Here is a 131,846-nt window from a genome sequence, read left to right as displayed (position 1 = left end):
TTTCTTTTAAAGGCCTCAGCAGGAGCAGAGGCACGGGGTGGTTGTGGCATGAAGGAGAGGGTGAGGTGCCCATGAGAGGAAGATTAAGGCAAGGAGAGCGAAGTGGCCCGGTGGATGATGGCATGTAGTGGTGCGAGGTGGGCGCCGATGTGTGTGAAGAGGAAGGGGAATGGATGGGCTGGCAGCGGGCGGTTGAGCGGGTTTCACCGTGCCAGCGCTTAATTACTTTAATTGGAGTCATTAGCTAAGTGAGCATGAGAGACATCACCTGCATGGCACGCAGGACCGCACCTGCCACAGCGACATTGCTATCATCATCACACTCCTGCAGAGGGTTTGCTGACAGCTCAACACTCAAACACACTAAAGCCGCCGCCACGCTAAGGTGGCTATCAGCAGAGGTACAGTCAGACCCACAATGCACACAAACACAAATGCACAAATATCATCATATATGCATTTGTTTCCTGCGGGCAAGCGGTTGATGGGTCAAATATGTGTCTTCCTCAACTACCAGACAACATCAGAAAATATGAATATAAAACGCAAAATGAAAGAACAACTATATACAGTTACATCGTGGTTGCAGTATTTGCATTTAGCAGATTTTTGGTTTAGTTTACTTACATTTGAATACATTTATAAAAGGGCAGCATATCAGACTTTGTCAGGGATAGAACAATAAAAGCTTGGACTTATTCCATTGTTGTCTCTGTTTTTTACACTGTCCACCAACCTTCATCAAGAGACAAACATTCATTTTCTGACATCAATATGTATTAGATAATAACCGAATCAAACAACTGATGATGTATATAGAAAAAGATAGAACCATATATTATATTTTACAAGATGCGTGATATATATTTTTCAAGTCTGCCTTAAAACAACACTTACATATGTCCATTCCTCCTGTTCATACTGGCCACTAAAGGACTTGATGTGAGACAAAATCCACGGTCATCTACAGCACAGAGCACAAAGCCCCGACAGTCTGAGTTAATCAAATCAAGAAAGAATCTTACAAAGTTACAGCGTTTTTAGTACAACATTCCCTCTGAAAAACACTGTAAAACTGAACCGGAAAAATAGTCCCAAGTCGGATTCGGTTTTACCTCCGTACACACACACAAGGACTTTGACTCTGGTTTTCGCTGCTCTCAGTGAACCTACACACACTGAGAACAAGGACAACAAAATGCTGAACAGCTACAGTTAGGGAATAAAGAATGGTCAGGACTGTCACGTATGTGTGCAACAGAAATGTGGGTGTCAAGTGGATGTGTGCATACACTTGATCAGACTGCTGAAGACTTGTATTCACTTCAGATAAACTCTAAAATGTATTTTTGCACAAAACAAAGTGGACTTTGTCTCTCATCACACTGAAAGTGCATGAAGAAGGTATCTTATAATGGCCAGTATGAAGAGGAGGAATGATAACAGTGAGCAAAACCTGAAGTCTAGTTCTACATTTAAGGACCTATTTTAACATAACAACCTGTTTCCTCTAGCATGTTATCAAAGTTTACTTCAATTTTTTTTTCAGTAAGAAAAAGATCCCTCTTCACTTGATGTACGGCACCTTCACAAGCGTGTCCTGTAGGTGGTGGGTAGCCTAGTGGATGATCACTGTACACACATGGATCTACAGGATTTACATCTGTTGTCTTCATTATAGCTGTGGTGTGACTGCCTGTGTCCAGACACACACACACACACACACACACACACACACACACACACACACACACACACACACATTTACTTATTTAATTCTTAACATCAGTACTTTTAGCAGTAGTAGTGGTGGTAGTAATAAACCACTGTGGGATTTTATCCAATGACAAACTTTGATGTTCGGATCTGCAGGCTACACCTTTCTCTGTCCTCCTCAGCACCCAACAGACAGCCTGGCAGGCGAGCTGGCAGCCAGGCAGAATGGCAGTAGGCTGGCAGGCTTAGCCCGGGGCACCATCTCCTGCAGAGCCAACTCTGACCAGCTGGTCTAGACTAACACCACAGAGTGAGCATGTACCACCGTATCAGTGGGGAGGTGGATGTTAGCTCTGGTCCAGACACCCTCACACCTAGAGCCTGACACCTACAGCAGTAAACCTGCACCAGTGGGACTTAGGTGAGAAGACTCTGTCTGGTCTATGACTTAACAGGTCGTCACATTTCTTGTGGCGTTCCCTGTGTTGCACCATCCCGATTTCTTTCCAGAGAGTGCATGATGGACTCCTGTTCGCTCTCACTTGCTGATGCCAGATCGAGGAGCCTGATCTGCAGTCCAGTCTGGTGCAATCTACCATGACGGTTTAGCTCCAGCAGAGCCCCAAGTGGCTGAGGAAAATCTGGCGGACCTTCCTCTTCCAGCACTAGTCAGCTAGTTAGCTAGCTTAGCAGTTCTTCGTCTACTTAGGAAAAGCTATACGTAGATACAGAAGGACACACAGGAAGTCATCAAAATGATCTAACCTGGGAATATTTGTTTTCAAGCCAATTACAGTGAGACACAAAGAACCACAATAAGGATCTCACACAGTTAATTAACAGTATTTACTGGTCTCGAAAAACATTTTTCAAAGAAAAACTTCTAAGTTAATGTTCAAGAATAGGCCCCAAATCCTCCATCCATAAGTTTCCCCTTGATACACCTTGATTGACCTGATATCATTTGAGTCCAGGCTCCACCTTCGTCACGCACACCTCCCAACCATTTCCATGTCTGACAGTTAAAAGGCCTACACACAACAGAGAAAGAGCAGGCAGCTCATTGTGCGTTTTAAAGCGCTAACTAGGCCACTTAGCACCCCGTGACGCTGATCTGATCCCTGAGGCGCTGAACTTGGCAGCGGGCCCTCCTCCTTTCGCTCCTTCCTTTCCCCTCGCCATGGGAACCAGGCCATCCTTAATGACGCAGGAGTGCTCCGCCGGATCCCACAATGCAAAGGGGGCTGACATCTGTCTTGCTAAGTGGTGCACTCTCTTGTGCACCTTGTTTGTTCAATCAACAACCCCCAGCCCCCCCCCAACCTCTTCCTCCTCCTCTCCCTCCCCTCTCTCCACTTTGCCCATTTTCTTTTTTTATCTCCCTTTTTATTCCAGATAAAAAGACAAAAGATTGGAAGAAGAGAGGTACAGAGTTTGGAAGGAATATAGACAGCGAGATAGTGAGATCATGACTCGTCCTTCGCCACCATCATCACACACACAACAGCACAGTGGGCAGATTATCATACATACCAAGTGCACCATTGTATGAAGACAAAGATGGAGGATGAAGCACGGTGTAGATTTAGTTATGAATCACTCAGATTCGGGTAATTCACAAACAACCTTCTTCACTCTGAAGAATGAGTTTGAAAGCAGAATTTGATCGCTGTCAGTGCGGATGTATGAGCCTCCCAACCTCTTCACCTTCGGCATATTAAGAAAAAGCAAGGGCCTGATTAAAAGTGGCCCCTAATTCCTTATAGTGAAGACCAGGGCAAATATTTGTCCCATCAATCTTGGAAAATATAGCCATCAACCCAAGATGTTAATCGCATGCTAATGGAATCCAAGGGACTCAATGCACCCCCGTAGCGCAATGAACGCATTCACTTTTTCAGAAAGCCCACGTGAATGCAAATGGCCATCTAAACAGTCATTTTGACAGCATGCCAAGGCAACGTAAAGAGCCCCCTTCTTTATGCTCCTCTGGGAATGTATGTAGGGATGTGTGGGATGAGTTCACTTTACCAGGCCCAGGTGCCAGGATATAAATGAATAATAGGTTTTATGGGCCCTAACTGAAAAAAAAGCACATACACACATAATCACACATGCCTACTCGCTCAAGTGGATCAGTGGTGAAGGATGTTCAAATTCCCACAACTACGCTGAAAAGAGATTGGGCATGAGAATAGGTGGTGCCTATACATAATTCAGGGGTCCATGCTGAAACAATTATGTTTGCTTACTGCTAAGTACCCGTGCTCAATAGCTCGTTTGCTCTCTAGTTTGGTGCTTTCAGATGTAAGTGCTATGTGCTAAAAGTCGGCGGAACATGGCTTTTTAATAAAATATAGGAGCCGACACTTGAACGCCTGAATACAAGAGTGGGTGGGAAAAAAAACAACAAATGCTCTTCATGTTTTTACTTGAGCTTTGCATGCAAACTAAATTGCACTTGTAAATCTAACAGTGTTGGCAGAAAACTACTTAGCAACTCCAGGCAAAAGGAATGTGGACAAATAGGACATTTAAATGACAATATTACAGATCACAATATTTCAGTTTAGAGTCATCTAAACACATTTTTCTTTTTAAGTCCAGTATGGACATTTCCATCTGTTGCAACAGAGAATCGCATGACCAAAATACAGGCCATTTTGTCATCAGTCAGCGGTGGAAGAAACCACCAGAATAGTTTTTAGTCTGAATAACAAATTCAGACTCGTATACATACACATACAACGGCATATGTAAATACTGATTACAAGTGTCTGAATCACACAGTTCATGAACAATGGTCCATATGTAGGCAGTGATTTGACAGAGAATAAAAGTGTCAATCCAAATGACAAACCTAACCTCCATTCCCTCATTCAAACTGTAGCAAATGAATGTACGAAACTAAAATGTCATGTATTTTAACAGAGTTACAGATGTGCAGCCTCAGCGCTCTTTTCCTCACGGCTCGTCTCACACTTGCACTCCTCCACCACCATCACTCTCTTCTCCCGGACCTTGGCCCCGCAGCGCAGGGACACGGCCACAGTGCGAGCTTTGGACGGGGCGCAGCGGGAGCAGGGGGCCCGGTGGTGCAGGGCCCCCGTCCCAGCACCCGGCCCTGCAAACTCCCCTTCAGACGGGACGAACAGGGAGCTGCATTGGCCGAAACACAGCTTGTTGTGCACCGTTACTGTGTCGCATCCGTCGGCCGTCACACGCTGTTGGGAAGACAGCGGGGGGCAAGATTATGTTAAACATCACAGCAATATTGTCAGTCGTAATTTGCCTCTGAGGGTGTAAAAATCAACACTTTGTGTTTATGTAATTCCACACCGTCGCAGCTAATCTTCCACCAGAGCCATAATGAGCTTTATGAGTGAACAGACGTCTCTCTTATTGCCACTGTTCCTAACATTGCTATATTAACATTGCTATATTTTATTTGACTGTGCAAAGAATCACTCTTTTTAATGCTCTTGTTCATGTGTGACACAGACATTTATTTGGCAGACAAAGGACATAAAATCCTGCCCTAACACATGATTTGAAAATCTTTTCCTCTTACCTGAGTGAAAGGGACCGCAGCGCACGTCTGTTTAGTGTCCTTCAGGTGGACTGGCAGGGACATGGTCATCTTCTCCCCTTTATTTATGGCTCTCTGCCACATCTGCAGGCTTTGCCTCTTCTTGAGCTCCATCTCAGTGGGGATTTTCGGGTGCAGGTGGTGCAGTGGACTCACTGGGGTCTTGAGGGCCGGGGCTGGACCTGCTCGCCCGTGAGACAGGAAAGCAGGGAAGGAAAATCTGGAGCTCAGGGAGGAGGCTCTTCTGGGGTTCAGTCCCTTTCTCAGGAACCCTGACTGGGCCAGGACACGAGGGTCCAGCTGGACAACCTTAACTATTCCCCGGACGTGGTCGTCTGGTCCGCTGCCGGAGGATTCAAATTCGACTCTTGACCTTTGCACAATGTTGTCAAAGGTATTGTGAGGAAATGTAAAAGCTACAGCTGTCCAGCTTGACAAAAGGACGAGGCTGACAGGGAAAGCCATTCTTTGATTCAAAAGGTAACTAAAAACTTACAACAAAAATTACAAAAAAAAAAAAAAATTGTCTGGTGGTTTGGTCCAAGGTTCCAAATGGCAACCTTGCTGTCAGCGCTTTGTCAGTGTGATGGAGGGAGTCTTTTATATAGGTTGCTGCCAGTTCTCACCTGTGTTATAATGCAAAGGAGGTGTCGCAGTTCCCACACCAGACCAGACATCACACCAAGCTTAAAACTCCAGGTCGTGGATAGTTGCCAGACTGACAGGATTTCAGCTTCAAGGTGAGCGTTAAAAAAAAGCGACCATAAAAAATCGGAGCCTGATTGCACTGATACAGATTTGTATAGCTACGGATTTTACTTATTTAGGCCACTTTTAATTGTTTTTTAAATCGGGAGCTGGAGGAAAAATTAAAGGCAAAAACAACCGCAAGCTGCCTTTGCATAGATTCTTCTACAGGGAGTATGAACACCATTTCCCAAAGACATTTCCTCATTTCATGTTTTGATGGTGGTGCAGATCGCTGCATCACATGTCAAAGACTTGCCTGAAGTGTTCAGGTTGAGATCGTGTGACTGTGAAAGATTTACATGCTTTTCATTTACACCATATATATTCCAGGCAACAGGCAACTGTTGATTCCTTTTGCGTTCTGCAAAGGTCTAATTACAGATGATCTTAACTCAACATAAATTTTAAAAGATGCAAAGAGGAAATTCTATGTAGACCCAACTTGCAGATGAGTTACTCTTTCAACCACTGGCCAAGAAACATTAAACTTGATGTAGGGAATAATTATCATGCTCAACAAAAAACTGTTCTGCATCCCAATCCATAGCTTCAGGAAGACGGACGCTATCCAGTCAACAATCAAACCCTTCTTATTCAGCAGGTGTTCTTATTACCTTTGGCTGTAAAGCAATAATGACTTTATGCTCTCTCTGTAAATAAGCCGTCTCCTGTCCATTTATTCCCACAAGCATGTTCTCAGCCTCTCCCTTGACGTCCCATCATTACACCATTAGACTTCAGTGTGCTCTGTCGCCCGTGACCTGATCACACACTGGCTGCTGAAGGCCAACTGACTGACAATGATATAATAGAAAGGGTGTTTGACTTTCTCATAGAGACCTTGTTAAGAGGCACTTTTCCTCATTGCCTCTTCTTCTCGTCTGTTTCCCACCCACCACTTCACATTATGGCCCAGATAGATGCAAGAATGGGAAAAGTAAATGAGTCTCCGTCGGTTATCTGAAGACCTTCTCATCTACACTGACCTTGAACATTCACACACAATATAGCTGTAGCTCTATTGAGCGACTGCAATATAAGTCATAATGTACAATGTGTGAGGATGTGCTCAGTATTAATATGGCAATGTTGCCTCCTCCAGCTGCAGAATAAATGTCTTCCACAAGAGGGCAGAGTTTGCAAAGTATTACCTCCCCTGCTTGTCCCCACTGCCCTCTCACTATTTCAGATGGCTCCTTCTTAGTGAACTATGGATGACATTTAAAATGTTTTTTTTTTTTTTTTAATTGTTGGTGTGGCACTTTGTTTCAGTTTCTCACTAGGGTTTAACACAGTTTCATATGGCACTTTAAATGTGGCCCTCAAAATTATGATGATTCCTATTTTCAGAACATGGAAACTCAATTTAAAAACAGTTTATTCAATCATGTCTTTTGGGAAAAACTGAAAATTTTTCAAAAACTTTCTTCCTCTCCAGATTGACTTTATTTTGCACAGCTATCTGCCCTATGCTGCTGTGTAGTGCAGAGAAAAAAAGTAAACAAAACCAGATAAATAGTGCGCATGGTGTAAAGTATGCAGTATGAGTACAAAACTGCTCAGGTAACTGAGGATCTTGTGAGCTGTGTCCTGGTTCTTAAGTTTGGACCATCTGACTGTCAAAAGACCTGAAGGCCAGGCTAAACATTTGCCACGCGTCCATCCTTATTACAACCACACTCCTGGTTATCCTCATAGATTATGTCAGCAGGAATCTCTTTGCTCATGATGTTTCTAAATATTGTATCTCTGCCTGGCTGGACAGTCTGCACTGATTCATCTTCATCTTGACTTCACCTAATGTACTCTACGCTTTTAGCTCACTTTTACAAGACTGCCTGCAAACAATTAACACATTAACGCTGCCAGAGAAAAACAATATGAAGCATAGTCATGTGTTGCAGTTCACTGCAGTTCCAACCCTTTCATGGTGACGGTGAGAGAGACGATGATGTCACTGAGGAGGATGATCGGCAGTTATCTATTGCACAGCGTGTGAAGGGACAACCTGCTGCTTCAGCAGCCGGCAGTAAGCACACATTAAACTTCACTAACTACGCCCCACTAAACACACACATGCCGACACATAGACTGTAATCTGACGTAAACTGTGTTGTAATGTATCAGCAGCAATTAACATGTCATTTACTTATACTGCATGAAGCAAATTAAAGCAGTTTTGACCATAAGGCCATATGGGATTCACTCGCCTTTCCATTCCCCAGTTCAATCTAATAGCTGTCCATTCATATGAATTATGTTTATAACTCTATAAACTTTGCTAACTGTACTCATGACTTGCCAAACCTTTGGCAAACAACTAAAGATGTATCCCACAACACACAGGCTACTGATGAGTTGACGGAAATAAAAAAAAGAGCAAAAAAAGGTGTCTGTTTGTGATTGGACGGGTTTATGTGAAAAACGGATGGACGCTGTGAGACATTTAAAATCACACAAATGTTTCTATCAGGGCCGTAAAATCACTCGCTCCTTTTCTTACTCAACATGTGCTGACAAAAAGGAAAAGAAAAGCAATTGTTAGGCTAGAGCCATGAAGGGTTGGCCTGTAAACAAATATTTGAACTACAGCTCTTGTATAAGCTCATGCAGGCCCAGCTCCAGACCACAGGGGACCATAGCAAGCTTTTCTTTGGGGGCCAAGCTGAGAGGCTGACTAGGGGCGTTTCTTTATGGAATACAGGTGGGCAAAAAATAACAGATCGGGGTCCGTATGGGGATTGGATCGTCAAACTAGTAAACAAATGCACTAGACTGATGAAGTTAGCTATCCTGACCTATTCATTGGCTGATGCCGTGCTGGTGATTGTGGAAATCTGCAAAACAGACCATTATTCAGTTTCAGAGTCACAGTTTCATTGAAATTCCCAGTTTTCCAGTTTTAAACCTACATTAACAGATTTTTTGGCCACAGTGGCAGAAGAATATCTTAAGAAGCCTCTGCCTCCTTCTTCCTTTCCTTGAGTTTTATTTAGATTTCCCCCTGTGCCTTTGTCTCACATTAGTTTGTCCTACATGTATGTGGGTGTATGTATGTGTCTGAACTGCGTGGTTCCTCTTCAATCACGGCTCACCTACACCTGCTCCCTGCACCAATCAGCCACCACAGCTGCAGCCAATCCACAATCACCAGCCGCAGGAAAAGAAAACCCACATCTCCTCACCAGTCTTTGCCAGGTTGTTGTTGTGCTCACTAGCCCGTTTTAGCCCGATTAAGTCTGTTTTCTTTGTGTCTCAGGATCATCTCCTCGTGTATCTACCTGCCAAGTCTGCCCAGCTCCAGTCCACTAGCTGTAATTCTGCTGAGTCACCTCACCTGCCTGCCCGCTCCTCTCTGGATCTGCATGGATCGCCTCCCTGTGATCAATCTCTCTTTCTGTGACAATCAATCCTTTTTATAATTCCAACCACCGGAATCTGAGTCCTGCTGCTTTGGAGTCCAGCCGTTCACTCACGCCCTCAACACAAACAAGCTGTTAACAAAACACTGATCTATTACCACCTTATAAAAGTTGATGTGACAAATGTGGCAGCAAACAGTTGCTTATTTACCCATGCAACGCTCCACTTTGTTCACCAGCTGGCCGCTAACCTTGTCTCTGTGTCGCGTTGCTGGACAGGTAGTGTGCAGTGGGTTTCCAGAGCCTTTTATTGGAAATAGCTGCCTCCTGTGGCTGAAACTACCAGAGAGACGCAACACAGAGAAGCTGCAGGCCTGAAAAACAATGAGCTGAAACATAGTAAAGCTCCACAGAGCTGAGGGGAACTGCAGATCATTATCTGACTCATTTCACATAAAAGTGTGCATGTAATTTGTAATATAAAAACTGATTATTTAAGGAATAGTTTATCGGTTTCCTAAAGGGTGACATGTCCATAACATCTGGAATACTTGCAAAAGTTCTCTCTACTAAGGATGTATCAGATTTATGTGATGTTTAACAAAGAAAAATCCATTTGTACACATATGCACCAGTTCTGGATTTTTACATTCTGTGTAGGAAGCCACTGAGGAAAGCAGGTATAGTCTACTGAAAATTAATTTGGATTTTCTTAAATGTGGGCATTTTCCAAAGCATGTGGTCGACTGTAGAAGTTAGAACTCAATCATCTCAAACTACTTGTGCTATGGAGTTAATATTGGTTAATACTCATATGATTGAAGCTCCATGGAGTGAGAGTACTTTTTTTCTTGATCTGAAATACATTTTCCAGTAGTGTGATGTGTAGTATAGGATCAGATAAACCCAGCAACACTGGTGGAAACTTCCCTACTTAATTGAAATCAACTTTTTCTGCACACAGTTTGAATTCTCACTTGTGGTGCTTTACTTATTTTTCATGCTTTGTTCAGTCTAGAATCCATTATTATCTGACATAATGTAATTTTTTTATCTGTACAGACCTAAACAAACATGCATGTACACATTGCAGGTTTGCCAGATGAACATATGAAAATATGCCTATGGAAATATGAAAAAGGAGACCAGAATCAATCTATGAACAAAAACAAAAAGTCACAATTTTGATATTTATTGTTTCAATATGATCAAAGATACAAAAATAATAACTGTATCATATTACTACAGTGGATGTGAGAGACATAAACAGCTACTACGACTTATGCAGATTCTCCCTGCCCTGTGCATCATTACACATCACTCACTATATGTATCAGCACATACAAAGTCACCTGAGTCACCAGCCCTTCTTAAAACATAAATAAATCATGGTATAAATGTGTACAGACACAGTCGTGAAGCTAAGAACACATCAGCTCTCTTGGCTTCCTCTCCAGCTTTGATTACATGCCAACAATGCATGTAGAGCACTCAGAAACTCCATACATCAAAAACTGCACTCGAGTACAATTTCTACACCATTTACAATGTCATTATTTCATCCCAAACAGGAAACGTTACGCCTTGTTGCCAATCCGGCAGTAGAGAACCATCGAAACCACCATGGCAGCAATCTGTAAAGACAACAGTTCATCAGCAGATCATCTAAACACAGTGGAAATGAAGTTATGAGGACATAAGACATTGTAACTGCCCAAATTCAGGCTTCATGGGATGATAAAAGCCTACTGGACCATCCTTTCTTAAATTCTGCTGTGTGTTGTGGGAACACGACAAATTATAGGTTCAGCAGGCAATGAAACTCAAAATCCAAATCTGAATTTGTCACATTTTACATTTTGCCATTCACAGTTGTTGTTAAACCAAGAAATTCATTTGTTTTCCAAAAACAAAACCACATATTTTATGACCTCGTGCAAACACTGAGTTTTTTTGGCCGCTTGGGGGCCGTGGAAACAAACGTCACATCTTAAGTCGCAAACAGCCGCTTATTCACTCGTCCAGCAGTGACGGAGCATCATTATCATTCATGTGGAGTCTTGTTTGTGTCCACCTGATAAATTCTGTCTGCTGTTTAGTGCTGAGCAAGTGGTATACCGTGGGTTTTTAGGGCTTTTTGACTAAAGAACAACTGCCTGCTGTGACCAAAAACAATGCTATGAGGGTGGTGAGTGAACCAGCGGCGGCTAAACAATCAGCTGAAACTTGCTACAAAGCTCTGTCAATCTGTCATCACTACCAGTGACATTTATACATTGTTATTTTAATATATTTCTACAGACAAGTATTGTAGCATATTATTAGTATTATAAGACAGATTTATCAAGACAATATTAGAGATAAAGAAAAAAGAGAATTTGTGAGATTTTTCCCTCAAAGTTGCTCTATAAAAGCAACTACTGTATGTGGGCAAAGTAAGCAGCACTCTTCTAGACTGGTGGCCGATAACATGTAAAGACCCCGGGCTGTTTGACACGGCTTTCTGTACCTCAAGAGCAGCGACTCCCACAGCCACAGCTGCAATAATCACAGCATTGTCCTTGATCAGCTGCAGCAGCTTGTCAAAGCATCCACCAACCGCCTGCAAGAGAAACAACCGGTTTTGGCAAAGATAAGGAACGGCTTCATCACCGGTAATGGTTGTGTTGCTAACATGCATGAAGTTAAACCAAAAGAAACTGGATCACGTACCGACATCTGTGCCGCGGCTTCAGTGCACTGATCCTCGGCGATGGTTGAATTGCAACATTGTTTTGGATAATTGTTTTCAACGGTAAAATTGGAGCCATCAAAATCTGTGAAGTTGTTGAATCCGCAGCACTGAAACTAGAATCAAACCACAACGCAAATCTTAACTAAAACAGTTCTTATTGGCACTGCTGTGGTGCTGAAGTGCGGACAGAAGGGCTGGACTGCTCAACTATGAAAATGTTTACAAAAGAGAGTTAGATTTTGCATGGGGTTGTCACGTTTTTCATTTAACAATGCAAACAAGAGAATGCCAATCAAGAGATGAAATAACTGTGACTGCCAGCTGAGGTTAGGATCAAATGATTACCTGTGACTGAGACACGTGTTTATTTCAGGACTGAAATATGTTCTTAAAAAAAAAAAGTTAAAAATACAATACCTCCTCCATGGTGGAGTTCCACAGAGAAGTCAGAGCATCACTCTTTCCATATTCATTTTTAATTTTTTGGCTAATTTCATCCTGCACATCCCGAAGGAGTTCACCAGCCTGAGAAGGACAAGTTGACAGTCATTGTACTTAGCAGCGTTCTGCAGGCTTTCTCAAGCTGCTCAATCTGACCACTTCCAACTATGTTTTGGTGTTGAGAGCCACTTACTACATCTTTGAAGACGAAGAGCACCACAGCTCCTGCAACCTCGATGAGGAAGATAATCAGCACGATACTGAAGAACTGAATGGGGAGAAAATGATGAACGGCACTGTAAAATTCTCACTGTCCATGAAATCAGCAGAGAGACAAACAGGCCATTTGTTGAGTCAAATCTGAAAGCTGCATGCTAAAACAGTTTACTGCCACCAGAATTCAAATTTCACATCCAAAAAATGTTAAATGGGCAATTTGTTTCTCTCTCTTTGTTTCTCTCCGATTAGAATTTAAAAATCATTCTAATTCAAAAGACGGAGGTTAATGTTGCTTTGCGCAGACCCCATACTACCACAAGACTTTAATTCAGTCCTAAATCTGATTATTTATTTCCATTTTCATTTCAGTAATCAGTATAATCGGAGTCTGTAGACACAAAGGTGTGCCTTCTTTACTGAAATCCTCTGGTCTGTTGTTCACCTATCAAACGTGGCTCACCGTCAGCAGCATACACTTGCTCTCCCTCACGGCTCCGCAGCAGCCCAGGAAGCCAACGATCAGCAGCAGGGCGCCCACGGCGATGAGCACGTAGCAGACGTAGGCCAGCTGCAGCACCCCGGCTGAATCCTCACCTTCGTGATCCAGTAAATCCAGCAAAGAACTACTGTCCACCTTCACCCACACTCCCACGCCCAGGATGGCTGCACCTGCCAACTGCATTAAAGGCATTAAAGAAACAATCGTTAATTACTGACAAGACACACTGCAGACCGGTGACATGATGAAAGCAGTTACTTTTTTTTTAGAATCGAGCAGTAGCAAAGAGAAATTGCTGTCAGGCTGAACTGTACCATAAAAGACGGAAATATTTGCCCGAACATACTTCCTCTGTGGTGAGAGCTTGATCTATAGATATGAGAAGTCACTCACAGCAGCCTGATGATTATTTCTTTGAATAGGTTTTGTTTTCTTACAAGAACAGTTCACCATTTTTAGAAATATGCTCATTTTCTTTCTTGTCAAGTCTTGACTGCAGGTTAGCTTAGCTTAGCATAAGGAATAGAAGCAGGGTGAAACAGCTGGCTTGGCTAAGTTCAACAGTAGAAAAATCCATCCTATCAGCACCTCTGAAGTTCGCGAATCAATACATAATTTCTTGTTTGTTAAATCCATACAGAAACTGTGTGGAGAAACAACAGGTTGTGGTTTTGCGGTGGGTTAGGTGTCGGCCTGGATTTTGTCTCCCTGGGACAGGCCAGCTCTTTCCCCCTGTTTCCAGTCTTTATGCTAAGCTAAGCTAACCCTCTCCTGGCCATATTATTCCTATATTTCCAAAATTATTCCTTTGAGCTGTCGCTGAATACAGGAAGTAGGCTCCACAGTACTTTCACCTGTAAATCAAAGGGAATAACTTGCACTCACTGACACATTATTGCCTATAATGAGTGCTGCCCAGTCTGTTTCCTCGTGGGACCAGGCCAACACGAAATAGAGCTGGACAGCAGAAATAGAAAAATTAGCTGTTTTCTTTATTCCAACGTACAAAAATGGCGCCGTTGAAGACAAACATCATCATTTTGAGAAAGCTGGAGCAACACATCTTGGCAGATTTTTTTCCCCACACTGTTAAAAAAAAGAACAGAAAAGTGTGTTAGTTCAGCTGCTCACCAAATGACAGGATGAACAGTTTAATCTTATTTGTTGCTTAGGAGATTTTGAATAAATGGACAACTTTGCATTTTAGCCCTCATAGGAAAATCAATGCTATAGGGATGGTTTACAACACAAGCAGGAAGCAGCACGGGTCAAATTTGCTTTGGTTATACATTAACCAGAGTAACTGGCAGGGAGGGAAGGGGTCTTAATCTCCTCTGAATAAATAAAAAGGTTTTCATGCTGATGTAACTCATGGTTTCGGTTGATGCGTGAGGAGGTGTTCCACACTTTATTTTTTATTTTTTTATTTTGCCTGCCTTCACGTTATCAAGCACACATTTTAGTCACTTGACACGTTTTCAGGTTTCCTCTTAACACACTTCCTCCAGCACACATTGTAAAACTGTATTAGCAGTTTGATAGCAATGTGCCACTCAGAGAGAGCAGAGACTTTTGTTCACGTTGAAAGGGTTCAAATATAGGTTTCAAAGGTGTCATGTGAATAAACCAAATCAGTTTTATTGCCGTGCACATGCTATCATAATCTGGCTGCCGGTAATCAGATGTCGAATTATCAGTTCATGATTCGTCGTAAAGCTGAGGTATCTCACAAGCTTACTGGCAGCCATGCTGCAAGTATCCCAGAAGAACCATAAAACCCACACCTTGTCCCCAAGGTTGTTTCCCTCTGTTGTCCGTGTCAGACTCACGAGCTCACTTTTATAATTAATGATCCTTTGTTTTTCTTCCTTATTGCAGCTATAACTGGAACAGTCAGTAAGCAACCTGGTTTGGTTACCTTGTTTTCAAGAGGCAATAAAATGTTTCCACGACGCCAGCACAATACGTGCTGTTTATTGGAATATGTGTAATGGAAGCCAGCAAAATGGGACAATACAGTAGCAGTTTTTATGGGACTCAGAGAAAAACAGTTTAAGGTTCCCACATCAGCTCTGCTACTAGAAACTGAACCGCTAAAGGGGGTCGTTTGCTCTGCTGGGTACAGTCTATGTTATTTCTTTTTTTACATGAACTGTTAAGGAGGACTGAGTTGGATGATATTTGGCATATTTAGTCTAATCGTAGTTATAATGTCTTATTATTACAACTTAACCCATTTAAATCTGACAGCTACTCAGACAGTACTGAGCAAAGTAAGGAACTACCTGGCTTTGGATAGTAAAACTCTGATTATGAGGAAAATATGAATCAATCATCAAATTCAAACTGTGCGTCATTGGCAAAAATGTCCCAGATCATGTCATATGCTGATTCGCTGTAATGTGTTTTTAGGTGCTCGTTAAAAGGTTTTTAGCTGTTGTCATATAGCTGATTAAAAGTAGGAAAAAGCATGAAGCTCCTACCTGTATCGCAGTGAAGTCTGTCTGTCCGCTGAGGTCTGATCAATCAGGAGTGTCTGCTCATGGGGCTTTCACATGCCCCTTTATCTTCTCACAGGTTTCACACACCCACCCACGCAGCCACACACACACACACACACACACACACACAAACACACACAGATAGGGGAAAAGGGGAGTTCATGGCCTGCGCGTCACTGACTTTGTGCTTTGGGTGAGGAATATTTCCTGGTGTCCAAAGTCCTTCTAAATATAGAACAGACACTTTATGATGAGGAACTTAAACAAGTCATTGTCACAACTGTTATCAATGTTCACTAATGATTTTTTTTACAGTTAAAGCAAAGTTCAAAGTATAAAACCATTTCAAAAAGAGGGGCAGGTTCAAGGAACAAAATAACTGAATGCTGGGAATAATCATAAACGTTAATGTTTCATTATTTTAATGAATAGAAAAACACTTTGGGGATAAGATGCAGTGACTAATTACTAGTGCCACTTCCTTATTATTTAGAAGAGCTGCTTCATATAGAAAAATAATTTGAACAAATGAAAACCAACAGACATTATGTATTGATCCACATGTTTTAATCTCAACTTTTAGAGGGACACAACAAACCTGGAAAAGGAAATACTGAACCAGCATTAACCATTAAAAGTACAAAAAGAAAAAAAAAGAAAAAAATAAATTAAAAGCAAATGAGAATATTCCCCCCAAACAGTAATAACAAGTCTGGACTACGCACAGAAGCCTGGGATGATGCGGCACCTTTCAGATGTGTTTGACCTCAGCTATGTTTGACTTTGCACTGTGCTGTTAGCACTTCTCCCTCAGCAGGGTCACATGGAACAAGTTCACAGGATTCACAGTGTGCGGCAACGAGTCACAGTGATGCATTTCCATGCAACGCCCACTAGGGGGTAGCACGACTCAAGTAAATCACAGAGATCCCCGTGCCATGCTGATTCAGTTCATTGCCTTTCATTCAACTGCTACAGGTTCTGTTCAGCCACCAGACAAGAAGGAATAAAGCAGGAAGGCACAGCTGCTCAGCGCAGCTCTTTGGCATCTCGGTGTAACAGTCACATTCAAATTATGATGAAGAGTCGCCACCAAGTTGGGAAAAGATCAAACGGCTAGAAGAAAGGAGCCAAGCGTCCATGATAGTGACATAAAGTAAAGTACATTCACAATGATAGATCAGTTAATCTGTGTGTGTGACTATGATTTCCACTGCGAGCCATCAGCAGGCGCAGCCACCCTGGCTGCTGCGGGGCGTCTCCTTCAGGTCGGCTCCCTGGTTATTGGCTGACGGACTGGCGTCTCCGTTGGGGCTCTCGTTCATCTTTTCGCAGATGGAGTCCACCAGCTTGTCAAAAACCTGCTTCACGTTGATGTTGTCTTTGGCACTGGCCTCGAAGAACTGGAAGCCTGGAGAGGGCAGAGACACAAAGACGAGTTATAAGTGATTAGTGATTAAGTGACGCTTGGTTTGCGTGTCCTTGCTGAGCTTGTGATGAAGGTTTGTTTGTGTATGTCTGACTGTGTGTGTGTGTGTGTGTGTGTGTGTGTGTGTGTGTATGTGTGTGTGTGTGTGTGTGTGTGTGTGTGCACTGACCAAGCTCTGTAGCCAGTCTCTGGGCGTCTTCAGTGGGGACCTGCCTGTCTTCTTCCAAGTCCAGCTTATTGCCGACCAGCGCTACTTGAGCGTTGCCCCATGAGTACGTCTTGATCTGGGTCGCCCTGGGAAACACCAACAAAACATTTTACTGTACTGTACTTTTTACTCCACCACAATAACCTGAAAGATAAATCACTTTGCAGATTATATTTGTTTGTACAACACATATGATCAACTGACAAGTGTACATCGTTAAGGGTTAAACTACCCCAGAGTGTAAGAAGTAGTTAAGATTAACGCCTCCTCGTGCAGCGGTGACATTAAAATGTGTATTACATGTTAATGCATCAGACAACAGATAACAGATATCCGGGTAAAGACCTCTTTGTACGTCTTTCGTGCTGCAGTCATTGCTTATGGTCCAATTAGCAACATTTCAGCTAATCTCTAGAAACAAATACGTGCACAATCTGTTTCAAGAGATTGTCTATTTGTCAATAAATGCAGATAAATAAAAAACACAACACGTTTAAAAAGAAAAAGGGTCATTCAACAATAGCTGAAAAGCTCTGAATTGCTCTCCACTCCAACTGTATGGAACGAAAAGCCTGCTCAGACGTGATTTGGATCAATACTCTTTGGGCTGTGGATCCAGAATGCTTCCAACACCAAAATCTAGTCTCCAACTACAGATTCTGCGTTTACATGCAGATATTTTGAAGGTATTTCATGCACAGCTCTTCATGCTTTAACTACTTTAAATATTTTTACACTGTCAGAGAGTATGTGCCATTATTTGAGCCACTTTTTACCGCGGCGATGCTTATTTTCAGTTTTTCTTTGCTGTATATTGCATAGATAGCAGGGTGTGTCCAGGTCATAGACAGCAACAAACATGCATGACATTGCACCTGGAGGTCTACCCACCAGTCCTGCACGGCGCAGAACGACTCCTGGCTTGTGATGTCGTACATCAGCAGGAATCCCATGGCTCCTCTGTAGTAAGCTGTGGTGATGGTCCGGTAGCGCTCCTGCCCTGCTGTGTCCTGTGAAGACACGACACACCTGACAAACTCTGGGATTTTTGGGGGGATTTTAAGACCAAATCTCAACCTCATGGAAACAGCATGATCACAGTTACAACGGGGGCTGTTATTGAAGGCTGGGTGATGAGATGACAGAAGAAAACAAACGGTTAACCTGGCTGTCCTGAGAGGAAACCGTGAATCATTAACTCTCGCAGCAGAAGTTAATCCCTCTCGTCATGTGTTGATTGCTGGCACACCCTGTAAATACACCAGGATGTGCTCTCTGCTTTGTGGCTACACCTTAAGGGATGAAAAGAGTTCGGGAAGTTTGGAAGATTTTATTTTCCTTGTCTGATCGTGGGAAAATTGTACAAGCATTTAAAGACCCGTCCGATGTGGACACATTCAAACTGCATCAAGAAAGAAGACTTTAATTGATTCATCTGATAGGTCTCCCCTGATGAAACGAAAGGCCGGCAGCTGTCAGGTGCAATATTAACACCATGCACTCTGAAGGTGGAGATTTAGTGACCTGCAGTACATGTCAAAGGGGTCGTGCTGTGCGAGTCACAGCATGAGATGTTACCACCCTCTCAAACTTTGGTGCAGGGTTTCACAAAACGAGTTGAGCATGTTTTAATGGCCCCATGAAACCCATTCAAGTTGCTCAGAAGCCATTTTCCCTTCCTGGCGTAAAAGTAAGCAGCTGTATCATTGTTAAGCAGAGCAGAGAAGGCGTGCTATGCTAAATATATATTAAGCTAAAAAGAAAGAAAAAAGAAAAGAAAGATGCATTGCTTTCATCTAACAGCCGTGCTGCGGGTGAGTCCTCGCCTTCCACTAACATTCAGTAACAGATCTGTCCTGCGTGTCAGTCTGCGCAGTAAGCACATTCGGCTCCGGCAGCTCACAGCCATGCATCTTTCATGAACCCCGCCGTCTGGGGACGATGTTAAACATCAACTGTCATTAACTCCGCAGTGTGAGAAATTAGTTTACGCCACATCCGTGACAGGCAGCAGCGTGTGAGAGGGCAAACGAGGGAATGTAGTGAGGATAAACAGTCTGTGTTGTGCAACAACGCCTTCAGAAGCACTGTTCCCTCTGCCTTTTGGCTGAAGCCGTGTTTCAGAGGCAAACGCTGTTAATTTTCTGCAGTAAATTACGCTGCAGCGTTTCAAGCACAGTTTTGCTGATATACTGTCTGTCAAACCTGTTTGTTCTGCACAGTATATTTTTTTATCTGGCGTGGGGAGTGATGAAAAAGCTTCCTGAGCTTTCTACTGGAAGTGATGAGGAGGCTCTTTAGACCTCAGTGATGTAAGTGTCACAGCTCTATCCAAGCTGACGCCTCTGCTGTAGGCCAACTACACTCTTAATCCTATAAAACAAACTCAACTAGGCAAACTTTTGTTCCTCTCAGCCTTGTTTTTCTCAAGGGGTGGCCAACACAAAGATTTGCGGTTCTTTTGTTTATCCTGATTGAACTGAATGTTAATATAAACCTCTGTGAGTTGGGTTTTTCGGAGGTTTGATACCCAATTGTCTCTTGTGGGACAATTTTGGCTACTTGATGAATAAAAAAGTTTGTGAAATCTGCAGTGAAATTAATTCATTTGCACATTTTCATTACATTGTATATATATATTGTATATTTACTATATTATATGTATTATATATAATAAATTTATATAAATAAGATTTGGTTGTAGGCCATTACACATCACAACAAATCCCTTGTAATGATGACGCTGGGTTTAAATGGAGGGTTTGGTCCACTTTTCAGGGGCACGAATACAATCAAATATGCAGTTAAGATGTGCAAATGCTAACACCTCCCTCAGGCAAAAATATTAATGTTGCAATCCACTTTCAGTGACCCCCCTATCACTCCTTCAAGTTTCTGCGTGCAGATATATGGCCTTGTTTCAATAGAACTCGCCCCGGGCTAACTGCTGAAGGTGCAGAGAGATAAATTAGTCTGCACAGTATACAAACTGAGGGCTAAACAAGGTGGCTAACTCTAATTTTTCCAGGCTGTCTGCCATTTGTGAGGTCAGTTAAAAGTCAAAGCAACCGCTACTGGTTGCTTTCTATAAAAAATATCTCAGTGGTGGTAAACCAAAATGACAGAAATTAGGCTTTTATACTCCAGATTAATCAGAGTTAAACCTGGTCAAACTGGAACGGTTTGTACTGGTCTTATCTGCTGCACTTCCACTCTTTCCTCCTGCTGCAGAGGACAAACCGGACTACGTGCATGTAAACAGTCTGAGAGCAGGAAGGTGAAGGATTTTTTTATTAGCTTTGCTCTGAGGTTCTTTCTCATGCCAGAACAATTTGCCAAGCTACACAGTACAAAGACATGTGACCTGTTCTATTGGGCCATATACCTGCAGCCAGGTAAAATGACAAAAAGAAAGCAAAAACCTCCATCAAACGGCTTTTAAAATGCTGCTTTAAGCTACAGTAAATTAAAAGAACCACATATCTTTGTCTGTAAAGTATCGCTGTTGATATTTTGATGAACATGCAAAGTTTTGGGGGGTTGCTGTTATAATACCTTCTTCACAACCGTTACATCTCAGGCTATTCTAACTTTTGGCTCGTGGGAGCGAGTTACAAACTACTCTTCTTTCTAGGTATTTTTCTCTCTTAGTTGGTGCATGGAAAGAAAAATATCTGATGCACCTGAGGAGCTTTACACCCAGTGTTTCAATGCACCCCTCCATCTCACCCAGATCTGAAGTTTGACCCTCTTGTCGCTCCTGTAGATGGTCTTGACTTTGAAGTCGATGCCCACCGTGCTGACGAAGGCTGAAGTGAAGGAGTCGTCCGCGTAGCGGAACAAGAAGGAGGTCTTTCCCACGCTGCTGTTGCCGATGATCAGCAGCTTGAACATGTAGTCAAAGTTTTGGTCGGCCGCATCTCTCTGCTCCTGGCCAGCCCCTGAATCCCTGGCTAGTGCCATCTGTCAAATGAAGTAGGACAAGAGGAGGAAGACGGTCTCGCACACTCCCAGCTTCATGAGCACACAGTGAACCTCATTCATAAGCAAGTTAGAAAGAAACATTTCCTGTGACCATTAAAGGACAATGCAATCAACTAGTGCGGAGAGAATTTAAAAAAAAATAATGGTCAGTTACAATGATCAGTTACAGCCCGACAAACAGCAAAACACCAGAAAACATACAGGCTTTACTCATGACAGCAGCAGACCATAGACGTGTGACGCCCAGTAAGAGTACAAACTAATTGAGCCACTGGACAAGTATTCATTCAGGATTCATGACTATTGTGTCTGCTTCTTTCTATTTTGCTATATTCTAAATTGTACGCGGCACACTGTATGCCAACAAAAACCATGAAGTGGAAAAATTAGCTGATTGGTTGAGAACAGAAAAATTGTTTTGATAATCGTTCCTCCAGATAATCTTTTTTTGTGTGCATTATAATACTGTTTTTCAGTCATTTTTCAAGCAAAAATGCTTTTCCTTCGTCTTATTTGCTTATTAACTGAGTATCTTATCTTACTATACTGTACACTCACATTTCAAGGCAAAGAGGACAAGATCTGATTCTGTTGGGGGAACTCAGACATAAGATCTGCACGCTGGAATGACGTTTCCACTAAATGTAATTCATGAAAGCAGTGTTTTGATGCACCAGAGGTCATTGTCAAGGGAAAGTGAATGCAATGAGTCCTGTTTGCTAAAATTAAGTGATTATTATAACAATTAAATGCACTGAAATTGACTACCAATAGGCTTCCATGTCGAACAATTAGAAAATGTCAAGATTTTTACTTCATTTGAATTATGTAAGTGATGACAACTAATTCCACCATTGTTATTGTTATTTATTAAATTACTTTATTACATATATTTTTTCTATTAGTAGTAGCAGTACTATTATTATATTGTATTGCATTGCTGTATTACATTGTACAACTATATTACATTACTTATTATCCATTGCAATTGCATGTTAAATGCATGTTACATATTGTACTGTACATATTTTACTATTATTGTTGTTATTATGTTATATATAATTACATGATAATATCATTGGACTGCACTATGCTAGATTACATTATTTCTTTATCCACTGCAACTCCACTGACACAGACTGATACACCGACTTCTGCTGCACTGCACTCTGTCACCTCGGGTTTACTGCAACTGACTGGCTCCCATCTGGTATTTAGTACTGAAAGCTGCATCATACATACTACCTCATTATACAATACAATTCTACAATTGTTTATTGTTGCCCCGCACTGATATGTTGCACTATCGTGTGTATTGTATGTCCTACCGTGACTGAGAGACCAGAGTATAAGCGTCTCATTGTATTCTATACCTGAGCATTAGTATAATGGCAATAAAGTCGAACTGAATTGAACTATTTGCAACATGCAACAAGTATGTCAGGTATCTGCTCAGCTGATGAAGCGCCTGCTGGTGAGAACATGCAGCTAAAGAAGTGATAGCAGAAAAAATCTTGGAGTTAGCATTTGATGTAATTCATGAGCATGATGCGGCTCCATCAGCAGCCTCCCTGGCTGATACTGAAAGATTGTGGGGTCGGATGCGATGTGGGTGAGGCAGTGCTTGTGTGTTTGAATGTCAGAGTGAGGAATCTCAGATATTTGAGGATTCAGGTTAGCACTCACATGCCTGCAATCCGTCCACGCTAAGAGCTGAGCAGATGTTGATGTTGGTAAATGGAGGTGTTGTTTTAAAAATGGTCTTCCGCCCTCATTCCTCTCAGCTCTCCTTGCCGTGCTATGACTCAAGGCCAGGGCGTGCTCCTCCCACTGCCCCCACCCCCACCCCCACCTCAGCATATCAGTCACCTACTGCTCTCTTTGGCCATTTGTCACATGGACTCACATTACAAAACTTATGGGATCAGAGGATGCTGAGCGGTGGGCGAGGGGCAATAGATTCTCCACCCCTCCCTGTATGTTTCATCCATCACCCATCTGACCATTCATCGACCCGCTGACACACCCATTTAAACACACACACACACACACACACACACACATTTATCTTCCTTTACTCTCTCTCATATTCATCCATCTATGCATCTCTCCTGTCATCATCCATCCATATCTCACCCTCTCCTCCCTCCATCTCTCTGCACCATAAGGAGGCTGGACAAGCCATTCATCCACACACACACACCCTCCACCCACGGCCTCCACCCTCCTCTGTCAAAGAGTCCTATACTCCTCCCTGATTGCTGAGAATCTCTCAGGAGACCAACTCAGCATAACCGCTTCCAAGACCATAAAGAGGAACTGGCCGGCGTGCTGCTGCACAGCAAAAAAACACCACCATCCACGCATGCGCCTACGCATCAGTGTGGTAATACGTGCGAACTGTTTTTGAGGGCTGGATGCGTTTATTTTCGCAGGAGAAAACGGGTGACCTCGCTTGAAAGCAACAGCGTCACAACACCTGATATGAGTTAACAGCAGATGTTGACATCTGCTGCACAGTAGCTGAAGTCGAGGGAAATGGTTCGTGGATATGAGGTGAACACAGTTTGCATGAGGACGCACGAGATCATGACACTTGTTGACACTTAGAATTTATCAAAGTATTTGACACAAACCAGCCTGATATACTACAAATATAAAAGTTCGTATTCTGAGAGGCCCATACTGTACACAGCCTCATTAGCCTACACTGCCCTTCCATACGGTAGCTCCACCACAACCTGGTGACATTAAAGCAAACCCTCCGCCGTGGCTGGAAACACTGTGGATGTCACCTACCGTGGGTGTTGTTTATGAGTCCGTCTCCTCCGGCCTCCCCGCGCACCTCCACCTCTGCTTGAAAGCCGATGGGTGTGCGCTGCTGTCGGCCGCTCCTCCTCAGCCGCTCCGCTCCCGGATCTCCAGACTGTGCATGTGCCTGTCACCGGGACACCCACCGTGCAACTACCGTCAAGCTATCCAGAATATGTGCCCGGAACTTCCTGTGAAGACTTTCAAAATAAAACCACTAGGTTTCTCTCAAACGTGTGAGGAAAAAAAGACATTTAACACGTATCTAAATGTAGATATTTGACATTTGGAGAATTTGCTTGCGCAAAGTTAAGTTGTCATTGTTCTGATTTGCATTGTGCATGATTACTGTTCAGAGCTACAGTGGCTGTTTTTCATTCTCCTCTGTGATACTGTGTTCATACAAGCACCATGCTATTGTAGGCCTGTACTATAGTATCTACACTTATTCATGTTAATATGTGGAGGTGGAACTAATGAAGTTTTTTTTTTCCAATACTCATTCATCTTTCGTTATTTTAGGCAGTTGATGGGAAATAGTGAAAAATACCCATTACATGTTCTTAGAGTCCAAGGTAACATCTTTGAATTGCTTGATCTAAATGTCTGTCCAAAAAACTAGAGAGGTTCAAAATAGAGTGAGATAAAACAAAGACAGGCAGCAACGCTTTACATTTAAGTTGCTGGAAACAGCCAATGTTGACCATTTTTGCTTCATTAATTACCTGACTAATTCATCAACTATTATAAAACTGTTAATACACCAATGATTAAATGACTAATTATTTCAGCAAAACCAATTTGGTACCACTCAAACATACGTTGCATGGGCCTTTGTCCTGCCGAACTTTTAATTTGAAGGTTTAACAGCTCATTTCCGGCTACATTTCGCCGCTCACTGGCGACTTGACGCACTCAGTAGTAAACTTGAGGCGGTCCGGCTGTAGTGAGAGTTGAATGGCGCAGGCGTTACGCACATCCAAACACATGACCTCTCAGATAAACTGGTCATCTATACACCGTGGATGAAACACAGCAGCTGATTCGTAAAGTCTAACATTCCCATTTAGTACGCTGAACTTAAGTCGGTCAAACCAGTTCTGGCCTTGATCAGCACGCATCGGCCTGACTGATGAGCAACACAGAAGAATCACACATGCAGGCACAATTCATCATGTCCAGACCAGATCAAGTGTGTGTTAGCAAACCTAAAAGAATGTATTGTCAAGCTTTGAGAATACTGGCGCTGTAAGGCCTCTCTGTGAATTGGAGACAGAGTAAATCATGTTGGAGCAAGAGGAAAAACTACAGCTGTGGGGCAATGATGCAACAGACCTGCCAAAACTGCAGTGTGAAAGAGGGCTTTTATTAGCGGCTGGCACAAGAGTCTCTGATACTGCAGTAGCACACCCAAAGCAACACACTGGGCTTTTACTGAGAGTGTAATACACGATATGAACAGTGGTATTAACTTTTAAATAAAACTACTAACTAGCCTCAATAATTCCTTTACTTCTGACAGGGAAAATATACCATGTAATAAGATTACTGCTAAAATAATGACCATGATCACCTTAGTGGAGATCCTTTAATACAGCAAATTAATGTTACATAATGTCAACCTGTGACACAATATAAGAAACTGTGAACTTGAATTAAAAACATGAAGAAAATTCTCACCGAACACAAACAGAAATTGACTTCAGAACAAATCTACAGTATGTTGTGGATATCATCCTCAGCTTGGGCCTGTGCCATGCAGCACTGCCACAGGCCATTGCTTTTGCAAAATATAAGACAACAATGAATCAAAGAAGTACTCTCAGCTTCAGGCTGAGCCTCGTAAATCACGTAACACAGCATCTTTCACAGCTTCACACTTTTTCTGATACATATTTAAAATAAAGTGGCATCACCTTGAACTGTAACATTGTCACTTGGTTGGAAAAAAGTCTTCCAAAGTCAAAACACTAACAAAACAAGAAAAAGATAAAATTCAGTAGACATTTTTGTGGCCAAGCTGACTGAACACATTTTGCATGCATAACTTCTAGCTCAAAGTTTCAAGAGCTCTGACTCCATATTCATCATAGCTAATCTGTCTCAAGTCTGGTGGTACCACGAGCAGGTCTTTGGTCACTTGAGCGGCGGTGCTGAGTCGGATCATTGTGCTCCCATATCCTGTGGAACTCCTTGATGAAGGGTCGCACCAGGTCTGGCTCCTCGGTGACGAGGACGTTCTCCATGTTGCTCTGCACTGCTGTCAGCGTCCAGTTGAGGGAGCCGGTGATGAGCAGCCGGCCGTCCACCACTGCAAACTTGTGATGCATGTACACGGAGGCCACGTTGCACCGCACACAGATACCTGCGGAGCAGAGGGGAGGACAGGGAGGAGGGTGGAGGATAATTCTGCAGTGCCTTAGAGATGTGTTGCTTTTCTCCAGTATTAAATTCTGGGTTGTGCACAAATAATATCAATGAGAATGTGGAGTAAACACAACATATGGCGCTTTGTGTGAACGTTGCTGTTGAAATAATGTCAAGATCATGAATGAACGTTCCTGCACCTGGAGCTCCTCTGAGACTGGAGCACCAGTGTAAGAGTTTCTTAATGGACAGTGCTGACCTGACCTGAGGAGCTGTATTACAGAGGGAAAAACAAATCTAAATGCGTTTTAACTTCTGCACTTTCACTATAATAAGGCTACTCAACCCCGCTGCAACACAATTTCATTATAAGCTTACAACACTCAGCACTTATCACTGAAGGTCACATGAATGTTTTCATCATCTCCATAAAATCATGAGACACTTCTTTTTTTTCTTTTATCCAGTGTGAGCACAAGGAACGCTTTGGATTGAAAAACTGCCAAGGCTGTGAAACACAAAACCTGAGAGGGAGCTATCAAACCTGACAAACAGTTTTAAAATGTATTTGCTTTACTTGTCTGATTTTCCACATATGTATGTTTATTATGATCACTTTTTTCTGTGCAGCAAAATAACATGCCAGCCCATAAATGATGTAATTTTATACAGAAACTATGAGCTTCTGAAGCCCAAAAAGATGTGCATTTAGTCTTATGGTTGAATGCTGCAACTTAAACAATTAAATTAGTTTATTAAATAATTGTAGCAGCTATTTTACATTAACCAAGTGCATAAGTTATCTAAGCATCGTAGACAGTCCTTAGTTTGGTAGGAGATTTGGTATGTGGGCTGCAAATTTTTAGATTGGACTGCAGCCCAAACTCAGAGAGAGATTAGATGCTGATATGCAAGTTCTCTCTTGAAAGGTTAAGTGCATTTCTCTTTAAAAACAAGTGGAAAACAATTACCAGAAATCTGAGCCAATTTTCACTTCTCATCCAAGGAACATGTCCCTTTGACCTCCCATCGCTGTGTGCAAATGCATTTTTTAAAAAATTTCATTAAAATATTCTCAGCCCGACGTGAAGGGGCCAGAAGCAAGAGGAAAGACGACATGCAACTGGCAATTAAAGGTCAACGTCTTTTCAATTTTGGACCCCACGACACAGACAGTCCAGAGGATGTGCCTTTAAGATCATTTTCCCTGCCATTTCAGAGCCTGTGCACATCAGTGAATATTTCCCTCATGAGGGAAATGCTTTTGAATGTAACTCCCCCAACCAATGAGAGCAAACAAAGCCAGAGCACTGTGCTCCGGTGCCAGTCACATCCAGCTCTTCGGGGATAAAAGGTTTCTGCAGACGATGACAAAATGTAACAGATACGGTATGAAAAGAGGAGCTGATAGTCTCCTGCGCCAAAGTCGTTCTCATGAGGTTTGCAGTCAACATACACGCACACACACACACACACACACACACACGCACACACACACTTAGAAACACTTTGCTTAATGAAATTTGCTGTCTTGTTGCCAACTTCTTACGTAATTCTGACTTAACCATATGCAGCGGCAGTAATTTATTGAATGCGGAGGGCTGAGAGAGAAAAGTGAGACCGTGAGTCTGACACGTGACACAAAATCTCTCCGAGCTGTGAGAGCATGATTACTGTGACTCATAGGAGGGCTTGTAGTGGCAACCTCCATTCACCCAGACAATTCCCATCACCTCTCTATTCACCACTAAGGGACCCTGTGAGACTTAATGACAATGACACCGATAGTCCGAGAACAGAGTGAGCACTCTTAGTGCTGCAGAGTCATCTTTCCAGTATTTCAAGAGAAATTTGTCAGTAATAATACCACTACAGAAGTTGGTGTGACTTTGTTTGACAAATAATACCTCTGTAAGTGCTGAACATGCCACCATGGGCCTGTATTTGTGATTTTTCTTTAGGCATAATGATTTGAAAGTGATTTAAAAAATAAACAGATCTGTTTCCCTTACCGGCCTTGCGGAGGACCCCAATCTGGGAGCCTGTGATGGCTGCGTAGTCCTTGTCAGAGATGACTCGGATGGTGACGCCCCTGCTATGCAGTGCTACTATGGCCCTGCTCATGTCCATGTTGGAAAAGGCAAAGACACACAAGTCCAGAGAGGAGGAAGCAGACAGGATTCGTCGGAGAAGACGGGAGAAAGAGGTCTCCACATCATGAGGCAACAAGCAGAAACAGGAACTTGAAGAGAAGAAGGACAAGAGAAAATGTCCACTTGTAGCATCATCAGCTGGTCTTCCAAGATGGCAAAATGCAAATAACCAACGTGGACATGTTCATGCTTACGTTTAAATTTGGTTTTCAAGGGTGTAATTTTATTTGGAAAACATATTCAGCAGATAAAGTAATGGCCGTTAAGTAAAAACCGATTGAGATGAGGAATGGTAATTGCACGGACTAAATCCACTTACTGAAAGCACCTAGAGGCTGTGAATATTTGCATCAGAGGCGTTTATAACAACAGAAAATCACCACACAGAAAATCATATGAAACTTCCTTTTACTCAACAGTGATTATCTTTGACTTACTGAGGTGAAGAGGGAGTGAAGATGTGCTCCACGCAGGCTATCTCTGAGGGAAAGAAGAGGACCTCATTGAGGGTTCTTTCAGGCCTGAGGCGACGGAGGAGGCGGCCAATCAGCTCCAGACTGAGAGAGAGGGCCACCACACCCAGGCCGAGCACCTTCACTGTCCACATTATTGACATTTACTGCATAAAAAAAGCAGCATAAACTTTTGTGAGTTTTGTCTTAAATTATTATAAACATTTTCATACAGGTCTCATGAACAGTAAATGATTATACGATCTGTTTTGCATATGTTGTGCATTTTTCGATATAAACTTAACAGTTGTGGTCTGGTTGAAGTCGTCACTTTGGGAAAGCATTAATGGATATTTGTTACCATTTTCTGACATTTAATAAGCAGAAAACAAAAACTCAAATTGAAAATATAATTACCAGATCAGTTGATGATGAAGATAATCTTTATTTGGAGCTCTAATGTCATGTATATCAAATACAGAACATTTATAACTCTGCATGAAACCTCTATGAATGTCATGTGTTTTAATCATGCGAAACATTACACATTGTTTGCAAGCATGAAGTTTAGAAATTGAGTATTTACCCACTTAGCGATATATGATCCATTTTCTTTTCCAGTGGTGGAATGTAACTAAATCCATCTACTTAGCAACTGTGCTTAAGTATAACTTTGAGGTACTTACGTGCTTTATATGAGTATTTTCATTGTATGTTCTATATTTTGGAGGCAAATATTGTGCTTCTCACTACCTTTAGTTTGACAGCCTCAGCTACCAGCTACTTTGCAGAACACAAAATATAATGAACTAAGTAATTTTGATGTATTTTTATGGATTCAGCCAGCCACCAGTATATAAAACAGTTAAAATTAGCTCCACCTTTACCAGCTGCAACATGAATGATGTTTAAACATTAATGTCATGCATATTATTCTGAGTTGAGCCATTCTGCATTACGAGTACTTTTTACTCATGGTACTATGTTTATTTTGATGCTAATACTTCTTAAGATCCTGATTGCAGGACGTTTGCAGCCCTTGTTTTTTCCCTTTTGTCTAGCTATGTTTATTTTTATGCACCAATATATGAGGGCAACTTGCCTATATGTAAAGACCTAATTCTGATTCACTTTCTGCAGTGGAATTCAATGTATTGGTTTAACAAGCGCCGAGCAGAGCATCATTACCTTACTTAAAATGCTAACGAAGCATGACATAAACTCGTGAAGCTGACAGTGTTTTGTCCATCTACAAGGACATGGATTACAAAATGTAGATTTGCAACGTCATCATACCAAACGCTGAGTAAATAAAACGACAAAAGCCATTTAAACCAAGCTAACTGTCGACGACAGATAAAGAGTTAACATTAAAGAATACTGGCGGACATGTGAACTCATAACAAGGGCAGTACTTTGAGCAAACACACCTGTGCCAGCTTCCGTCGCGCCACCACGCGGGAATTGGCTGTTCAGACGCTGTTTCGTCACCGCCAATCAACTTAACTGACAAGTTAGTGAGCCAATGACTGTCCGTGAAGCGCACACTCTCTCCTCCAATCATTTAACTCGAACAGATGCACGTGCCGGGTCTTCTGAAAGCCTTTTCCTTAGCAGTCGCAACGTGTACTTTCTACACCCAAAGGTAAACAAGATTAAACTTTTAATAGAAAACATGAAACAGTCACGACACGATTAACAGCTGCGGCACCATCAAAAAGTATTTTCTTACCAGAGACCATTTTACTCCCTTTTTTTTATCGCGAGGCGATCTATGTTGTACTGGAGATCAACAACAAACATGCTAACGTTAGCCTGCTAACTTTGGTAGCCAATAGTGTTGTACAGCAGCTTCTGAATGGAGTCATGTTCTAGTCTAGTGTTCTCACATATTGTCTCTGTGGTGGAATTCACCGTTCAAGTTGTTCTCCTTGTTGAAGCTGCCATGTTTTTGTTTTACGCACAGACTTGGTTCAGTTTGTGTGCAATGGGTCGCCGCAAGTCCAAGAGAAAGCCCCCTCCTAAGAAGAAGATGACGGGAGATCTGGACTCTCAGTTCACCTGTCCCTTCTGCAACCACGAGAAGTCATGTGATGTCAAAATGTATGTATAATTTCACCAAATACTTATCCCTTTACAACTTCAAGTTTGATTCGTTGATATTTGAGGTGATTGTTGCTGACATTTGCTTTTTCTGTCAACAGGGAGCGGAGCAGAAATACTGGGATTATATCATGCACAGTCTGCTTGGAGGAGTTCCAGACGCCCATTACCTGTATCCTTATTCATTCATGAATTTAAGATCACCTCTTTCTCATGCACAAACCAAATAAGGCAGAGATTGAACCGTGCAACGCTGCGAACACCTTACCGTTTTAACAAATAACAACAGTACAAAGATTTAAATGATTAATTTTAGTATTTTTCGGCATGAACGTTTTTTTTTCTGGGTCTTATAGTAGTTGAAAAAATAAATCTATAACACCCACTTCTGAGATCTTTCAGGTGCTTTCACCTGGATCTCATGAGGGGCCAATATACTTGATCAGAATCATATGTCAGATGGGTGAATATCTGAAGAATCGCCACAGCTTTCTGATGTCAGATTCGGGGAAGGGGGGCAGGGTCTGACTATGCTGACTGTATTAGTTGTCATGGAGGTAGCTCGGACTACACTACACTAAGCTGGCTAATTTATAAAATGCTGTTAACCTTATTGCAAGGCTACTAAAATGTCCAGTCAGCCCGTTACACCTCCATTCGGTGTCCTCCTGCTGTCTGTGACCACCTGTACTGTGTTTCAATACAGGCAAATTCACCATTGAGTTGTTCTCATTTACATATTTTTCTGTTTCTCTTGTCTGACACCTAAACAAGTATAAAATAGTGATTCAGTCGCAGCTCATAAATGCTGCCTGTCAACCAGCAGTGATTCACAAGCTGCTGCACTACGGTGGTGACGGGATAATTATTTTATGGTCACGAAGTCGTCTAGCAGTCACCTTAAGTACAGGTTATTCACAGCAGCGAGGGAGGGGTGTGTTTGGCTATGTTTGCATTTAGAATGAGAGATCTCAGAAGGTAAGAGGCGACAAGCTCTTAACTTTACAGCCGTGCGGCCCCCGACCCTCTCAGGTCAGCATTTTGCAAAGGTTTTCCCTGTACATACCGACACACAGAGTCTGTGTTTCTAATATGGTACTCCGGAAACTGAAAGCTTTTTTTTTTTTTGGTTGAAAAAGAGAAAAATATGCATATTCAGATGTTACTGGCTTAATGTGGAAACACTATCAGTTAATATGGGGTCATAAATAGTCTTTGGCGAGGGATGAAAATGGCCTTCTTGATCTTCCTCCAGTCATCCACAGACTGCTGGTCGATGCTGTGACTGGTTTTCACAGACAATTGATGATGTCTGTTTCTGGAGTTCATTTAGTCTTTTGCCAAGGTGTTTCACTGATGCAGTGTTCAGCTGTGGGGAACCCCACTGCACAGCGGCTGAAGAAAGATGAAGGAGGCCTTTTACTCCTCACTTCAAAGACCATCTTTAAACAGAGACAGAGGCTATGGCAAGGCTTCTCCAAGTTTTGATGACTGAGTGCCAATTTAAGGAGCCAGCAAATGATAGAGGGCCGCACAGGAAAACTCGTGAACGTGTCGTAGGATTTGCGATCGGTCTCATAATGGCGTTTAACATTAAATTCCTGGAGCACTGAATTCACGTCTTTGCAGATAAAGTAGATCACTTTTATCTGTCCCCTGAGGTTCAGCGAAGTAAGAATCGATCCAATTTTCCTGAAGCCTCCTTTTCTCCTCAGCCATACAGTGTTTTTGTGTTTTTTCCGTCTCACTTCCACGTTAAACTGCTGAGCTGTCCACTGAAATGGCTAACTTTAGCCAAAAGCACTAGTGGGGCTGGATGATAAAATGATCTCCACTGGGGGGTTGAGATTAAAATTTATGTCAATAACGATGATAAACTGTAGACATTTTTAACTCGATATGGAAAGATCTAACAGCATCACACGGCAGAAATAAACAGGACAACAGCCAGCCAGTCAGTCTGCTGCCTCTCTGCTGTCTGTGCTGGTGCCTGTTTTCATGAGGCGAGGCTGAGCTCACAGCAGCGTAACCTCAGCAGAGCCACAGCGGACGGAATGAAGCAGACTTCAGGATGTACTTAACTGGAGTCAGTGACTACAATGCTCATTATCTGTAAGCGCAACAAACAGAAGACATAATGATCAATTTATCCAACACCTGTTGAACGAGCAGAACACAAACCTGCAGAAAGGTGACGTCCTCAGTGACTCTTCCTGCAGTAACTTGTTTTGCCCTCTTAATCCACACCCAGTTGCCTTTGGAAGCACTTCGAAACACACCTAGTTTGTTTTACACAGCCATACTTCACCCTGAAGTGCTAAAAGTGAACTCGCATTATCCTCCAAAGCTGTGGGAATTGTTGACAAAAACAGGGAACAGATGTTTGGAAGTGGTTGAGATATCTCAAAAGTGACCATTATGCGCATTTCTGTAAAATATATATGTATACCTCCTGAAAAGTCACCATCACAGCAAGGCAAGCTCACTTGCATTGTTCTGTTAAGGCAAATGGAGCATGTCTGCAAAGTTTAATGGTGACATTTAGATGTTATTGAATGTATTCTTTTATTACAAAGTATATTCTAAACCCAGCCAAGTTTGCACAGCTAAATTATTTATTCTTTGTTCATAAACTATCTTCTAAATTTTGATGAACCCTCTAATTTCTCCTTATCAGGCCAGCATTATAAAATTATGTAGCATTATTGAAAAAAAATGATCGTGAGCATTTTTTTTTTTTTTTTTTTGCCATATTGCCCAGCCCTAAGGTCCAGCATTCATGACAGAACATCATTCCCCTGACATTCAGGAGGTGCTCCTAGTTGCCATGCAACCAGCAGATTTCTGCAAATTACCATCAATAACCTGACAAACTCTTGTTAGGGAGGCGTATCTGACACGGTGCTGTATTAAATGTGGACTATTGAAGTGGACTGCGGATGATTAAAATATAATGCATGCATTTCATGTCGCAGTCTCAGGGCTGCCTTTGGCCCACGCGCCTCACTTTGAGAAACTGAAGGTGATGGTTTCCAACCACCTGTTATTGTATTATTGCAGTTCTACACTTCGGTCAATTTACAATGACTCATTCAACTCCATGACAGCTCCCTTCTGCTGAGGACGGCTGGAAGTGAACCTTGAGTTAAGATTACTTGATTGATTGATTGATGATTTCAATCATTTTACTGAATGGAAGAATGCATTGTTTTATTCAGGATAGTGGGAAGGAAGGTAGCTTGGAAAGGGAGCATGACTGTCTGGAAATAACAGTAATTTTGTGATAAATGACGTAAAGGTAGATTCAGAATGTGATTAATACTAGAGGATTACTGCTCACCCTCAGCATAATTAACAGATACTTCTCCTGCACATTTTCTTTTACCTTCTGTCTTGATTTCCATAGTTCATATCATCCCGCCCTAATGTATAAAATCTCATGAAACAAAAGCCCTTTTGTCCTTAATCCCCTGCGCTTCAGATCTGTCAGAGCCAGTTGATGTGTACAGTGATTGGATAGATGCCTGTGAAGCAGCCAATCAGTAGCCCTCTTGGAGCTGGATGTCTTTCAGGAACGGGATGAGGATGTGGCCGGTGGTCCTGGGCCGATTCCAGTCAAGCTGCTCAGAAGACATTGATGAAACTTTTGTTATTCGCAGGTTTCCACATGGTCACTTGAGCTTTACAGCTGTGTGAACAGGAGTTTCATGTATGAGGTCTTCAGCACAAACCTTCTGACTGCTCCACTTTCTGTCAGCCACAACTCTCATTCTGACTGCTGAGATTTATTTCATCATGTGTTTTAGTCACCGTACCCTTTCTGTTTTCATTACTTGTTTTGGATGACTCCCAAAGATCCTCAAGATGCAGCCGTCAAATAGTAGATGTTGAAGATTCTGAAAAAAAGTGTCCTGCTTTGTATTTTGTTTTTGACTATCCTTAGCTGCACAAATACAGTTTTAGATAAGAGGCCTGTAGCGCAAGAGAATGGACTCCCGTCTTGGCACTTCTTACATGAAAACGATAGAAAATAAAATCTTTTTGGATAGCGTGATGAGAACGAGCCGTGTGAATATGTGGATCTTGACAGAAACGTTTGATAAAAAGAATACAGTGACTTTTCCACACATTCATTCTCTATAATAAACTTTGACACTAGCAGCAGGGCCTAAATTTCCAGGTAGGCTGCAGAGTTCAAGTACGATGTTACGGCTTGTGCCCACAGTACTGATTACCCACAGCTCTCCTCGCCCTCATAAAGACAGTCGTGTCACAACATTGGGTCATTCCACTGGAGGGAGGAATTATGATGTTAAAGGTTTAATCGTAGCTGCTACAATTGTTCTTAAATCATTCAGTTTTTTCAGGTGATTGTATGTTTTTAGCTTAAATGTTTTCAAGGATGACAAGTGTTTGCTATTAAGTGCTTATGTACAGAATGGTATAAAATCCTGAAGTCAAGCAATGATATTGAGAGTTATTTTCCTATGCCAGAGCCATCAGTGTTAAATAGCATGACAGCAATCTGTTTTTTTTAACAGCGTGAATTTGGTAGCCATGATCTTGGAAATAAAGGAGTAATAAGACTTGATACCTGTAAGTGTTGCTTGTTTTTCATCTTATCGTTTAATTAATTTAATTAATAGGGTGATGAAGCTGATGTCTAATTTGTAGCGTAAAGAATTCCTGTTGAGCCAGTAAGCAGTGAACAAAAGATTTAAACTTTTTTCATGATCATGTGGTTGTTAGGCCTTGATTTGGTTTAGTTTGGTGTAATAGTCTTATATTTTTTGATCTTCGAGGAGAAAAAGAAACCAAAGGCAGTGATTAGATCTGACATGATAAACATCCTGCACAGCACTGAGCACCACCCGCTGGTGACAAATGGAGGGACAACCTCAGAATTACAGATGGGATTTAGATTGTCAAAGAAAATTAGATTTAATGAAGAAAATGGTTTAAAAAAACATATCTACAAATGCTGTCACAGGTGCTAGTACTGGCATAATCCTAAATTGCTATGCTTTTGCTATGCTATGCTTATCGAGTATAATGTAGATCTAATAGTAAAAGTTAAATGAGGTGAAAGAACAGACTCAACTTCCAAATGTGCGTTTGTACTGTTCCACTCTCCCAGTTTTTATTCATCATTATACACAGGTATATTCAGCTCTGAAAACCAGCTTTTGATTGAAAGAAAACAATGGGACACCCTCAGCTAGTGACTGGATGGAGAACCACCAGAAACACATTTTAATAATAATTACAGCACTTAAATTCATAGGTGTGAAAGACTCGGGCAGTTTCAAAGTGAAATGTCGACGCAGAGTAAAAGCTTCTGATCTACTCTCCTGCAGCATCTCTGACCGCGACACATTTTTAAGAGTCCAGGATCCATTCATCCCCACAGAGCACAGGATGTAGCAGATCACAAATGAAAGAAGACGCAGTGTTGCAAGGCTGTGCACCAGGCAGGGCTGAGTGATAATAGATGAGATGTGGAGTGTCTGCCTGGGCTCTCCACCCAGGAAGAGTGTGTCCGTGCATGCGCGCGCTGCACTGTGTATTGTGTTTGATGATGGACCCCAGCTGGAGAGGCATTGCCGACGCCTTATGAAACATGCTGGAGGATGATTACAATGGAGAATGATTATCACTTAGTCTCTCATCTGTCTCTGCACGCCCCCTCCCACTCCCTCCCCCTCTCCTCTGTTTCTCGCTCCTTCTTTCTCCTCTCCCATTCAGCACGCGAGGTCAAGTGTCACTCCGTCTCCGTTGTCAAGGCTGCCAATCACCCACACAGTGAGTGCAAGGCAACTGTTGCCAAGGAAACAGAGCGATTCGGTTGCTAGGCACCTGGAGCTGTGCTCACAATAGTCATTTTGTTGCTTAGAAGCACACATACACACACACACACACATGCATACTCAAATACACACAAAACCACAGAAATGGCTTTGCCCAATCAACAAGTTTACACACTGTCAGTGTGAAAATTCTTATAGATTATGATTACATTCTGTGCTAATAAATAAGAGATTTGCTTACGCAGTAGTAAGAAATCACGCAACAGTAAATAATAAGAGTGCAATTTATCATAAGCACATTTGCGAACAGATGCTAATACATATTGCTGAATTTGCAATGCAGTGTTGATTTTCTAATTTATAATACTTAGCAATAATGCTAATGTGCCAAAAATGTAATTCAGGACGTTTTATTCCAACACCTTTGCTACCTGATTAATCAGCATGCCCTGACGTCCAAGAATTCTTCAGACCCACACCTCAACTTGATCAATAAAAGACATAAACATCCATCATTCTGACTAAAAATAGTTACCCATAAAATCAATCAATCCCTTATTTCCCCACTGGCACATGGACCCAGTGAACCTAGCTGCAGCGTGTGTGCTTTCACATATATACATGGGGGTCTATCTGTACGCTTGTTTTCATTAGATGCATCAATCCCCTATTTCCCTACTGGCATGTCGTCCATGTGAACCCTCATGCAGTCTGTGTGTGACAGCCAGTCAGCTGAGCCGAACGCTGAAATGTCAGCAGCGGGTGCGAGCCTTGATTTGTCCTCATGTGCTACTGTCTCCTGTGGCTGCTACAGGCATCAAACTCTCACACATTTTTAGCATGCGCCGAGGAGTCAAAAATAGGAGTGCCGGGGTAGTTTGTCGTGCAGCGGCGTGGCGGCCCTGCACGGTTACAACGGGTTAGTCGTTAACATGCGAGGGCCGACGAAAAGACGCTTCTCGGCGCCTCCGTTTTTACAAACTTCAAATTTCTGTTCCCCGCACGGAAAACGTTCGGTGCAGAGTGTGAAGGGCTGTGAAAGACACTCATCAACTGATAAGATTATAGGCTCACTTGTGTGCACGACTGACTGACAAGGGTATGTAATCAAGAAGGTTTGGAATTAACGTCTGAGTCTGAAGACTTTTGTGTTAAGCTCCCTGAACTAATGCCTGGGGGGTTTAGCTTAGTGGCATGCTGCAAGTCTTCCCCACCAGCGCCTCTGCAGGAGAGGCTGAATCTGGCCAGCGAAACAAACTCATTTCCTCCACAGGTGTAAAGAGTGACATGGTTGATAAACCTACGATGATAAAACCTTTTCAGTGGCTGGATTTGATCTGGCTAGCCCTGATTGCGTTCTATTTAAAAACCTTTCTGACTGAACAAAATAAGCCCTTTTCCCCGTAAAAAAGTCACCTCTGGGTGCTTAATTAAAAACCAGCCCATGTCTATGTTACCTACTCAGCTTGTTTGTACCTTTATATGTGTCTGCCTGGTCTCTGCCATTGTACTCTACTGAATAGAGTTCTGCTTTTGGTCCCATGTAGATGATAAAGCTTCCACTCGACTACGCGTATTCTCAAGCAATAACATCCACATCTGTATTATCAACCCAAGAATACCCGTGGTCGAGACCGGAGCAAAGAGGCCCACCTCCTCCCCTCCATTCCTTTCCCTCTCCTCTCAGCTCTGGAGCTCAGCCTCCTTGTCTGCGTGCGTCCCTTCAGCTCCGGCACTCCTGAACGAGATTGCAGCGTGGAGGGAGGAGAGGTCTGTGCGGAGGCAAATTCTTTAAGGACGGCACCTACGACGAGAGAGACAAAAGAGATCAGATTCATCCCCGAATAACGACGCAGCAGCATCACTCTGAGGTTATAATGCACATTTCACGCACGCTTCAAGTCACACCTTGAGCTCATTGTTAGACTAATAAGCCGATTGTAAGCTTTACGCACTCGCCACATACACAAACACACACACAGAGTATACACACAGGCAGCCTGCTATGCATCTTTACCTGAGCTGCACCAAGTAAACAGATTGCACTGCCAACAGCTAGTCCCTTTGCTCTCCCTGGTATCAAGCAACCATTTAGCCAAGCGCTGTGGGAGAGGGGCCGGCTCACCAATTATCAAATAGGTGTCAGTGTGTGTTACACTGCACTGAGGGGAGAGACTGATTACCAAACAGATGTTCAGCGCTCACCTTCATCCCCTCCTCCTCACCTCATGCCTTCCTTCATCCCCCCCCCCAATTTATCTCTATCTTTGTCTCCTCTCCACTCTCACTCAGACTCTCCCTGGTATGTCCCCCATCTCCTCCCACACCCACTCTTTCTCTCCTCCTCGGCCTGTCCCATGGAGAATAAGCCTGAGTCTCCCCTATCCACACTTGCCAATTAGAGAGTCAGTAGTTGTCAATCAACAGCTGAAGAAGAGAGAACAAGAGAGAAGGAGAGACAGCTCCCCCTGGAAAACCCGGGCTAGTTCACAATCATAACTTCACTGTCTGTCTCTTTTCTCACTTCTTCTCCCTCCCCCGTTAACCTCTCCTCTTTAATCACTTCGATCCCTCCGTCATCTTTCACGTGCTTGCCCTGCGTTTACCCTTTGACCCCTCTCTTTCCCCATCCTCAGATCATCTTGTTTACCCCTTCACACACATGCATAACCCGCTGCACCCACCAACCAACGCCACCGGCAAGTTCCTATTTGCTGCTGACAGTCCTCTCACCTCACTCACACCTGTGACAGCCTACAACCTACCCTGCTGCCATTGCAACAGAAGTGGCAGAAACTAGCCGGAGACATCACGCCGAGAAGATCTTGACACACGTCTCCCTCATTACCTATACTCCTCTAGTCCTCTCTCCTCATCTCTCTCTCTCTATCCTCGCCTCTTGCCTCTTCCTCCATCCCAACTGTCCATGTCTGGGCTGCTGCTGATGACAACTCAAGTGGACGCATCTTCTGTTCTCACCAAGAGCTGTGAAGAGATGTATGTAGGTGTCAGAGATCTGGTGTAAAAATACACCCTGCTGCTGCCCTCTTCACTACACAGGACCGGTCTGTGTCTGCTCGGTGTCACTGGAATGTCTCTGTCTAATTTGAAGACATGCTTCAGTGTAGTTTTAGCTCTGTGTGTGTGTGTGTGTGTGTGTGTGTGTGTGTGCAGGGTTCAGCTATGACAGAATGACTCTCACACAGAATGGGTGTGCCTGCAGAAGCAGTTTTGAATGTAAGCACCAGGCCTGTTTTTGTCACCTCAGTTTTACCTTTCCGCCTGCACATTTACAAATACCCCTTTGGTCCCAATAATAGCTGCGCGGACGCGGATGAGAACTTTGTGTCATGGCCGAAAGACATCTGGTTTGCGTTTATAAGAAAATCCATTTCCTGAATTGACTTGATTGGAAGTGGACTGGCTCCAGCTGGAGGGCCTAATGAAAGGCAATCGGCCTGTGTTTCATATTTGTGTCTGACGCAACAGACTTATCAATCCTTTAATGTACCTGGCGTGTCAGATAGGATGCAGAATCACAAGTGGCCGTGCCAGAGGCAAAGACAAGACAGGCTCGAGATGGAGACATAGACCGGGCGGATGCCGGGCTGCTGCTTGCACATTACTGCTTAATTGCTTGGAACTAAAGGCGCTGTTATGAGGATGTTTATGCTTATGCCTGCAACAGCAAATCTTTCCAGTCATTTTGGCTACACTGTGGAGCCTAATAGTCACTGCCCAGACAAAATGAATAAATAAATAAATGACCCAATGATGGCTGTTGCAACAAATTCAGCCTAGAGTGCAGAATAAGAAACTACCCTCTGCGCCTATGGCCAAACTTTCAGTGAGAAACTCAACAGAGACACTTTGGGTTTCCTAATCTTGCTGGGCCTGAATGCACACAGGCTCCAGTTGGCCTACTAGCCCAGATCACCAGATGAGCAGCACACCACTGTAAAATTGCAGATAGCCAGCACCTGTCTTGTACGTGACAGGCTTGGATATTAAGCGTCCTTTGTTTGTAAATACATCCGCTTCCACTCACAAGGAGAACCCAGTTCGGAGTGGCAAGCGTGGATTGAATCTTTAACCCTTTGCGGGGAGTGTCAGAGAGATTTTTTTGAACCATCTTTGTCTTCTATCTGGCGGTCTGCAAAAGGAGGGAGGCACGGTGGCGCGCCGCCGCGGAGCCACCAGGCTGCGTGCGGACGCAGCTCTCATCAAAAGTCGTTTGATGGGAACTTGGGAGCGGTGCTGCTGGGACCAACCTGTTCGGTTCTCAGATCGTGAAGCGTGCCAGCGACACGTTGATCGTGCGTTCATCTCGCGCCTCGCGGTGCCTCCAACCGGCCGCCGAAACTGAAATCTACAAGTCTTGTTTTTTTTTTTTTTTTTTTTTTTTTGCCGACTTCGGCGCTCGTCAAGCGCATATCTGGAAATGTCACGACAGGCTAAAGTGATGGGACCCCGAGCACCGCCGCGCTGTGAACTGTGGCAGGGAAGACAACAAATACAACAACAACAAAAACGCTGAAATAAAAGCTGGAAATATTCAACTTACCACTGTGTCCGCCCTCACGCCAGCTCCCCCTGAACAAGCCGCTCCATATGCCATACATTGCATCCATGCTGAAGTGTGAGAATAGGCGATACTGTGCAGGGAAACGCCCCCCACCCCTCCATCCTCCTCCTCCTCCCCTCCCCGCTATCCCTTTCTCTCCTGTGCGCTTCTCCTCCTGCTTGTGGGGGAATCACATAACCACTCCTTGTTTTTTCCATTCTCTCCGAGGGAGGGATGGAGCGGCGGTGCCTATGCAGCAGCATCAGCATCCCATGCAACTCAGCTGCAACCTCTCACCCTCTCCTCCTCCTCCTCCTCTTCTCCTCCTGCTCACGCTTTCTCACTTGTCCATGCCTCCGTCCAGCCCTGACGCCGAAGAACATGCCCTGTAGTGCAGCGGTTCCCAAGCTGCGGTCCGGGGACCTCAACGGGTCCGCCGTGGAGCTCTGGTAGGCCCCAGTAAAATGAGGGGAAACATGGAGTGGGGTTGGTTTTGTGAAAGCACGTGTAGATGAGAGTAGCTGTTAATTTGTTGATATCACAGTGAACACGGGTACAAGTACTCTTGAGGGGCCCGGAAACAAAATCTTGAGGATCTGTGGTTTCTTTGTTCTGTTTTCGGTGTTTTGTGACTCGCAGTTTCTGTTTCAGGAGAGTTTACTGGACCTGCTCTGGGCTGGTTTTTGTGTGCCTGGGGTGACATCATAAAATAAAATGTTAAAATATGCTGGTTTATGTTGCAATTATGGTACCTCCATGGCGTTTTGTGACTCCTGCTGTCTCTCAATAATATTCTTAATGTTGGGGGTGGAGAGACTTGTAAAACACAGTGCAATCCTGTGCAATAGCCATGCAATAAATAACCCACGCCTGCTACCCTTTTCATGCTTCTAATGTTATAAAATATTGCTTCGACTCCATTATTTTTGAATTGTGTTGCATGCACCGTATGTTAGATGCTTTTGGACAAAATAGCATAAATATGCACAGCGATACAACACTATTGCATACAGTGGCAACATTTTTTATTAGCCTATTTTGTTCATGAGGCGGACGCAATAATAAAGAATACACAAATGGGGCTGTAATATAATGCTGCACAAAACAACAACACACAAACAGCTGTCAGACACAGCTGCCTGATTTATTGCATTACATTTAATTACTCTTAATTTTATTTGTTTTAAATCTCTCTTCCATTTCTAATTTTATGAATATGAATCGTTTCTGCTTTGTTTTTTTATGCTTCTATTTTGAATCTGTCCTTCATGTGGGTTGTTTTTCAGCTTTTGTGACACTTTGTATTGCATCTTATGAAATGTGCCATACAAGGTTTATTATTATTATGAAAGTTATTATTAGTAGCAGTAATTTGCAGTTGATCATGTTTTTGCGTTCACTCCTTTTGCTGTGTAATATGTGCATCTGAATACACATATGAAATAAACACTGAGGTGTCTCAGATGCAGAAATAGAGGAGCATCATGTTAGACAAAGCTTCCACTCTGTCAGTCATTAGTGCTGAAATCATAATAGACTAAAATGGGACTGAGTTTTCATGTTGCCTGCTGGGTCTTAACAGAGGTTTCTACATGGCCTGTGGTGTGTGTGTGTGTGTGTGTGTGTGTGTGTGTGTGTGTGTGTTCCTACTCCTAATCCAGCCTCCTGGGACCTTTGTATCCGGTTGATGGTCTTCCTTAGCAGACATGCTGGATGGGATTGATGGTAAGGCCCTTTATAATCCTCTCCTCATCTGGTGGCCTGTAAAGGAGCTGCCCGTTGAAACCCAAAACGTGTGTGTGCGCGTTCGTGTGAGTGCTAAATGCTCAGTAATGATCCACACAAGCTCCACACAAGAGCCAAATTGGCTTTTGTCTTTGCTATAACTTATCTTTAACTCTCCTCCATTTCTACTCTTCTCCCTCTCTCCACTCTCTTTATTTTGGTCTGAGACATCAGAGACAGAACCGCAGACAGACAGCAAACATGTAAATTTGATGTTTGAGAGCCCACAAGGCTGATGCTGTAAGGCACTGGAGCCTTCAAGGCCATAAAAAACCGATAGCATATTTCCTCAAATAAGCACCCATAGAGTCTTTCTCTCTCTCTCTCTCTCTCTCTCTCACACACATACATGCACATAGACACACTCACACACAGTGTTAATGGCTTCATAATTGTCAGAGGCAGACCATTGAGCATAATCAGGAGACTGCAGCAAGGCGAAGACCAATATTTGTAATTTACTATGACAGATAGTACATTTTTATTACCCAGGGGCTGCTGGTTTGTTTTGGGATGCGATAAACCACACTCATCCACACACTTTTTATCTGTCTCAGTTCACATACTCACTTACACTCACTATTTTCTCTGCATTTCTTTTATTCCTCTCTTTTTTCCTCTCGATCGCTCTCTTTCACACACCTAAACAAACGCAGAGTGGTTCAGCCCCAGACTGTGTGCGACCTCAGGGGTCAGGAGCATTACGTCAAACAGACGGACACTGAGTCAGGCAGCAAAGTTCAGCTTGTCACATGAAATCACAGGTACACACAGTCAAGGAAACCTATGCATACACACAGTCGCTCAATCACAATAGCACTGTAGGACTCACAGTAGATTTCAATAAAAGGATCAAAGTCAATGCAGAGGAAGCAGAGACATCGTCTTCATCTTTCTTGCATTTATCTTCCTTGTCAAAACCCATTTGCCTACATTACCCATAAGCAACCCGACCACCAACAATTGGATTTGAGTTTCAAGGTGCGCTATGCTAATAGCAGCTAACGCAGCCTTTAGCTACTAGCTTCAAGCAGAGATGAGGAGCGGGCTGCAGAGGTCTTTCTAAAACCACTCCTCCAGATTTTTTTCATTTTCAAACTTGTAGTCTTCAGCACCAGCTGAAGCTGACCCAAGTGACATCACTTGAGGCAATGCATCAGACTTCCTCTGGAGCCGCAAAAGGCTTTTTTACTACGTTTTCACATACGCAGTAGCATTTCCCAACACCTGCAAATAGAGCTCCATTTTTTTTTATTTATACTGTATGTTCTTCTACACAACATAAGTATGCACCATATGCTGGCATCCGTGTTTATACCATGCACATCATGTCATGCCACTCCCCATTCATTTAGGTTTGGCAACATTTAAAGTGAGTGCTGTTGACACGGAGGCGACCAAAGCAAACACAAATCACTTCTGACTCAGAGTAGCGGCTTTGAATGTTTAAGATATCAAATAACTACGACAAAAACATGAAATCACTGTGAGTGGGAGCAGAATTAAAAGCTCATTTGTACAGTGTGCCCAGATTTAGTCAAACATTGAATGAACCATCAAAATGAGTTTCGCATTCCTGTCTGATGGCGTAAACCCGGCCTGTTCACTTTAGTGACATGACATTTCTGAAATATCTTGTTTTCCCAGTGTGTAGCTTTGAGAGAGAATTGCTCATGTCCCAAACACTGATTTAACAGTCACAAGCCATTAGAATAACACACGTAAATTATTAAATTGAGTGGTTTTGCACTCTGATGCAGAACTTTAAAATGTCAGTGATTCATACTCTAATTGGAGTGGAAGGATGCTTGTGCTGCTCAGTCGTCAGTTTGCAGGATTGGGAATGGGGAAGCTGGCAATCGGGATGGAGAAACTGTGCATGTGTGTGTGTGTGTGTGTCAGTGTTAACAAGAGAGACAAATAGGACACACAAATAGGAACAGAGAGAGAGAGAGAGAGGGAGGGAGAGAAGCAGGTGCATCACTAATGGCTTTTTAAAAAGGTTACAGCGTAGAGCTCTTCTTTTCTAATGGGGCTCCGGCTGTGCTTGAGAAGCAATTTCCGGAAAGATAATGTTGTCGAGAGAGTGCAGAGAGTTCTCTCTCTCTCTCTTTCTCTGTGTGTGTGTGTGCGCCTTGTCGTTAACAAGACTGACAAACGCAAACTCAAAGGAACACATAGAGGGGGGCGGGGAGAGATTGGGGCAATTGAAAGAGAAAGAAAAAGGGAGACAGAAGGAGAAACTGTCTGTGTGTACATTTTACATTTACATTTCATTTATTATCTTGATAATGCCTAATGTGGGCCTTTACTTTTTAAAACGCTCTTTTCTGCTTTAGCAAATTGTTGCATTCCTAATGTGCTGTTTCATTTCATAAATATTAAAAGTGGTGGATTTTGAAAGCTTCTCCCTCCGTTTTGCCCTGTCTTCAGGTTAGCATGGTAAACACTGCCACCCCGTGGCCACAGCACACAACTGCAGCTATTCGAACTTGGCTGGTCTCACGTCTGACCCTGCTGATTTTCATGAAAGTAATCCAAATTGTCCTGTCCTCCGTTGGCTATCATCTGAGTCAAAACAAATTATATGCTATACATATGCTGATTTTAGATACTATGTGTATAGTCAAACGCCATCTCTAAGGAGAAGCTTTATAATGGCCACTGAGGGGCAGTACTTTCCCATTAGTGTGCCCCAATGATATTCTAGAACAGGCATGTCCAAACTATTCCATAAAGGGCCATGTAGCTGGATTCATTTAATCAGCTGATCTCAGTCTTCAGCTGATAATCAGGTGACCCCTTGACTGGCTGCAACAAAAACCTGCAGCCACATGGCCCTTTATAGAATAGTTTGGACATGCCTGTTCTAGAGTGTTTATGTTAGGAAAGTTAGCATGTACTGTGCAGGACTGTGAAATTGGTGCACAGCTCCAGTGTTTTAGTTCTTCAGAGCCCCAACACAGATCTTCAGCCCACATTTTTGGGTCTTCCAGCACAAGTAGGTCTTTTTCATGGGGTGCATTTTGAGATATCAGAGATGGAAAAACACAAGTGTTAATACTGAAATTAACGACGGCTAAATTCCATTCAGCTGCTTCAGTTTGAGGCTCCTGCTGCTGTGCTTGCAGGCTCACTGTCACACTGTCGTCATGCTTTCTGGGAAACACACCTGTGATCTTCCTACTCTGACAAGTCAAAATGACTGCTCTGAAAAAGACCAAATACTCTAGACTGACTAATTATTTTACAGCAGGTAGGTGCCTCTTTATACTTAAACACACTGTTTAATGGCTAGTGTATGTCAACAATTTGAAGTAACATCAGGTATAAGACTAAAGATACATCCTTACTGTGAGTGTGTGAGGAAAATCAACAAAGTGAAAAATGTAAATCAGGCAGCAATGTGTGGTAATTGCAATTTATTTTGATAAATAAATACAAAACAGAGACATTTTAACATGAAAATAACATTATTTGGACAGTTACGGTGTTCTCTACCTCTTCAGTTGTTTACAAAAAATTCAGACTGAAAAGTTTTACTGTAAGTAATCTCAGAGCTATAATGAGCATCTTCTGCTATAACAGGCATTGTTAAGACGCCTTGGCAGGGGTCCTCTGAAGGCCCGCAGTTACACACAAGCACAAGTGTGCAATTATAGCAGCTACTTTTGACAGTTTAACTTAAGAAAACAGACTGCCAAATTAACAGTTACGCTGCCATACAGTGTGCTCATTATAAACATACACACCAATCTCAATAAGTACACACACACACGCATACACACACGCGTAATAAAACCATAGCAATGTCTTCTTTATATAACCCACTGTGAACACTCTGACTAGTATGACCTGCCTGCAGTGTCCTTTTGAACTGAGCAGAACCAAAGCAAGTAGTGAGCCAAACACACCGGCTGTATGCTGTTAGATTTCACACATTTCTCCACTGCGCTACATTCCTGCTTTAGACCAGGCAACTACTCAGGTTCCCACAAGACAGCTTCAGGTAGCTTCACATTGTTCACGCAATTTAAACATAATGATAATGTAGTATATACTCTTTATATACTATAAAGAAACCTACATACTGTACAAAACTATACAAAACTCAGAGGTCTCACCTCTGTGTTACACACTGGTCTGTGCCATTGGTTTTCTAAAGTCAGTGTGAGGAAAGGATGGAGGACTGAAGCAGGACAATCTGGAAACAACTGAACAGGACAGATGGATAAACACTGATGCTGATCACTGATTCTAAAACATTTTGGAAGCAAAATACATTAACATTTAGATACAGGTAATTTAAAGAAACGCAGCATGGATGTGTTGAAGGGGGTAAAGGTGAGAGGAAGTGAGGCTTCTCGTGGGAATAGGCAGGAAGTCAAATGATAAAACTTTCCAAATATTTCACAGAATGGACGTAAAAAACCTACAGACACGTACAAACACACAGCTGAATAGTAAGAAGATAAAATATATTTGGAAAGTTGATGAAAATCTAGTTCAGTTCACGTCAGGGATGGATTAACTGATGCCCCAAAAACAAAGGTGGTATCACAAGCACAGCTCTAGTGTGTATAAATCTCTCCTCTGCCACGTCACACGATATACAGCAACAGATCAGACCCACACCTCCCAAAACAAACACAGTTTACTGAACGCTAAATTGGTTCATCTGTGCCATAATTTACAAAAGTGCTTTCTTCTGACAGCGTTTCTTTAGTTGGATTGGAGGACAGAAAAAAAAGTGTGTACCATAATACTTGATGGTACCTGCATTTTGATTACATAAAGGTCTTTTTAAAGGTGTTGTTAATCTTGTCCTTTTTTCCCTTTGTATTGTCCTGAGTGTTACAAAATGGTCTTTTGAGGACGAGCCACCCGCGATTGAGATTTTCTTCCGTCGTTAAAAAACCCTCGGCTCTGTCGAGTGTTTTGTTTTGAACAAGTGTTTTATCAAGTCATCACCAGCCAACAGTCTTGAGAGTCACTGTTGGGTCTTTGTGGAAAACTGGACAGGCGAAGAGGACACAGTATTGCTTCAACAGCTCTGGCTTTGGCGAGTCTTTCATTGGTTCTTTTACACCTGAAAGAAAAAGGAGGCCTTCTTGGAGGACAAACAGGACAGAACAGGACAGGAGGACACGTATCCATCTCCTATTGGTCCTTAGCAGATGACGGGTTTCAGCCGTGCTCGCCGTGTGCACATGTCGCTGCTCAGCCTCCTCTGATTGGTGGACCTTCATACCTGGGTGGACTTGACTCGTCGGAGAGGATGTCGTCCTTCGGGGTGGGCGGGGCAGGGCGGGGGGCATTCAGAGGGCAGGTCTAGACTGCGCTGGTGAGGCAACGCCGCGAGGGGAGGAGCACATCGGGTGGGGCGGGGGACGGGATTGGCTGATGGTCATGTGATCTCAGAATACGGTAGCCCTGAAGCCTAACAGGCGGGAAAAGTACAGAGGAGAAGATTAGGAGAGGTAAAGGAGGATATGGAAATATGATATGGAAAGTGAAAACTTGAAGGAAATGGAGCAGATAAACTTCACTGGACGGAGACAGCGAGAGACAAGAATGCAAAATGATGATGTCTAGACAAGAGAGAGAGTACACAACAGAGGTATCATCTAGGAAACATCCAGAGACAATGAGACAACCAAGGTTATCGGTGAGGACAAAAAGGAGTAAAAGACAGCCTGATGAACATTTAGCATAACACCGAGAGCCTACGGCCATGCTAGCAGCTCTATGAAGCTATGCTTAGGCACAGAGATGCTTCGAGCTTAACGCTAACATCAACATGCTACCACACTTACAATGACAATGCTAACATGCTGATGTTTAGCAGGTATAATAGCAAATCCTAGCATGCAAACAGACTAGGCACAGCAATGGCTGATGGGAATGCCATAATTGAAATTCTGACCGAATGATGTCTGTACCCAATCGTATGACAATCCACTCACTAGTTGTTGACATATTTCTCTCATAACCACAAATGTCAACCACGTGGTGGTGCTAGAGGAGAAGGTAGGGGATCACCAAAGTGATTAAGCTTCATCCATGAATGGCCAATAGTTGGTCAGATATTTAATTCTGGACCAAGTAGTGTGCCGATCAATGGACACTGCCTTGCCTAGAGCCATGATGCTAGCAAGGCCAATAAGCTTCAGCAAAAGACACCTTTCAGTCAAATCAAATACACCATGGACACTTTGTGCAGCATGTCGACGTCAACTATTCTAATTATGTTCTTACAGAATGATTTCCCCCATCCCTTACCTGGAGGCCACTTAACTTTTCGAGTGGACTCTCCACACGGGGCAGGCTGAGAAGAGGCAGGCCCATCGGGGGCTCTGGACGCTGTGGAGGCGGAGGAGTCGGCATTGCAATCTGGGTCGGCTGGAAATTGTTGATCACACACGACACCTGATGGAGAGCAGAGCAAAGAGGTAAAAGAAAAAAGGAGGGGAGAGATTTGTTCCACTGCGGCATGGAGACGGATGATTTTCTGGCTCGCCAAGTGCTCGGAGTGCCGTGGGAAGAGATACTGAAGAGGACACTTATAGTCCGAGAGGCAGAAAGACAGAGAAATTAAAGAGGGAGAGAGAAAGGAATGAAATATGGGAGGAGGTGAGGAAAGAAAGCAACAGTCTCAGGGATGTACCACAGGGAGCACTTTGATCTTAAAAGTTAACGCTGACCCTGGAAGTTTTCCCACAAAACTGATTAGGGCCAAGAGGTCCAAGACCAACTACATTATTTGAATGTGCCACGGTAAAGATTCAGATCAGCCCATTCACATTCACAGGTGTAAAAGTGCGTGTGTGTCCTCGATCACACAGGCTGTTTTGCCTCGAGCTCGCCTTAATCATCAGTCCGTCCTCCCACCATCTCTCCTGCACCCACATCACGCCAACACTGCTCTCTCTTTGAATTCCTCGCTGATTCAATCTTTCCCTTCTTCCTTTATCGCACCATCCTGTCCTACAAAGGCAAAACACAGTAACTACCTACATACCTGGTCAAAGTTAAGACCTGAACTTGACTTCTTGGTGTCTGTTTTATCATACAAAAAAACCTCTGAGCTCTGGAAGCCACTCCAGGTGGTAAAGCTAGTAAAGTAAAGCTAGGCTATATCAAGTTAACGTTAGCTAGTGAGATAGCCACGAATAAACTTTTTCCTTATTGGCTTCTCCCCAGCTGTTATCTGTAATTGAAAAAAATAATAATGAGGAACATTATCATTTAGTAATTCCACATAATTAACTGAGGCAGTACTGCAGCTAAATTCAATCATGATGGAGAGAAAAACGAAGCTAAACTCCTGCTAAAGCTAACTAGGCTAGCTTACAGGGAAGCTGTAGCCTAGCTAATATCTCAGCTTTGACTCTACTCTCTACTGCAATTCATGGGATTTGGGTTAAATTATATATTTAAATGTGTTACATTGTAAGTTAATGTATTATAGTCACTTTAATATGAATATCAACAGCAGGCGAGACAGACAGACAGATACCTGGCAAAGAGGATGGCCTACTTCATCCCTAAGATGGACAAGAAAAGTGGAAGAACACATTTTGTTTGTAGATACTGTGTATTCACCGCACTTTGCCTGAAGATGACAGGCAGAGTTCAGTATTTTAGGTATTATGTAGCTTGTTGTATGGCTTTGGTTGGGGGTAAAACAATCAACCTAAAATGGTGTACAATGAGGACATGACCACCTTCCTGTTACACACAGCTTTATCAGCGTCACTGGCTCTGTAGTTCCTGCTCTCTGCCTTTGTAAGGCGCTATCCTTTCCTCTCGTCTCCTCCTCTTGTCTTTTTGTACACCTCTTCTTCTACCCTCCCTTTCCTCTCCATGTCTCTCCCCCTCGCTCGCCTCCTTCTCACCAGGAAGGCAGCGATGGCTCCTCCGGTGACGAACCCAGCCAGAACGTCGTTCCAGTGGTTTCTGTGTTCGGTCACCCTCATCACGCCCACCAGCACAGCCAGAGACAGCAGCACAAGGCACAGGGTGGGCTTGGTCAGACGGGTCCCTTTAGTCCGGAACACAAGGGTCACATACATCTGGAAGACAGAAATATATTTGAAATTAAAAAAAAGGCATGTTATTTGTTCGTGTTGAGCTGAACTGGGTGTTGAATCCACAGATCTTCAGTCAGCCAGCTGAGATCATTCAAATGGTGTTACAGCTTAAACAGCTTAATCGGTTGAACAGCTTGAATAAGCCACAAGAGGCCGCACTCTGCAGTGATTTTAGAGCATCTGAAGGGTTTGATGGGGGGGGGGGTACAAAAAGAGAGCACCATGAAAACACTGCCATGATTGGTTTAATGCTTCTAAAAACATGACAGGAACATAGCACTGTAATCAAAAAGAGAGCAAAGAGAGATTTTTTTTCAGGAGTACTCAAATCATAACTAAGTGGTTGCACTAATCTAACACTTCAGAGGCCCATACTGTACAGACACACATTGTGTTAAGCTATGCTGACAATCTCTGAGGGAAATTTAATTTCAAAAGTACGACTAAAGTGGATGTTTATTTCAGTATGTGAAGTCAAAATGTGGGTTATTCTTTGCAATGACTTAGAATGTTCAACTATTATTATATTTACGAAAATCTAATAATTATGACGATATGAACTGATCACTGACTTAATGAGTAATGTTTATGTTTAGCCTTCTGTCATTGCTGGTATTATAATGTGTGACCATGCCTTGAAAGGTCATTGAAAGTATTGAAAGACCATTTATGTTATCTATGTAACATGAGAAGGCGGTAGGTGCTGTAATATGCATTTTTTTCTACACCTTTGTGGTCATGGAATGAGAATTACTTTATACATAACATCTTTACTTTTTTTTTTTTTTTTTACAAATTTTATGGTGGAGGTATATTTAAAAAAATAGTCCCTTACATTCATAATTTACCTTTACAATTGCTTGAATTCAGCATTGGATTGTTTTTCTCTATATTTAACTGCAATTGCAGGTTATAGATTGGCAAGCTTTCAATCAGTGTTACAGGAACCGACCAATCAGAAATAAGCCAGCTGTGGCATGAGTAGTGGTCAGTTGGGAGAAATCACTGAGGAGGTTTCTTCCTTTCGGAGGAACCTAGTTTCGTTTCTGTCCTCTCTTCATTTTAGGATCCAATAAAAGATCCTAAAATGAAGAGTGAAAGATTGTCTCTTGTTCTCTTGTCAGATACTTTAGTACCACTTGCTAATAAGACAGCGTTTATTGATGCTTCATATATCAATTATATTTTTTACAATCCGGTAACCCAAAAGTAATTGGTCATAACTTATCTATAATATAATGAATGATTTATTAACCATTTATCATTTTAATTAACTTATATATAAGTCTTTAATATGAGTTCCTTCAGTATTGCCACAACTAGTATGTGTAGTGGTACACTTTCCAGGTTTTGCTTGACCAACACAACATAATAATATCCCACAATTATTCTTGTGTGTCTCCCTTCACCCATTGCCCTCAGAAAGTTCCCCACCACTGTGTAGATGGCTGAATAAAAGCTGAGCGCCGCATCTTTGGAGGGGAAGGATTTGCGGGCGGACACCACCAGGTACGGGTTTCCTGTGCAGGCGCGGCGCTCTGTGATGTACTGCAGCGGAGACGTGCAGCCCAGAGCTGTGTAGTTTGGCTTGCAGGCGGACAGGAAATGAGGCGTCTGGTTTCCTGTCACCACTTGACCCGCATTGGCAAAGATGGTGGTGGTGAAGAGGCCGAAGGAGTAGACACCTGCGGAAAAAAAAAGAAAGATAAAGTGAGGGAAGGGGGGGCGTGTGTGTAGGTAAACTCAAAGTAGGTGAATCAACGAGCTTGTTTCTGAGAGGTCAGAAACAGCCACTTAAATGAGATTTAAATGGTTCCGCTGCCTGTGTGACTTATCTATGTAGGAGTGAAAGGCCACAGAGACATAGCCTTTGCTGTTATGCTACAGTCCATCACTTTAAAAGACTCATAACTTAACATAAACACAGAGATGACGAAACAGATCACAGAGCATCAACAGAGCAGGACGTGAAACGAAGGGCAAGCGAAATGAGTCCACAGGAGACCTCAACAGCAGACGGGGGATCTTAGAGGAGTTCTGCTGTAGTCTTAATGAGCCCTTGTCCCCGAGGCTCTATTTAGTCAATGCCAAAGAACCTCTGATCTTTAGGACTAAAACTGACCCAGAAAGCGTACGATCCTACGGAGGAGGGGGTTGAAATAACAACAGTCAGCGGTCACTATGGTCTTCTCCTGAGCTCCCTCGGTCTTTGCAAAGAAACTGGTCACTTCCCCGATCAGAATCTGGGACAGAAAGGAGACACAGAGAGAAACCATAAACATTTTAGTCAAACTATGCGGCGAAGGATTGATCATTGTCACTGAATACTGAATCACATAAATGTGGTGCGCAGCAAAATTATTCATGAGTGTTCCTTGTAGTGAGCCTGCTTTATATCTCCATCACCATTTGGCTGATTTTATGCTGCTTTACTAAATCCCAGCATTAACACCTCCCATTCACTCGCTCTCATCAGTGGGAGTTTGCAACCTCGGTGTCTCATATATCTCCTCTCTCCTTTTTTCTGCAGCTCCATAAAACCATGACTTTACTTTGATTAATGATGTCATGCGGGTTCATAACCTCAAAAATGATTGGGTTTGCCAGACGACATGAAATATTTGAAATGTATGAGCTAATGTTTTACCCCACCCTGATCACACCTCAATAAAACCCTCATTATATTTGTGGTATTATAGCTTTAACACAGCTTGAACACGCGTCTGAAGGGCACACACCCCAAGCCTCTGGCAGCCATTGTAGTTTTAATAGTTTAAAGCCAAGCCAAATCTGCAGGTCAGTGATCTCTTTTGACAGGGGAATAAATTGACTAAACACCATGTAACACATTCCTGGGCGCCATTACACCCAGCATAGTGAACCTGTCTGATCAGGGGACCCCCACTGACAGCAGCACAGACAGATGTAGGTTCCACGCTCATACAGTATGCATGGCCCGCAGGCAGGAGCGTGGGACGGCGCTAATGCATCAAAGCTCGCCGCGCTCAGTGTGACAGACGAAAGGCTGAGGTTTACAGCAGCTCTGATGTTATGGACCAAGAACCACCCATGAAAGGTTCGGTGAGAGGTGTGGGGCTTGTGTGTCATGACCTGAGTGCTGCAAAGCTATGCAGTCCTAAAGTCATGTGGGTTTTTATGGTCCTTAAGTCGTCATTTCAAGATGTGAGGTTGTTTATGTAGTCCCATTTTCTCCTTCAAGCTGTTGCATAAATTCACAGTAATGCTGACTACAAAGTTGTTGCGCTCCAGACGGCCATAAAGACAGGTTCGTTGCATCATTAACCCTGACTGTGAAAGAATCAAAAGATCAGTGATTTTCATATGATTCCTTCATATGAGTCGAGCTTTATAACTAAAGACAGACAATGAGTAACATATGATCATATGTTTGCCTTGAGTTAAAAAAAACAAAACATGCAGGATAAGAACCAGCTTCTCTGCGTGAATATTCTCCTCACCAAGCACACACAGGATAGACTATGCTTCATTTATTTCTGCGGGCATGTCTGTGTGAAGGGTCAGCCATAAATCATCTTCCCTTGAGCTGGTGGAGGTTCAGTACCTTGCTGCAGGCACTTTGGCAGAACTGGTGGGCGTCGAAGATTAGACAGCTGGATTATATGTGTCTTATTTTTACCTGCAGGCTGCTCCAAAAATCACATCAGCTACTGCCCATGATGAAAATCACTCCATATCCCCCTAACGGTACGGCTGAGAGCCTTAAAAATAACAACATGCATATGTATTGGGTCTGGATGAATGCGTTAGATTGGATTTTTCGGGTCTGGATTGTATGTTAAATCCTCAACCTCTTACACCTTTCATGCAATAATGTACTCACAAAACTCACAACAGTCCAATAACACATAAATGAGACCCAACTTATTGTTTGGAGCAGTCCTGTATATTCAGGCTCAGTCAGCATCACATTCTTCAGCCTTTTCTTGGGCCAGTCTTTTCTTATCCAGCTTCTATCACACAGGGACTGGTGGAACCGTATGCCGAGTAACCGTAGATGTAAATTTCTCAAACCTACCGAGCTGTTTGACGGCTCTGTCTGTGCTAATGGAATTATGGTCACAATCTGTTCCATTGCGAAAGCACTACAAAGGCAGGCTTTGAAACACAAGGTTTTCCACAACCCTCACAGAGGACTCGGAGAGGCTGTTTCAGAGCTTTGGGCTGCTGCTCGAAACGAAAAGCAGCCTTCCCTCAAGCCTTTGAACTTGATTGAGGTGTGGTGTAAAATGGAATCAGAGCATCTGTGGATTGTGCTAGAACATACGCGGTGATTATGTACTCAACAAGACAAGACCATGAAAACTTTCAAACATCATAACGAGAGTGTTTCTATGTAAACTAACTTTAACGTAAGATTGACGGGCTCTCTCATCCCGGCTCATGTTAAACCTCTGGCAACGGTGCTCTGAATTAAACTGTTACTGTCCTAATGTATTTCTGGGAGATGCTCTTATGATGTGAGCGTGGGGGAGAAGAGGAGGAAGAAGAGGAGTGGAGGAGACAGCAGCCACTGATGATAGTCAGCTAGCAGCCAAAGGGGCAGAAGGCATAAGAGACTTGTAAATGGTGTTGTTGGCAATTAATCACCGTGAAACTGAGATTGCAGATTAAAGAAAAAGAGGTTGATTGCAACATAATTAAAACTATCAAAGGCTCATTCTAAACATGCCAAACTGGCTTCAGCAGCTGTCTGTGCAGTGTGCCCAATATTTTTACAGCAACCAAAGAGAGTTTGCCGCTTTAAGTGGTCTGTATTACAACAGAAAGATACATTAAAGTCATAATCTTGAAACAAGTTGACACAACGGTGACTGAGTGTGTGGCCCACTGCTGAATGAACTGCAATACATATTTACAGTATTATGAAGCGGGTGTCTGTGGTGACACTCCTGGGGAATAAAAATGCTATATTAAAGTACTGTTGATGCAAACTGAACATTTCCTACTACTGCAGCTTCACATTAAAAGCATTTAACTGGTGAAACATGCAGACTTTCATTATGAAAGACATCTCTGCAGAACATCAGGATGTGTAGCCAACACAGCGACTGCAGCCACAAAACTAATAAAACCAACACATGAGGTGAGCGGCTGCATATATACACACAATGAACAAAACATAAATGCAGTGCTGTTGAAAACTGGAAAAAAAGTGATTATTATTTTAGATTTTGCTGACAATTGTGATATCTTTAGTGTCTATGTATTAACTAAACATGCTGTTTTCTTAAAGGGACATGCAGAGGTACAAACAATAATACAATAGTTCTACTCAGCTACTCTTTTAAAGGTGTGGGACGAGGAACCAATTGCCCCACTCTATATTTTCCTTTTGAAAAGCACTTTTTAGTTTTCTCAAGAATGAGCCGACTTTCATGCTGTTCACACCATGTTTTCAACAGCATGGAGCCCGACTTCCTTCATGATTCCTAAAAAGGCAACATCAGACCATAGGAATGAAATTCAGAGAGACTGAAGGGCAAGTAGACGGCCTGTGATGCGCACATCTGCACACGTTTGTTGAGAATATAGAAGCTCCTGGTGTTGGAGCATTACATTACATTTCAATGTATTATTCATTTTTTTGGGTGGCAGTCGTGGTGCTCATTGCTTTAGAGCATGTGTTGTATCGTATAAAGAACAGTGATAATAACACTGGCCAATGAAAGGTCTTATTAGTTCCTCCCTCCCTGCCTCTCACTGCGATGGAGAATTAAGTGTACATCCCTATTAGGGAGGCTGTTGCCATGTCCACTCCTTTAACATTGGCTCAGTGAACTACTACTACCATGGTAATGTGTTCACATCGACATTCGATGCTGATGGGCTCCCACTGAGTTCTTACATTTCTCCCACAGCTATGTATTCAAAAGTGCCTAATGTCAATACTAATCCCTTTTCATACTGCTCTCACTGAAAGGTTGCTTCCTGCTGCTTCCCTGAATATCCTCTTTAATCTCAATAAAAGGTCTTTAACAGAGAGATATAAAATGTATTGACAGCACAAGGATTTTAAGTAACCTTGGTTCTATCCAGCAGCTTCTCATATAGAATTCTCTGTAATGTAATCAATATTCTTACAAAAACTACACCCTGATTATAAAAGAGTTGGGATTTTGTGTAAAACGTGAATCAAACCAGAATGCAATCATTTGTAAATGAACTGTGTTCACTGACAGCAGTTTTACAAAGTGTTCCTCAGTCCATGTATTAATCTCTTTTATACAATCATGTGTTCACAAAGTGGTGAAACTCACTCCATCCCTGCTTGTGAGTGACTGAGCCATTCCACGATGCTCCCTTCATATCCAATCATGATATTATCACCAGGCAATGTTACGTCAATGTTGTGTCCAGCTTGTTGTTGCGCTGCCTCCAAGTGGCCAAAACTGGTACAAAATTCCCTCTACAGAGGTATACATTAAGCCAATTTTGATTATGCCTATTTCAAGTCAACAAATGCAACACTACCTCCACTGATGTCAGCTGATATTGTAGCCTGTGTGTTTACATGCTAACATAGATACAAATCTATAAAGGAAAGTATTGTGATAAAAAATAGTCATGAAATGGAGCTGATTTGTTGCTGCCTTCTTCCGCTCAGACCACAGCTTCATTTCAGATACATTCTGTAAAACCGCAGGAACGTGTCAAAGCACCTATACAGTAAATCCCCTTTGACATTTACAATACAGAAACTGCAATCCATAGACGTCATTGTCTTTTTCTTGTCATTATTCTACAGCAATAACAAATACACGAGCACAAGGACACACCTACGGACAGATAAAATAAAAATAAGGGAAATTACGCAAATTGAATGTCACCTAACAGACAAACAAAAAACAAATGAAGGTCATTTGCCTGTAATAGAAACAGAAGACAATAAATCAATGATATTTGTGTGCATGAGTTTTTGTGTAGGTGTGGAGGGGATACTCTTGAAGGGAGACAGACTGGGAGCCACAACAGCAAGGAAGAAGGGAGGATGGTGGGGAGTGTTTTTGAGGTTCGGTCGATTTTTTGAGGTTCAGCGTCATGACGATGGGGACTGTCAGTGTGTCAGCAAGTAGCCCACAGCAAAACACATCCTCCTGTCCATGCTGAGGTGTCTGCTGCTGTCCCTCTGTATGTCATCAAACCACATCATCCAGGACTGCCCATCCTCACAGGGTCAATCTAAAAAGGGCAGTTTTGAGGCGATGGAGGTCACACATCCATTTTCCCAACACACTCCTTTGATATCAGCGTGAAGGTGGAAGCAGCATGGTTGGTAATGTAGCTGATGGTTTTCATCCCTCTGATATTTCACTCCCCTCATCTAAACTCATTTCATTTTGTGTCACTTATTTTGCAGGAAACTGGAATTGAATCAGCAAATACTGCAACAGCAGTGCCCTGAAGTCGCCCATTACAAACACTTCTTCTGCTTCTTTCGGCTGCTCCCCTTTGAGTGTTGCCACAGCGGATCATCTGCTCTCTGGCAGACCGGGCGCCGCCGAACGCAGCATGGAAATCCGTATAAGCTTTTTCTGCCGGATGACCTTCCTGACGCACCCCTCCCCATTCATCCGAGCTTGGTACTGGAAATTAGGAATGCATTGGCTTGTGCATCCCCAGCGGCTGGGGAGCAACACATTGTTCAGGGTGTTCAGGGGATTGAACCGGCAGCCCTCTGATCAGTAGATGACCCGCTCTACCCCTTGAGACACAACAAACTCCTTTTTTTAGCAGATAGTTACAAACTCAAAATGGGTCATGAGCTCAGCTCTGTTTGAATATCCTGCTAAAAAAAACACTAAATTTCCATATGAGATTGTGAACTTATACACTGAAAAGTCAGCACTGACAGATCACGGTTGACATGAGGACACTGCACTCTGAGTAAGACTTTACAGTTCATTTCAAGCAGATGTTGCTTTCTTGTTAGGGAAATAAAAATGCATTCAATTTCAAGACATTCAGTTTTGAAAATAGGATGAGAATATCCAAGACAAGGTGCTGTCATGGCATGGAAATAACCAGACAAATGTGTTTTTTAGTGCTCAAGGCGGGTATGTGAGACCTGACAATGGGTTTAATGTTAACTTTCAAGGTGTAAAGTCTTAGCGTAAGGTAAAGTTTCATACTCTTCTGGAATTCAACTGGAACAAGATGAAAATCACCTGGCAGCCAATTACTTTTGAGCAGATGTTGACTGTTTTCTGGAGGCAATCGCTATGTTTTTTCATGCCATATTTATTTCATGCCATATTTATTTCATCCTGGGATAGTCAAAGAGATAGAGAGAGATCTCAGCTAGTCAGAGGAGGTGGTGTGATACAGCCAGACGTTTGTGCGTAAAGACTTGCGGAGAAGACGGAGAGATGATGGAGAACAGAAAATAGGGTGGGAGAAAAGGGAAAAGTGAGAGAAAAAGAAAGAAGAGGGAGATTTAGAGGGAGCGACACAGACTGTCTCACATGGCCTCCTTTGTCGAGTCTGTCTACGTGTGTCTGTACTGTAGAAGCTGTTAATAATAAGACTTTTCGTCAAGGGGGAAGCGACTTGGGAGTGTTTCAACTCTGACATCTGTGTAGATAAGTTAGAAAAGATGCCTGTGGGAACAGAGGTGGCGCAGAGAGGAGCGCATGAACGTGTCTGCGGGTGAGTGATGGGAGAAGCTCCTGACTTTCTACTATTGTGACACTCTGACAGTCGTTTGTAGGATGTTCTTTAGCTTTTGTCAGCGTGACTGCAAACCAGGGTTAATGTAAACCAGGGGTGGGGAACCTTTTTCAAGCAATATTCAGACATGACTCTGTGTGTGTGTGTGTGTGTGTGTGTGTGTGTGTGTGTGTGTGTGTGTGTGTGCTTGACGAAAGCTGACAATGTGGGTCAAAAGGAGAAAAAAAGTGAAGAACGAAAAGGTTGAAAAGTTGAGAAAAACACGGTCAGTTGACAACCTCATTTTCCAAGACTGTGTACAGTGAAATTACAGAGCAGTCGACAGACACCTAATGATGAGCTCTGACTGCACAGACAGACGGCAACAAGACATATCCTGGATGCTCGTTCAACCATCGCTTTCAATTTACAGGTCCTCCACAGAGTAATACACCAGTGTCTTGAAAAAAAACCCAGGTCAAGTCACATACAGGCATGTTCACATCCACCACACATAGAGTCACATATACGTGGAAAACAACGCTCTACACTCTCACTTTGTCTTAGAACAGGATAATATGCACACCGTGTACTATGAGTAATGCTAACAGCAATAAGAACTGGAGCAAGTGATGCAGCATTAAATGCCGGTTTGACGTCACAACATAAAAAAAGCAATTTAAGCTTAAGGGGGAGTGTGGAAATGTGCGCCAGTGTATCCGTGCGCTTATTACAGATGTGTTTGGGATTTTTCGTTCATCATTAACAGCTCGGGGAGATTGTGAGAAAACACTAAATTTAGTTATGCCTTTACACCGTGAACGGTTTCTTAGTGAATCATATCTGTCGCAGTGTTATATCCTAATACGCTTGTTCATGGATATACAATGTGTGTTTTTCGTGGAAGTCCTTTACACTCAGCCGTCTACTGAAAACGCTGTAGCGCTGGCTGAAAGCAGCTCCTCGGTAGCTATTGTGGAAACACAAACCTTCATGAGGATTACACCAAGTCTGCATAAGGCTTCTGCAAATATCACATGACATTTGTTGACATTGCAAGCCCAGTGCTCTACTTTAAAAACACACACACATACGCAGGCAGCCTTCTCACACACCAGCGATGGTAACCATGACAATTTAGCTGCTTCAGCTTCATCATCACCCACACTCTCTCCATCCATCTCCTTCTCTCTGTCTCACCCTGCTTTTATTCTGCGTTTCGCTCATGGCCGGGCAGCTTTCCCAAGTCTTTGTGGAGGAGAAACTAGGCTAACAGAAACATCTCCCTTTTCTCTCTCGCTTTATTTCTCTTTTTTTTTTTACTTTCTGGATTCAAGTATAAGTTGTCCTTTCTCTCTCTCTCTCTCTCTCTCCGTTTCTCACAATTCAAATCCTGTTCGTACTGTGTGCAGTTTGAGGTATGACCCTGTTTGTCTTCTCCCCACTTCCCCACTTTCTCCTCTTGTCTCCTTGCATTTTCCTCTCATTCCTCCAGCCTGCGTGCTTTTCTCCTGTTCGTCCCTCTCTCTCCACCCCCTCATCGTCTCCTCTTCTTCCTATAACTTGCGTGTCTTTTGACCTGCCTCTCTCGCCGTTAAGAAGAAACAGAGGGATTCCGGATCAGTGTGGGAAGAGGTCTTGCAGCTAGTGTACTGCTGGATTAGGGATCTCATCTCTGGGTTAGAGCATGTCTTACAGGCTGTCACAGTGGGAGCCGATAGCTGGTCAGGCGTATCGACACGGGGCTACACGGCCTGCTGTCTTCATCTCTCAATCCTCCACCCAGTGTGATTGGCAGAGACAGGATAAAGCCATGATTATCCCTTATTATCCCTGCCCTTTTGTCACCGCTCCGTCTCATAGGCACGACTGCTGAAGCCCTGATCTGTCTGTCCGCCTTTCTTTCGGTCTCTGACTTTCTCCCTGTCGCTCTTTTGCACAGACACAGAGGAGGACACATGGTTGGACTGACAATCAGTGTAGAGTCACATTTCCAAAGTTCTTATTTGAGAGTTCTCTCACAGTGACCTAAGAACAAGAGGAAGCGAAAACCTGATATAGTTAGTTTGCTTCATTATTTTGCTTTCCTGCTGCTCCGCTGTTCCCCGGTCACCTGATCTCCACCTGGCTGCAGTGCTCACCTGCCCCTCATTCCCGTAATCAGCACCCAAACCAGCTCCTCTAACCAGCCTCCTCCCCTTTGCTCCCTGCAAGATTGTGCACTGCAGCCATCCTCTTATACCTGCCCAGCCTCTTTTCTCTGTTCCTGTTGGACACAGTACATTTTGTTTCATTTCCACCAAGCCTTTACATGTGGTTTTCAACCCAATAACTCCCTGTTTTCATGAGCAAACACTGTTACATGTGCTCGCTATGACAGACAAATACAAATCTGTTCTTACAGATCTTTAGTGACAGGAGAGTTCTAGCTAATTAAAAAAGGTTCTTTATTGAAATATTTGTGCTGCACTTTGCCGAGCCATGTCAAGTACACGGCTCCCACCAAAATACTTCCTTATTTTACTCATAATACACACACATATAAACACTGCCACAGACTATAAGTAATGGGCTGAACTGCAGTGTGTGTTTCTGTACTGATTTCACTTTTCACAGCAAAAAAAAAAAATTTCACATCAGCACCAAAACCACTTTGCCAAGTTTGTGGCTTCTTCTCTCTCCTACATCCTTCCTGACGAGGAAATCATCAAGGGAGCCGATGTCCCCACAACCCATCGTTTGGGACAGAGAACGACAGAAGAGTTATTCCGCTCGATGTTTCTCCGCAATCCTCTTCTGTGATATTCATGAAGGATTGTCCCGAGGCTTAACAGTATGCAAACTTCTGCCCAATTTGCATATGGGCATTGGACTGATGTCTGTGTAAGGAGTCTGCGCCTCTGTGTGGGTACTCTCTCGGCATGTGTGATAAAATACAAGGCCGGTGACAATTATAATCAACTCGAAAGTGTCAGAAGCAAAGGATGATTGCACGAATGAACTGCATGCGTTCTCCTATTTCAAGACCTGTGAAGATGCTCACTTCAGCTTCACAGAGCATTTATGTGTGAGATTGTTGTGTGTGTGCATTGGTTGGTGCATTTGTGTGCGTGAGCACATTTCTTTTGGGTTGCTTGTCAAAGATGACAACTCTGATTACAATAACAATAGAAGTAAATATAGAACAGAGAAAGGCGAAAAACGAGAACAGGAAAAGCCCGGATTTTCTGAACAACATAATTTGCTAAACATTTGCATAACAATGCAGCACTCAGAGATGATGGGAGCCATCTTAATACAGCAGAGCTGTGCTGTGGCAGGGCTCACCTACAGCCTGCTGCCAGCTGAATCACATGTGTACCTCAAACACGTAAGCAAGGAGTCGAAAAGGAAACAAATTTCCACATCCAAGTGTTTATGACAGAGAGAGAGAAAAAGTTTTGCTGGCAACAGTTAGATTTGACATTTCCATCTTCCTCATGAGGTCTAATCAAGAAGATTGGGTTTTGTGATTATGCCGTAGGTTCCCACAGCTGGAAGGGTGCCTTTAGAGCAAAATGCACCTTTGGTTACTCTTAGGGCTCAGTGGCACACATTTATAACAGCTATATCTGGATGAAAATAAATTCATTTCAATGAAAATGCCATAATCCACAGAGGGGAGGAAGGAGGAGGAGCTTTACACGTTTGATCCATAGCAACAGTGTTGACCTTTGAGGGAACAGAGAGAACAAGAGGGTCCACAGTGGAGGTAGCTATCAAATCAAGTGAGTCAGTTTTGTATAACCATGCTCTGCAGAATGAGAAGCAAGAGGGTTTTCTTCTTTGCGTTCATTTTGCAACAAATGAAACTAACCACACCCACGGCAGCCATCCGCAAGTGGTCACTACGTCACTGATCTTCCAGCACGAGCTAATTCATTGGGATGCACAAATGCATTTAGCTGAATACATTTGATGTGATCCGGTAAATAGACCTAATTACTTTCTGGTGAATTTTTTTTTCCCCAACATGCCTTTCAGCAACCCACAGAAGGCGTTGTATTAAAGGTCAGTTGTACAGATAAGTACAAAGAGCAAAAGCAGCCGAGATGGTGCTGAAAGAGCAACACGTTGAGACCTAGTCCCTCAAAACACTACACCTGGTTGGTATGTTTTGCCTTCTTGTATGTTTGTACTTTTTTGTTGTGGCACGAACTGCAGAAGGAAGGCAGGAAGTGATTTTCTGCTTAGGAAGCACTATAGCACACTCGCCATGCCTATGATTTGCGTCGTTTACAGTTGCTCAAATCGATGAAACTGAAAAGGCACAAGGAGCTTTTATCGAGTACCAGAAGTTGTTGCCCCAAATGATGAAAAATGAAGGAAACTGACTGAAAAACAGCGGAAAAAATGGCCTGTTGACGATCTGAGGTTAGGTGGAGCTGAGCCGGATAATGGTGGAAATGGTGTAATATTAATTATTGTTAGCTAATTAGCTCCAAGCAACACGACTAACACTTGTTAAATCAACATTAACAGTTTCACATAAGAGAGGTGAACGTAAATAACGTACCCTGTCTTGTTTCGTCGTGACGATCCATGACTTTAGTGGCGTTTGCGAGTGGTTAAACGAGCTACCAACCGCAACGTCCACTTCAAAATTCAGTCACCGCGGCGCTGAATGTTTGCTGCTCGGTTAATCAAAAGAACAATTAAAGCTACTCACCCTAGCAAAACCGAAAGGTCGTGGACCAACCGCTGACAAAAAAGCTGTATGTCTCTTTACTTTTGTGTGCTTTCATTTGGTTTCTGCAGTAGAGATACCTTTGAATGAGCAGGTAGTTGCTTATGTCTGCTGCCTCAAAAGAGGGCAAATCTTTCAGTTCAGCTGAAAAGTCTCTCCTCTTTATAACGTAAGGGTCACGTCCAACACATGTTCTGATAACTAGCACAGTCACAACTTTCCTCCATCTTGTCAATTGCGGTTTTCACTTCCTGCCCTCCATCTGAATTTAACGTCAGGTGACTGCAAACAACCTACTGAAGTTGCTGTTTGTGGAGAAGCTGGTATCTCTGCTTCTTCTTCACTGGATTTCCTCCAGAAAGAAATCTGTTAGAATTTGGCCCAAAGCAGTGCTACTTTTCACACCCAAAACCTGAGGTTTGCTGTTGATGTCATCGATATCAAAACTCTTTTCTGCAGGTTTACACCATTGTAGCATTCTAGCGACCTCGGGGCATCTACCACTCATCTGTGGAAAAAAAAAACACCACCAAAACCAAAACAACAAATCAGCATTTCTAGAAACAGAGGCCTGTTTGGTTTCCTTGCAGCCTGAGGTCTGTCTCTCTCTCTCTGACCTCTGGAAGGCAAAGAGAATCGCTCTCTTTACCATCCTTCAGTTATTCAAATCTGCATCTGCCTTACTTCAGCCAGTTGTCCTCCTCAACCCTGACTAATATGCCTCTTCATCTCTTCACACTGAGGTTGGAGCACATACGGAATATTAAAATGCCCAAACACAATGTGGCTTTGACCACATCCAGCATCTGTTTTTGAAGATATGACGCCATCAACAGCACAATGCAGTTTTTTTTTTCGCACATCAACAGCTCTCACTTAATAAACTCTGGCATGACTGGATGATATGGTCTGCCTCCATGGTTTGCCCCAATCCCCATCTTTCTGTCACATGGAGCTGCATTATGCATGACGGCTCTTCACAAGGTTTAACAGACAGCAGCGAGCAAACTTGGCATCAGACGGACTCTCTTGTTCCCTCTTTCCTCTCCTTCACTCTTCATCCTTTAGCTGCTCTGTGCCTTCATTTTTTTTTTTTTGCTTTCGTTTCCTCTTTGGTACCTCTGTTTCGCACAACCTGTGTTCCTCCTTCTGCCTCCTCCTCCACCCATTGTGTGGTGTTTGCTGCATTTTGAACTCCCTCTGTCTCTTCTCTCAAAGAGCGCCCTCGCTTTGCCTTCCCCATTCTGTTTGAGAAGCTTATATTTAGCAGCATTAGAATGGAGCTCTCTGGGGCGAAAGTGTTTAGCATTACATTTCAGATCCACATAAAAAAAGGTGGAAGAATAAACCCCTGCAATCAAAACTTCACTCATTCACGGGCTCATATCCCCTTGTATGAGCTTACAAGTGTGTTTGTGCGGTGTCTCCGCGCGCTGCCTACAATCACTATACAAACCTGTGATTGGCCTCAGTTTGACTGTATCGACTAAAGGATTGCAGGGTGCAATCAGCACACACGTACGGTCTCCATTACATAATACACACTCTCGCATATGCACACAAAATAGTTAGCTAATGGTTCAAATGGCACCTCACCCCGCTCTTTCAGTTAGCTTGGCACCATAATTGGCATGAGTGCTGAAATGTCACCTGCGTCTGGTGAGTGTGTTGTGTATGGGCTATGCATGGTATGTGTGTGTGATGTGTGTGTGTGTGCTGCAGTTGTGGAGAGTCATAGGGATCTATCCACTAGTCAGACACACACACACACACATCAACTCCCACCTGCACACGCAGGATCCGTATTCAGCGGCAGTGGAGGAGAAGATGTGCGCCGTCATCCACCCACACACTTACCTTCACTGATGCACTGTAACTTGCAGCATATTTGCCGAGTACCACACAAGTGCCTCTATTTCACTCACCCTCTCACTTCCTCTCTCGTTTTGTCTGCCTCACAGCGTTCCACTCTCATTCTAATCGAGGAACCGCATCAGTATTCAAACGTGGTCAACGCTGGTGCGTGTCTCGTTCAAATCTTTCAGGTTCAGTTTGACATGAAAGCCCTAAGAGGTCTGTTTCGAGACAGGCTTTGATCAGACCCAAAAGATGTGGTGGATTCTGTTTTAACCTGCAGTGCGGCATTTAAAAGAGTCCAAACATGATTAGAAGAAAACCCAATGTCACACAACATTATGGACGTGATGTGCCAAAACAAGAAATCATGAAAAATATTTGCAGTAAATAAATGCAAGCTCCACTTACTTTGCTATTCCCTGTAGCCTTTTTCAGGGAATGGAACTTCCTTGGGTGTCCTCAAATTACCTACTACCGAACTTTGATCATGTGTTAACAGGTGGTCTTAAAATCCTACTATATCATTTAATTAATCTACCATAGATATGTGTTCCCACACACTCTACACAAGCATAAAAGAGAAACAGTGTAATCAACTAAGTAGAAAACATTAATTGATACAGAGATGAAGAAACAAATTAACAAAATTTGAACCATTTAGAAATTATTCTTAAAGCTGCCCTGCGGAGCTGCCTTGTAAGCAAACAAAAGTTGAAAGCACGTTGTGTATCTTTGAGCTCGAACAGCATGAACTAAATGCAGTTCCTTCCTCATTTTTTAAAAGTATTTCAAATCCTGCATTGTTTATGTCCATGGTTTCTAGCCCGCTGTCTTCTTCTTCACTGCCTTTTGCTGGTGCAGTGTTGTGTATCTTGCTCTCATTACTGCCTCTGTTAGATCAGTGGACATATTGTGAAACCATGAGCAGGACTGTGTATTGCGTCACATTAAGTGGCACCTGCCACAGCCTCTTAAGCTGTAATCGCACATGAACTGCAAGCCTGTACTTTTCCGGACATTATCGAACGGGCTGTGCATGTGAACACAAATGTCCGAATCAGCTGAAGCAGATAGTAACCAGACTTTAACCTGCCAACTCCCAGGTACAAAGTCTGAGTAACATTCGACTGACCCCTTGCATTAATAGAGCAGATCTGGAGAGCAGACAGCGAGCGAGTGGCCCTGTTGATGACATCCAACGGACTGTAGCTGCTTCGTACTCTTTTCTGCTTGCCTGCATGTTTCTTTCCACTCTTTTGTTGATGTTGCGGATACGTCCAAACACATTTCTGTGTACTGTACAGTACTGATATCAATGCAAAAACAGCCATCATTACAGATGAGACATGCTCCACCCAGCCACCAACCCTCACCTAAACCGAACGTATTTGCAGTAGTGAGATCTCCTGTTGTGTACTACATGTGTGAAAGGGCAACTCGCTGCAAGCGCTCTTTACAAAGAGTTAACCGATTCTGGGCCACACAACCGATGTTACTGGTTATGGTAAGAACTACTCAACCGGCTGTATAACATCTTCTCTTGCTCTGAAGGGAGTTTTGTAACGTCTGACAAAATAACCCGGAGTGTGCACTGAGAGCATTTTGATCAGGAAAAGAGGGTCTAATGAAAGCTTTTGAGTTGCATCATGGAAAGTGTAGGATCCAGTCTGTTTTGAACTTCATCTGCACTGAGGAATAAAGGGGCAGGATTTCTCAGCCTCTGCTGCAATGATTTGACTATTGTTGTTATGATCTGTCCCCCACTGTATGGAAATCTGTGCAGTTCTGTTTTGGATATTTTATCTCCAGCAAAAGGATAAGCAGAAAACTTGTGGAGTTTCTGGTAAATCTAAAAATCAGTTGGAGCTGTCACACAGACACAATACACACATGCACACACAAAATCAGTAGATGTTGTTACAGGAAACGGCTGTGCTGTGGCTAAGAGTGAATATGAGAGAAAAGTGAGGTGAATATCTGCTTTCTTTCATTGTATCTGAACAGAGGCTCGTGGGATGGAGCGGTATCTTGGAGCGAGAGAGAACACAGATGCTCTGACTTTTAAAAAAGCCGCTTCACACTCCAGGCAAAATCATGCCACTCCGCTCCCACTCTGCACAGCTCGCGTACCCTGGTGCCTGCAGCCCCCATCCATTCCGGTGCATGTTAGACTCTCAACAACACACATAAACGCACATGCACAAAGAAAGACGTACAAAGTGCACCTGTGCATCTGTCATACATGTGAATATGCGCCTGTGTGTGCAATGGCGCTGGATAAAATCACAATAAATGTAGACAAATGAACGCTTGAAAAGATGGGATTGAACCTCATGTCACTCCCAAATTGACTTAAGTCTCAGAATAATACCCTAAAAAACATGCTGCCATGAAAAGTCAAAACACTTTTGTTATTATCAATAATGCTTGTCAATACAGTCGAACAGGCCTATATTTTACACAGGATAACTGAGGAAAGATGAAAATGGGGTGACAAAGTAGGGGACTGGGGCAGTGTCATCTATATAGAAAGAAATGTTTCAGTGCTGTATGTTACTAAGTCTATGATTATGTCCGTCTGCTCGTGTTCATGCTTGTACTTGCACTTGTGTGTGTGTGTGTGTGCATGTGTGTGTGTGTGTTTGCGCTGCCCTAATATGTGGCTCAGAGGCAGCCATGTCGTAATGCCACTTAACTGTAGGACATCAAAGAGACGAGCCCTGAGGGACAAGACAGACAGCCATGGAGACGGAGCTTTGATGAGGATGTGAAGCTATGTTTCATTATTAATAATGTCCCACTGTACTGAGAGGAAAGTACAGCTGCTGTAGTGGAATTTAATATCCTCCAGACCAATAACAATAATTACTGTGCCTTACTATTTAAACTTGTGTAGTGTCAAATTGAGATGTCTGAGTTACTATGACGAATGGGAAAAATAAAGCTGTTGGACATTTGTTTTGGATTTGCTGCATAAATGTGCATGCTGCCAAAACTCATGACCTACAAATTGCAATTCCGTATAGATGTTAAATTATTAAACGTGCTTCAATATGCATTTTTAAATCCCGGATGAAGATCTGGTGAAAATAACCAAACCGTGCCTCCTCTTGTGCCTGGATAAGGGAAGCCATTTAGAGCTGATGTTTTATTCTGTTTTAGTAGCGTGCAGTCTTGAAATAAGGACCGACTCTCTGTACACTGTAGCTATCTCTGACTGCTCTATGGAGGACAAATATAGTGCCCGTTGCCATGGTTATGACAGAGAACGCATCCACACAAACAGAGCAGTGAGACCACGAGGATACACACCCACACACTGCTCTCCTCTTTCCACAAACACCACGTGTAGATGAGGGGGAACTGCTTGTGTGCGTGTGTGTGTGTGTGTGTGTGCGTGTGTGTCTCACATGCGGTGTCGGTCATGTCTGTGTGTGTGCGTGATGACCACCTGTGGCAGCACATTTCTTTTCCTTTTTTTCACAGCCGACTACAGACTCACCGTCACAGTGGGGATGGCGGTGACGAGGGAGTAGACGAGGACGGGCGGCGCCTTGCTGTCGTCCTCTGGTCCTGGGTACGGCTTGGAGTAGGCTTTGTCGAAGCAGAAGAAGCCCTGGATGTGCACGGGGAACGTGTCCGTGTACTCAAAGTAGTACGCCAACAGAACGGTCCCTGCCATGATGACCAGCTGGAAATAAAACATATTGGTTCCAGCTTTAGGATTGAGTCCACAGGAGAGTGTAGGAGTTAGGAAAGAAAAGACAGCCCAAAGAGGAGAGTGGAAAATACTGTCACGGATAAAAAATGAAAAAAGGAGAGATTTTTCCTTCTCAGAGCAAAATGATGGATGCTTCCGTAATGTGTAAAATGAATCAAGTGTGCGTGGAGAGATAGTGAGGGATGAGGATGAGAGGGAGGGAGGGAGGAAGAGATAGAGACAGAGGGAGACAAATAAGGAGAAAGATAGAGAGGGGGAAAGAGAGCAATGAGAGAGAGATACAGAGTGAGAGAGAGAGAGAGAGAGATCCCTTCAGCGGTGTCAGTATGCAGAGTGGGAGGGTAAAGAAACAAATGGAGACCGATCAAAGAAAATAACGCTGTGTGGAGGAAAAGGATGGGGGATGGAGGGGGGTGAGAACACAGATGGGGTGAAAAAGAGCAGAGCTTTAGAGAAGACAAGAGGAGGCAAGAAGAAAGAGAGAGAGAGAGAAAACAACCCTGGGAAGAGCAGAGGGTTGGACGAGAAGATGTGTGTGTGACGCTCTGCATAACTTATGCTGTTATCGTACCACACTACTGTTCTGCCATATAAAATACCAGCTGTATGCAAAGCACACGCCACGAAGCATAAAATATGACCTTCATAACTGTTTAAAGAGGAATCTGATAATAAAAACATATTAGCAATTCAAAACAGATTGCATGTGTGAGAGAGCGCTGGAGAGTAAGAGAGGCAGAGGGGATGATAAACATAGAAAACATCTAAAAGAAAAAAAAATCTGCACAGATGAGACAGATGCACAAGTACTAATTATTCATTTATACTTCAGTAAACAGCATGCCAACTCCTATCCCCAGCTCTCGACACTTCCAACTGCATCGTCTAAATCTGTAGCTGAAAACTGGAGGTGTGTGCTGTGTTTGTCTGCCGCGGCTGGAAAAGGCCGGATACAAAAACGACAAGTTCAAAACAGGGAACACGGGTTTGAATATAGCGCGCAGCTGATTAGCCTCGTTGTAATCGGCAGCCTAAACGTTTGCTCGATTGACTTCTATTGTATGTGAAGGACGCGTTTATCAGCAGCAAAACACGAGGAGCCTCTGCTGGCAGCCCAAGCTGATTTCTGGCTTCGGGGACGTCGAGGCGGGAAAGAAACAGCAGTTTGGTGGGTGATGGTAACAATTTGTTCTTTTACCTCAGAGGGCTTGCAATATGTGTAGTGTTTAAATGTTTATAAAACAGAACCACTGTAAATTACCATATTAATAATAGCCATTATTAAGTAAACAAAAAAGCAGCTCGGTGAGAGACTTGTTTCTCAGCCACAAAAGGATTGAGCGATAACTAATGTGTCAAAGTCAGACCTCAGACAGGAAGGCGGGCTGAACAGCAGTCATGGTGACCTGTCTAAAAGAGGCGCATAAAAGAACAAGAGGGTGCAGGAGGCGTCCTTCCTCCTCCCTTTCCCTGTGTTCCCCTGTGTTCCCCCCATCCCTCTGTGTCATGTCAGTCCCTCCTTGTGTTCGCCCTTGTGTGTGTGTGTGTGTGTGTGTGTGTGTGTGTGTGTGTGCGTCTGGACTGGGTGTTCCCTCCACCTGCTCTCAACGCCAATCAGCCACCTCAGCTGCAGCCAATTCACACTCATCAGCCACAGGATAAAAACCTGGATCTCCTCACCAGTCTTCAGCAGAGTGTTGAGCTCACTCGCCGGGTAATAAGGCTCGGCCTCGTACTTTGCTACAGCTTCAGAGTTTTTTCCTTGCCTGATTGTGCCTCTAACCTGCAACGCCTGCTCAGCTCCAGTCCACTAACTGAGGAACCTGCCTGCTCTCTTTCTGGATCTACCAGGAACATCTCCCTGTGAACATTATCCACTTTTGTGACAATAAAGCCCTCTGTCTGTTGTGTGTACATATGAGTAATTTAGGCAAAGTTTGAAAAATGTTTCCATTTGCACAAAAGAAACTAATGAGACTGTTACTGAAATCCACGAACTGAACAAATCTCATTGCTAATGAACAATCATCAACAAAACAGATGTTTCAGGAGGTCTGACATAAAGATATTACACAACAGCAACAATGAAATAGGAATTAAAACGTGTATGTTTGGGATGGGGGCCTTTTGTCTTAAAAGGCTGTCGATCCCCAAATTACACCAAGTAATATTTTATTGTGATTAACGGGATAGTGGGACATTTTGGGAAATACACTTTACACAATTTGCTTTCTTGCCAAAAGGTAGATGAGAAGATGAATTCCACTCTCATGCATTAAATACAGAGCTCAAGCCGGGAGTTCATTAGCTTAGCTTAGCACACAGGCACAGGAAGCAGGGGGAAACTGAGAATCAAATCCACCTATGAGCACCTCTTAAACTCACTAAAAAACGCATATCATGTTTGTTTAATCTGTACACAGACTGAACGGTAGAAATGGCAAGTTGATGTTTTATGGTGGGTTACGGCGGTTGCCTGGCAACCAGAGTGATGACAACCCTCCAGGGCGTCCCTGCGCTGGGCGATCTTCTCATCTAATGCGTCAGACTATTCTTATTCATTTTTTGTGGCATGTAATATGAGTACAGCAACATCTAAAACCAAAGTTGTTTCAGTAGCCTAAACATGTTCACACAACATGAGAAAAATTGTAAAAATAGGTACAGTGTGTGCTGTCATAGTGGAGAAACGTAGTGTTCAGCACTTAAGGTAACAACATGTTATCTGTGTGTGGTGCTGATTTTGTTTTTACTTGTTTAAAATTAGATTTTGAAGGATTTGATGGAGAATCCTTTCTGTGCTTCACAGCACTGAACAGGAAATGGTGGCAGATGGCTGAACGAGTGACAAACACCGAGAGAGAACCACCTCCAACATGTTTATCCTCTTACCCACTTGGACTAATGCTACAGGGGTGGGGAGGGGACACTTGTTACACGTAACACATTTTAGCTTTATTACACAGCAAAGAGTGACAATGAACATGGGGAGAGAGTGGGTGACCTAATTCAAACTCCTTACATCATACGCTCAGCTCCACTGTCAGACCTGCTGCTCTACAAGTTTCCTTTTCCTGTTTCCTTTACAGTCGCTGAAAATCTGTACATTTCCTCCATGACTTGCAAAATCAAATAGCTGATTTGTAATTTGTCTGTGGCAAACTTCATCTACCTCAATCTGTTTGCAGGAGACCTCGTAATCTTTGCACTGAGGGTGCCAAGTAAGGAGAGCGTGGCACTGGAGGGACGACAACACACATGCCCAGAGGCCTTTTAAAGCAAAGTCATGAGGGACACAGAAACACACACATACCCACACATGCTGGCAAACTACTCAAACACCTCCAGCCTGAAGTTTATATATAGCATATCAAGCAGCTCCATGTTTTTTCCATGTTTGTTTCCATCAGCATGAGCTTTGTGTGTTAGAGCGTGTGGGCGTGTGAGCGTGTGTTTCCATGTGCAGAGTGTGTTTGATTGTGTCTGCAGGCATGTGGGTGCATTCCCATGTCTGAGGAGGAACTCTGACACAGGCGCGCAGTGTTGAACATTTTCTTTCCATCATCCCTTCCTCTCCTCTCGCCCAGCTACAGAAGGCTTGAGGGAGGGAGCGAGGTGTAGAGAGGTGGGAGGAAGCGAGCGAGGGAGGGCTACGAGCACCCATCAAAGTTTAAACAAACATGTGAAGACAACTGCAGAGAACCTCTCTGGGAAATTATGCATGTCATTTTGCATCTGCTTTTGCACTACATGAGCGTTAAAACTAGCTGTGTGCTTATTGACTATACTGTCAGTCTGAGAGATCAAACAAGCATGTGAGCAGAATAATGCATGAGAGGAGGCAAGTTAAAGTTGAAAATGCTTTATGTTCGTGTTGGGACAAGATTACCGCAGTGAAAATTTTCAGAATGACTAAAATGTGAAAGTTCCAGTAAATGTAGTCATCAAACATCTTATTAACACAAACGGGAAATACAGGCTCCCCACTGAATACAACCTTACAGTTCATCTCCCTTCACTCCCACACGAACAAATAACCAACTTCCTGTACACTCTGCAGCCACAGCGAGTTTGTCTGAATATTAATAAAGGTCAAAGCAACTTCAAGTTGATGGTTTCTAATGAGCACGGGGACACATCCTGCACAAGTCACCTTGGAAAATTAATTTGCATAAAACATTTTTTTCTAAACCATCCGGAGCATGTACAGCGTGAAACTATTGACAAACTTGAGCTGCAGGAGGGTCAAGACAGGCCGACATCTCTCTCAGGAGTTGTGTACACGCAGCCTGTTTACCCATGGTCGTCGCATGGTGGCGATCTTTGTGCGTTTGTAAGTCATAAAACCGCAGACTTTTTGAATTTCACACAGGAACTGTTCCTCCCAGTCGGTGCACATTAATTTCTGCTTGACTGTCCCCAAAAGCCCCTGATCTTGCACCTTTTATTTCAATTAAATTGCACAGCAAGTCCAGCCAAAGGTGGTAATACAGAAATGGATTTCCAGGTTCTTGTCTGACAAGCTATCATCCTGAGTCTGTCACCTGTTTCCTCCACTTACAGGTCTGTTCACCTTTCACAAGCCGCTTTTATTCTATTTCCTTGTTCTCATTCAGAGTTCAAACCTCATTTCAACTACCGCCCCTTTGTGAGCAAAGCAGATGATCTCATAGCTTTTAAAAGCATATCAGAGCAGTGTGTTCCTGTTCTAATAGCAAAGTTTTCATTAAGCTTAAATTGCACTGGCCTTCTGGTACTTGTCTGGTACTTCCAGATTTACTGTCAGTGATCTCTCTGCTCAATCCAAATCTTTAGTGATCATCTGGGAAATCTGGTCTGCAGACAGGGTTTAAGATGAAGCACCTGTGGTAACAAATTACCACGTCTGATAGAATTGGCAATTAATAAAGCCAGGAGAGTCCTCCAAATTAAAAAAAACAAATTAAGTCATTTGTCCATGTCCTCTAGAATGACAGTGACTACGTTTACGTGCACAAAATATTCTGGTTTTTGTCCGTATTCCAAAGAATACAATGGTTTTACGAAGTGTTCCTGAGCCCATGTAGTAACATCCTGGATGCATTCATGTGTTTCATTCATTCAAACCCAATCATGACACCATGACCTGTTTTGGAGCGTTCCACAACTTTCCCAGTCTTTAGCTGCTCCTGTCCCAACATGTTTCTGGCATCAAATTGAGAATAAGCAGATAATTCCAAAAACTGAATCTGAATCTGAATCAAAATCATCTTTATTGCCAAGTATGTGTGCACATCGAAGGAATGTGACCCCAGTTTAAACATTGCACTCAAGCAAGCAAAAAGACTGAACAATAAGTTAGTGCAAAAATCTAAAATAAACAATAAGAAATGTATACAAAGAATGATAAATCACTAAACCATATACACAATGAAATGTACAATGTGCAGGTATTTATGTTGATCGGACAGTGAGTGATGAATGTAGATGTTAAAAACTGTGCATTATTAAATCATATATTGAACTTCCTGAGCTGATGCATGAAGAACATTCTCTGTTGCGCCTTCTTGATGGTTGAGGCTATGTTTGAAGTCCACCTCAGGTCCTGGGAGATAGCGGCTCCCCGAAACCTGAACGTTTCCACAGTGGAAACAATGTTGTTGAGGATGGTGACAGGGCGCCATGTTGAGGGTCTTCTCCTGAAATCCACTATCATCTCAGCGGTTTTGAGCATGTTCAGCTCCAGGTTGTTCTGACTGCACCAGAGGACCAGCTGTATGGCTTCACTTCCTGGGGGGCTCCAGTGGTGATGGTCTGGGTACTGGACCTCCAGGCTGGCACAGTGAGCTGGGCGAGTTTTGCTTGGAGGATGTCTCAGACAACAGTGTTGAACGCCAGGATGAAGTCCATAAACAGGATCCTTGCATATGTTCCTGAATGTTGCAGGATGTAGATCAGGGCCTGTGATGTCTTTCAGCTTCCAGCTTTTGGGTGTAGCGCCTCTTTGCTACTTTAATCTACTTCGTCAGTTTGTTTCTTACTGTGCTATACAGCTCTCTGTCCCCGGTTCTGTAGGCCTCCTCCTTAGCCTGCTGAAGCTGCCTGAGTTCAGCTGAGAACTATGGTTTATTGTTGTTGTATGTGCACAAGGTTTAAGTTGGCACACACAAGTCATCACGAAAACTAGTGTAAGATGTCATCAGATCTGGTGCAGCAGCCTCGAAAACACTGCAATCAGCGCAGTCAGAGCAGGCCTGTAGTTCCAGCTTTGCATCAGTTGGACCTTTGCACCAGGTTTCAGTAAAGCATAGGGTGGCAGACCTGCAAAAGTCCCGGTTTGTTGTTTCGGAGCAGCACTTCGTCCATCTAACTTGTTAGAGAGGGGACATTGGCCAGACACAAGGTTTGTTGTCATATCTTACTCTGAATGTGAAAATTAGGAACTGGAATAGTTCAGTGGTGTAAAGAATAATTCCAGTTCATCGATTCTTGTGAAATCACAGAAAAGGTCATCATTTTTTAATGTCATGAAGACTTTGGCCTTCAGCTTTCTCTCACTCTGTTTCCTTTCCACAGATTTGGCATTTTGAGATGAAGACCTCACAGAGAGCATCACACACTAACCCTGTCTGTCTCCTCTTCTACTAGCTCTCATCTTTTCTTTTAAGATATAAATATAGACAATGGCCTCTGTCCACACATATGTTTGAGAAAAAGCCAATCTTAAGAGGTATAAGAAAATACGTAGAGAAAATAAGAAAATAAAGCAGCCATGTATTTCTGACAGCGCAACACACAATGAGGGTTCAAAGGCTCATAGACCACAAACTCCTACACAAATACAAACAGCCTTGTGAACCTTCGACTGAAATGAAAAATGAGACATCAGTTTTACTGTTTCATGTTTTCTTTGACGGTACTGCACGTTTGTCTTTCAAAGCAGATCCTGCTTATATCAGAGCAAACAAAGGAGCGGGTACATATTTAAGATTCACACATATCTGGTTTTTCTCACTCATAAATTAAAAATCTGTTCTGGTTTCTCCGACAGGAATGATAAATGTGGGATTACACTGTTATGCAATGAAACTCAATTTGATTTAGCTACTTAAATCTGTCAGCAGAAATTCAGCCACGGGATGAAACCAGAGTTTATGAACTAAGGCAGATTTAAGATGATGACCCCTTTCTGGCTGACCCAGTAAACTAAAGAGACTTATCAGGCTGTGTAATTAAGGCTTAATGTTCATACCTCTGCACTTCAAAGGGAGTAAAAGCAAGAAAATCAAAGAGACTAATATGGCACTGATGTGACAGAAACAGAGGAAAATCTCCTGCCCATAAAAGCCCTTTAACCAGAAAGGGAGAAAATAGAATGTGACAATAATACTGTGCTATAGGGAGTGAAAAGGGTGGTGAAAATAGATGTGGGCATCACCAAAGTCTCCTGGGGCCAAACTGCGAGCTCGAACATGAGTGGTGCATATCTGCCCTCGCCTGTGTGGAGCGGCCAGATGGCGGAGAAGTCAACTGATAAAGTCAAACATGTTTACAGAAGGTGAGATGTGTGGATGGAGGCTGGTGTTTGAGATGACAGCACCCCGCTGCGAGAAAACGAATGTCACACCGCTCAGGATGACAAGGAGACGTGCTGCTTCGTTACGCTCTCAAAATGTCTGGTATGTGCCTGAGCGAGTGCAGACTATAGCATGAATGAGTGCTGCATGAGAGGATGTGTTACGCACGGCAGCAGAGACACATTAGGAAACGCGAAACCTACATTTGGACTTCTTAGTTACAGTTTATATTTCCGTGTCACGCCAAACATTTGGCCAGTCCCAAATGGGATTACAAGACCATGTGAAAAAAACATCAGTCACAACATTGTACGTTCTTTTCAAAAAACACATTGGTGTGAAACTTCTCAAACAAATTGTGCACCGAATAGCAGATGAAAGAAAAGAAGGCTGAAAATGCATCCCGATTAAGGGCTTTTTTCTCATTTCCTAGGCTTCCTCTGAGTATCTGGCGAATTTAAACCTTTTCACAGCCTTTGTGCATCATCCATATGTACTAAATCAATTTCTTTTTTTTTTATCTAGCTGAAAAAAGTATTGTGTAGCTCCCAGTGAAAAGGACAAAAGGAAAGAAAATGGAACCAATTTTTGATACTGTTGAGACGGCACGTCGAACAAATCCACTTTTTTTTCCAGACTGACAAACTGTCCAGTTTCAACATTAGGTAACACTTTACTTTAAAGCTACTTTAAATCCAAACATTTAATGAATGGTTTATAACACCCTATAATATAGTTTGGGGGTTTATTAATGTACAGCAACTTTTGATATAGATAGAAAATATATCTTTATATTATTGCACCTGTTTATACACCACTTATAGTTGCTACACACTAATAGGTGCATATATCTGCTTATAATCCATAGTGTGTTATAAACCATTTATTTAATTTGTTATATACTGCTTATGAAAGTGCCACACATTAAGTGATTAGACACCAGACTTTACAGAAACTGTAAATTCTCCCTACCATATTTTAAATGGCACATCTGTTTTGAAAGTGTGCTCATTAATCAGCCTCAAATTAATGGACAAATTGAAAACATATCCTCACAACAGCCCGGTGAAATATCACCATCAAGGGCAAGACTTTTTCCATAAGTGTCAGGTTGGTGTCAGAAGGCTTCACAGAGTTACTGTCCTCACAGCATTGGCACACAAAAAGCTGCCTAAATTAGCACGAGACAAGGCTGCGATACCTCTCCTCCCTTTCCCTCTGATTTCGTTTCCTGATGAGCTCGCATAATCACTCGGTCACGTCATTAGAGCCGGTGAATATTCCACAGCAGCTGAGAGCAGAGCAGATGAATTAAAAAAGCCAAGGTCTGATTTTAGACCACAGACACACACACACACACACACACACACACAGAGTCAGTGTGACACAAAGCACTGCACATAAAGATCAAACACACACCATCCTCCTCTCACACATTCTCATCTGCATAAATCACATGTACATGAATGAGCAATAAGACAAAAAAAACCCTACAAGGGCAGATGATAGAATCAGCATGATAATGAGCCAATGAATGGGCTTGACTGCCGCCTGGTGCCGCCGGATAGTATTACAACAGGCTGAACAAGACAAGTGCAAGACAGATGAGCCGACTGATAGAAAGCAGTGGACAAGCCAGCGGGGTAGAGCCTTAAAGAGGGGACTGGGAGAAGCAGCAGAGGGAAAGTGAGTGGAAGAAGATAAACAGACGGATAAAACAGTTAATGAGACATTAGTATATCACGGAAGGGCAAAGCCGAGCGTACCGCTGGGAAATAAAACTGAAGAAGGCAGCAGAAAGAAGAGAAAACAACTGGGGGAGAGGAGGTGAAAGAGAGTAAATGAGGATATATGAGGGAGTGGAAGAGGGTGAAGTTGAGAGAAAGGTAAAATACAAAGAGGGAACAAGGGAAAGGAAGAGGATCAAAGCAGGCATTCATCTTGCAGGCAGCCAGCCCCCTTCCCTCCCTTCCCCCGCCTCTTTTGTGTGTCTGATTACTGGTTGCATTTAACACCATACCTTGTTTATCTTTAACTCATCACTTCTCCTTTTTTTTCTTCTGCTAAAAAGCATTTTTCTTCAGTAATCTTCAAACCCACGCTCTCTCTGCTTCCCCCCTCTCTCGCTGCATATCCTTCCATGTCACTCAATCATCTTCAAAACTCTCTGTATCTGCTGTCTGTCACACACACACACACACACACACACACACACACACACACACACACTGCTGTCTCTCTGCATCTACAGTATGTGCTCCACTCCCTGACTCCCTTCACCCATTCTTCCTCCCTTTCACTTCCCTCCCTCTCTTTATAGCAACAATCACATAATTCTACAAAATCCCCATTCCTCAAGCAAACATGCCCCCGCAGCTTACAAACAGAGAAGAATAAAAGCAGATGCAGGCTCATACATACAAGCGTGCTTCCTGAACAAAGCCCTACAGTGCAATTAAAGGTTTCATTCCAAAGCGCTCTACTTATGTACATAAACAAGAATTAACACATATTAATTTTTAAAATAATCTATTGTCTGATATGCGTTGCTATTTTTCCATAAATAAAGAGGGCTGCATCGTTTTAATGTCTTTTTAATGGGTTTCTCTTGCAGCACAGGCACGGAAATTATTTCAGTAACAAGTTTGATGTTGATGTAATGTGTCCTTGAGCCAGAGAGGATGCCAGATTCATAAATTGTGAATATCTTGATTTTGAAATTAGACTTCATTCAGAGCAACATTTTCTGAATTCTATTTGCATGTAGCTCAGAAAGAATCAAGAGCGAGGGACAAGATTATATCTTACATACGCAATTTTATTTAGGAGACTCCAGCTAGGATCTTATATATCATTTTCTAAGATCACTCAGCATCGGTGCTGTAGCCTAGATAGTCGGCTACTCTATTCAATATGCACAGATGATGTGAGCCTATATGGTGGCACACAGGGTCTCTCATCCCTGCCTTCCTCCCTAAAGTGATAACAGGTGGGAAGCTGCCAGCTAACAAGTGTCTCAAACATGCACTCAGAGTGCTGAGAAATCCCAGCGCAGCAGACAGGCGGGCAGGTGCTATTCATGGAGTCTGGGAGATAATGAGGGGGAAACTAGGGAAGGAATAATGTGAGAATGAGTCTTTGTGTGTGTGTGTGTGTGTGTGTGTGTGTGTGTGTGTGTGTGTGTGTGTGCGTGTGTGTGTGCGTGTGTGTTTGTGCGTGTGCATGTATGCATATCTGCGAGAGGGGGGACATAATTTGTGTGAGCATTTTAAAAAAATAAGCATGAAAACTTGCACCAGGGTATTAATCAGTAAAATATTCTAGTATGAAATCAGATGTCCATGTCTCTCTCGTGCTAATAAGAGATGTTGAAAATGGCCATAAGGAGGCGAAAGAGAAGTAAAGATAATCATCAGTTGTATAGATTAGGAGATATCTCAAAGGGCTGAGCGGGCTAAAGAAGTCAAGATTTCAACTGCAAAATAAATCTGGAGTTAGCGTGATGGATTGTTTAGATATGGAGAAATTGTGAGCACAGTCAAGAAAAGCTGTGTGGAACAAAACATCTTTACAAAAGAGTAAACACATACAACAAATGTGTTGCTTGGAGGGAGAAGATGTACTGAGGCAGTGTCAAACCCAGCAGGGAATGTGGATGAAGTAAGCACACGCAGAGAGGAAGAAGCTTTCTTGAAGCGAACCGCAGGCCTGATGCATTTAGGATGTTGATCATTATTGGAGCGGCCTACGCCGAGCTGCCTTCACACCTGAACCAAAGAGGATGCCAGAGGCTGACAGTGCTCGAACACACGTGCTGTCAATAAGCAAGGTAACTGTTGATGCACTTCAAAGTCAAGCACTGAAAAGCCTATGATCAGCAACAACTGGAACCACTGTGAGCAACCCAAGGACAAGCTATGTTTGTGCACCACACACAAGTTGCAGGGAGTTGGCCAGAGTCACATTCAACCTTTAGGGATGTGCCAAATACGTAGACGTAGCTGTGCAAACGAAGCACGGGGGGGATCAGGATTCACATCCTGACTCCCAGGCACCAAAAGCACTTTGGTTAAAATCAGGGAAAATCATTCTGTTACTTGTGAATAAAGTACAACATATGTCTTTTGTTTCAGGTTAGGTGAGATATTTCCAGTATTTACCAAGAGCAAGCCCTCCACCAGCATTTAAAGAGCACACCATTTTAACATTGCACTTTTCTAACATGGAAACCTTTTCATAAAAAGGGATCAAAATTGATGCAGCTGAACCAGAGATATCGTCTTTCGTATTCCTCACATTCATCTTCCTCATCAAAACCAGGTGCCTACAGCAAATCAAACTGCAGCCCGACCGCAGACAGTTCAGTCAGAGCTGAGGTCTGGTAAACTCACTACTTTTTAACCCCACACTCGCTGATTTTTTTTTTTAATTTTTTTTTTACATTTTTAAACATTGTCTCCAGACCAAACATCACTTGAGGCAGTTTATTAGATTTTTTTACCACTCCATCTGGAGCCATAAAGGCTTTTAACAACTTCGTTCACGTACATTATTCACTAGAGACTCCCCAAGACCTATAGATAAACTGAGAGCTGTAGAATTGATGAAGTTCCCCTTTAACCAAGTCCCTAAACATCTCCATGAAAACGTGTAATGTTGCCTTTGTGGCTAAAAGCGGATATTGTGTTAGAAGAATGGATATTGCAGCGAAAGCAAATGCATCCATGAATGTTTTGCAGACACAAACCTAAAAACCTATGCATCACATTTGTACACAAAGCCAAAAAAAGATAAAAATCATAAAATAAATTTTGCTGACTAGGCAGCAGTTACTGAGCGAGCACAAATTAGGGCATCTATGGGGAAGCTAGGAAATGAGGGATGCAAGCAGACATGAACCAACATCTTATGGTATCATCAGAGACAGCACAGGCCATAGACCTGGAGCATTATGTGGTCCGATGCTCAGCAGCCTGTTTGCTTTACAGAACTCGCCGTGCCACAGGAGGATGCAGCCAACGAGGCATGAGGAAGGAGCGGAGAGGAGGAGCTCCGCTACACCGAGCTGGCAGTCGAGGCTGAACAGCAAAGCTGGGGAGCCAGGATACACGCTGCAAAGGCTGGGTGCCATGGATTAGTAGCTACAGTACATCCGCTAACAACAAACATTAATGATAATCACATCTTCCGGTTGTTACAGCTGATACCACACAGCTATGGCTGCAAGTTGTGCGCTCAGCGAGATCCACTCAAAGAGTCCACTTGTAGCCACTCTGAGTACTTTCTAACTCAGCTTCAGTGCAGACTTTCACAGTACGTCTGCCTGGGCTAGATCACACCAGCTCACAGCCCTCCTCCCACCCACCAGTCTCTAAAGCAAGTCAGGAATCAGCTGTATCAAAATGACTTTTTAAAGAGATCCTTTGAAGCAGTGCCTCTGTTCGGCCCCTGACCAGTCTCTGTGTGGCTGCACAGCATGACGGCAGTGACAGCATGGATCAACAACAGGCGAGAGGAGTGAAAGACATACAGAGAAAGAAAGAGAGGACGACTTATGTGCTTTACATTACGCTGTTTGTATCCAACACAGCTAAAAGTGAAATTGTGCTGAATCTCCCTCGTTTGTATAGGAAACTGACGAGGCCAGTCCTCACATTTTAATTCAGTAGAAGAAGAAAACGATGACGATGAGAGACAGAGGGAACACGGCAGGAGGAGGAAATGTGGAAAGTGGGAGCAGAGGGAAAAGAGAGATGCGGCAATCAACATTAGAGATTGCAGACAAGCCCTGAGATGGAAGGAGCGATGAACTGACGGTGGGATTGGCCCAGAAAGAAGACAAGGGCCAGCGTCACCGAGATGAAGTGATAAAGCAAGAGGAGGCAGAGGGAGAGAACCAGACAGCGACAGACAGAGAGTCGGATTGTGAGAAAAAGAGGAAAGAGAGATCGGATGAGCTACAAGATCACAGGAGAGGAAGAGGAATAAGACTGGGCGTTTGAATTGAAAAGAAATGGATAATGAGATGCTAATGTAACAACAAAGGAGCGAGTGCCCTCCGGGGGGAGCTATGCTACAGCGAGCTGCTTCAGTACGAAAACGGCAGAGGGGGGAATTGAATTTAAAAATGCCTTTTATTAAACTACTGCAATGTACACAGATTCATTCAGGTGCATAGACACTCATTAAAGTCAAACTAGATTTCCACTGGCCCACCTCTGGCCGTGTTTGAACAAAATAAAAACAATAGATGCTATTATCCAGCATCACCTGCACATAACACCTCCTCCCGACGATAGCAGGTGTTCATGCCACCTTCCAGTCTGTGATATGAGGTGAGCATGAGGACAAGGCTTGCTTGCCCTGAGAAGGAGGATGGGATGAGCAGAAATGAAAAGAGCAAAGAAGAAATGATGGAGACCCCAGAGGAAACATGAAGCTGGAGAGAAGCGTTGAGAAGAAATGAGGAGAATGGAGGTCTTTGCAATACAGCAGACAGGGTTTTGAGTGGGAGGAGGAGATGGAGCTTTACAAGTAAAGGGGAATAATGGAGAGATCCATGGTGCAAAAGACGTAATTACTCTAGGGAATAAGTGCTGGAGAGGAGTGATGTGGAGGATCTGTATTAAAAGAGTGACTGGGCAGTACTCAAGAGACCGTCAAAGAGAATGCTGGAGGAGGGGAGGAGCACCGCTGACAGATATAAGCCTAGAGATATTATAGACGCACTATGAAAAAATTAGAAAGCTGGAAAATCATTATAACAAGTCCTCGAGAGGATGCCGAGAGTGAGCCAATACCAAAGCGCAATGAAAGAAAATAAAAGCAAGATTAAGCCCGCGCATGAACCTGTGGGGATTGTCGGGTATTTGTGCTACAAAGAGATGCAGCAGCAACAGAGGTGTGCCGGAGAGTATTGTTATGTGGCGAGAGTGCAGGGTGGATTCGTGTGCTGGGTGAGGCACAAAGAGCCAATGAGAACGGCTACGGTGTGATCTCGAGAGGGCGTCGTGAATGAGTGAATGAGCACAAAGAAAGGAGAAGAAGAGCGAGGTTGAAGAAAATCCTGCAGGAGAGAAGAGGTGCTGCTGGAGGTGCGCTACAGAAAGATGGAGCTTACTAAAGACAGTTTACACTAGAAACTTTTTTTAAAAAATGCAACAAGACCAACTTTTTACAAGATCCGTGCTTACAAAAAAAAGAAAACGTCCATACCTTCCTCTTGTTTGCCCAGATGCTGTCTAATATTGCAAAACTGAATGTCTGACTTATCTAATCAACTCTCCATGGTCCCATTTGACTCAACAAATTTCACCAAACTCAAACTTTAATATTTGACCCGTATAAGAGTGCGACATCACATTTTTAGGGTGAATTCAGAAGCAATTAGCTGTTTTTTTGAAATGCTGGAAAAAAAAACAGCTCATTCAGCTATCGCTGCTGTAGCTCGGAGGACTTGCAACGTGTTAGCGGTGGCGCGGGCTAATTGGGTTTCCGCTCTTAATTAGGCCAATTAATTAGGAAATGTAGCTGAGGCCATGAGCATCTCCACCAGCAGGTCATTTAGGGATTACAGGGAGAGAGGAAGAGTCGTGGGAAGAGCAGAGGAGCGGAGGAAAGGAATCGAGGAGCTTGTGAGCGAAAAGGTCACTCGAGAGGGCCTTTGTTGTGAGAATACCTCCCGCTGAATGTAATCACTAAATGATTCATGGAATCAGGTTAATTACCCATTTGTGACAGTTTAGTCAAATCAATCACTTCTTTGGGGAGTCAGTGAGTTGAAAACAGAGCCTGCTAATTCACACAATTTCCCAACTGATGCTCATTGTTGCTAATCTGCCGTGAGAAACATGTGAAACGATGGAAGAAAACGATGGGAGAGAAGAGGAAGAGACTATTCGCAGGCAGAGGACTCTGACATGTGCTTTCATGCGTCCATCAGTTTGCTCTGTGTGAGTCCACGTTCCTCCAACACTACCAGAGTACACAGCTCCTTCAACTTGTACAACATCAGCACACAAAAGCTTGAGATTTTAGAGTCTAGATTTGGGTTAAGTTAGCCCAAATATGACAAATTTTGCCTTCAGCTGTACATTCATAACAACCAAAAGCAAGGAACAAACTGCTCTCAGTATGACTTTGAATGTTCGGGTTAGATCAGGCTCAAATTTTCAGATGTGAGTCATGTCTGATGAGCACAACAAGCCACCACGGTGCTGTGTATTGTTCCCTTGTTTGAACAAAATACATCCCAACACTCACCTCCACAAAGAGGAAGCATGGCACGATGTAGGTGCTGGTCTTCTGCAGGCCTTTGTCATCAGGAAGGTTCCTCATCACCCTCCTCTGTGCTGACAGCTGACCGCCAATCATCTGCAGGGTCAAAGGTCGTTGCAAAGCTTTAGTTTTCATTGTTCTGTTCGTGACAAAGGAATATGCTGGCTGCAGAGCTGCTGCGCAGTAGGAGGACAAACCCCCTCATGTACTGCAAATGTTGAACGTGACACCATATAAATGTATCTCACAAGCACGGACAAACGTTGATGAACACATGGATCAAAGTTCATGGCGTTGCAGAGCATTTCTAATATGCTGTGAATGTTCAGAACACTAAAAAACAGATGCAGTTTTTGCTGACACTGAGAGCAGCCTGAGTGAATTTTGTAGTCGTGATAATTCGAGAGACAATAAAATTTCAGGCACACAAAACTTGCTTTGAGACAACTTCAAACTCAGCCCTGTGAATCATAATTGGCTTGACTTCTCGGTGAGGAAAGGGACCTGACTGGCACCTTGTTAGTGTTCAACTTTGTGAGTCACTAAACAGTCGTCTGAGTTCCAGGCTACACAAGAGTGTAAATAGTAGTCTATTTATATTCAGTGCCTGGCTTAGAGTAAATCTCAGTGTGAGAGTTTTGTAGTCTGTTGAGTCACAGTAAAGAGGCAAGCAGCAATTTGTTGACCAATTTCTTTTTCGGCTGAAAGTTGAGTGCTCTGATCATTTTGAGCCACGAGCCAAACACCTCAACCTAACCTCTGTAAGATGTTTAAAACTCCATGTGTATTACACCGCTGCCGCTCCCATCTCGAAGGCGGTGCCGGGCAACACAGCTGTCTGTAGGAAGCGCATTCATATTGGATGAGTCGAATGCATGTGATTACTTTCAATGCCAACGATCAAGGTGAAAAGCGCACTCAGTGAACGCAAGACTAGAAATCTCGTCTCGGATAATTAGCTTTACAAGCAAGTAGTGGCGAGACGTAACATTTACTTTACTCAAGTACTGTACTTAAGAAGAGTTTAGAGGTACTTCACTTGAGTACTTCCATGTTATGCTAATTTGTACTTTTACTCCACGATATTTCACAGGGACATGTTGTACTATTTACTGTTCAACATTTATTTGACAGCTGTGGTTGATACTTACTGCAGATTGAGATTATTAATACTGCATAGAATCAACTATTATACTATAATGTAAAGTATTATCATAAATTAAGATACCCAGCAGTACATTACACAGTTAAATTTAGCCCCACCTTAACCACCTACAACAGTAAAGTGTTCTTTATACTCACAGATGCATCAGCAATTGTAATCCAATAATACATATTATTCTGAAATTGGACATTCTGTATAATAAGTACTTTTACTTCTGGCACTTTAAGTATATGTTGATCTACATACTTTCTTCACTTCGAATGCAGGAGTTTTACTTGTAAAACAGTATTTCTGCGCTGTGGTGTTGCACATACTACTTTTTCCATGCAAATACAAAGAGATTTTTCCTAGCCTTAACCTTAATCAATAGAAGTACCATAATTACACCTGGAGCTCATAATGTGCCATCCATCCATGAATAAACCAGGGACCTTCAACACTGCTGACAGCCCATGAGCTTCATGTCGTCAGTTTTATCCATAATCATCTCTGAGCACAAAAAGGGAATCCTTTTATCCCCTGTCATCAGAGTAAAAACATCTATTTTTACATGCACACTTACACTCACACGCATACACGACGCTCACAAACCCACTCAACCATATGCAGAGGTGCCCGCAAAGATGTATTTTGCATGATGCATCAAAAATGCACACATGCAGGTACACACACATACCCACAAACTAGCACTGGTAGACAATCAAAAGTGTGGGCGGGTGGGGGGGAATGAGGTTGAAAGGAGGAGAAGTAGACTGGAAACAGAGGAGCGATGATCAAAAACAAAAGCCTGACAGAAAGAGATAAGAGAGAGACAAAGTCATGATGCAGACGTTCGGAGACTCTTCAGAAGTAAAGAGGGTGGGGTGGAAGGCAGCAGACTCAGCAAGGGGAAATAATATCGATTGGGGGGATAACAGGTAGAAGTTGAACAAAAACAGCTTCAGTCCCCAAAGTGAGAATATGAGGAAGCAGGGGAGGAGATGATGGGGAAAGTTAGAGCAGGAAGGCCAGCTTATGAGACGCTGAGGGCTTTCTGACATGGAAATGACTGCACTCACGCTAAATGATGTCAGCTTCTGCTCTTTTATATTTATGGGCGCCTCCAAAGGCATTCAAAGGCATTTGAATCAAACAGCAAATGCAATTTCTCTAAGAACTGCGAACTTTGAAATCATGATTTTATCAATCATAAAGCAAATGCCCTCAGCAGTCTTCAGCATAATTTTATTGAGTCAAACGCCAATTGGTTCCCCTCTCAGATATTGAGCCTGTGCCGCTCATCTCCTTGACAACAATTATCTCGCTGACTTTATGGCTGAGGGCAAATCTCTGCTGCCGTGTCAGCCCTTTCTTCAATCAATGGTTGTTTTTGGTGAGAGGGGAGGGAGCCACTTCACATGGTTGGAATGCGTCCATGTCCTCATAGTTCTCCTGAACTCCTATCAGCGATGTAGAAAGATGTTCCATTTAAAACAAAAAGCAAAGACACAAACACAAAAAAGCACACCATCTTGTCATTCGTGCTGGTAATACAAAGTGTATATTTGCATGTGTTGAGGACAGAAGTGGATTCCCATTAAATATTGCTGCAGCATGTTTTAAAGAGCACTAAAGTATATGTATTAATAACTAAAGCATTAAAGATGTAATACTCCCAGAAACCTGAATTCACTTAGAGCTTCTCTCATCTGGAACAGTTTAATCGAACAGAAAATTGTTTTCCTTTTTTATCTTTTTTTTTTTTTGAAGATTACCAGACTTCTGAATCAACAACAAGCTGAGATTCAAAGAATTACATATCCTTTCAAAGCCTGTGTGCAACACATAAAGCAACCTACAAGCCACGAAAGCACCACAGAGACTGAATAATGCTCCCTTTAATTTAAACATGCAGGATTTGGGGGATTAAGAAATCACAATCTCTGCAAAATCGCCTCAGGTGCTGTGACAGTGTCCACAGACTTGAACTTCAATTATCTGGCAATGAGGGCCCTCTTAGCAGTTTCTGCTCCACGTCATAGATTCATCGTGACGGATCTATTTATAGTTTCACATGAGGCTTGTTTATGGTTGAAATGTCCCAAAATTTCCCTCAAACATCTTGCTGCAAAGTGTTTCTGTCTATGCATCATGCAATGTTGAGCTGAGTGACACACTCACACACACACACACACACACACAGAGCAGCGGGGAATACACTCCCTGTGTTTAAGTGTGTTAATTATTCATGCTGTGGTTCATATACTCGTTTTCACTCCTCTTTCTCCACTATCGCCTGTCTGCCTCATGGGAAACAATATCAATCCTGCTATTCTCCCATTATTCCAATATGGGTACAAGCTTCTACTGTAGCCGAACATCGGCTACACGAAGCGCTTTGATTGGTGGAACAGCATTCATTGATGCTCAGTAAAGAGAGGACAGGTTGTACAAGTTGTGGCAGAAGATAAAGGGATTGTAAATATCTGTCTCTCTCTCTTTCTCACACACGTACAGACACACACGCAGAGAGACACACACACACAGTCAGGTTGTCTGATGTAAATACAGTATTTAGTCTTCCTTTATGCTCACATCTTCCAAAGCAGTGAGAAGCAAGCAGGCATAAGGTTGGCATGACTGATTGTGTCTTGTGTTGCTGTCTAATGTTGTTCACTATGATGTGCATCCATAAGCTTCGCACTGGCACCACGGCAACAAAAGACCCACTCACTATCTCACACGCACACACACACACAAGCACGCATACAAGTGACCATCATCCCAGTATTCATTACATGTCAAGTTGGATGTCAGTCCAACAAGTGGTGCTACGCAACTGATGGCTGTGTGTGTGTGTGTGTGTGATATGTAGGTGTATGTTTAAGTGTGTGTATGTGTGTGTGACAGAGAGAGAGAGGGAGAGAGAGTGAGAGAGAGAGAGAGCTTCCTGCACAGAATACCTCCTGCGCTGCACCTCAGGTTCAACAATGTGGGTCACAGAGATGCACAATCACACTCACGCACACTCTCTGTTACACACACTCACACACACACACACACACTCACATTCAGAAACAACCCTTGTCCAAAAAGAAGCAGAAGAAAAAGCAGGGCAGTAACTGGTTTTAAAAACTCTCACCTTAAATCTCTGTATGATGAAAGCAGTGCTGCTGCACAGTGACCGCTGCCTCCTCCGACTCTCTGTCTCTAGGAGGATTTGCTCCTGCAGCGGACTCCCATTCTGTGGTTGCGTTGTGGTCTCAGCTTCGCTTCTGTCTCTTTTCCCCCTCGTTTTCTCGTCTCTTTCAAAGCAAAACCGCCCCTCACTTCCGTCGCTCCGCCACTGAGAAGCCCTCAGCACTGAGTGTGAATAGAGGGAGATAGAGAGCTTGCCACAGTGCCAGGCACCCAGCCTCCAGCCAGCCTAGTCTATATCTGTCTGCACTCTGCCGCTAGGTCGCTAAGCTAAATATGATGATCTTCAACAGCACTCCAAGGCTAATTAGTCAAGTGAAGGGATCCACAGGCTGGTGAGGGAGGCTCCTCGGCACAGCTGCTGGTGGATACAAGGAGAGAGGGGGGAGAGAGAGAGATGGAGAGAGAGAGAGTGTGTGTGTGTGTGCATTTGTGTGCTTGTGTGCGAGAAAAGGGGAAGGCAGAGAGGAGGAGGAAAAAACAGAGAGTGGGAAGAGGGAATAAGAGAATGACACAGCTGGAGTGGAGAGTGAGAGCAGAAATGAGAGAGAGAGAGAGAGAGAGAGAGATGCTGAGGGAGAGAGGGAGGGAGGGAGAGGGTGAGGGGGAGAGAGAGAGAGAGAGAAGGAGGGACTCTGTGTGTCAGAGGCTGAGGCAACACAGTGGCTGAAATGGTAGATACAGTGCACTTTAGTACCCCAGGAAACCACTTTGGTACTGGCGGACACCACAGGCTCAGCGAGAGTGTAAGTGCACAGGTGTGTGTTTCTGTGGTACTGTGTGTGTGTGTGTGTGCGTGTGTGTGTGTGTGTGTGTGCAATTAGGAGAACACGGAGAGCCAAAGCAGGAGAGAAAAAAGACGTGAGTAATCTGAAGGTATGGTGTCGGCGCTGTGAGCTTCTTGAGCAGCGTGTCTCTACATTCAGCATGAATGACAGTGATGACAAAGTGAGTTCACGTACGCCGGGACCACAATCCAGCTCAGCCCTTTAAACAGCAGACCGGTAGCGGGTCAATGACGCATCGTCAAGTGGTTAAGTGGGACGCTTCCTGCACATGGTCCTATGTGGGTCAGAGGCCCCCAGGTGCAAGCTCACGAGCAGCCTTGTGCTGTTTGTGTGTAGATTGGTGTATTCTTGCATAATGGCACGGGCTTCCCTTTAACACATTCTCTGCCTCCCTCAGGTCTAAAACAAAGACATTGTGTGTTTCTGTACATGTGTATACATGTATGCAGTGATGCATGTTTGGACATGTTCTGATGGCACCAGGTGATTGCTGGACACTGGTACATTTCCCTCAGGTAAAGGTGGACTTGGTGTGGAGCCCTGTTAAAAGTGAACAACACAGAATGATAACATACCATACAGTAACAGTTTTTTGCCCTGAAAATTGCACTACAGTGTGAAATGTATCCAAATTTTAAGAAATAGTTTGACATTTTCGGAAAGACGCTTATTCACTTTCTTGGTCATGCCAATAAATATTAAGCTAATGTGAGCAGCCAGTTAGCTTGTCTTAAAACAAAGACTGGATAAAGCATAAACAGCTAGCCTGCACTGTCTAAAGTTAAAGAAGCACCTCCAACCAACACATCTAAAGCTCACTCATTAATGTGTGTTCTTGTTGTTTCATGCGTTTTGACCAGACCTCACTTACGCCGGGATCAGACTACACGATTTTTTTGTCTTTGACAATGGTCGCCATGTCTTGGTCGGGTGACTGGCAAGACTACACGTATGACCAAGACCAATCAAAGCACGTCTTATTTTACGATCACAAACTCAGATGTCATTGGGGAGTGGGTGAAGCAACTGTCAATCCAACTGACAGAAGCGTTGTGTGTGATGCTGGCGGTCTTGTGACTGAAAGAAAAAAAAGACAGAGCGGCTGTGGATGCACTATAAGCATTAAAAGCAAATGCAAGAGGTGGTGTAAACTTCGGCCCATTCGGTCATTATTTATACATCTGGGTAGCATGCGGATACTTTACTCAGCTCCTGCTAAATGAAACCTCATGCCATTTTTTACTGTTTACATTTTTCTGTGGATTAAACAAGTTACATGTTAGTCAATTAGCTCTGGAACTTCTGGTTTTTGGATTTACCTTTGGACAGCTCCAAGCTAGCTGTTTCCCCGTTTCCAGTCTCTATGCTAAGCTAAGCTAACCAGTTGAAGATGTACGACCCCAAAAAAAAGCTGGAAGCACTTCGTAAAACAGTTGTCGATTAATACAGTTCATTTGAGTATGATTGCATTTTGTTTTTATTCACTTCTTACACAGCGTCCCAACTTTTAGCGGACTCAAGGTTACAGCTTCACATTTGCCTTTTTTTTATCAAACTATTTCTTTATCATTTTAATAAAGCAGATATTCTATTTTCTCATATTTTACCCACAATGTAATATAACAAGTTAACCAGGCCCATCCATTTAAAATCTGGAGTGGGGCAATTATGGCAAAGTGTGTAGTCAGAGTATGCCAATAGCACAAATTAAATCTCAGGAGAATAGATGGACTGCCAATACAACTTTCTAAACACATTTCTTTTCTTGACTTTTACGTCAAATGTGTAAGGAAACAGCATTATAAAAGCGGCCCATCCTCTTGCTGCACTCAAACAAATCACAGTTGGAGAGGGACTATGGGCCACTCACAGTAAAGTGTCTTTTTTTCTGAGAATGAAAGAAAAAAATCACGCCACGTCACAGATGTCATAATTCCCATGGCAACACCCCGCATTCATTGAGTGGGACGACAAGCGAGCCAATGTGCATAGGCAGAAATACACACACACTTAAACGTTCAATAGTGCACATACAAGGTAGATGAAACAAGTGGCACTTAAAAATGGCCTTGCTAGCAAACCACTGATTTCCTTTACCACAACCACAGCCATCTCACAAGCTCTAACAACACACCTAATGTAGCTAGACCAACTCAATGCTGTCTGGGGCAACACAAGTGCACACAAGTTGACGTCAAAAACGATAAAAATGAAAATGAGCTCAAACAGCAAAACTCTAAAGCTAAATGAGTCGGTTAATGATTTTTAAATGCTGACACTGTGATCAGAAGCTCAAAACTTACATAGGAAGGCATCATATCAAGTAGTCAATGCGCTGTTAATTTCTTCCTCTTCTTCTTCTTCTCCTTATTGTCAGCCTTCTTCCTGCCACTTGAATGAACAAGTCCACTAAGGCCATCTCCCATTGTACGGGTTCAATAATGTGAAGGCATAAGGTGCAAAAGCGTTGCTTTTAAAAGGTTTAGATGTAGCAGCAGCACCTGGTTGCTGCAAGGACGTAGAAACAACTGCAGTGTATTTCACTGACTATATTAATATCTGTCTTTTACAGCCTCCCTAAGGACATCTATATTATCTGCCCCATCACTTTAACTCACACTCTGCAGGTGTGCAGGTTTCAGTCGCATCTCTTCCATGACGGTTGGTGCCTTCAGATATGCCTGTCTGGTCTTACAGACTGATGTATGTGATGAAATAACTCGGGGAGCATAAGAATGTAAAGAGTGAGAGGAGTTGTCAAAGTCAAGGGCGAAACAGGGAAGGGAAGACGCCGTAGGACTCTGTAAATAGAGCAAGTTCACAGAGGTGGGTATGTGTAGCCTACAAACAGACACACACACACACGCAGCCATGCACACACACACAAAGACTCAAGTTTACATAACTTCTGGGGACATTGTATAGACTTATGTTCATCTCCTGGAGACTTACTCTTAACCACTACTTGCCTGACCCCTGACTAACATAAGCCCAAGTCTTCACACTAAAATTTAATGATTTAAGTTAAGGGGACTTGTGTTTCGTCCCCATAACATGAGTAATAGACACACACACACACATGCACTACACCTGTCCTCCCTTGACCTCCCTTTTTAAAAACTCCTTTCAGGCCAGTATCCCTGAGAAGAGCAACTATATTGGGAAATTCTTCATCTCATGATCTGCATCCAATGCTGAGGCTTGTGGACTGACATATGGTGTATCCAACTTTAATTCGGAAAGACTTCAGAGTTCATCCTCTGTCACGGAACAGCAATTAAAGTCTTGTAGCCTTTTATGAGTCATCAAAACCAACCTAATCAACGTTCCCTAAGGTTAGCAACCTCACCGTAACGTGGCAATAACTGTTATTTCTGTATCCAAAAAAGGATTGCGTGACTGCTTGTATGTGAAACAGCAATAAACCCACAGAGAATGATGAGCGTGTTTAAGGAGTGTTCAGCATCTTTCAGCTTTGTTTTGGTTTTCCAACAAACAGCTTTACTTTACTGTTTTGGTTCGCTCTCACCACTCTCTTCGTTGCAGGCAGCTGTTAGTGGTGTCCATGACGTTTTTGCACACAATATGTTGTTGAAAAATGTATGCAATGTGTATCGTATGCACACAAACGCACAGATGCAAATGGCGCTCTTTGTACAGCACGCAACACAAGCACATACAAGCACAAAAGAGCCGTGTTTAGAAGGTGCTGGTGCTCGTATGCATGAACGCACAGATACAAAGGCACATGCAAGCTGTATTGTTAAGGAAAGGTTGCTATTCTAACACATACACCCCCTACAAACACACACACACAAAAGACAGTGAGACAGTTTTGCCATTTTGTTAAGGGAAAGCCGTGTGATATGAGCCTGTGTGCTCCCACTATCTGGCTGCTCATGTGAAGACTCCCTCTTGTCTTGGGGAATCAGAAGTAGGCCGAGTCAGTGGATGTGCTCATTTCATACACCATCGCTGTGGATCACAGCCAAGGACATTCTCGCTTCAAATTGCCATGCAAGGGAATTTTAAGCCATAAAGAATTAATCAGATTTTTAGCAAAATGGGATTATAAAGAAGATACAGCACTGGTCAGCTGGTCAAGATGTAATTTATGTCGCTAAAATACGGACCGTCTCTGACGACGTCGCTGCGCTCGTACTACGAGGGTTCATACTCAATATTCGGGCACATTAAAAAAAAGCAATTAATCACAAGAAATGAGCTTGAACTATATTGTGGTGTAAATGAAATATGAGTAAGCTATAATGAAATATACATAAAAATAGCTTGGCCTAGTTTGATATCATGAAGCTACAGTATAGAGTAGGTCCCCCTTCGGTCTGTCCTTGGTGTGTCTCATGAACAAAACTTTTTATCCTTCCCACTCCACGTAGTCCACGTAGTGACATGAGGTAATATCAGACACTTCAGGAAATCTTTTCCTTTTTTTGCTCTAAATGGTTACATGCAAAATACACTACCACTTAATTCATTTAAACAAATATTGCAAATGATCTGTGTTTCATTGTTTACTGACCTTTCAGTGTTATCACAAGTTCATAAAGATGATTGTCTTCTGATTGACAATTTGTGTGAGTTCAATCTTAGCCAGTCACTTAAGTCAGACTTAAGCAGCGTTCTGGCAAAGTCAAGACTTTCCAGCCTTTTTGAGCCTGGTCTGCCGTTAAAGAACTGTTCCAGACGGGGGCTGCATACTCCAGCACTGGCCACACATAGCCTGTGCAGATGGAAACCAGTTCTGCTTCTCGACCACTAAATTTCATTAGGCAACACAGCGCAAGAAGCTTTCTGACTGTCCCATCGAAAGTTACCTGGGTGGTGACACCAAAGACTTTGATCGTGTCGCAGACTTCCTTTATGTTCTGGTCAGTGGAGAGAGCTGGTAGAGCTGGTGTATGTCTCATTCGGGTGACATGTAAAACTTAACTTTTCCTAGGGTTGATCCTCATTTTGTGCTCCTCAACCCAGATGTCGAGACCATTCAGGGTCTGCTGGATAGCACAGGGTAGTTGAAGTGTCCACGTCTGGACCAGAGGCATACTGTCCACATATTTCTCAGTGGTTTTCTCCACCCTGGATGGCGCTGTTAATCAGTACTAGGAAGACTATAGGCCCTCGGACAGTTCCCTGCGCAGCTCCACATGAGGGACGTTCCCAGTGAGATGTCCCTGGTGACGCCCTTTCAGTCAATGGTTGGTCAAGAAGCTGTTTGTCTTCAATTAAAAATTAAAATAAACTGAGGTGTTGATTTGCATGAGCAAATGTAATCATAGTAATTATTTTAGATACACCAAGTCATGCAAATTCACTGCAAAGTTATAAATCACAAACTTCAAAGGACTACCTGAGCTCACTCCTACCTATATCTAATCTCACCAAATCGATGATAACACACTCTGCTAATTAACCACAAGGAAGCAAGGCCTCACACACACAGCAAACTACAAAAACGTGTTTGGAACTGAACTCATGCATCCTAGTATAAACAGACGGATGTGTTACGTGCCTTGTGTTGTGTAAATGAAGTTGTCCTGATCTTTCAAATTAAAGGAACACTCTGTGACTCCATCACAGAGGACAACCAAAGCAGCCAAACTGGACGAACGATGGATTCCCACAGTGATCCTTTATCACAGAGCGGAGAGAGTATCACCAGAAGTGATATAAGAAATAAGATAAGATAACACTTTATTAATCCCACACTGGGGAAATTAAATTGTTACCTGCAGCAAATAATAAAAGATAGAGATCGGAGGATCAAAACAGTCAATAAAAAAGGTATAAAAAGGTATAAAAAAAATACACATATACAGAATAAAAAATAAAACAAATAAAACAACAGCTATGTATATGTACATTATATACATATAATATACATGTATACATACATATATATGTATATGTGTGTGTGTTGCCTTCAGATAAAAACGGATAATAAAACAGTGTTACTAGTATTGCACAGGAGAAGAAAAAATACAAAAACAATCAAAAATATGTAATACTGGACAATAAGAAAGGGATATGCAGTGTAATCCACTGCCTCTGGTCTGTCAATTCATAACCTTTGCCTTTTCCAGTCACTTTATTTTATTATCTATTTTCATTTCATCGTTATTTTAGTTAACTGTTTACATGTGACATTCAGCCACTGGTCAGAATCTCTCCAGTGAGCCTAGTATCCAGTACATATATAGTTTCACTGTCCTCTGAAGTGTTATTCCAGTTAAATTCCCTGTTTCCCAGGACAAAACTGGACGGTGAACTTACACCGTTTGTCGTTGCTCTTCGGCTTTCAAAATGAAACGACATGAAACTGCAGAATGGCAGGCAGAATGCGCCTCTAACTACACAAAAGAGCTAACCCGAAGGCACTCTGTTATTAGAACTCTCAGGCAACCCTTTCCCATCCTTTTCATGGTAAAAGGCAGGACATGGGATCTTTAATTTGAGCTGAAAGGGTTTTCTCGCTTTTGAGGCACCTCTTTCATTCAGACAAACGTTTTTCATTGCATGTAATGATTTCACCCATATTCTGGCCTGACTTTTATTCATCACCATTTTGCACAGGTGCCTCGCTCCATCAGAATCACTTCTGATAACATGACATGGCCTTGCGAGAAAACAGACCACATACTGAGCCCTGATGCCACAGCTGAATCCTAAGGTTGAGTACTTGCACCCAGACATGCGCTGAATATGATGTGTGGCAACTGAAAATGTTGTTTAGCGTAATGAAGTGCAAATAAGAGTGAGTTTGATTTTCTCTTTGCAGCTTTGAAGCTGGAAGGAGCCACATGGAAAAGTAAGTTTCTGTCTACAGCTCGGTGTTCGCTCCCCAGATGGTGTGTCGTATGGGTCGTTAAATGAAAGCAGACAGCATCTCTGACCTGCTGCTTTAGAGAAAAGCTGTTTTATCTGCTCTGCAGTCAGTGAGCGACAACAACAGGAAACATGAGGCTGCTGCTGCTGCTGTGCGCAGGGCTGGCCTCAGGGTAATGACTGGAGTCAGGTAACCACCGGACACACCGACTCTGTCCTCCTCTCGGACGGGTTCAGGCACGAAGGGAGGCGGCGAGAGCGGCTTTCCGGGACGGCTTCACTTTTTTTTCCCCTCTTAAATCATTGCCGCAACTTTCTCTGTGAAACAAACTTCGCAGACGTGTGGAAGTTTGATCCATGTCAGGACGTGTGTTCATGTGACGAGCGTCGCGTTTCGGGAGCGCGGAGGCGTCTCAGGTGTTCACGGGAACTTTCTGCCGCTCGCTGACTTCTTGCCACATATTTCATTGAGCTGGAAGGAGGATTTCTCTCACTGGGCTCGTTTATTTATTTATTTTTGGGGTCGTGTGTCCAGTATCTCCACGCTTTCTGCCTGGTTTCGTTTTCCACTCCTCAGTTTATCGGACTTAAAAACATCCAGCGGCCGAGTTTTGAGCAGGTAAGTGTGTTTTGGGTCGCTCCGGCCGACATTTTTCTGCATTAATTGTGATCCAAAGTTTGGTGTACGTGGTCGGTTGACACCTTTTGAAACTGTGCCAGGAGGTGGAAGTGAGCCCAGCCAGAGCCGGACAGCCCCGGCAGCTGTTGACTTGTCTGACCTCTGTTACGCACTGCAAGCCAGACAGTCATTATTGATTAAAAAGCATTTGAAATGTAATTTGGCTCTTCAAACTTTACTACGGATGTTTTATTACGCTCTCTGGCTGCTTCAATCCTGAACCAACATTTAAAAAAGCAACAAAATTGCACTTGGATGAAGACAAACCTGCAGTGTGCCCATAGCTGTGACTTCACAGTAATAGCCTTATCATAGTTATTGTAGTTATTATCTGAAAAGATACGCCACGATGTGTGCACAGCAGCCTTTCAGGAGAGAGTGAACACCAGCTCTTTTTATATGTTTTTTCCTGCTTGTACCAAGTTTCATGAGCAATTATGTCTTAAAGCCTCGACTCTGCAGGACACTTGCAGCACCTTATGATGCAGCAGTTAACTCATGACACTGCTGCAGCTGCATCACACAAACACATAAAACACACCGTGCAGTCAACATCTCAAGTCGTGTTATGAGATTAACCACACATTTGCTGTCTAACTCTCATATGCATGACTCACCTACTTTCCTGCAAAACGCACTGTTTGCAACTGCTGTTTCATGACTTTTTTAACCACATCCATGCTTTAAAAAAAAGCCTATTTCTGCCCAACCACCCATCAAACAAACGCTGCTCAGCATGCAGCTGAGCACACTGATTTACAAGCAGGGGTCCCAGCAGGGGCTCCTGACATGGCTCTCCTGTCAGGCTGATGAACTGAGGGCCTTCGGGCCATATCCACGGGGTGTTACTCACCTCTGGCTCAACTGGACTCTCAGGAAAGCAGTTTCTTTCTTGAGGGTTTGTTAACAAGCGTACTTGTGAGCCTGAGGTTTCAAAGAGGCGTTGCGCATAAAGGATCACTGCGCGGGAGATATAAATGTCATAGCAGCCAACAAAGCAAGCTGGTTCCAGATCAGCGCTGCTGTTTTATGACACAGTAAAAAAGGACAATCACTGTCCTGGGATGAATCTTAGATAAACTTTAGCTCTTCTGAGCTATAAAACTTGAAGAAAGACTTGTCTGAGATGCTGTAAATACACACACCCAGTAGAGACACACTTTTCATTACTTAATCACCCGTTAAGCTTCTGTCTGCTCCAGTCTTTCTTCTCTAATCTGTTCAACCGATTGTGACATGTATTTATTTCTAAGTTCGGTCTCTGGCTGTGCTAATGACGCATTTGTGACCTCATAAATATTAGAGCCGTGTGAGCTCACTGCAGACGTATCATTACTGGCATACATGTCAGCCGATAACTGGCCTGTTTGTTTCTGTGCAGCAGAAAAGTTTTTTGTCTTTGATGTGCACAAAGCGCAGCAGAGAGCTCAGGTCGATGTGCGACTCACTTGCAAAGCACTTTCGTTTTGATATGAATCTGCAAAAGTCTACCAAGAACGCACAGAGAGGGAGGGAGACGGGTCGAGTGGGCGAGATAGCTGTTAAAGACAGATAAAAGGGCAGGAGACGCTGTGTGGTCGTCAGCACCACCAATCAGCCAGAGTTTTATCTTTTCAGATCGTGTTGAAGAGAGCAGAAGAGAGTCAGACTTCTGACAAAGTGGAGGGGGATTAAAAACAGAGAGATGAAGGGGAGGCGACAAAAGAGGAGCTGGGAGTGATGAAATCCACCACTGCTTTGCTCGGCAAACTGGGTGATGGATGAGTTTTCAGCAGGAGGGAAATTCCTCACTGCCGCATCGCCCCCAGCGTGTCTGTCTGTCTGTCTGTCCATCCTCAGTTGAAGTGATATTGGACTTCCACAGCCTTCCCCTCACACATCGTGTTTTATTAACAGAAGCCAACTCCACCTTGGCTGCATTTCCACGTGTCGACGGAGCCGCTGACATGGGTCGTGAAGCGCGGCCTGATTAACGATGCCCTGTGAACGTTACGTTACGTTTCACAGCTCTGCCTGTCTTTTCTGTCACGTTAGCGCCCCTCCATCTGTGTGCACAAACACACCACGTTTCAGGCTGTTATTATTACGGCTGCAGAGAAGATTAGACTCAGACAGCAGGTGAACAAAGATGATGCACCTGGATAAGCAGATCACTGGGACACTGGCCACACACAACGTTTTTTTCTTCTTTTTAGAGAGAGAGGGATCTTATCATTCAAGTGAAGAAACGATGCAAGTGATTGATAAGTAAAATTCTGATCATAATGATTCAACGTATATACATACAATATGTAGCGTGCTACATGTTAATCCAGCTAAAAATAGAATATTCTGCCACACTGCTTATTCCATCTTTGGCTTTGTTCTGGTTCAGGTTATTAGGAGATCCTATAAATACTGCAGCTTCTATCTTAAAGGGCTACTCCTCCAATGTAGTCTTTCACTTCTAGAAAATTGGGAGACGTTTGAAGAAAGGAAGCTCAAAATGCGCCAGAGGCCAAGATATCCCAACTTTTAGTCCCTAGTATGGGTCAGGCTTCAGAAATGCTGCAACACATCCCGCAATGCAACTGGATATCTCCCAGCGTGGTAAACGCTGCTAAACCCTGATGATATCACTATGACATCACCAGGGTTTTTTTCCCCTCAGTTTTTCATGTGGTGGAATAGGTGGTGGAATGTCCCTTTAAGCAGGTTAATCTGGTATTATTAGACAAAATATTGCAGTTTGCGTTAGCGCAACATGCAATGGGTTAATTTTCAATATTGAGAAATGCAGAAATTGAGACATATGCTAAATTGCTCCCCAGTGAGCTCACCTGACCTACTGTACGTTTCTGCATCATGTCAGTCCTAACATACCTAAGATACCAGCCACGCCCCAACATTCAGAGGAGAGCTGTAGTCTAAATTTCAGCGACTCGTCCTTTTGTCTGTCCTCTTTTCCTTGCGTCCTCGTGTTTTGTGTAGGCTCGGAAGGCAGCTTTCAGACGGCGCACCTTAAATCATCCCGCTTATGTGTGTGGTATTCCTTTCATTTGCAGTAATCTGCTGACTGAAAAGCCTCGGAAATTGCGCGTGACAGTCGGTGAGAGAAGGAGGGGGATAGAAAAACATTTACCGTCTTCAGTTTACTTGATGTCTGTTGTACACATGCCCTTCTTTTGACACCAGCAACAATGCTTTAATCAAGCAGACAAGGATTAGACAGTAAAGTAATGTGTTATGGCTGTGAAGGTAATGGTCTGTGGAGATAACTAAGAAAGACCTGAGCTGCCTCTGACAGGGTAATATTTTAGCTTCTTAGCTTCCCAGCGTTTACCAGTGTCTCTGTCATGAATTTCTTTCTCAAGTCTGGTCTAAGACTTCAGTCTCTGTTAAGTTCCCTGCATGCAGTGGCTTGTGAACATGAATATGTTCCAAAAGCTGTAGGAAACTTAATGAAAAGCCAGGACATTTATACACTCAGTTGCCAATTTATTAGGTACACCTTGCTTCAACTAATGCAATCTAACACTGTCCGTTCATCAAGGTTATGCTCAAGTCTTGTTGAAGGTGCTGTTTTAGGGTGCTGTTGAGCTGTATTACGGTCCACAGAGAGGTGTTTGTGTTATTTAGCCTACCCTCATTGGTGTAAATTCGGTGGGCAGAATAATGGAAACACCTGTCAGTATAATACAAGACAATTCAAAAGCACCACAAACTACATCCTCCAGAATGTCCTTTAATTTGAATCAACACCTCCCTAAAACATTCTTCATTATAACCTCCATGAAGGTAGAATTTATTGCAGGGCTGTTATATTAGACTGTAAGTTTTAGAAAGGTTTTGAAATGTACTTCACAAAGCAAATGTTAGGAAACAAGCTCATAGTCTGGGTTTCTGAAGGACGTCCACATGCGACGATGGTCTGGTGTTCCCATTTATGTGCAAATGAACCAAAGAAGACAACGTAAATCAAGACGTCGCACAAAAACAAATACGCACTGCCGTGGTTACGAGGCTACGATGTCCGGTTATCCCACTGCTGCACACTTCAGGAAACAATTACCTCAATGATGTGTGGGTATGTATTTTAAACGCTGGCAAAGCACGGGCACTCGCATTAGAGATGGGATATGCTTTAGGCTACATGCACCAAATTGATTGAACACAACAAAGCATTAATGAATGGCAGAACTAGGCCCACATTTTTTGGTGTGTGCATATCCTTGTGGAGGGAGAGTGGAAGAGATGGAGGTGTTGTGCCAATTTAGCGACGCCAGCAAGCTGTCTAATGCTACACCTCCCTCCAAAACTGCAGCTAATGTGTGATGTTGTTGTCAGGTCAATTAAATGGAGGGAAAAAAAAAAAAAACGTCTCTTCGCTGCCAATTCACAACTAATTTGGAAGAAGCTCACCTGTAGCTGAATTGCTCAAAATGCCAAGGACAGATCTGCATCCCACACTGAAGCGAACTGACTTACCAAGCCTGTTCTGTTTATGTGGGTCTGGTAGCTGTGGTCTTGTTCTCAGTCCTGGCGCCTATGCTACATATACAGAATAAATCCTATATCCTATATAGTATAAATCCTTTTCATTATCAGAGGAGGCTTGGAATTCCTTAACACCTTCTTTTGCTGTATCATATAACAACTTCTTTAATCAGTATTATATCTAAATCCTGCGTGCATGCTCTAGTTGCATACCTGCTGGTGATGCCTGCATCAGCAAATCAGTCTCGCAGCCAGCTTTATTCTGTGATTAGTGAAATGCCGGCATGATGCGCCAGCCAGTGGCGGACAACACATATTGTTTGCCTGCCCAGAACAAAAGAGTGTACCCTGAGTTTCTGAGATGAGTTTATGGTGGGTGGACTAAAACACATTATGTTGTCGTGGAGAAAGAAAGCATTCCTGTGTACCAGCCTGTTGACCCTGGTTAAGCCGTGGTGGTGGTGTAACATGCTGTTGGCCGAGCTGTTATTGAAACCCCACAGTGTTGGGTCCTGGGAACCAGCCACGACTTTTAACCCTGGTCTTTGTTACCACACATGGGTGAAAAATGCATATTAGTTTAAAATATTTAAAAAAGTTGGGAGTTGTAGACCTGTTGTCAGCAAACGGCTCATTTGCTCGTGATTGTCTTCTGTTTCTGAGTCCCACATGCTTTGGAATCAGGGTTGTAATTTCACATGTTCAGTTCATTTTGACATCAGCATGGAAGATCAGATTGTTGTCCATCTGACGAAGTGACTAGTTACTGTTTAAGTGCGCCCAATGTTCTTTGTACGTATTGCAAGAGGGAGAGTGTATTATGAACACATTTTGCTGTCTACTTTGTACTTAATTGGTGAAGGCCGTTGCTGTCAGACATTATTTTAACTAGCTTCTTAAGAACCTTATGAGTGGGCGACAGAGGAGTGGATGAGGCCAGATGTATGTGAGCGAGACATAAAGACAGCAGAGAGAACAACAAGAGGGGAAACCTGAGAATGATGAGGGAAATCGAATAGCATACCAAGTATCTGAATAAAACCTCTGTGAATATAGAAAGATCATCTTGTCTGTTCAAATGGAGTCTACTCCCTCAGAAATTACCAAAAAGATGGCAGTTATTGAGATTCGAGTACTTGCAAGATGTTAATCAGAGGGGGCAGCTTTTTTTTTTCCACAGCTCTGAGCTTGGTCGGCTCAACACTTAAATAAAATATAGAACAAGTAGGTTTTCCATTCTCATTTATATGTAACAAAGTCGATGCTAAGGAAGAGATGTCTCTGCCCCGCTGACACTGAGCTAATGGCAGAGGTGAAGTCAAACCGTTGCACTGATACTGCTGTGATTGATCATGTCTCTGAATCAATTTGTCTCAGTGCCGCAATAAACATTTCATACATGTGTGTTTCATAAGTCATTTTGATGTGAATTCAGCCTTCATCACCTTCACAACTATAATCTCAGAGATGATGAGCAGCTGCCTTCTAAAAGACGACTGCATCGTCTCTTGTTTAACGATGGGCTGGAACTCGGTTTGTTTGTCAGTGATAATGTGGAAGGAGGGAAGTTAAACATTACGTTGCCTTGCTAGACCTTTACAAAGTGACCGGACAACCTTGCAGTATAGATTTACACAAACTCTGTGGCTTGACATTGCAGGGTCTTATCAGCTGGTAGTGAATGAGTTGTTAAATCTCAAAGTGATTTAACAACTTGTTAGGCCAAATCTGTTGGGAGATGATTTTAATGTACCCTCACATGTTCTGTGTTGTCCTGGTGTGCTTTAATTCTGATTTTGGCTGCAGTGTGTAATGTCAGATGATGTGTGTAATCGGGACTGAGCTACGAGGCCCCGCAGCACACAGGCCTACAGGCTTTTGACTCCATGACAATAGCGAAAATGAACCGAGACCGGATTACGCCAGTCCCGCATTCCTCTCCAAACCTGTTTGACACACATACACGCACACACACACACACTAATCCTGTGCACACAGACAGAGAAGTCACTGAAGCAAGCCGATACATGTCTCACACACGCTCGCTCAAAGTGCAAAGAGAACACTAACCAACAAGAATAGCGTCCGCGTGTGTGCTGGTGAAGAATTGGAAAACTCATCCCGAAGTAGTTCTTTCAAATCATTGAAAAGTATCACAATGGAAGAGTTTCCCTGTGGTTTATCAGTGCTGCTCCAGCACTAAAGTGTGTCCTAGCTTGTAAATGGAAAAAGTCCTGAGGCAGTCTGCACGAACAGTATCGCTGCACAAGGCTCTTTTTTGATTAATTGATTTTTAAGGCAGATCCAGTTCACACCCTTTGTTTATCGCCATCCGTTGCGCACAGCACCTGTCAAAACCTGCTTTCCATTAACACAGTGGAACCTCTTAATGCACAGCATGGCGAGTGAATAAACCACAGAGCAGCCTGAACGAATGACCTGCAGCCAGTGGTTTCAATGAAGATCCACACTGACAGCGTGCGTCAGTGAGCGGAGGGGGCAGAGCCACTTTGAGTTAAAAAAAGGTCACTTTGCCTTTATTTCACTGGCATTTTGCAGGTGCACTAAGCCTCGAAAGTGCTACAAAGCCGCACTTGAACTTCTACGTTTTTTCCCATGAAAGGGACGAACCGCGTCTGTTCGTCCCACAACAGCTCCAACTCCTGCCTCCATTGAGATATGTAACAATTATGCTTAATCGCTGAGTTATGCTGCATGTGAAACGTCCAGATTTTCACCAGCGCACATGGTGACATCTCCAGGCTGTATGTCTTGTCCAGCAAAGATATCCACTTTACTCAATCTGCAGCGCCGAAAAAACAGACAAAACAACACGTATCTCCACACTGGAGACGCTGGAACAGAAAACGTTTGACATTTTTGCTTGTAAAATTGCTGATAATCTATTATAAATAATGAATTGAATTGAATAATTGATTATTCAACTTGTCTTTTCAGCGCCACAGTACACCACAGCCAAGTATTTATGCTGTTTATTCTGTGTATGCAGAGCTATCAAGCTTCACTAAAGGCAACTGATTTTACACAGTTCTTAAAGTAAACCTTTTTAAAGCTAAGGATGTAGAACAGTATTCACTATGTCAGATAGAGACAGCTGTCGGATTTTGATAGTGAATGACTTTATTGTGAAATCACTTCCTATCTTCCAGAGAAATGTGTGCTGGTGCACCTCTTGTGAAACCTCTGTGCATGTGCCAGCATGTGAGATACTGACAAAATGGAGCCTGGCACATATTTTAAGGTGTCGCAGCATGAACTCGATGTGTGTCTTTCAGCTGGGTTTTGGTGGCGTTACAAAGTTTGTGTTGTGTCACAGCCTCAAGACCTGTCAGAACAAGTGTCTCAATCTCTGATCCCCCTGTTTGCTTCACGCTCTCTCAGTTATTTCAAACCTCTGGTTCCTGGTGGGATTTTCCATCGATATGATGTCACTGTGTCTTGTCTGTCCCTCGTTTATTTCTCTCATTTCTCAATGACTTATCAGCTGTAAGGCAGATGAAGCATCATGTTCATGTCCTTGCATGGGGTTTTGATTTAGCAGAGACTCCTTTCTTCCTTCTGTTTATCTTTTTTTTGCTTTCTCTCCAGTTTCTCTCCAGATGTGATGCCAGAGACTTGAGTTATTTCAAACATTCTGAGAGTCCCTAAAATCACAGGTATTTGTACACTGCTTGAGACTTTATATATACAGCTTGACACTGTTAATTAAACTTAAATATATTATCAAAAGGCTGTAATGACATTCAGTTAGTGGGAAAAGGCAACGTTTCCCTCAGCCACACTGTCTGTGTTTCCCATGAAGCCTCAGCTAGTCTATAATCTTCACTCCTCTGCCGAGCGCAACACACACGCACACAAACTCATTCTACATTCCACCTCAGTGTTAAAAACCCGTTGTTCCCCCCTTATCGTGAACGCTAATACGTGCCTCAGCTGTCTGAGCAGAATGTTTGGGGAGATAAAGCTGTCGATAGAAGAGTTCATGAATGCCAAAACACTGAAACGACCGTGATTAAGTCAGTCTGTCTTTCAGTGTAAGGGTGACAGTTGATTACCCACCGTCTGCAGTTTTTGAAGTCAGGCAAGGTCAAGAGTGAGTGCAATACACGTAGAGCCGGGCAGTAAACCAACAGTTTACTGAGACTGTCATGTTGGTATGTTCAGTACAAACCTTTCCAGGCACTTTGAAGGACTTCCCCAGAAGTCTGGCTGATGTGACTCAAATCACCGTCATGATATTAAAAATGATGCTTTATGAGTTTTATCCACTCAAGTTCCAAACAAGCCTTGAATCCATGTGGAAAAAACTCCACCACTAATGACGAACACAAATTTGTCGAATAATAATGTGTCATATCAAATCATATAATCACAATATGGTTTCTCTCAGCCCTTCTTCCCCCTGTGAAAATGTTAGCACAGCCACAGTAAAGCAAATTATCTTTGGTATGTTAAAATACTCATTGTGGCGATGGCTGCGTTGCAAAAATCCATCTTGTGGCAGAACGTGACACCGGTGATGAATTCAGTGTACCGCCCACCCCTGCCGTACCCTTAACCTCATAACGCTTATTAAAAAACACTTTCTGCTCTAAATGACTTTGTGTGTTTCTGCTCTGGTTTGAAAGTTCATTTCAGCCAAACTGCCACCTCGCTCTAACCTGACCTAATCCAACCGTGACCTAATAGGCAAGACTCCGAGGCTCGTTGTTTATGTTTGTTACGCTGGTGTAATTTAACTGACTGACACCTCCAAAAACTGGAGCCATTCTTGGAAATGCGTGCAGTTGGACCAATACAACAATGTGACTTCATCACAGTGGGATTAAATCGATAATCCTGCGTGTTAATCAGACTCGCTGAGCCAAGATGACTCATGTACGCTGCACAGCGCATTATTCTTCAGCTTCACCATGCATATGTACGTTCCGGATGACCGTGTTAATCTCTGTAGCCCGTCTGCTGATTTGATGAGTGGGTGACAGGGTTTTACAAGGGCTTCACCATGCTGTCACTTTTGATCTGCCGCTAGGCTTAATGGCTGTGGAACTGCTGTTTCTCACCCAAAATCCTTCCAGACTTAATGTCTTAAATGTGTGCGGCAGATGGTGATTGGCTAGTGATCGGAAGCTTGCCCGTATTGGGAACCATTCAAAGGGAAATATCACACAGTATGCAGCCATATACAATGTTTAGCTTCACGTCAATCATCTATGTGTTTGGCTGATGAGATAATGGCTGTAGAAACTGTGTTCTGACAGCATAGAATATGTCAGTAGGCGCAGTGAGTCTGTCTTTGTCTTGGGATACCCTCATAGTGGTGGTGGTGATGCATTTGTCCATTTGGTTTGGTTGTTTTTGTCAATGGTCCAGTCCAGTGCTCTGACCAAATAGCTGAGCTCGAAAGGGTTGGTCTCTGTCAATTAATAAGTTAATTGGTGGAATTTGTTTATATTATGAAAGCATGGCAAGGCATTAGTGATGTCATCCAAATCCGTATCTATGCATAAATCATCCACCCAAACTGATTATTTTCTCAGATTTATGGGCTTTTTCGCTCTACCAGAACCTGTAGGCTATATTACCTTTTAAATGATGTCAAGGAACATGAGCCTTCCAGGTGATTTCTTCACTTTTGTGGATGTTTGAGTGACTTCTTTAAGGATTTCCTCTAATGATCACAGAGGCTGCTCTCACTTAGAAATGTTTCCATGTGTGCAGCACTGCAGCTAATATCGGGGAACATTTAAGCGGCAAAACTAAAACTGTGGTTGGAGCTGTTGCAGCTCATCATTACAGTATCAGGACAGCCGCTTTACTCCCAGCCTTCGTAGGAAGCGATCTAATTTATCAATGTGTTGACTATGAGAGTTGTTTGGTAACCCAGGCTCGTAAGCACATGAGTACTGAGATCGATATGAGCGCCATTATTCTTCAATGATAATACTCATTACTGCTTAGTGACACCAGAGATGATAAATAAGCATATAATGAATACTGTAATAAGGCCACATTCAGACATTAGCCCTGCACGAAAAAAACGCAGCCTCATTAATTTGAATGAGGCCAGTGCGGTGGCCCAGCAGGGGTGCCAACACAGAGGCAAAAAAATGGATAAAAGTTGAATCAGGCTCAACTTTTGCAAGGTTACAACACTGACATCCCGCGAGATGTTGTAACTTGTAAAATCGTGTCTTGAAGTAATAAACTGCTGGCCAGTGTTTTGGGATGTGCCTTCAAACTCAGTGATAAGTTACTCAAACAGGACTGTCCGGATCATATTTCATGTCTCGCTGGCACCTGAAACAACACGCCCCCCAGCAAAGCAGCCCTTTGCATCGTTTTCACGCAGGGCTGTTTACAGTCTGAATGCCCGCTCTGAAGTGCAGCATGACTTCCTGTCAGTCACTGCAATAAAGATTTTGTGCATGTGGAGACATGTAGTCATTGAATGAGTTACCTGTCAGCCGTATAGCATCATTTATACACCTCTTGCTTCATTTGCCAAACTGCAGGTATGAAAGCAACACAGGAGCCCCTGCAACATTGACAGTTAAACTCAGCAATCATGTCACATTACTTGCTGTGTGTGTGTGTGTATTTAAGTATTCCTTAACCACACTAAGATACTGTGGGCAGAGTCGGGCTAGGGCTAAAACCAGCCTACCTCCTGCTGAACAGAGACTCTATTTGTGTGTGTGTGTGTGTGTGTGTGTGTGTGGTACCTGACAGCACACCATTGATCCCCCTCAATCCTTTTTATGGCTGTATAACTGAGCGAGAAAATGAGAGCAAAGGATTTTGCTCCTTTGAGGTGCTATTGTTTCATCATAGTCTCCTCTCTCAACACGATTTAGTCAAATTGTCAGTGCATTAAAATTGCTGTAGTCTAACGGCGGAACGCCGGGACCTGTTGGAAGATTTCTTTTGATATTCCCTCGCAGTGATTCCTTTGATGCTCTCAAGCGCTTATGTTCCATTGTGAACATTTGTGCAAGCTAACTGTACGTATCTGCAAAGTTAATGCCCTGATAAATATGGGATTGGTAGGTTGATGGCATCTTTGATTCTTTGAAGTGCATGCATTATTTGAGCCTCTGTGTTACTTCAGAGGATTGGATGAAATACGACTGTCATGAAGTGCACTAGTGATAAATGACAGGGTGCAAATCTGTGTTGTATGTTATTGACTTTGATAATCCCCAACACGCTCCAAAGTCTACTACGCTGTTAGCTCTGTGACATAGTAGGCACACACATATCACACATTAACCTTCCATCCTTCACTGATGCACACACACACACACACATGCGCACGGCAAGAGAGAGCAGTGGAATGCAGTGTTTTCATTCCCCCGACCTGGACTGTCAATCAGAGGAACTTGGCTGTGTGCTGTTGCAGCGGCACCATCCAAGCTACACAAATTCCACCCATACCACCCACCCGCACGCATAAATACACACACGCAGACAAACACACACAGCGCAGATCCGCGGATATACACACACAAACACACAACCCTCCACTGCGTGTCAGATTTATTTCTATGTAGATAAGCAGCATATCCATCTCCAATAATGCATTTTCTGCTGCAGAGTCTGTGAAGGAACTGAGAATCAATAGCTGATGAAAAAGCGCTTTACAGCAGTTCTCGCCCTCCATCCCTCAAGCTAGAGAGTGACATCCTCTTCGATTGCCCCGCAGCCCACTGAACTTCTATCTAGGAATTTGTTTTACAGTTAGCTGGCTGTCTGTTTAAGTCAGGCTCTTCCTGAGCAACGGCCAATGACGACAGCAGAGGATGCGCAAGTTCAGAGATCAGGGTCGGTGTGATGGCATGTTCTGTCTCCAGTCGTCTGGAGGACAGCGCTGTTTGTACTCTTCCTGTTCCCAAACACATGGGTGGAAGGATATTTTCAACTTAGCGGCCTTGGAATACTCCGTCAGGCCCAGAAACGTGAAACCGCCTGAACTGAAACTTCAGTCTCAGTCTGAGTAGCGACCTTCTTTGCTCCTGTCTGGTCCAGCTCAACTGTTTTCACTTCTGCAGTTTACATGCGACACTCTGTGCTCTATTCCCACAGAGTAAAACGAGAACGCAGCCATGTTGAATAGCAGCAGGATAATAGGACACGCAGAAGCAGCACTTTAAATGAGCCTCTAGCAGATGAGCTGCACTTCAAAGCAGAGCTGATTCCAGCGTAGCACCGCTAATATAGGTATTAGAAATTATTAAAACTATTAATGTGAGCGCTCCAGTGTGCTGGCAGGAATTGAGAGCACACAATCTGATACTCCAGCCCTACCTCTGCTTCCCGCCCTCTCCCTCTCTCCTCTGTCGTTACTGTAATCATCCCCCACCTCTGTCCCCTGCCTCTCCAAGAAGTGGAGCAGAAACTTCAAAGTGCAGAGAAGCAGGGTGGCCAGCGGTCTAATAGCAGCGTAATTGCATCATCGCACAAAAACAAAATGTCACTGGGTGGCCTTTTAATGACTCCCCCCACCCCTCCCCCACCCCCTATAGACCTGCAGCTATTTTAGCAACTATGTGTACGTTGTGTGTTCAGTGGCTTGTATTTACAGAATGAGCCAATTCAGAGGACCGTTGCTGTTTGATCTTTCTACGTGCCTTCCTGATGTTAAGTGCATCTTCATGAGAGCTGCCAGGATTTGCAGATTAATCGATTGGTTGATTGACAGGAAATTATTCAGCAGCTCTTTGTAGAATTGATCATTTTTCAAGCAAAAAATGCCAAACATCGGCTTGTTCCGGCTTCTCAGATGTGTGGGTTTTATGAGGTGTAAATGTGCAATAACTTGACAACTCCCTCACTGCCTTTGACCATCTTTCAATTGTATTTATACAGTCGTATGATGACTGTCCTGATGAAGTCAGATCAAGTCTCGCGATGCCTGGGCTGAAAGGTGCCCTGTGACACAGACTTACTAGAGTCTCATGACCGACAGTTCGCAGCTTTCATGCTCCGCTGCAGCCCGTGTCCATCCCCGTGAAGTCAAAGTCAACGACCCTGTGCTCTTAGCTCTCTGATAACGTGCGCCCACATCCATGCTGGAGTGGAGTATTGATTTTGAATTGGGATTACAGTTCCTGAAGCCTTATCTACATTTCATCTGCTGTAGCTACTGTATGCCCCCGCTGCTGTTGTATTCTCCGTGCCAGTTAATGCAGATCAACAGGAGGCGTTGGTGGTATGTAAGTGCCGCCCATCAAATCACACTGATTATAGCGGTCACCTCTCCCACTCTGCACTCCGATCTGGATAAAGCTGAGAAACAAAAACACTGTAGCCTCTTGACTTGTAGGAGTAGACTTGCAGCAGCTTAACTTCCCCCTTTTGTGAGTGTGTGTGTGTGTGTGTGTGTGTGTGTGTGTGTGTGTGTGTGTGTGTTCGCGCGCCAGAGAAGTCTACCAGCAGTGAACTTTGATAGTAAATGATTCTTATAGTTTTTCATTCCAGACACCCCACTGTTCTTCCATCTGTTCCCACAGAGCTAATGTCACTACACCAGCACTCGGCATACAGACTTCATGGCACCCCACTAGGCAAATATACATTGTAATATAAACATGCACAAATGCACTGAAGGCAAATATACATTCTTTTGCTCCAGGGCTGGAGGAATGTTTGCAAAGGAACCATGATGGCAGTTTGCAGTAAGAGATTGAATGACTGAGAGGCAGCTGGAGTTCCTGGACCCTCCACTATTAAGCTCTTTTTTTATTAACCAATTTAGAGCTGAGACAGTTATTTGATATGTTGCTTAGTCAGTAGACTGAAAATATATTGGCAGCTGTTTTGATAATTGATTAATTGTTTCTCTTAAAGGGGAAAAGCTCCTCTCCCTATTCTGTGAATGATGAGTTTATTTCGACCAAACCAGAATTGGTGGTGATTGTTGGAGCACTGAAAAGACAAACCAAGAAGGTGACTTTTTGTTTTTATAAATGGCATCTGGTGGCTTTGATATAATGGCTGTTCCTGGTTAAACAAAAAGTTTCGTGTTCTTTAACAAAAGGGTTTATCTCTGAAGGATTACATTGCATCCCGTTTTGTAGCTGCCAACTACAGCCCTCTTGTTCAATATTGAAAAGCTTCAAAAATCGTTGTCTCCATTAGTCTTTTACACAAAAACATGGGAAAACAGGGTCACAGTCAGATAATATTCTTCCCGTTCGTCAAGGACACGTCTTCCTGGACATGTGAACAGGCACCAATTTGAGATTCTGCACTCGTCACTTTCATTGATTGAAAATTACATGTAGGTCAAGCTGAAAGGCGTGCATAATTCTCAACACGGTAGAGGACATTATTTTCTTTGTTTCATAATGTGTAGGAATGTAGATCTTTTAAAAGACATGTTTAAAGACAAATAGAAAAATAGTAAAAAAAATAGGTTCAAACCATACAAATGACTGTGGGTATTTTTTCTTTTTTTTTTTGAAGGAATAATCAAACATTATTTTTGGCCAGTTTTGACAGCCCTCATGTGCAATTAGAGAGAAGTGAGCTTACCAGACCTCTGTAGCCCACTCCTCTCTGCTCAAGGCTACATTTGCCACAACTAGCATAATACACCCGAATCTGAGTGAACTGTCGGTGGTTAGAGTTGCTTTGCCGCTAATGTAGGCGGCATATTTTGGCGAGGTCGAGGTATGCATGGAATGAAAAAGACGCTATCTCCACTGCATTGATTTTGATCCCTGTCCGACAGTGTTTCATGAAATGCAAAATCTGTGAGCTGCTCTTTTAAATGTGCTTTTCTTTGTCCTATGTGATCATAAACTAAATCTCACTGGATTTTGGACTGTTGACTGTGCAAAACAACTATGCTAGTCACGTTGGGTTCTAAGAATGTGCATCTTGCCCAAACATTATTCTATTAATTGGCAGATAAGTTGATGATAGCAGCTCCAAATCAATTCACTGTTTCGTTTATAACTAACCAGAAAATACTGATTCTAATCACAATCATTGCTTGTGTTTTGGACCAAAACAGAAAGAACCCGGTTCATTTAGTCACATAAAACAGAATAAAGCTGCAAATGGTTACAGAAGAAGACGCTAAAAAACAGGCATATTTGCTTGTCTTAAAAATTAGTCAGATTAATGACAGCTGAATTCCATTTAGCTGCTTCAGTTTCAGGGTCCTGGAGCTGTGCTTGCAGGCTCACTGTCATACTGTCATGACATACTGGGTAGTGTAAATGTTATTAGTAACACCTGAGCTTTTCCTACTGTGACATGACAGAATGTCTGCAGTGTAAAGAGTCTGTTGCCTAATCAATAACCTAACTACTCATTGCAGCACTAATATTCATTGTACTCTCTTTCCTCAAGACAACAGTTCCTCCTGCCTCACCCTTCTCTCTTGTCTTTGGCCATAGCGCCTTCAGTCCACTGTGACTCAGTGGGAGTGGGGTTTGGGGAGGGAGAGAGACTCAGAGTGTGGGAGGTCATACCACCGAGGTCAGACCGCCTACTACTGGCTCAGCTGGCTTAAGTGTTTGTGTAGGACACAAATTATTGCCTTTGAAACCAAAAAACTGTCAGTTTTAATGGAACAGAGGCTTCAGTTGCTTTAGCCATCTGGGCTGGCTGTAACAGGTGAGCCGGCGTCTGTAATTAAATACTGCAGCAGCCGAGCTGTGCTCCTGGCCTTGTGCCATATCGGTGTTTTACTCCTTCTGTGTGGTTCTGAGGTGTATTGGACAGAGTGTGTGTTAACAGAAGTAACGCTGCATTGGAAGAATGCAGTTATTTAATTTTTTTTTTAAGTCCCACAGCACAGTTGTGGGTTGTTGTGCTCTCTGAGTACCACGAGAGGATTGTGGGAGTTGTGTGAAAATTCACAGTTTAGGTGCAAAGATTCATGGTTAAAGTAAAGATTTCAACACTTCTGATCAGTTTTATAATGTGGACACTGACCAATAAAGACCAGACGTGATTCCTGAATGATTTTAAGTATCTATAAAATTGTCATCCTGCTTTCCATAGTGAAACATACATAACATCTATTGCATGTCTGTCCCTGTGAAGGAAAAAAACAAAAAAAAAAACTGCTCTCTGATTTTGGCTTTTTCTCTTGAAATGCTGCATAATATCAGTCCTTGGTTTAGCTGGGAGCAGACTGTCCTGAGTTTGCTTCATAATGATCAGGGTGTTGTGGGAAGCAGAGTAGATTCAATCTACATGTTCTCTGCTCTTCTCATTCTTGAACAGTCTCTTGTTTTCTACCGGGACTGTACAGGCTATATGGGCCATATTGTCGACATCAGAGCACCCGAATCCCAAACCAGCTGCCACCTCTCTCCCCTCTCCTCTCCTCTTCTGTCTCTCTTGCCTCCAACCATCCTGACTTTCTCTGTCTCTTAACTTTTTGACTTTGTCAGCCCTCCCTTCTCTCCCCTCCTGTATCATGTCTAATTATCGAAGTCAGTGTGTGTCTATGGGGAGCTCCTCAATACCTCCTCATCAAAGCCCCTGTTTGTGTTTGCTTGTTTATCTCTGGCTGCTATTCTAGGCGCTCTCCTGGAGCCCTGATGAGACACAAGCCTCCACTCCCTACGGAGGCTTATACTGTAAGCTGTCACTGCACCTCCAGTCATTCAAAACACTGCCAAAATGAGATCCACCTCATCTTGTCTCTGAGTCTCTCTCTATATATTGTGTGTATATATATTCTTATATGTCTTTCTGCTGATACTTCCTCTCTGTCGCCGCCACTGTTCTTGAGAGAACTCCAGTGTAGTGAAAAGCACGCTCGAGGGTGTTTCCCCCTTCAAAACGTTTCCCCTTCCCTCTTCCCCTTTCATCCCTCTGTTTCCCCCTCCATGCACGGTGCACCTACATTTTCCTGTTGTTTCATGTGGGCACTTTTCCGCTGTGACCCCGCCCCTCACCTTGAGAGAGCTGAAGGAAGCCTTTAGGTGTTGGCGAGGAGAAGTTTCTCACTGTGTTAACTAACACGCCTTAAGGCCCTGAAAGATCTACTATATCGGAGGAGCAGCAACAGCATCGGCTGCGCTGAGCTGCCGTCTGGCTGTAAATGCGAAGCCTCATTTGTAGAGTATGTGAGTGCTGGGTGGGGAGGGGGTTTGGGGAGAAATGAGTAATGTAGCCGAGGGTTGATGAGTTGAGTTGAGTTTGGCGGCTTTTTTTCAAACTGAAAGCGTCGACTTACAGCTGTATTTTGATGTGAAAGGTGAGGTCACCATTTGAGTGTAATCTTCTGATTGGGGTATGCGTCTGGGAAGCGCTTTGCGCGTGGGCTAGCGAGCACATGTTTTGCGCTTCAAAGCCTGGTGATGGCGATTAGCAAATACGGCTTTGACAGTGTGGCATTTGTTACAGAAATAGGACACTGTGTTGCTCAGATCTCCCCCCAGTGTGAGATCTCAGCTGCTGTGATGGCGAAATGCACTTTTTGGTGTAGGACAGAATTCTTTACACACCACACGGGATTGACAGAGACTGGAAGGAGTATTGCTGTCGTTGTGAATAAACCTCCAATTCCAGCTTCAACAACAGTGTTTTCATAATAATTATTCTTATCACATAAAGTCTTTTCTTTCTGAAAGCCACCCAATTACACGTGGGACAAAAATAAGTGTTGTTTCTCTCCCGAGAAGTTGACTTTTTTTTTCTTAAGAAGGAAGGTTTTCTTCTAAAAGCAGAGTTATGGTTTATGACGGCAGGAACTCACTAATGACTGAGTTGCTGTGAGCTGGTTGCTGCGTATGACTCTAGTCTATGCTCTCTCATGTCACTCTGAGTTTTGGGGGAGCTCAAATATTGTCCCATTTAGTGTCATCTGCAGGGGAAAACAAATGCTGTGCTCACTTTCTTCAAGATGCCTGAGGCTGTGTTATGATAGACGCAGAAGGCTTAATGGGGGTGTGGGGCAGACGTTTCTTGCAAGGGTGGGAACGGCGAGGAGGATTGTGGGTCACGCTAGCTCTGCAAACATAAGTGTCTACTACCAGGATACTTAGTCCAATTACATGCTTCAGAAATGGCAAAGGCTGAAGTCCGGTGTCTGATCTCGTGTTGCTACTCATACCCGTCCATCCTCATATGTAGCAGGGGTGGGACTCTCGGAGTTTGGGGATTCTTCAGGCTACAGGCAGCTTTTACATGTGAAGAGCGGAAAAGCCCATACAGCAAGAAAAAATGGACATTTGAACAGAAGAAAATGTGACATAGGGTTTTGTGTGTGCAATGTGGAGGACACATCTGAAATAATGGCCTTGGTTCGTTCTCTGAAACCAGTGAACACAGTAATTTGGGGTAATAAATGGATACAGTTGGCTTGTTTAACCTCTGATCTCTAACCTTCAGCCCTGTCTTGTTGTGTCACAGGTGCCAGGATGGATGAGGCGGACAAATACAAACAACGACTGGAGGCCATCGCTGTGAGTCCGCGCCATCACACTCACACTCACACACATGCGTTTATCTGTGTGAAGATGAATCCAGCAGCTGATGTGTATCTTGAAGCAGAGTGGAACTGTATGCACATGACTGTGGAAAAAGAGATGTTCAGGTTAATGACTGTCTGAAGTTGCCCTCTCAGACCGTGACAAGTGCTAGCCTGATATCATTATGGATGATGTTCCTGTTCAGTCTCCACAGTCATATTTAGATCATCAAATTCTGCGATTTCCTGCAGTTTCTTTAAATGAAATGCATCATTTAATGAAAATCCGAAACACTTGATACTGTAAAAGTCAGATTGTAGATGGTACCGAGCTAGCAGAGCCTTTTTGTTGCTATGGTTTCACACATGTAACCAGTTTTGCAGCTTCTCTTGGACAGTTTCTCAACAAAAAAGTGAAATAACATGACATACATTGCAGTCTTATAGGCAGGTTTACAAGTGAAGTGGCGCGGCAGCAGTGGCAGCCCGTCTACTTCCGCCTTTATTTCCAAATTCATCTGCACAGAGAAAGAGAGGATAAAGAGACTGCGCTCTGTGAGCTGTCCGTAACTCCTAAATTATTTATTGAATGTGCAATGTGGTGAGCCATGGTGTCCCTGGTCCCGTGAAAACAACACCGGGTTGCCATGGGGACAGCTGCTCTGAGCATTATGGGATATAGAGTATACCTGATGTCTATGGTGACAGTGTCCTCATGACAGATGGTTGACCAGGTGTTTTGCTCTTTCTCACTGATGTTTTATTCACTGCCATCTCTTGCTTTTCTTTGTTTCTGTTCAATAATTTACAGCTTGTTTATATGTCTGGCTGCCGATCTGAGTTCCTCAGTCCGTCACTCTCTTTGTTTGAATAATGATAATTTATTTGTACTCCGCTTGCTCTCACTCCCTCTCAACCAAACCATCAATATGTCTACATTCACGCTCTTTCCTCGCAATGTCTCTCCCTCCCTCCTCCTCGTCTTCCTCTGTCAGGAGAAGCGTCGGCTGCAGGAGGAGCAGGACAGAGCCAGGAGAGAGATGGAGGATGAGAGGCTCAGACTACAGCAGCTCAAGGTCTGACACACATGCACAGGATGATCTAACCCGTCGCATCCATTCTCACACGCATTCACACGTACATGCAGCCTTAATTTCACTCAGCTAAGAATCCTCTATGGACCCATTCTGGCTTGTTAGCAAGCAGATAGCATCCAAATGTGTTTCCTTGTCTCACACATGCACACACGGATGAACTGTGCAACCTTCCACACTTCCTGGTTCTTCCAGTTTCTCACAAGGTTGGAGGCAAGCCTTCCTTTGCTGAAATCAGTTTTTATGTGAGTGTTTACACACCCTGCAAGTCACAGAGCTGCTCCATTGTTTTCACATCATTTCCACACTGCCGTTCCCACTTCCTACTCCACTGTGTTACACTGCCCCGGGGCACATTCCTCAAATTGTGTGAAATCGGTGCACCATGTGTTTGCGTGCACGCAGGTATGCATGTGTGTACCAGTGTGGTCATGCAAAAGACTGTTTTGCATATGCCTACCATGTCTGCGGGTGCATGCATGTTGCGTGCAATGCGCCAAACATGAATAAATTGCACCTGAGATCAAAAGCCAAGCTGTAAGAGGCTTCAAAGATTATTTTCGAGTCATCATTTCTATACATGCTGTCGTACAGAAGGTGATATCATCATAGCTTTTAGCATATTCATTAGCTTTGTCTCTGGACACTTACCCCTGGGTAGATGTGAGGATGTGATAAAGAGGGAGAAGCGGCTTATACACAACTCACGACCCGCAGGAAAGTTTAGAGAGGGCTGCGTCCAGCAAGCCGAGGGCACGGGGAGGGGAACAGAGCAGGGCTTGTTCTGCGCTGCAGGAGGAAACACAAAGATGGTTTTGTGACGCTTATAGTTATGTAGGTAGCCATTGGCTAACGGTTGCCAGATTTTGAAAACATGGGGCTATAGGCTGGAGGGGAGTATGGGTTTTCAGCCTGCAGACATCACCTGGCTTCAGAGAGAAAGAGAAAGCATAGCTACAGTGAGGGCTTTTCACTGGATTTTAGTGCATATAGCCATTTAGTAATGATGAAAATGATAATCCTGGCTATTTTACTGGTTTAGATATACTAAAAGTTCCCTGCAGACAGACTCTGTTTATCGCCACTTGTCAAGGTCAGCTTAAGACCTGCGTTCTGGCAACGTGTACTGTCTGGCTCAAGGGCACTTTTAGCTGCACAGATGCTTTCTGAAATAAGCACTTCAACCAAGGTCAACTGGTTGCAACATGGCTGCCATCCTGACTAAGCCACCCTGCAGCCACTCTTATTAGTCCTTACATAAAGGGGAACATGGCTGGTTTATTGTTTGTTTGAGTGAAAAATGTTTTCCCTTCTTGACAGTTTCCTGCTTACGGCGATCTCAATGACGCGTTTAACATCTACATAATGCAACAGAGAGTCATTTTTTTAAAGCGGAATTTATTTGTCTGTGAACAAGTTCTGCAAATAGCAGCGGGAACAGATTTGGGGAGTAAATAATGGCAGACTTGGTTTGATAAGCCTGACAAATGGCACCGTAATCACTATCATCATAGCATCATTTTCATGTCACCAGGGTTCACTTTCTGATTGTGCAGTGGTGCGTATCACCACATTTGTTTGATAGTTTGTTTGTTTGTTTTGTTGATGCTGCAGATCTGTAATAACTTAACAACTTTTTCCTCGTTAGTACATGATTACTTAACACTGATTTCCAGGGTTTAGTCCAGCTCATGGAAACTCAAAGTTTGCCACAGTCAGCAGAAAATGTACTTTATAATGTTCTTTAATAAGAGCTGTAAAGCTTTGCTTCATGTTACTTTACTGTAGATACCGGTCTCATCTGTGTATCGCAGAACTCATCGGACTAAATGTAAATAACACATAACTTCCATTTTTGAAAAGGCTATTTTTTTCACCTTTGTCAGTTAAAACTTCATCTTGCAGGTAATGCTCATCAGTTCAGGTGAAACTGACTCGTTATATTTTACAACGACATGGAATCTGTAGTAGAATCTGTTTATGCAGTTTGAAACTGAGCTTTTAGAGAAGAAAGTCAGAAAATGTGTACACCTGAGCTTATAAAGAGTTTGTGCTAGATGTCCAGTGGGGGTCTGCACAGAAAGGTAAAGCACAACAAAACAGTGGAAGTGGACTTTTAGACTTAAAGGAATGCTGTGTTTCTGTGTGTGTGTTTGACACTTGTAACGGTCTGTTTAGAAGATGACGTTCAGCTCAGGAAACTACTGAGAATTGCGCTGTTGTTTGTGTAAAACTTGAAAGTACATGGTTTGTGTTCTGTTTGGAGGGAATAGCAAGTAGCCTCGGGCTGCTTTTGTTCACTGGGTCAATTCTTTGTACAGGAGTGGAATAACATGAGAATAAAAAGTGCACACACGTGCTATAAATTCATGCTACTCTTCTCTCTGTTGGATAGCTGAGCCTGAAGACAGGTGACATGGACTATCAGGTGTTTGTGTCTCTCTGTCTCTCACCTTTTTTTCTCACCTTTCTCACCAAGTGAGAATTTCACTGAACCTTCCTCATCTCAGTTTCTGACTCAGGCCACATCGCTGCTACATAATCTTTCTTCTCCACATCTCACTGTGTCTGAAATCACTGCCTCAATCACTTCCTTATTATTTCCCACATAATAATCAGTCTGTACTTTACTCAAGTGAGTAGTAAATTTCTTACGTTTTTGAATTGTCATCACTGTGCATTGTAGCTGATAAGCGTAGTGTCGCAGGACTGTAATTTGTGCATTTATGCAACACATTATGTTTCTAGATTGTTAGTAGAAATATGCCATGTCCAAATTCCATACTGCACATGTCAAAATAAAAATTCCTTGGTTGTTGAGTGTGCTGTTAATTAATATATTTGATTTTTACACAAAGGAAGTGAAGGACCTGCTCAAAGCTGGAAAAAAGTCTAATTCATTTGGCTTAACATGACTTGAAATGTAAGATAAGATAAGATATAAGATAAGACTTTATTAATGCCCAGCTGTGTTAAAAACAAAAATCAATATTGATACAAAATCATAAATCAAATACTACTTAGGGTGTCAACATATTTATAGTGTATAGTAGTAGTAAATTTTCTGGGGTCAGTGGATAAACATTTTATGATAACAGTGATGCAAAAAAACATATAAAAATTCAATATTACCCATAAGCCCTTCTGCTCATTGATTTTCCGTGCAGCTCACATTGGATAATGTAACCAGAGATGTTAGAGGGATAGCTAATGTGATCTAAACGGCACCACAATGTCACCACAGCACAACCTGTCTCACTCTCCTCTCTCCTCTTTCCTTTTCCTCAGAGGAAGTCTCTGAGGGACCAGTGGTTGATGGAGGGACCGCCCTTGTCCCCAACCTCCCCGGACACGCAGAGCCCTCGCTCCCCTCTGTGGGGCTCCCAGGCCCAGGAGATCGAAAAGCGCATTGACAAGTACAGCCACAGTGTGTCTGTGTCTGTGTGTGTGTGTGTGTGTGTGTGCACATGCAAGTTAGCAGAGACAGTGAGACAGCTAGCAGAGCTGGCAGAATGAGTGAACTGTCACTGTTTTTGTTGTATTTGTGTAGATGAGACTTCATGTATAATTGATAGTTGCATCATTCCCTTTTCTACTTCTGTTTTCTTGTAATTTGCTGCTGTCGTACATTATGTACGCTTTGGCAAAGTTGAGCACTGAGCTCTCTGGCAGAGTGAAAGGGTGATCCGGCCTGCGCACTTGCCAGACAGGAGTAGACTTTTCTTTATTACAGCAGACAATGTTGTCAAGTCCCTCAGGACGTCACTCCAAGATCCCGGTCTTATAATTGCAAAGGTCCACAGCTCGGTCTCACTTTTCAAGCCGACTCCTCACACACACATTCTGTACGAATTTAAACAAAAAAATGTGACTACAGTGGCGTTGCTTAGATCGGGATCATAAAATAGGTCAAACTAAATATTTAAGAATCAGATTTGCACATTTAAATGCATCATAATCTAAGAGTGCGTTGTTGGTATAGATTTTCTGTGTTTGTTTATGTGTGTGTGTGTGTGTGTGTGTGTGTGTGTGTGTGTGTGTGTGTGTGTGTGTGTGTGTCAGGTTGCAGTCACAGAGTCAGCGGCTGGCAGAGGAGGAAGAGAAGCTGAAGGAACAGATGGAGGGTGGCCAAGCGGTGAGCATGCACACACACACACACACACACACACACACACACACACACAGTGTCGCTCACCCACTCACTCTGCGGACACAAAGGGGCTTGGAATATGTGTCGAACAAGCTTGCTCCATCATCTTCCATTAGGCAGAAAATTTCCCACAACTCCTGTCTCTGGCTTTTTGCCATGAATAATGCATTCTCTCTTTTAATGTACCTTTGATGTAGCACCTCTTGTTCAAAAGCAGGAACTTTATGAATGTAAGCCGCTCTGTTACATAAACAATTCAACACTGGATCCACTCCGGTATTATTGTTTCACCTCAAGCCAAGCACAAGTCTGTGTACCCCACCTCGCTGAAGCTCTTTATGGTAGAACAAAAGAGTTGTCCTTCCTCTTCTCCCGCCTGCTCCAGGGTCTTTTTAGTATGGCTTTCCATAGTTATCATAGATCCATCTTAACTTTAGCTTTAGGAGTTCAGCTAAATGTATGTATTTCAGTATATGACCTTGTCCTCTCTGTAAAAATATGGCACTTTAAACAGCACCTTCCAGCAACGCTTTCACTGAGTGGGCAGACTGAGAGTGAGCGACAGCTAATATCGGGCACCTCAAACAGACACAGGAAGAAGATTTTCCAGGATGTTGTTTGCCTTATGCTTTCTGATGAGACTGGGGGTGTGATGATATGTTCAAGTGCTTGAAAGCCGCCTTTTAATTGCAAGGTACACACATATGCGTTGATTACTGTTTATCTATGCAGATCTGAGAGGGGTCAACTTTTCAAAGGTCATTCAGGGCTTTTCAGCTCAATCACTCCCCCTTGTGACCAGGCAGAATGTCATGGACCTTTTAACAGCTAAAATCATCACCATCCCCCGTCTGAGAGACCGTAGTGGACACATTTAGGAGTTCGGTACATGCTGTGCTTGGTTGTGCTTTTCAGAGCGCGGGACAGAAATGGGAAAATGTTTTACAGAATTGTTCTGGATTGTGTCTGTTTCCTTCCTTCATCTTCTGTGATGGTCCAGCATTTGCATTTCATTCGTTATCTTTTTATATTCCCTTCAAAATACACCAGAGATTCATGCAGCACAACACAAGCTCTTTCACCGGCTGTGTCGCAGTGAATTGAATTCCTCCCCTGTCTCTCTTACCCAACAGGAAGCAGTGAAAGCAGGAGGGGCCAGAGAAGGTAAGTGGGATCACATCAACCTTTTTTCCACAGAGAAATGTTAAATTAATTACACTGGACATTTGAGAAAGTTGCATTTCCATTTGCTTTTCACCAGAGAAAGTGACAAATTGATACTTATTTCACACTGTAGAGGAGTTGACGTGAGCATTTTGAAGCCATTTTACAAGCTCTTAACATCCGCAGAATGAAGCAGAGTGCACGGTGAAGCGTTGCTGTCATCCGTCTGCCAGCGGCTTTCAAACCTGTTTGAACACTCTGTTCTGTTAAAAAGATGTCAGCACTGTAGTACTCTATCACGTTACAACCACTGTGTGCAGACACACTGCTTTTCTGACTGCCACGACGTGTTAGCCAAAGCTGCCCCTCTAATGCTACGCTTACTTAATTACATCTGTTCATATTGATTAGAATTCATTTGTTGAATATTTGGACTCTTTCCTGTTTTTCTCTCTTTCACTAACATAACAACAATCCAAAGATGCACTGGTGTGTTGATTAAGCCACACTGTTATTCAGTCTTTTGTGTGGAGCTCATAATACAGTTACAGGTGCGTCTTAGTCTGAATATTTAAATTTAAAGGTACAGTACAATCAGTTTTGTCACATTTCTGAGGAACCAGTGCTCCATCTTACTAATTCATGATTCTGCACTGCATGTCTGAAAACACTGCTACGGTACCTGCTAACTTTGCAATAAATACAAATCATTTCTTCCTTAGATGCAGTCCATGATGCTGTTGTGCAGAACGGGGAAAACAGCGCAACAGGACTGGGTGGGTGTGGAGTTGACTCGCACACAGACATACACGTCAAATCCTGCACATATTAAATTAAGTCTGTGGCCTCATTGACATCAGCATCTTGTTTCCTCTCCATTCTTCCTCTTGTTAAATCTTATCCAGTCACAATCTTACCCCACCACGTTAAAGACCAGGAAGACCCCTATAGAAATACTTCTCTGCATGCATTGTCTATGCTGATCTTAAGACAATTTGCATTATAAAGGAAGGAGTCAAGTATATGGTCACATATACATAACAGAAAGTTCATACATGCTGTGATGAATATTTACGCATGTTGAATAAGGTTTTGCATACATATTTATGCTAACAGGCCCTCAAGTGCATAAGTTGCATTTTTAGAGGGCAGCAGGTACGTGGACGTGCCAGTGGGGAAGCTGCTCACGCTGCTGAAGTGAAGAGCAGAATTCTTCAAAAAAAAAAGAAGATTTATCCATCAATTCATATTTAAATCACCCAGCATCTATAACCTCAGACTGCACAGTCTAAATTTGCATCTAATGAACACTTTGTGCATTGCATATTCCTCTCACAACAAAGCCTTAAAATAATTATATTTTACATCTCTTCTTTTTTTTATGCCTCTTGTGTTTTGCTACTTTTCTTTGTTCGTGATGGTGCAATATAAATCTGCTTACAATAGCTCTTACATTCTGCTCTGTAACAAAAAGAAGCCTCCATTCATTAGTATACAGCTCCTGGCCTCTAGCTAAAAGTTGGCCTTTATCAGCTTCTGCATTTTTTATCAGAGCAGAGGTGAATGACTTTTCTGCCTAATGCATGAAGATTCATAGATGGGTGAACCTTTTTTTGTTAACTGCATTACAATATATAAATCAGCTGCATTTAGCACGGATATTGGTGGCAAAGCAACCTCTAATTGCAATCAAGTGACAGTGCATCTCCTTTAACTGTAATGAACTTTAATAATCAGTGTTAATGACACTGTGGCATATTGATTGCAGATTCACTCAGCATCATTTCAGTGAATGAACAGCACTAACTATTCTAATTAAATCTCCTCCTTTACCGACAGTGATATTTATTTGATGTTTTTTCTGCAGAAACAACTGACGATGAAGTGAAGACAAACCAAAGGCCACTAGTGGATGGAACTGCTGCTGTCCTATCAAATGGTGGAGCAGGTGTAGAGGCAGAACCCAGTGCTGATGCCTCAGAGCTGAGTAATCAGTCCACCACCAACGGACCAGTTGTAGCCTCTGAGGATGTTACTACTATGAATTTGGGGCCGGGGTCGAGTCTGGGTGTTTCTGAGGCAGAGCCTTGTCAGCTTCCAAATGTTGATATGAATGAGGAAGAGGAAGGGACTTTGGTGATGAGAGCAGAATGTGTGATCATCACGGATGAAGGGGATGATGTGCCTGAGGATCTTACGCCCCAGGAAGATCAACGGGAGAGCATGCAGGCAGAGGAAACTCCACTGCCGAATCCAGAAGCAAGCCAAGAGCGAGGGGAGGCTGTGGAGGAGGTTGTAAAAACAGGAGCAGCTCCAGAAACATTCACACAACCAGAAAAGAGTGAGGCAACTGAACCCGATGCAGAGGCACAGCCAGCAGCTGCAGATGGAGAAATGCAAGGTGACGTAAATACAGATGAAAACGAAGATGGAGGGACAAAAGCTGAACGACAGGAGAAGCAATCAGAAGAGCCTACCTCCATGCAGGTGCAGTCCCCATCTGACCCTCTAGAGGGCACTACAGTGGCCTCAGTGCCAGTCTACTCTCAGTCCATTCTCAACCCCAAGCTAGAGGCTGAGGGTGCCGCTGCATCGTCATCACAGGCTGAAGATGCTGCCACTTTGCCTGGCCAGTTCCAGGAGGTGCCCCTGGCCGATCCCCAGGAGAAGCAGAGGACAGAGGCAGGGCCGGCCGAGCAGGAACCCCTTCTGTCGCAGGCCAGAGACCTCAACACCCCTACAGAGCCCGCAGCAGCTAACAGCCCCGCCAGCACAGAGACACGCAGTCCGACCAGACCTGGCCAGGGAGAGGAGACAACGGTGGTCCAACACAAAATGTGCCTGTGCTGCTCTGTCATGTAAATGCCCTGTCTCTACATTCATTTTCTCTCTCCCTCTTCATTCTGCCATGTCCCTCAGCCTGTCTCAGCGCACTTCCCTTTCCTCCACTGCCCCCTGCCCTCTTTCCTTGTATTCATCTTGAAACTTCCCCATCCCACTCTTGAGTTTTGATTCTCCAGGAGGAAGTGAACTCTCTCCAGTGTGAAGACAGGGGAGATATGGACTGGACTCATTGTATAAGTGCCTTGAGGAGTTCTCTACGCAGGACTATACTTTTCATTTCCACACAATGTGGACCAATGCAGTTAAGCATAAAAACAGACTCAAGAGTGATGATGTGTTTAAACTACACATGTGTAATTCATTGGGTAATTTCCATCATCTAAATATGAGATTTAACTGGGAAAGTCCAAAGATCTGGAGATGTGGAGAGAGAATATTATCCTAATTTAATAACTCTAAAGCTGAATTATTTTATTGATTTTAGTCTTATTAGAGATATTTTTAACCTAAGTATAGGACCTGAGCATTTCTATTCACTCTGTAATACACATACACTGACAATACACAGACTAATACTATGAAATGGTCTAATTTATAAACAACAGCATGCACCACGTATTTTCTGGGCAAAAGAACAATTATTTTGAAATACCTAAAAGTATGAATTTTGTATTTTTACCAGATGAGCTTTAGAGAGGCTCCTGAGCTCCTGACATAGCTCTATGCATTGATGTATATATAGCATTGTATACAATTGGAATTGGGAGTGTTTGAGATGTCAGCTTTGAGATGATTGACAAATGATTTAATGATTAAACCGACATTTGTGATACACTGCCTGATGTACTTGATGTTCATCCAGCATTTCTATTCCTCAAACAGTGGATTTCATCCCAAAACCACAACATTGCATAATGCAAAAAAAAAACAAAAAACACATGGATAATGCTTAACCATTTGCTTTTTGTATCTTATTCTCATTCCCAAAACCAGGAGCAGGTGGTGTTGGACAGCTGTCTGTCAAAATATCTCCTGCCACACTTAAGAAAATGGCAGTGGGAGTATGCAGTTCCTCTCAGACAACTGATCTGTCTCTGTATGTAGCTGTAGTTGTGGTAAATATTCCCCAGAGAGAGAGAGAGAGAAGGGAACTAACAGGATCTATCTTGGGGTGATTCTGCAAAAAGAGCCGGATCACAAGGACTGAGCTCATGGGATGATGTACCTGGTGTCCCCTGCACCGGCTCTCCAAAATTCCCCTCAAGGGCCAGACCAAACTCTGTCCCTGGGGAAAGGTACGCAGCAGCGAGCTCTGTAACTGTGAAAATGAGTCCTGCTGAGCTCAGAGCCCTCAGGGGGTCCTGTCCAACAAAAGTGGAAATTCAAAGCATCATCGTGTGGAGCCAGCGCCGCTTTAAACCAGATGAATACTCATCAACTTGCTCTTATGAAAAGAAAAAGACCAGTGAGCGTTACAGTGCTATTGCAGCGTGCTGTGCAGAGCCACCTCACACTTTATGTGTCTTCAGTTAACAATCCACATCATCTATCCCTTTAATACGTTAAATCTGAAATATGTAACCAGGGTTTGCAGATCATTTGAGTTCAGCGTCTTTTAATGTTTTCTCATAAGCAGGCTTTGAAAGGCACCTATGCCTTTCTTCAGTGAAGTGAAAAGTGTCTGCAAGGCAAAAACTTCAGTTATTCATGATACACAGAACAGAACTGCTGCTGTTCTTGGACAACAGATTTGTAAAAGCATTCTCTATTTAATGTTTTAATTATCATTTATTGAAGGTTGTGTGCATAAAAGAAAAAGGATGTGTGCATGTCTATAAAATTCAGGTCTCAGGGAAGAGCAAAGAGCTCCTGAAAACTAGTCGTGCCCTGTGGGTAGGTATACGCTCTTCATCTCTTTGATCAACCAAACACATGAATACTTTGGATATGTATACTGACTATAAGTTTTAAAAGTGTATGTATAGTTCTCTAGTGTGCGATTATAAGTATAAAAGCAGTGGCTCTAAAGGGGCAGACTGTGTGTAATGTGTCAGTGACACCAGTGTTTTGGCTGTTGGTTTGGCAAAGGCTGGAAATAAACATTGGTTTAGATCCCAGATTCACTGAAAGCTGAACATTCATAGAAATCGACCTTTTCTGTTTCAGCATTGCAAAAGCAATGTCGGGTATTGCAAAACTGGAACTTTCTGATATATTTTCACCATTAAAACTGAATAATTTCAGTTCAAAGTGCAGGTTGGACGAGGTAAACACGTCCTCAATGAATGAGTGCATTAGGTTTTATAGCGAACCAATAAAGAAACAATGTGTGATGCTGAAGAACGGTTTGTTTACTATATGAGTCACAGTGAACTCCCTACCGACTCAGAATCACAGGATTCAATTAACTCTTATTTTACGAAGCCAATCACAGACAACACAGGTGGACTCTGCTCTCTAAGTATTGGGAAACTGGATTTTTCTGATGCAACTTTAAAACCAGGCGAGCCTCTAAACCGGCACCACTTTCAGACTAACACTGCAGTGCAACTGAGTCTAGATGACCAGTCATATGGCTTCAACATACAGAGACATGTTTGCTGTGCGTGCCATCGCTCTCCTCTGCTTGGTGTCTGTGAGCCATTCAGCTCCTCTGGCCTGTAACGACCTGGTAAAGCCCGTGGATCAACTGGACCCTCGTGATTTGGAGGGCAGATGGGCTTTGGTTGCAGAAAGCCTGAAAATCATTGCGTCTGAAGAGCCGTTTAAACCAAGCGACAGCATCAGTATTGATTTCTACAACTCAACGTTCATCAAAACCAATCGCTACGATCATTGGTGCCATTATTTTTCCAGCAACATCACACTAGAAATCCCTCACTATAACTTCCAGGTCGGACAGGTGTACAACTTCAGCGGGACCTTCTTCCACACGTCCTGTGCAGACTGCGTGGTGTTGAGCTTCAAGGTGGAGTCGCCAAATGAAAAGTCAGAGGAACTGTGCCTATTCAGCAAAAGGAGGCAGGTGGAGGAGAAGGAGCTGAGGGAGTTCATCGCTCAGGTGGAGTGTCTGAACATGCCTGAACATGTTGTGATGGATCCTACCAAGGCGCTTTGTCCAGCCCAACCCCACCGCCACAGATCAGACTGAGGAGGCAGAAATATACAAAAGAGGCAGTCCGGAGGCTTCAGAGATGTTGGTACACGATATCTGTTGACAGTGTGAATAAAATCATTGTCAATACACACTGTGTCTGTGATTGCTTTTGTGTGTATGGGATGTGAGACTTCATGAATTAGGATGATCAATAGATGCAGTATTATGTTTCTGGTTTAAAGAACATCTCCACGCTGTGCAAAAAAAAAAAATTAAATAAATTGGGCTCCGCTTTGCTTCTTAGCAACACATCATAGAAAGTGAACAGTGAAACTCACCAAACAGTTTGTATTTTTAGTAACTTTTGCATGTTTGTGCCGTAAAATTTTTTTCTAGTGGAGATTTGGCTCCATAGTGTCCCTTGTTTCCTTGACAGTGCAGGTTAAGGTAAACACTGAGCCAGCTGCAAATAAAATGTGTTGTTTTTTGTCTAATGGTTAATCAGCTGCTTGTTTAGCCGTGTGTCAGTTCATCCCCTCCGCGTTGAGCCATGTGAGCTACAGCACAATAACCAACTGGCCGTTAAAAAAAAAATATATATCTTTCAAAGGAAAGAAATCTTTCTTAATGACAAGCCACTGTCCCATGTGGCAATCCCATGTGGAGGATCTGTTCATCACCAGTTTAGTTTGGTGAGGGTTAAAAATGTGTTGATGTGAATCTCCAGTGGATTAAACAATGTAAGACCATTTGCTTCTCGCCAAACTCCATCCTATGAGTTTCCTCTCAAACTGATGCATTTGATATAATTAAATGAATTATGAAAATATACTTCCAGTCCCCAAATCAATTCAGTTATACTTTACCCCAGTGAATTGGCTTCATCTTCATTCACCAATAATTTCATTTTATCATATTTTGAATACAACCAGTGCAGCTAAAAGTCTTTCCAGTACTTCAGTGGCACTCCAGAGTTCACAGCAAAGCAGATAATAGCAAAAGAAAATATAACATAAACGTGGAAACACAAAAACTAGAAGTCTGGCTCCGAAATGAGCGGCCACTCAGTGTCCATCATCATCAAAGAGAGCAGGTTTCTGTCTGCAAGCCTGGCTCTGATATCCCCACAGTGTTTTCATATAATTCCTTTTGTTCTCAAAGATGACATATAATAATTTGTTAACTAGCCAAACTAGTATCTCTGCAAGTGAAGTGAGGTACATTATTTTTATATGTAGAGATGCACGTTTCAATAAAAATCAATCAAATATAGAGAAATAAAAAAGGAACTATTAAATGTTGTTTTACTTTTTAATATACATGTCAGGCAACCGGCCTCCACTGGTTGCATGGCAACTACACGGTAACAACTCCCAAGTGCCTGTGAAGAAGATCCAGAACTTGTCTTATGGGTTCCTATCAGTAATTAGAGAATAGTTTATGATGATAAACCTGTTTTCTTTGTTCATCTTTCTGAGACTCTGAGATAAGTGAAATAAAATACCACAAGAATATG

The 131,846-nt window shown here is 43.1% G+C and overlaps 7 protein-coding genes across 7 annotated transcripts; 2 read left to right on the top strand and 5 right to left on the bottom strand.

The window, feature by feature from the left end:
* Nucleotides 1–4,649: 4,649 nt before the first annotated feature.
* On the bottom strand, nucleotides 4,650–5,770 carry dand5 (DAN domain family, member 5). The gene is made up of 2 exons (XM_041934161.1): nucleotides 5,288–5,770; nucleotides 4,650–4,940 (listed from the first exon to the last, which is right to left on the bottom strand). Exons 1-2 carry the CDS (start codon nucleotides 5,768–5,770, stop codon nucleotides 4,650–4,652), a joined length of 774 nt encoding a protein of 257 aa, XP_041790095.1.
* A 4,950-nt stretch (nucleotides 5,771–10,720) lies between these two features.
* Nucleotides 10,721–15,815, bottom strand: LOC121604545 (tetraspanin-1-like). The gene is made up of 8 exons (XM_041934095.1): nucleotides 15,794–15,815; nucleotides 14,317–14,396; nucleotides 13,272–13,487; nucleotides 12,786–12,860; nucleotides 12,569–12,676; nucleotides 12,130–12,264; nucleotides 11,927–12,019; nucleotides 10,721–11,051 (listed from the first exon to the last, which is right to left on the bottom strand). The coding sequence occupies exons 2-8, from the start codon at nucleotides 14,371–14,373 to the stop codon at nucleotides 10,995–10,997; spliced, it is 741 nt and encodes a 246-aa protein (XP_041790029.1). The 5' UTR covers nucleotides 14,374–14,396; nucleotides 15,794–15,815; the 3' UTR covers nucleotides 10,721–10,994.
* Nucleotides 15,816–16,373: 558 nt separating this feature from the next.
* rab3da (RAB3D, member RAS oncogene family, a) lies at nucleotides 16,374–24,359 on the bottom strand. The gene is made up of 5 exons (XM_041966773.1): nucleotides 24,232–24,359; nucleotides 21,178–21,411; nucleotides 18,340–18,458; nucleotides 17,410–17,534; nucleotides 16,374–17,222 (listed from the first exon to the last, which is right to left on the bottom strand). Exons 2-5 carry the CDS (start codon nucleotides 21,409–21,411, stop codon nucleotides 17,035–17,037), a joined length of 666 nt encoding a protein of 221 aa, XP_041822707.1. The 5' UTR covers nucleotides 24,232–24,359; the 3' UTR covers nucleotides 16,374–17,034.
* A 1,977-nt stretch (nucleotides 24,360–26,336) lies between these two features.
* On the bottom strand, nucleotides 26,337–29,379 carry pld6 (phospholipase D family, member 6). Its single transcript, XM_041934154.1, has 3 exons — nucleotides 29,201–29,379; nucleotides 28,623–28,852; nucleotides 26,337–26,608 (listed from the first exon to the last, which is right to left on the bottom strand). Exons 1-3 carry the CDS (start codon nucleotides 29,377–29,379, stop codon nucleotides 26,337–26,339), a joined length of 681 nt encoding a protein of 226 aa, XP_041790088.1.
* A 1,420-nt stretch (nucleotides 29,380–30,799) lies between these two features.
* Nucleotides 30,800–35,909, top strand: LOC121604299 (transcription elongation factor 1 homolog). Its single transcript, XM_041933777.1, has 4 exons — nucleotides 30,800–30,860; nucleotides 31,182–31,318; nucleotides 31,420–31,490; nucleotides 34,800–35,909. Exons 2-4 carry the CDS (start codon nucleotides 31,203–31,205, stop codon nucleotides 34,862–34,864), a joined length of 252 nt encoding a protein of 83 aa, XP_041789711.1. The 5' UTR covers nucleotides 30,800–30,860; nucleotides 31,182–31,202; the 3' UTR covers nucleotides 34,865–35,909.
* Nucleotides 35,910–48,805: 12,896 nt separating this feature from the next.
* On the bottom strand, nucleotides 48,806–86,488 carry LOC121604474 (phospholipid phosphatase-related protein type 5-like). Its single transcript, XM_041933992.1, has 7 exons — nucleotides 86,378–86,488; nucleotides 70,341–70,529; nucleotides 53,690–53,810; nucleotides 53,002–53,252; nucleotides 51,373–51,549; nucleotides 49,773–49,903; nucleotides 48,806–48,914 (listed from the first exon to the last, which is right to left on the bottom strand). Exons 1-7 carry the CDS (start codon nucleotides 86,486–86,488, stop codon nucleotides 48,806–48,808), a joined length of 1,089 nt encoding a protein of 362 aa, XP_041789926.1.
* Nucleotides 86,489–98,536: 12,048 nt separating this feature from the next.
* On the top strand, nucleotides 98,537–128,065 carry LOC121604843 (paralemmin-1-like). Its single transcript, XM_041934469.1, has 8 exons — nucleotides 98,537–98,984; nucleotides 117,924–117,976; nucleotides 118,977–119,057; nucleotides 122,364–122,491; nucleotides 123,138–123,210; nucleotides 124,359–124,389; nucleotides 125,112–125,165; nucleotides 126,257–128,065. The coding sequence occupies exons 2-8, from the start codon at nucleotides 117,932–117,934 to the stop codon at nucleotides 127,249–127,251; spliced, it is 1,407 nt and encodes a 468-aa protein (XP_041790403.1). The 5' UTR covers nucleotides 98,537–98,984; nucleotides 117,924–117,931; the 3' UTR covers nucleotides 127,252–128,065.
* Nucleotides 128,066–131,846: the final 3,781 nt, after the last annotated feature.

This window comes from Chelmon rostratus, chromosome 3 (genome assembly GCF_017976325.1).
Source record: "Chelmon rostratus isolate fCheRos1 chromosome 3, fCheRos1.pri, whole genome shotgun sequence".
NCBI lineage: Eukaryota > Metazoa > Chordata > Actinopteri > Chaetodontiformes > Chaetodontidae > Chelmon > Chelmon rostratus.
This window is presented reverse-complemented; position numbering and strand designations above follow the sequence as displayed.

What these genes read in the sequence shown, in the direction of transcription:
- pld6 (XM_041934154.1), bottom strand. Translation starts at nt 29,379, where the DNA reads ATGTCAATAATGTGGACAGTGAAGGTGCTCGGCCTGGGTGTGGTGGCC. An exon ending in TTCACTCCCTCTTCACCTCA is followed by an intron (nt 28,853 to 29,200) that starts GTAAGTCAAAGA and finishes CTTCTCTTCAAG; the next exon opens with TTCCTGTTTCTGCTTGTTGC. An exon ending in TGGGGTCCTCCGCAAGGCCG is followed by an intron (nt 26,609 to 28,622) that starts GTAAGGGAAACA and finishes TCTGCTCCGCAG; the next exon opens with GTATCTGTGTGCGGTGCAAC.
- dand5 (XM_041934161.1), bottom strand. Translation starts at nt 5,770, where the DNA reads ATGGCTTTCCCTGTCAGCCTCGTCCTTTTGTCAAGCTGGACAGCTGTA. An exon ending in CTGCGGTCCCTTTCACTCAG is followed by an intron (nt 4,941 to 5,287) that starts GTAAGAGGAAAA and finishes TCTTCCCAACAG; the next exon opens with CGTGTGACGGCCGACGGATG.
- LOC121604545 (XM_041934095.1), bottom strand. Translation starts at nt 14,373, where the DNA reads ATGTGTTGCTCCAGCTTTCTCAAAATGATGATGTTTGTCTTCAACGGC. An exon ending in TCTTCGTCTTCAAAGATGTA is followed by an intron (nt 12,677 to 12,785) that starts GTAAGTGGCTCT and finishes TGTCCTTCTCAG; the next exon opens with GCTGGTGAACTCCTTCGGGA. An exon ending in GGAACTCCACCATGGAGGAG is followed by an intron (nt 12,265 to 12,568) that starts GTATTGTATTTT and finishes GTTTGATTCTAG; the next exon opens with TTTCAGTGCTGCGGATTCAA.
- LOC121604474 (XM_041933992.1), bottom strand. Translation starts at nt 86,488, where the DNA reads ATGATTGGCGGTCAGCTGTCAGCACAGAGGAGGGTGATGAGGAACCTT. An exon ending in TAGGATCGTACGCTTTCTGG is followed by an intron (nt 53,253 to 53,689) that starts GTCAGTTTTAGT and finishes TTTTTTCCGCAG; the next exon opens with GTGTCTACTCCTTCGGCCTC. An exon ending in ATTCAGCCATCTACACAGTG is followed by an intron (nt 51,550 to 53,001) that starts GTGGGGAACTTT and finishes TCTGTCTTCCAG; the next exon opens with ATGTATGTGACCCTTGTGTT.
- rab3da (XM_041966773.1), bottom strand. Translation starts at nt 21,411, where the DNA reads ATGGCACTAGCCAGGGATTCAGGGGCTGGCCAGGAGCAGAGAGATGCG. An exon ending in TTCTGCGCCGTGCAGGACTG is followed by an intron (nt 17,535 to 18,339) that starts GTGGGTAGACCT and finishes GGTGTTTCCCAG; the next exon opens with GGCGACCCAGATCAAGACGT. An exon ending in GAGACTGGCTACAGAGCTTG is followed by an intron (nt 17,223 to 17,409) that starts GTCAGTGCACAC and finishes TGCCCTCTCCAG; the next exon opens with GCTTCCAGTTCTTCGAGGCC.
- LOC121604299 (XM_041933777.1), top strand. Translation starts at nt 31,203, where the DNA reads ATGGGTCGCCGCAAGTCCAAGAGAAAGCCCCCTCCTAAGAAGAAGATG. An exon ending in AAGTCATGTGATGTCAAAAT is followed by an intron (nt 31,319 to 31,419) that starts GTATGTATAATT and finishes TTCTGTCAACAG; the next exon opens with GGAGCGGAGCAGAAATACTG. An exon ending in GTTCCAGACGCCCATTACCT is followed by an intron (nt 31,491 to 34,799) that starts GTATCCTTATTC and finishes CCTGCGCTTCAG; the next exon opens with ATCTGTCAGAGCCAGTTGAT.
- LOC121604843 (XM_041934469.1), top strand. Translation starts at nt 117,932, where the DNA reads ATGGATGAGGCGGACAAATACAAACAACGACTGGAGGCCATCGCT. An exon ending in AACGACTGGAGGCCATCGCT is followed by an intron (nt 117,977 to 118,976) that starts GTGAGTCCGCGC and finishes TTCCTCTGTCAG; the next exon opens with GAGAAGCGTCGGCTGCAGGA. An exon ending in AGCAGGAGGGGCCAGAGAAG is followed by an intron (nt 124,390 to 125,111) that starts GTAAGTGGGATC and finishes TTTCTTCCTTAG; the next exon opens with ATGCAGTCCATGATGCTGTT.